The sequence below is a fragment of the Eptesicus fuscus genome, chromosome 22 (genome assembly GCF_027574615.1).
Source record: "Eptesicus fuscus isolate TK198812 chromosome 22, DD_ASM_mEF_20220401, whole genome shotgun sequence".
In the NCBI taxonomy this organism is placed as follows: domain Eukaryota; kingdom Metazoa; phylum Chordata; class Mammalia; order Chiroptera; family Vespertilionidae; genus Eptesicus; species Eptesicus fuscus.
In genome coordinates, this window is record NC_072494.1 from 31377095 (window position 1) to 31521273 (window position 144179).

Here is a 144179-nt window from a genome sequence, read left to right on the forward strand (position 1 = left end):
CCTGGTTAAGAACATTTGAAAAATTGAAAACCAATTTTTAAGGCTTTCTCATAAATTTTTTTGAAATGTGCAAGCTACTGGGGGAGGAGAGAAGACAAAAAGGAGACAATGTCGGACATAAGGACTTAAACTCTCATTTCCTAGGAGCTGGCTTCTACTACTGCACTAGGACTGAAGCCACATTTAGGTGCTAAAGCTGCCACCCTATACCAGGGCTCTAAGGTACTGGTTCTTTACACTTCAGGGATCTTTCTTCCTGTTGGTGCTTATGGATTTCTTTCATCAGCATTCATGGGGGTTTTGAATAGGAATCACTGGTGAGACCCTCCCCTGAGGGTATAAAAAGTTTGGTTGTTACTGAACACACCACCTGGAGATGAGCACACTCAGACACTGACAAAGGAAGTGTTGGGAAGAGGTTCATAGCCAGATGTGAAAGGCAAGAGAAACAGATCTCGGGGATAAGGGAAGATTCCTATTTTCTCATTATACAAAATAGTCATATTCAATATTAACTGCTTAGATTTAGGGAAATAGGCATTCTAGCAATATCTGCATATATAAACAAATTTCAGAAAGTTACTTTTTTTCAGTGTATAATGGAGTATTATATTTCATCTTGGGTATTCATTTTAAACAGTAAATGTCAGGTGAGCAATCACATGTTAAAGGAATAAACAGAAAGGATTTTTTCCCCCTTTTAGAGTAGTCCTGAATATTTAAAGGACAAACCCAAATATCAAACAGAAATCAGAATAATAAAGAAAAGGGTGAGCCCTTTTTCCCCCTTTGCGCTCCATGGCCGTAGCCTGTTTCTTCTATAAGGAATTTAGTTCAACTCAATATTTACCATGTGCCTATGTGAGTAAGGGCCACATAAAGATAGCAAGACAAGGCACTAACTACTATCAAGGGGGAAAGAGAAACATGTGCCATAAAATTAACTGTGATCCAGTTAAACCGTAATGAAGGGTACAGGAGAAACACAGGTAAATTGCAATGAGAGCACCAGAGTCTCTCCTCTCACCATTGACATTGAGAGACGAATACAGGCTATCCCTCTATCCACTTCATAGGGTAGAAAGGTGCTCAGACATAATTCAACTATCTTGGATTTCCAAAAGTATGCAATGAGTAGAATACATTGATTAATAAATTTTCAGAATATAAGTATAGGCTAAACTGGCCACGTAAATTAAACCCCCAAGTCTTTGAAAGTCAACTACAAATAGGACACACAAGTACCATTTGTGTCCTGAGAGGAGAAACAATCTAATTTTCTTTGTTTTGCATTTCCTTTCCCAAGCTCTGTTTCTTTTCTTCTTCTTTTTTTTTTTCTAGTTCTGCCATTCAACTGAGGTGGGTAGGGTTATTGATGAACATAATGTTGTCCTATTTTTTCTTGTAACTAGTAAAGGGGGATGCAGCTGAGAGATGCATAGTATGGGTTTAGAGCAATTTATGCCGGGGTTCTAACTCCAGTTCTGCTTATTGAATGACTTTGGGAAAGTCTGTTTAACCTCTATGCTGCAGTTTCTTCATCTATAAAAGGGTAATATTATTTACCTCATACTGCTGTGAGAATCAAACAAAATAACTTATTGTGCTAGATCTTAGTAAATTATAGCCGTTACCATTATGATTATTATGCGTTTTGGTGGACATAGATGATGATTTAAAGATAAATTTTTAAAAATGCTTCATAGCATGTTCAACTTTGTGCTCAATATTGAGTTTGTCGGTGATGGGTGATACTGATGGCTCCCTCCAGTGTTGGCCATGGATGAACTGGGGACAGCGAATGGGAAAAAATAGTCTGAATAATAATTATCAATGTGAAATAATGTAACTATCAATGAGAAAAATCTCTATGAATTGACTAGTCTATGTAGGAAAGTGGCAATTCTATGCGAGTGGATTTGTGTCATTTCTTCCTATCTGGATAAAGATCTTCAACAAAATTTGTTGGTGACTGGTATTCTTAATTCACCTAAAATTTACACCTTCAAATAGCCTGTCTCTCAGTTCACTGGAAAAACTATATCATTTGGTCTCCAACTTCATCTTGAAGAATACCCACAATTCTATGACCTCTTCCCCTACTGGTGCTATCTTACTTTGCAATCCCTGATTACGCTTTTTATTAGACTGAAAAGTGAAATGAAAATGATGATGGTATCAAGAAAATGATTTAACATATGGATGACACTGCCTTACCAGGCCCTACACTTCGACATATGTATATTAATCAGGGCAGTTTAGAAACTTTCTCATTGGTTTTTCTTTTTTAAAGTTACAGTCCAAATTATTATTTTTGTCACTAAATATCCTATTATTGAGAATTCACTGGATGCATAGTAAGAAAATATACAAATGGATTTCACACAAAATGTGGATAGCGCAGAAGACACAGACTCCAGAAGGAAGTTTCTGACAGGTACAGGGATAATATACTAAAATTCTTTACTGATTTGAAATACACTTTGTTTCCCGGGCAGTAATAAATAACTATGTTTTGCAGCTCATTTGGGAGACAAAAAGTCTGTAATTCCAGGCTCAGGAAATTATATGAGTGCCAGTCAATTGCCATATTTGGACTATCTCGTGTTATTATAAAACTTGGGGGATTTTAAGAGAACAGTAAGAAAGTGCGTTGCCTTTCTCCAGTTTCTGAGACAACACCTGCTGCCCACCAGTGGGCCCCTATTTGCTATAATTGCTGAGATATAAGATTTTGCCTTTAAGCCTTCATGCAAATTCAAGCACAGAAAAGAGCAGTCGGACTGCCTGGTGCAGCAGATTCAGTAGAGTGAAGGGGGTCTCCTGAGCCATATGTAATCCTTTTTTAAAAGAATAGACCAACTTTTGGAAGTAATTACTCTAATTTGTGTCAGTCCACAGGAAAGAAGATACATACACTGAATGACCAGATTGTGATCTCTGAACACATAATAATCTGGCCACTCAGTGTGTGTGATATATATATATATTAGAGGCCTGGTGCATGAATTCGTGCATGGGTGTGGTCCGGCCAGCCTGGCCAGGGGGAGGGTACGTGGGCGGTTGGCCAGCCTGCCTGCTGGTTGAACTCCTGGTCGAGGGGACAGTTTGCATATTAGCCTTTTATTATATAGGATATACACCGAGTGGCCAGATTATTATGCGTTCAGAGATCATAATAATCTGGCCACTCAGTGTATTTTGCTGTGTGTGGAGGAGAATGGCAGCAAATAGCACCCAGAAACAAATATAATTTCTCGTAAATATATAGAGGAGAAAAAGAACCCATCAACTTGATAAATGTTTTTCTATTTCATTTTCTGAAAAAGCCAGGGCACCTTCACCTTTACATACATACATGCATGTGTGTGTGTGTGTGTGTGTGTGTGTGTGTATAAATGTGTGTATGTATACACACATATACATAGTGTGTATGTGTGCAGGTGTGTTTATACAGATACACATACACATAATCCATAATCTTTGAGGACTTGGCAGCTGGGATGGAGACAGGGTCCTTGTTGAAAGTTTTTAAAATGGTTAATTACTTTTTAGGCCACATTGGATTTGATACTTATCCCAGGCAAATCCCTAAGGATACATCAGAGCACACACGCAATTCTAGGCATAGGCTGAAGAAGGACAGATTTAACAAGTAACAGCTAGTGAGGTCTTTCCTCACTGAAGGAAAAAGCACCGAGCTGGTTTTATAACATGTGTGATTAGGCTTTGTTACAGCTACACATAAGACTGAATCTCTTTTTATTAGGAAGATCCCAGGTGTTAGCAATGCAGGCAGCTGTCTCAAAGCCAGGACAGATACCTCTGGCATCAAATGCCTAAATCTAATTTCTCAGTAAAATCTACATCCCCTCTTCCCCTTAAAACCCTTTCCATACTGTTACATGATATATCATGCAATTTGATTCATGTTCTAACTTTATAACCTAACTCAATTACAAAAAAAAAACCCTGGGAAAAGCTGAATAATATAACAATAAAAGAACGGATTTTTCCCTTTAATGCAACTCTATAATAGTCTTAAAACTCATGTCATATAGCATTTGCATTTTATCTTATAATTCATGTGCATGAATGCATAGAGCTGCCATTTTTTAAACTAAAATATACCAGGAGTTTATTGTTATTGGTTGTTTTTGGATTTAAGGCCTTTCAGTATAGCCACGTTGAAACAATAATATGTACGCATGGTTTTGTTACTGTGATAATAACAAACCCTCGCTTAAAATATATATAGTGCTTAGTTGGGACTAGGAGCAATGATATACTTGCTTTTTAGTAATTGGCAAATATTTTGCTTTCGTCTAGTTTAACTAAAAATTAGAGAAAAATATTGTTCATATATACAAAACATTCTATTTAATAAAGTGTATGCATAAAATTATATATTGGTTAAGAAGCAAAATTAAAAAGAAATCAGCTTATAGTATTCCTGATTAATCAGTGTTCCTAAATATAAAAACAAACGAAAACGCCTTGCGAGTAAAAAAAAAAAAAAAGCACATTTTACAACTTTCACACACTTCAGGAGGAAACAGAGAGCTTGTGACACTGTTCTGAGGAATCTTTCATTTATAAAAATCGAAGGCCTAACTTTGCAAATACAACTTTCGAGCTGTATGAGCAAATTTAACTTACACGAAAGGCACAGGATGACATCACGTTGAAGAACGTATCTGTAAATTTCATAAAATCTAGTCACAAGTCACTAGGAACTTCATAAGGAATCCCAGAACCTTTTTGAACATGATGTTCTGGTTCAAACTGAGAAGTGGAGAGTCTTTATATCAGAAATACAAATCGAAGTGAGAGAGCAGAAGATTTAGAGAGAGAACAGTTTCTTAGGTGAATGCTACCTTGCTTTATGCAGTGCTTGCTACTAAACACTCAGAGCGGGTCATTAAAATGTTCTTTAGCTTAAGTTGTTTTCAATTTTCAACAGCTCATACCATATTTTTTAGTTTATAAAAAAATGTATTTGCACATTACTATAATTTTAAAGAGTCAATCATTGAAAGGAGTTTTAAAGTAAGATCCTGTTCTATTAGCTTCCTACATTGGAATACGAGAATAAAGGAAGTGCTTTCAACAGAAAGCTACAGAGTCCTACAGTACAACCTGTCTACAGGACTTGCAGTGACTGGGTCTCTTTGGATCGGGCAAAAGCAGAGGCAAGTGAAGAAATGAGTTTTGAAAATAACATTAAAAATGCCTTTATGACAATGAAATCTTGCTTGCACTCAGATTTAGTGCTACCGAGAACTGAGGTACAATGAAGCAAAGTGCATAAAGGGAAAATATCTGAAAGAAAACAATTTCCAATGTGATTGAAACCCTTCAACATCAGATATGACTTACAATAGAGTTGGAGAACTACTTCCTCTTATCAAAGTACATTTCAAACAGCGGGGACGAGCCAGTCAAAATATGCTTTATGGGTAATATGTAGGGTGATACTAAAATCCTGTTGCAACTAAAAATTCTAATCTAAAAAATCACTGACGATTTTGATTTTTCAGGAAATGACTGGCTCTTTTGCTAAAGTAAAATTCACTTCAACCCAAAAGCATGTTCTTAAAGCTCTGGAGGGTCGGTAGCTTAACAGTGATGACAGAGTTCTTCATCGTCCCAAACAAGCTCTGCCAGAGACACAACCTGTCTGCATTCATGTCAGTATTAGATGGTCTTTGCACAGAATTGAAAACGTTTTGGTAGAATGTTGGAGGTGATCCTTCAAAGAATAACTCTTGTAACGATGGCCAGGTAAAAAACAGCAGCGTTGTTGCTGGAAGCATCGCTGCCGGGGGTTGCCAATGCCTGTTCTCCTCATCATGACTCCAGTAGCGCGTGCCATCTGCACACTTGCTGTCCTTTCGACTCTTTCATTTCGGTCCAGTGATTGAGTTCCTCCTCTCCAGAGCTGTTCAGACCTAGAGAAATCCAGCCTATCATCTCTTTTCTTTTCATGCTGCGCTTGTTATACACAGACAGGATAAGGGTCACGTCAGAGAGCTGAAACAGGGCCACTTGAAAAACAAAAGTTTCCTTGTACACGGGATTTGGCTGCCCTCTGCGGATGGATGTCTTGCATTTAGACATTTCTTGACCCATGGAATTTAGTAGAGTTAATTTAACATATGTATCTGTAGGAAAAAACACACACAGAACAACATACCACAAACATCATTTGAAACAAACTCAAAAAACATCTTTCTTGTAACATTTGCTGAGAAAATTACTTGTGCTTTATAAGGATATGGTGTATACCATGTTTAATGGAAATTCAACTAATTCCATTTTGATGTAGATGCTTATAATATGTGACAGGTACAGAGAATGCTAAGGAGGCAGAAAATCTTTAGGGGATGCTAATATCTTAACCTCACTATTTCTACATTATAGTTAGAATTTAAAGGTATACCTCATAATCCTTCCTCCACCCTCCCAGCCATTTCTTGACCTCCCACGACCTCCCATGACCGCCCACCCCCCCATCCCATCCCCATTTAGCTTCACTAAGCAGGACATCATAGCATTAATAAACACTTAGCAAGCTCAATTAGCCACAACACTGTAAAGCATTCCACTGAGTTTTCAGAGAATAAGAATAAACAAACAAATAGACATGAAGGCAAATGATAAAGAGGAAAAGAGGAAGACAAGAATGCAAAGATGACATCAAAACAGCTTAGGATGAAATGTCAAAAAAATCTCTGCATGGATGTGGTTTTTAATTATATTTTAAAACTATTTAAGAGCCAAAACGAAGCCAAATGCATTAAGGGCTCATCAGCAAGTCAAGTAAAACTTTCTCCTGGTTTCATGCAAGAGTACATTTAATGTGCTTTCTGGACAGTCAAAATAGATACTACAGGGTTCCTTTTTTGACACAATTCAACGTCCAATTATAAGAATGCATCTGAACTATGTTCATGAATTAGAAAAAAAAACTGATGTGATGTTTAGTGTACAAAGTGAAACGTAACAGTCCATTGCCTGATTATTTGGGAGATAAACCCTCTCTTCAAACAACTGTGTTTTCAAGGTCATTTGATTCATGCAGATGACCTTCAGCATGTTGATCCATCATGTGTACTTCTTATCAAAATTTCAATTAATTTTAATGAAAATTGCAGTATTTCTAATGAAGTAACTATTTCTGTTGTATGAGTCAAAATACAATGAATGAAAAAAGCCTTTAATTTAAAAAGTTTTGCTTACTTTATACTCTGAATACCATCATCCATAATCAGAGATAAATTCCAAGTTAGTTTTACTTAAAGTACCACAGATAATAAATGTGCATTTTTTGAAACCAACATGGTGGACAGCTTCACTGCTGGCAAGTTTTAGGGAATTTTTTTTTTTTTTTGCATGAAAAGACAACATCCAATTAGCCTCTACAGGAACTCACCTCGGATTATATAAACCTGTCCACCTATCAAGTGTTTTAGACAACAGAACAGTCCATCTGACAACAGGGGGTGGAAAGCAGTAAAAGAAATAATGACCAGATGTCAATTGTTGGGTGAAAGAGGGTCAAAGGTTAGAATTAAAGAGGAAACACTGTTCACTGGAGTGGAAGAACACAAAAGTTTAGCATTTTAATTCAGGTAGAGGGTTGAACAAAAGGGTCGTTGGGCAAAACTCATGAAATGAGAATTGTTAAGGTCATTGTGTAATCTGAAACAAAAATTACAGTGTTTTAAAGGGGGACACCTTTATAATGATATCCTCTTGGACTAAAGCACATTGAACATAGAAGCATGCAAATTATCAGGCTATAAAAGACTGAATAAAAGTCATTATAGGATCACTGTTATTACTAGCCTAAATTTTTAAGTTTATCCATGCAATACTTAATATTTCAAATACTTTTATTACTCTCAATGTAATATAAAATTAAGTGATGAAAAATAAAATAGAATTACCAAAAATTTTCCCCTTGAATACTGCTATTGTTTTCTTTGGTTAAAAGTTGGATTATTCAGTTTATAACACAGTTCAAAGCTTAGTACCTAGGTATATGTGAAGGGTCACAATCTTATATAATATATACAGAATAAGATGAACCGACAAAACTGTCTTATATTTCACTTTATTATTTTATATTTTACCCTGTATAACTAATTTTAATGTTGACTTATATTCAATTCAGCTAAACATCCTGATACTGAAGATCTAACTCTAAAATAATGGAAATTGCTTTAACTTATTCTTTAAAACCGGAAAGATCGGCCTTATATTGTGGATTCTAATCTCTTAACCTCTTCTACTCTGCTCCCTTCATTCTGAGTCTGATTAGTGATTTTCTGTTTCTATCAAAGTGGGTAGAACAAGGACAGAAAGGCAAACATCACTTCATTCTGCTACCTTTTAGCATCTCAAGTTAAATATTTGTCAAAAAATGAAACTATTAGCTAAAGCAAGAATGAAGGTCAAACTGACAACTTGTGGCTAAACGGAACCCCAAAAGTATCTTATCTGTTGTGGTGCTAAAACTTCCAATCTGAATGTCTAAGTCAGTGATGGGCAACCTTTTGAGCTTGGTGTGTCAAACTTCGCCAAAAAACTGAGCATAACTCGGGTAGTGTGTCACTTTGAGGAAAAAACATTATTTCGCAAATGTTTCATCCTCAGAAGCAGCAAATGTTTCATCCTCGGCATGCGGCCGCCTCAGCGGCCGTGTGTCATCAGAAATGGCTACGCGTGTCAGTGCTGACACGCGTGTCATAGGTTCGCCATCACTGGTCTAAGTGCAGGGTGTGCTCTCCCCCATTTGTCACAGGCCTCACCATGCTCCTTATCTTTCATCCACAACCTTTGCTCATGTAAGTTACTTGCCAGGCCATTAGAGTTTGCATTCTAAGTGTGTATTAATGAAGATAACCAAGTAGCTGTTTATTCTAATAACTGTTTCTTTACACCCTCTGAAATTTTCGTTCTGAAAAGAGAAAGGGGGCAATAATAAACCCATCCTTCTTTTATGCACCTTTGTCTGTTTGAGTCTCACAGTTACCCTGTGAGAAACACAACCTTAATTTTATGTATCAGGAAACAGACTTAAGGGGAGTTTGGGCACTTGTCCAAGGGTAGAAATGTGAACATAACTTTGGCCTTCTGACTTTTAATTCAGGGATAGATACAGTTCATGATGTATGTAAGAAGCAAGGTTTCCAAGACTACTTAGAGCAAATCAGATATGTATTTATGACTTTTCAGTTTGATTGAAAAAAAAAATGTTAATTCAAGGGTAGAAAAAGTTTCTTCTCCTTCAAGAACTATTTGATAATTGGAGTAAAAGATTGCTTTAAGCAAGTCTGAAAGAAATCTTCAAACAAATTTAAAGTGACCATTATTATTCAAAATTTCCAAATTTTTAGTTTGGGGCATTAACAGCTTTAATTTAGAGAAGTAAAAAAAGCTGCTATTTCCCAGTTTGCATCCATAGATTTCAACAAATAGTTTTGGGCATACACTGAGTGACAGTTCCTCTGTTCTCCCATAAACTTACCTTAAGCTGGAAGAGAAATTAGGAGTTGGAAGAGTGAGAGGCATAGAGACAGGGCAGAGGTATACTATCTAGTTTCCCTTCCTAGCATTTGGGGTAAATACAAAAATATTCCGTACTCTGTTGGTCCTGGTAAAGCCAAAGCACATTCCATTTAAGAAAAGACTCTGGTGACAGTACTGACTTATAATGTTAAGAAAAATGTGAAGAAAAAAACCAACAACACAGTTTCTTCTTAAATTGTTAAGGGAGAAAAGTGTGTAGTTCTGCATGCAGACAGAGAACACAGCATCAATCTTCAGGTAACAGCAATAACTGCCCATATTCCTGATTCTCTTGGTGGACTATTGGTAACTTAAAACGACCCTGTAACTTTTTCTGGCATTAGAAGATAATGGCTATCATGGGGAAAATTTATTCCACTGACATTAGAAAAATTAAGTCTCGACACCTTACAATTCATATTTTGAATTTCAAATTTTTCTACTTCCCAAATGACTGGAAATAGAAATCATGAAACAGATTAGCTGATGGTTATTACACCATTTCATTTTGATCAGTTAAGACTAAATGGTAGGACGAAAGCTCCTAACACTGAGATTCCCATAAGTGCAGAAAACATTAGAATAAAAAAAAAACAAACATTTTCCACTCACTGGGTGGTCTGTTTGCTGCCAAGTTTTTGAAGTGGCTGCCTTTGATGACTTCTGCTGATAGTCTGCCAGTGGTGGCGTTATAAAGCAGGCCAATGAGAATTTCTGGAACTGAGCCATGCTCAAGAGACTGACAGGAGGATGTACTTCTACTACAGGACACTTCTGACATGCTCATTTGGGAGTCACAGCCCTGTAATCAAAAGTGAAATCTTTATAGTACTTTGTAAAAAAAAAAAAAAAAAGATATATTGTTAATGCCATGTTTAGTGGAATTAGGCAAGTAAATCACAATAAAGATGAAATTTTAAAGATAAAATTTCCTTATACATTCCTTTGAAATGCAAGATCTAATGCAAACACTAGATTAGAAATGTTGTTCTGAGCATATTTTAGTCTCTGCATCTCTTTTCATTATATAGCAGTCAAAGAAATGATAGATGAGGTTTTATAAATCCATGCTATACAAGTCAGAGAAGCTAAATTTCTTAAACTCATAGATGTTAATAAACTATTTTCTGAATGTAAAATATTGTGTTGTTTAGAGACTTATTGACCTTAAAAGACTGACACAGATTTAGACTCAATTACATTAAATGTAAACCGTTTTAACAATGTCTTTAAAGACAAAGATTAGCACACTTTCATTAAATAAATAAGATAAAACAATCTTCTATTTATAAATCAACATGTAAAACACAGAAATACAGAAAGTTGAAAAAAAAAGGATGGAAAAATTAACTATGCAAATAATAACCAAAGGAAAATTGATATAGCTACATTAGTCAAGGTTGGTTTTAAGGCAATAACCATTATTTAGAGATGAAGAGATACACTCAATAATGATACAGCTTTCAATTTACAAGGAAGATAAAGTAATTCTAAATTTACATGCACTAACAACACAGGGTCAAAACACATAAAGCAAAAACTGCCAGAACTAGAGAAACAAATTCACACCAGTAGAGACTGCAGTATGTACACTTGTTTCAGTAACTGACAGCATGCAGAGAAATAAACATAGTAAGAGAAAGTAGAAGATTTGAATATCACAATAAGAAAATTGACCTAATGGTAATACATAGAACACCATACCTTACAGAATATACATTTTCTCAAGCTCACAGTGGAATTTTTATAAATATTTACAAAAATAAAAGCAAATTAACAATGAATTTCAAATAATGGAAGTCTTCAGAATGTTTTTTAATCTAGAAATCTAAGCTATCTTCTTGTAAAGAAAAAATTCCTATATCACTGGAAATTAAGGAAACACTTAAATAACCCATAGGTAACGAAATGATAATGAAAATAAGTTACTTAAAAACATTAATAAAAATAGATAAATGTTGGAGAGTTTAATTAAGAAAAAAGCTTTTTTACGAAGATGGCGCCAAAAGCTAAGAAGGGAGCCCCTGCCCCTCCCAAAGCTGAAGCCAAAGCAAAGGCTTTGAAGGCAAAGAAAGCAGTGTTGAAAGGCGTCCACAGCCACACAAAAAAGAAGATCCGCACGTCACCCACCTTCCGACGGCCAAAGGCACTAAGGCTCCGGAGGCAGCCTAAATATCCTCGGGAGAGCGCACCCCGGAGAAACAAGCTTGACCACTATGCCATCATCAAGTTCCCCCTGACTACCGAGTCAGCCATGAAGAAGATAGAAGACAACAATACACTGGTGTTCATTGTGGATGTCAAGGCCAACAAGCACCAGATCAAACAGGCTGTGAAGAAGCTCTATGACATTGATGTGGCCAAGGTCAACACCCTGATCAGGCCTGATGGCGAGAAGAAGGCATATGTTCGACTGGCTCCTGACTATGATGCTTTGGATGTTGCCAACAAAATTGGAATCATCTAAACTGAGTCCAGCTGCCTAATTCTAAATATAAAAATTTTACACTGTATAAAAAAAGAAAAAAGGAAGGAAGGTACAAATGCCAAATATCAGTAATAAGAAAGGAGACATCACTACATAGCCTGTAGACCATAAAAAGGCAAAAGGATAGTATGAAGAGCTCTCTTCCAATAAATTGGAAAATTTTAAAAAATATATATATTTATTGATTTTTTACAGAGAGGAAGGGAGAGGGATAGAGTTAGAAACATCGATGAGAGAGAAACATTGATCAGCTGCCTCCTGCAAGGTACATGCCCTTGACTAGAACCGAACCTGGGACCCTTGAGTCCACAGGCTGACGCTCTATCCACTGAGCCAAACCGGTTAGGGCTAAATTGGAAATTTTGATAAAATAGACATATTCATAGAAAACGATAAACAAAACAGACACAAGAAGAAACAGAGTAAACAGTGTTACTGAAAAAGTTGAATTTGCAATTAAAAACTTAAAAAAACACAAAAAAACAAAACTAAAAACTAGCTATATGGCTTCACCAGCAAATTCTAATAATGTTAGTCTTACCCACATTCTTCCAGACAGAAGTAGGAAAGAAGAAACACTCCCTAGCTTCCTTTAAAAATCTAGCAAAAGCACCAAACAAAAATCAGACAAGGACATTATAAAAAAGTTACAGGATTTTCTCATTCATGAACGTAGATTCAAAACCCTAACTAAACAGTTAGCAAACCAAACCTAACAACCTCTAACATCATAGTTAATAGAAAAAAAATTTAACGTTTCCCCTTTGAAACTGGGGATGTGACAATGACGTCAACTATTACCACTTCTAGTAACACTGCAGTGGAGATCCCAGCCAGTGGAGGCCTAGCCTCACTAAAAACAATAAAATGAAATGAAAGGTATAATGATTTGGAAGAGGAGGTTAAACAGTCCTATGGGCAGATTATGTAATTATGTACACACGAAATCTAAACAAGTCCACAGATGAGTTACGGCGGCATACAAAGGTGAAAATTTAAATCTATACATTGCTGAATGCCAGCAACAACTTTGAAAATAAAATTTATCTTAAAATAGGATTTATTAGAGCATGAAATACAAAATACTTAGGAATAAATAAATGATATGCAAGGCCGCTCTATAGAAAACTACAAATATTACTGACAGAAATTTAAGTGTTTCGTAGCTGTTAATATATGAAAAGGCTCAATTTTATAGCATTCTCTCTAAATTGCTTAACGGTAATCACAATAAAAATCTCAACAGATTTCTTTGTGGAACTCATAAGCTAATTCTAAAATATCTGTGGAATATACATAAAATGGAATATTATTCAGCCACATATGACAACATGGATGAGCCTGGAGGACATTATATATAAGTGAAACAAGCCAGTCATAGGCATTTACTGCGTGATTCCACTTATATGAGGTCTCTAAAACAGTCACACTCAATAGAAGCAGAGAGTAGCATGATGGCTGCCAAGCGCTGGGTGGAGGGAGAAATGAAAGTTGTGTTCAACGGGTACAAAGTTCCAGAGTAAGTTCCAGAGATCTGCTGTACAACATAGTACCTCTAGTTAACAAGACTGTATAATACACTTAAGCATTTGTTAAATGACATATGTTAAAATATTCTTACCACAATAAAAATAATATACAAGACAGGAGGCCCTGCTCTAGTATCAAAAGTTATTATAAAGCTATATTATTTAAGACAATGACAAGAACACAATGTAAAATAGACCAACAGAATAGAAAGCCCACAAATTAATCTGTGCACATAGAGACACTTAATTTACAACAAATATGGAACCACCAAGTAGTGGGGAAGGATAATCTTTTTACTAAACAGTGGTAGGACAATTGGTTATCCACACAGAAATAAATGAAAATTAACCCCTCCTTCAAAACACACCAACAATTCAATTCTGGATTTAAATGAAAAAAGGAAAAATAATAAATCTATACATTAACATAGGGGACTATATTTATGATTTCAGGGTAGGGAAAGAATTCCTAAAGAGGACACAAAAGCATTAATCATAAGGAAAAAGTTTGGCCCTAGTTGGTTTGGCTCAGTGGATAGAGCCAAACTAAAAGGTCCCAGGTTTGATTCTAGCCAAGGGCACATGCTCGGGTTGTGGGCTCGCCCATACCCCCCAGTAAGGGACATGCAGGAGGCAGCCAATCAATGATTCTCTCTCATCATTGATTTTTCTATCTATCCTCTCCCTTCCCCTCTGAAATCAATAAAAAATATATTTAAAGAAAAGTCTGGTCAGGCTGTAACATTAAAATTAAGAATTTTTGAGCTTCAACAGAGACTTTTAGGATGGCGAAAAAGCAAACAACCAAGGGGAGAAGATCTGTAATACATATAGTTCCATAATTAGCTAAAATCTAGGATATGTAAAGAACACCTATAAGTCAGTAAAAAAGATAGCACAATATAAAAAACTGCCAGACACTTGAACCAGCAATTTTATGAAAGAATGGCCAATAGCCTGGCCGGTGTGGCTCAGTGGTTGAGTGCTGACCCAAGAACCAGGAGGTCATGATTTAAGCCTACCAGACCACTGTACCGATTTTTCGGTAATTTCCGAATCTGCCGCTATACCGCTGTATCTAATTTTCGGTACTTTGCCTAGTACGTGAAAAAAAATGCGTCACAAACTAAAAATAACCAACCAATCGTGGTCAAACCTCATGGTTAGCCATTGCAAATGTCTGCCCCCAAGTGTTTGAATTGACTTTGTGTGGTTTGACGTGAAAAAATTCTGAAAATTCACAATGAAACGAGCAGCTGATGAACCAAGCACTTCAACAGGAAAGCGAAGTAGGTCTAGGCTGATCACAGTCCAACAGGTGATCGATACTTTGGTTGATTCAGACTCTGAGGTGGAATATTGGCGCTAGATGAAAGGTAGACCTATTTTCTACAATGTCTCCAAGTTCCATCTTATTCTAACCACTTGTTTGCATGTAACTAACATTTTTCTATATCATGTTGATTTTTTCTCTTTAATGCTCAGGAGCCCAGGTATAGGGGACAGTTAGGTTCAGGGCCTCAGGTCTGGTAGGGTTAATTCCCAGTGAGGACACATGCCCAAGTTGCAAGCTCGATCCTCAGTAGGGGGCATGCAGGAGGCAGCTGATGGATGATTCTTACTATTGATGTTTCTATCTCTCCTCCCTCTCCCTTCCTCTCTGAAATCAATAAAAAACATACTAAAAAAATAATAACCAATAAATATATGCAAATGATGCTCAACTTCATCAGTAATCAGGGAAATGGAAATTAAAACCACTGCAGTAACACTACACAACAAATAGATGGGCTAAAACAATTGTGTGATGTGGACACAAAGCAATGGGAACTCTCACATTTCTCTGGTGGTGGTGTAAAGTTTAAAAAAACACATACCTTATAACCTGGCAATTATATATATATATATATATATATATATATATATATATATATATATATATATCACACACACACACACACACACACATCCATATCCATCAGAAATATGTGCAATGTTTATCAAGCAACATATGAAGGAATGTCCATATCAGCATTATTTATAACTAGAGGCCTGGTGCACAAAATTCGTGCACTTTGGGGGGGGGTCTCTCAGCCCCGCCTGCACCCTCTTGCAGTCTGGGAGCCCTCGGGGGATGTCTGACTGATGGCTTAGGCCTGCTTCCCACGGGGAGCGGGCCTAAGCCGGCAGTTGGACATCCTTAGCGCTGCTGCAGAGGCAGGAGAGGCTCTCGCCACTGCCACTGCACTTGCCAGCCATGAGCCCAGCTTCTGGCTGAGCAGCGCTCCCCCTGTGGGAGCGCACTGACCACCAGGGGGCAGCTCCTGTGTTGAGCATCTGTCCCCTATGATGGTCAGTGCACATCATAGTGACCAGTCATTCCACCTTTTGGTCAATTTGCATATTAGCCTTTTATTATATAGGATAGAGGCCTGGTGCACAGGTGGGGGCCAGCTGGCCTTCCCTGATTGGGGCCCCTGATTGGGGTGGGAGTCCCTGCTGGGGTGTGGGGCCTGCAGGGGCAAGGGGCCGTGGTCGTTCTGGTCATACTGGTCGTAAAGGTCGTTCCGCCGTTTTGGTCACTGGACTGTTATTATATAGGATGGCCCCACACAGTAGAATGGATAACTTGTGGTGAGTTCATACAATAAAGTAACTATACTTTATAATATACACTATACAGCAAAAATAACTAATTATAACTACATCTACAAACATACCTTTGAGTGAAAAATGCTGAATCTAAAAGGATACTTAGGTGTATAATTCAATTTATGTAAATTTCAACAACAGCAACAACGACAAAACCAAACCTTACTTCCCTTAGGCGTGCATCTCCTAACCTCTAAGGTCCCCAGGAGACTTGTAACCAGGGAGCAATGGGCAGCAGCAGGTCCTCTCGGTCTACGCCCCTGAACCTGTCTCCAGCGCCCCCTTTTCTCCGACTTACCAGTGAGTCAATAGCAGCCCCACCTAGGCCCATTTCTTCCCTCTACATTTCTAGAGAGCCAGGCAGCCCCGCCTAGGCTCTCCTGTTGCTTCTTCTATCTGAAGCCCGCCCTTATTCCACTGCCCTGAGCTTTAATAAACGTGCCCTCAAAATAAAAAACAAACACACCAAAACCAAAGGCCAGGCCAAACCAAATCATAGTATTTCAGAGCCATGAATAGGTGGTAAAACTATAAAGAAATCACGAAAGTGATCACTATAAGTCAAAACTGTGGTTAACTCTAGCGGGGGGGAAGAGAAGGACTAGTGATTGGGAAGGGCATGCGGAGGGCTTCTGGGTTACTGACACTTATTTCTTGACCTGGATGTAGTTCCATGGGTAGTAAATTTTTGTGTTCAACATTAATGTGTGTTGGGTTTCATAAGAAAAAAGGTTTCATGAAAGAATTACATGCTACAAGGGTACAATATATCTAAACTAACATACATGGATAAAAATACATATTTAGGATTTTCATGGAAGATCCCTAAAGGGATCCACTCCATGAGTTAAATAAAAAGACTATAACATGTGGGTTTTTTTGGTAACAGATTTTTAGATTTAACAAGCTTTAGATTTTTAAAAAATCTGAAAATGCCTTAAATGAATCTTCAAGTTTGAATCTACTGCTGGCTATGTAAGTGAAGAAGAATTAATACATACTGGGACTGAATGAACTCACTAGACTAATATTCAGAGGGATAAAATCTCGTATTTTCAAATTTAACTCTAAACCAGTGGAGAAAGCCAAAGGAATATGCAGCTTACACTTGTAAATCATGGGTCTACAAAGCACATAACTTGGTATGTTTTCATGACAGTTGGAGGAGAAAACAATTTTAGTAAGTTTCAATTAGCCTGTATCATCACTTAGGAAAACAGTGTCAAAAACACGCTCGTGCACATTTGGCGCACTTGCTACATTGGGCTATTATCCTAGCAGCATCTGTTAGATGCTGTGAAATACATTCTTCATAATATAGTATTTTTCACATTAGCCTACCGTCAGATAATGAGATGGGACTCTAATATTTTCTTATCAACACAGACGTCATAGTGCCAATTTTGAGCAACGACGTGAGGTCCCAGGAAATCCTGGGAACGGCCTTCCTGGTCTTCAAGCCCAAGAAAAGAGCAAGAGTGATGCGCTCCTTGGTGACCGCATTCTATTTTAGGGAGCCCCGCTGAAGTATAATAGTGTTTAGCAGAAGAAACTAGGGTCTGGATTTACACCTTGGGAAGAGTGCTAATCATGTGGCCTTCCCACTGCCGTCCCTGCACCCGCCTGTCCAAGGAGATGAGCGAGCACCACCACGCAGTGCAGAGCAGCTACATAAATAGAGTAGCTGCAGCGAAGACAAATTAAATGCAGACACGATATACTCCAGCGGCACCTCTCCAATGACTGTTCCTCAGGGCGGGCTGCTCCATCGGTGTGCACTCGGGAGGCCCCGTCTAGTCTCTCTGCAGACCCCAGCACTAATTTACCACTGGGGCTCGCCTCGGTGGCAGCAACTGCAGGTGATTAACCCAAAGTCAAACAAATCCCAGCCATAATTAGGTCTACTTCAAGGAACAGCCCCACAGGCTCCCCAAAGTGAAACTTCCATCTCACAAAGTATTTTTTTTTAAAAATATTTCCTCTCCTTCCCCCTGAGTCCTCTGTCCTAGGGTGAAGAGGTATTGTGTGAAAGTAGAAAAAAACACTAGTTTTTAATAAGCTCTATGTAATGTTTACCACAGGAGAATTATTATGGTGCTAATAGGTTAAAATTAGGTGGGAACTTCTAACTATAGAGAGAAAAAACAGAAGATTAAAAAGACAGCAGCACTTTTATTAAGTAAATGTCTGGACTTTTATTAATACTAAACTGATTCCATCTTAGACTCCGTATTTTTAAGGTAAAACGGTACAATGATAATTACTATCCATTTGAATAGTTTCTGTTGACTATTTTCACTGTGGCTGGGAGATATTCTTCGTTGTTTGTTTGTTTGTTTGTTTAATTTATGCATGAGATGCTTCCATCAGACTTTTCTGAAAATGGGGCGATGAGGACACAGAGGGTGCTGAAGAGCTGCAAGTGGGGGGGGGGGGGGCGGGACAGTACTCATGGGAGTTCAGTCTCCATCAGCAGAGCCCCTCCTCTGGGCCTTTCCCAGCCCCAAGGCCCTGAACCCTCACCAGCCCAGGTAAGGAGGAGATAACCCCAGGCAATTTCAGGACAGAGAAAGCAAGAACAGCCGAACTGCTCAAATCTTGTCCCCCTCCAGCCCACTCCCTCCCCAATCTAGTGTAGTCTGTAAGATAAAAACACCAAAAGACTCCACAGGATAACTTAATAGGGTGAGCAGGGGATGGCCGAAGCGTTTAAATTGCAGAGTGCTGCTGGATTCAGGATACATGTGGCTGCAAACGATAGGATAACCAACTTTACCTGGCTCAAGCAACACAGGGGAATTCAATGGCTTATGGAACACGACAGTGGGTACAGAGGTACTACGTCAGGTACTCACTGACCAAGGCCTCAACCTGTGTCCCTAGGAACCAGTTCTCCTGCTCCGTTTTCTGAGTTTGTTTCCCAAATGTGGCTTTATTCTCAAGTAGACTTTTCCCTCCGAGTTGCCACCCTGTTTTCAGCAGCTCTGAGTGTGGTGGGAAAGAGGAGGACAGCATCCTGATTGCTCTAACCCAAACCCCAGCACTGGCTAGCTAGGGCTCATGAGATCTCTCATTCCAGGGCTTTGGAATAAAGTCACTTCATCAGAGGTGCACAGGCAGATGGGCTCTCAAGCATAATCTGGATACTGTGGCCACAAGAAGATATGGCTGCTAGGCAGAAAAAAACAGGTGTTCACTACAAAAACTGAGTTGTTTGTTGCTGCATTTCCCCCCTTGGCCTTCAGTGGGACTGTTACCAAGGAGCTGACAATGTCACTGCCATTGCTCCCATTGTGACTACTTCCCTCCTACTCTTGGCGGGTTTGGTCTACAGTCATCAGCCTTGCAAGAGTCAAGGAAGAGGAAAAGGTGGTCCAGGGAACAGAGCTCTGACATTCAGGTCAGGTAACAGAGAGTGGAAAAAAAAGTAGAAAATTCTCACTTTCTCTTTTGTAAGAAAAGCTTTTTTCATATTCACACTGAGAACTTAACATATTAATAAGATTTAAGATATAAAAATTATAGAACAAATACAAACAAAATGTTTTATATTACCAGTGTTTGACTACAGCATCATGTGGAAATGGTCATGAGGAAGTCCTGCTCTGATCAAAATTTGCATGTATATACACATAGGTCTATACACTTACGTATATACATGCACAAATGATTTTTTTACTGTATTCAATATGAACATACTTAATGTGTTTCTGCATATATGCTTGTGACATCCAATCTAATAAAATAGTAATATGCAAATTGACCATCACTCCAACACATGATGGCTGCCCCCATGTGGACAAAAGATGGCCACCACAAGATGGCCTGCAGGGGCGGGCAGTTGTGGGCAATCAGGCCAGCAGGGGAGGGAGGTTGGGGGGGACCAGGCCTGCAGGAGAGGGCAGTTTGGGGGGGGCAGGCCAGCAGGGGAGGGCAGTTGGGAGGGACCAGGCCTGCAGGGGAGGGCAATTGGGGGGGACCAGGCCAGCAGGGGAGGGCATTTAGGGGGGACCAGGCCTGCAGGGGAGGACAATTGGAGGTTACCAGGCCTGCAGGGGAGGACAGTTAGGGGCAACTAGGCCTGCAGTGGAGGGCAGTTGGGGGCAACCAGGATGGCAAGAGAGGGCAGTTAGGGATGACCAGGCCAGCAGGGGAGGGCAGTTGGGGGCAACCAGGCCTGCAAGGGGACAGTTAGGGGTGACCAGGCTGGCAGGGGAGGGCAGTTAGGGGTGACCAGGCCAGCAGGGGAGGGCAGTTAGGGGCAATTGGGCTGGCAGGGGAGCAGTTAGGCGTCAATCAGGCTGGCAGGGGAGTGGTTAGGGGGTGATCAGGCTGGCAGGCAGAAGTGGTTAGGGGCAATCAGGCAGCCAGGCAGGCGAGAGGTTGGGAGCCAGCAGTTGGACATTCCTCGAGAGGGTGCAGGCTGGGCTGAGGGACACCCCCCCCCACCACACACACACACACACACACGAATTTCGTGCACCGAGCCTCTAGTTAGTTTATAAAGTTTATGATTTTTTTCCCCACACTCTCAACTCCTATGCTATATAAACTATTTCAGAGGATGAAAAGCAAAAGTAAATAACTTTTCTTTTAGAATTGTGTAATTTTGATACCAATTAGATAAGAACATACAAAATATTATAAACCAATCCTACTTATAAGCATATATGCAGAAATTCCAAATTAAGCACTGTTAAATTGAATTCAGCAAAAATACATACATATACAAATAAACATACATACTTTTTTTTTTTAAATCAAATATGCATTATTCTAGGAGAGTTATATGTTCATTGAAGTTGGGTTCAACTTCCCCTTGAAACTCAACCATCTTCCTTTTATGAAAATTGTTTGGACTACTGATTGACCTTCTTTAATGGTAATAAGTCTTTTTAAGTTTTCATTACTGCTAAATTACTTTTTAGAAATTTACATTTAAAAAAATGTTCATTTCATCTGTTTTACTAGAGTTATTCTCTTTATGATTTTGAAATTTCCTCTGAATTGGTGGTAACATGTTTCTTTTCCTTTCCTGATCAATATCTCCAGGGGTTTACCTATTTTATTAGTAATTTAAAAAACAACAACTAGCTCTTGCTTTTGTTAAACCTTTTTACTATTTTTTTCTTTCATTAACTTCTCTTTATTTTCCCTTTCTAACTTCTTGAGTTGAAGAATGTTTAACTCACCAATTTGCACTCTTTCTTACTGCCCTACAAATATATTTAAGGCTATACATTTCACTATAATACTGTGATACCTGCACCCAACAAATTTAATAGTGTTTTCACTTTGTTTCGTTCTAAATATTTTTAATTTCCATTATGTTTTCTTTTCTGACTGTGGGTTGAGAATGTTTTTTGTTTGTTTGAGTAGCCAAATATATAGATTCAGGTGATGGGAGTGGTAGGTAGACTGTCTCTTTTACCTCACCTCCTACTATTCCACTCCCCGGTCATGGAGTTCTAGCTATAAGGGCCTCCTGGGTATTCCTTGAAGACAACACGTACACACTCTGGGTTCTCAGGCTTGTCTGTTCCATCTGCTTGCAATGTTCTTTCTCCAGATATGCCCATGGCTAACTCCTTGTCTCTTCCAAGTCTTTGTTCGCATGCTGCATTCCCAATGAGCTCTGACCTCTTGTTTAAAATTACATCTCCTTTCCCCCTAGCATTCTTGATCCTGTTCACCCTGTTTCTCCTCCCACCCATAATACTCATAACCTTCTCATATACCATTTACTTATATTTATTATGTGTAAGGTACCTCTCTCCCTCCCCTCTAATGAATTATATTTTATGCAGGTCCAAATGTATTTGTTTTCTATTAATGTACACCAATTAACTAGAACAATGTCTGGTATGCAGTATGTGTGCAACAGGTGTTTGTTGAATGAATTTCTAATTTCATTCCAATGTGGTCAAAGAATGAAATTTACATGATATTGATTCTTTGATATTTGTGGAGACTTCCTTTGTGGCGTAGCGTATGGTTGACATTTGTGACAGTTCTACCTGTATTACATGTATTAAATAGAGGTCCCACATATATTCATCAAATAAAACTTAAGTGTTACTTAAATCTTCCATATCCTTACTAGCCCTTTTTTTTTTGCTTGATCTGTCTCTGCTTATTTAGATTTTCTACATGTTTAACAAGCTCTTGGTTCATCATCATGTCTTCTCTCTCTCCCTTCTTTTGAATGCAATGTTCTTCTTATAAAAGTATATGCTTTAGTAATTATTCCAGCAATGAGCTATGCGTGGTAAACTCTCTTGGTCTTGGCCTGAAAATATCTGGAGTTAGCTTTTTCCTTTAAAAGATAATATTCCAAGTCGGTAGTTCATCTGCCATGACACCTCAAAGATATTATACCACTGCCTTCTGTTCTCTGAGGCTAAGAAGCCTTCTGCTAGACAAATTGTTGTTCCCTTATATTTTCCCTACGGTTATGTCTATCATTTTCCTTTGGTGCTTCATCCTTATGCTGTAATTTTTATAGGTGTGGATTCATTTTCTATAATCCTGCTTAGGGCTTGTGCTTTCTCAATCTGATGACTTACTATGTATTTCAAATACTACCCCTCATTTTCTCTAGTCTCTCATTCTGGAGTTCTTACAAGAAAATATACTTCGCATTCTCATTCTACCCTCCATTCTCCTTACCCTCTTACTCATATTTTTCATTGATTCTATTTTTAAGAACTCAATTTTTCATTCTTGAAGTTCCATATGGTCATTATTTAAATCTGCCTCTTTCCCCATATTGTCATGTGTTGTTGTTTTTTCTGTGTGGTTTCTATTACTTCTTTCAGCTCTTTATTCATTTAAAGCATGCTTATTTTATAATCTCTTTCACAATGTGCTATTAATTCATGTCCTAGAGATGCCAACATACTTATCTTTTGGGTCTGCTGACTGTCATTCACAGTGGATCACTTCTTTCTGCTTATACTTTATTTAATGTGAATTCAGCTTCAAGGGGGAGTCTTTTTTTTTCTGTGGGGATTCCTTATACTCTAAGATTGGCTACCTGAACAAAGCAGGATGTCATTTAAGGTAAAAAGTAATGGGGTTGGTATCCTGGTAAAAAACGAACAGTGTCCATTACACCCTTGGAGCTAATATTTATATTCTCAGTTTCATGATTTTTAGAAACACTCCTATTCATCTCACAATAGGGTTTTAATTTCATTTCTGACCAGAGTTCAGGCTAGTTGCAAGAAGTCATTAATAGACAGTATACTACTTATCACACTGAAAGACACGGGACAGAAGAGAAACGGACAGCTATTTGGACACTCAGCAGGATAAGCGTTTATGGAAGGTCTGCTCTGCCCAAGGCACTGCCCAGGGAAGAGGCGCACTGGTCTCAGGCAGCCAGCCACCTGCCTGGAGAGGCTTTATGGGAGAATAAGAGTGGGCGTGGTAAACTTCGGGTTACCAGCCACTACATCCCTGAGAAGAGAGAGATCTGAAGCTGCCCTAAAAGGATTTCAACAGGCACAGGGTTGGGCATCTCAGGCAGAGACAGTGAGCCCAGGCCCCAAAAGTGGGTGGCACATTTTAAATGGAAACTGACCTGATGTGGCGGGTGCATGTGGGGAGGAGGGTGGAAGATGCAGCTACAAAGGAAGCTTAAGCCAAGCGTCACCCACCTGGCACCTGGGAACCTTTCTATCAGAGACTTACCATACTGCACTGCAACCTTTACTTGGTCTGTGTTTCCTACTTGAGGGCAGAACCGTGGGTGTACATATCTTTGTATGTCCCAAAATTAGTGCAGTGCCTATCATTTAGCAGGTACTTAGTATTACTGAATGAAAATCATAAATTGTAAAAGACGTGAAATGTGGTAAGAAAAACTGGATCTACTCTCTAAGCCAGGGGTGGGGAACACCAGGCCCACAGGCTGTATAAGGTCCAGGAAATCACTTGGTCTGGCCCTGCCAAGGCATTAGGGGTGCGTTACTGAAATGTTTGAACACATACAGCAGGCTGATTTTTAAGTTGATCATTTTGTATGGCCCACGAATGATACTATAGATACCCGAATGGCCCTCGACAGAAGAAAGGTTTCCCACCCCTGCTAAGCAGTGGGAAGCAATGGTGGCTCCTTGAACTGGGGGGCCCCATGCTTAGATCTACGCCTGAGAAAAATAACGTAAGGCCAAACTTGTGACGTCACCGAGCTTGGGCACAGGCCACAGTTGCTTTGCTGTGTTCATGATAGATGTGTCTTTCTGAGATATTACTTGGAGCCTGTCTTGGTGCATATTTTACGTTTTACTCAAAAAATTGAAACTTGTTACCCTGTAGCAAAACACAGACTTTAAAAATATCTGATTTATTCCAGTCAATCTTGGAGATCTGGAAACATGTTATAGCAGAAGTAATTGTGTACGGTTTCTGTAACCTAACTGCTTTAGCACATATTAAGAACCATGACTTTTATTTCAAAATTAATGTAGCTGACTTCCCTGTCTTCTCACTGATCTATCACAGTTCTGAAAATTGCAAAAACTTTCCTTCTCTGAAATATCTGAGTCACTGGCAACACATACTCGATTACTAAGGCAGTAAAGACACTGCACCCCAGAAATGCCCTTACATTTACATCTGGGGGAGGTGAGAGCTTTTAAAAATTGGTCATTAAGCTTGTAAAGTGCTGGAATCAGAGTTATCCCTAAACTTATAATATCTTAGTAAATTAGGGTAGTATTCCAAATGTCTTAAAGGTTCCCTTTAATTTGTTTTAAATGAGATGATTGGATTCTGTCTTTTAAAATATATGTATATATATTTTACTATTGGAAAACTAAGTAGAGTGACGATTAGAAAAATCATTGCCCAAATTTATTTTTAAGTGCCTTCTGAGTTTTGGATTATATTTCAGTATCCACAGGATACTGGTTTTCCACCTGCAGTTAGTAGAACCCATTAAATTCAGTTTTTAAATATACTTTTAACTACCGTATTTTCCGTCATATAAGACGACTGGGCATATAAGATTTTCCTGGGTTAAAAAGTCGTCTTACACGCCAGAAAATACGGTATTAAGCTTAACACTGAGGGGGCATTTAGCTTGATTCTTATAGCCCCAATTACCGTATTTTCCGGTGTATAAGACAACTTTTTAACCCAGGAAAACCTTATACGCCGAAAAATACGGTATTTAAAAGCTAAAATAATAGATGCAGAGAGATGAGTATTAAAACAGAGGCAGTACAATATGCTGGGAAGGAAAGCCAACTCTGGAGCCAGGCGACCGGGGTCTGTCAGTCATGGGAATGTGACTTTGGGCAAGGTCGTTAGCACCTCTATGCTGTATCTTAAATGTGGAATAACTGTCTGCTGCCTTAGCACTTACACTGCTTGCTAACATGTTAGAGAACACTAGTGAATTTACTATTTGTATGGTAGGTTTAATCCATTACTGTTTACATTTTTGACTAAAGATTCATCTGCCATTTCTATCTAATTGAGAACGATTTGGAGATTGCAGGGCAAGCTGTTTAAAGAAGAGTTACCATTTGTTAACTCCTTATCTGTGTGAACCAGCATTTCCTATGTATTGTATAATTAAAGACATAAATTGAGTTGCATTTCAAAGCTGAAGACTAAAACCTATGATCAGCAATTGTGTAATTGTAGGTACCTGTGCTTTGGAGTAAGACAGTTGGGTTTATATGTAAGCTCTGACAGTTTGCCATCTGTATAACCTTGGACATATTTCAAAATTCCCTTGAGACTCAATTTCCTTATCTGTAAAAGGAAGATAGAAATAGTACTATCTCCAAAATTTTATTCTAAATTTTTTGTTCGTCAAAACAGCTCCATATATTTTCAGTGTTTGACATGATAAGTCAATATTATAAAATTAGATTTCTTAGTAAAATATCACTTTTATTTACTTTACACATTTGGGTTACAAATAATAGTTCATTTGAAATAAAGGGTGTGAATGCTGAAAAACTTGAAAAACCATGTACCATATTCTTTATATACTGTTTCTGAAGAGTCCCTTCAAATGACCAAAATTTAAACATTGTAAGGCTGTGCTGCCCCCTGCTGACCTAGTTTCTCCAACATATTTTGAGTCTTCTAAGAAGTCAAAACTTACACTTCAGTATTACAATTAAGAAACGCTATAGTAGGCTGGAAGACAATAATAATGTAGATGGCAAATACTGCATATACCTCTAAATAATATATGAAATTTGTCAAAATACTGAAGTTCAAAAAAAATGATGGTGGAACAAATAAACATAATACACTCCCAAATGTGTAATACTTAACAAATTTAGATATCCCATTCCAAATAAGTGCTGCAATTGCTATTATTTAAAGTGCTACTGACACCTTGTGGAAAATTAGCAAAATATATACTTTTTTTTGCTTAAATTAAATCTTTGGTAATTATTTCCCTGATATTTTTATTTAACTAACAGCCGCTTGATCTTTATTTTCCCACATTAGAATAGCATTTGTATTTTGGCTGGTCACAATGTACTAAAATTATACTTTTAATGCTAGAAATCTTGGGCATCTTCCCCCTCTTAATCTCACATATACAACTGGTGACTTTCCTCCAGAAATCATCTCAAAATTGGCTCATCCTTACTACAAAAACTCCTCAAAAGCATCTCATCAGCTGGTAGTGCAAGGTGTACTTAACAAGAAATAGGAGAGCTGAGAGAAACAGTGCCTATTTCTAGCCCTAAGAGTTGGGTAACTTACATATTGAGAGGCTCATTGTTCATGTCATGTCCAGTTATAAGAGTACATGAACTAACATATAAGTGCTTTGAAAACATCATTATAAGACAACTTTATTTCTATAATGCAATAGCATGTTAACTTTTCTCTATTTTGATGCTTCCTATATACCACTATCTATGCACTCTGCCACCGATGTATGGAGAGGGAAATGAGGGATGGGACGGGTGGGGAGAGAGCTGCACACAAGTCTCCTGTGTTCAATTAGGGCATCCTCCTCATTGTTCACTTAATTTGTTACTTAGCAAAATATATACTTTTTTGAACCTTTAGCCTTGTAGCTTTCTTCTGATAATATTCTTAGGTCTTACTTCATTGGATGACCATTTGAATCAGCTTACCACACCTTGTGTGACCAATCTCTATGCTAAAGAAAAGACATGAAGCACTGGTAAACTAGGCTTCTATAAAATTGGCTTTGATGGTGACATGCCTCTATTTAAAAATATTTAAGAACAGAATGGTGAAAGAACAGAACTCCAGAAAAATAACTAAATAATATGGAGACAAGCAATCTAATATACCAGATGGCAGAGCTCAAAAAACTGGTTATAAAGATGCTCAATGAACTTAGGAACAGGTAGATGAACTTAGAACATCAATAAAGATATAAGAAACATAAAATCAGAATTAGAAAACATAAAAAAGAACCAGTCAGAAATGAAGAATACATGAACTGAAATGAAGAATACATTATAAGGAATCAATAGTGAGTAGATGAAGCAGAGGATCAAACCAGAGATTTGAAAGATATGGAAGCAGAAACACCCAATCAGAACAGCAAAAAGAAAAAAGAACCCTAATAAGGATAATATAAGGAGTCTCTGGGACAACTTTTAAGTGTACCACATTTATGTCATGGGGATGCCAGAAGGAGGAGAGAGAAAGGAATTGAAAACCTATATGAAAAAATGACAGGAAATTCCCTAACCTGGTGAAGGAAATAGACATGTAAGTCCCAGAAGCACAGAGAGTCCCAAACAAGATGAACCCCAAGAGGCCCATATCAAGACACATGATAAAAATGCCAAAGATTAAAGACAAAGAGGAAATCCTAAGCAAGAGAAAAGCAGTTGGTTACTTACATGGGAGCTCCCATAAGACTATCAGCTGATTTCTCAACAGAAACTTTGTAGAGCAGAAGGGATTGACAAATTTTCAAAGTGATAAAAAGCAAGGACCTATAACCAAGATTACTCTACCCAGCAAACAGTCATAGTTTTTAAAATATTTAGAATTCAAGGACATGTAAATAGCTTTCCAGAAAAGAAAAAGCTAAAGGAGTTCATCACCACCAAACCAGTATAACAATAAATGTTAAATGGTCTTCTTTAACATGGGAGGGAGTCTAGGGGATGGGTGAAAAGGTGAAGGAATTAAGAAGTACAAATTGGTAGTTACATAATAGTCACATGGATGTAAAGTACAGCATAGGTAATATAGTCAATATTGTAATAACTATGTATGGCATTGATGGGTACTAGATTTATTGGGTGCTAATTTAGTAAGTTAAATAATGTCTAATCACTGGGTTGTATACCTGAAACTAATACAGTATGTCAACTGTAATAAAAAAAATATATTTAAAGTAAAAAAAAACAAAGAGAGCCTCAAAGACCTGTGAGATACCATCAAGCACCATCAGGCACATAAAATGATGCTCAACATCATTAGACATCAGAGAGATGCAAATCAAAACCACCTTACACTCACTAGGATAGCTAAAAACAAAACAAAAACACCAGACAATAGCAAGCATTGAACAGGATGTGGAGAAATTGGAACTCTCATACATTGCTGCTCGTGGGATAGTAAAATAGTGCAGCCACTTTAAAACACTGTTTGGTGGTTTCTAAAATGGTAAGCGTAGAGTTACCATCAATTCCAGAACTAGGTGTACACTCAGGAGAAAAGAAAGCATACGTCCGCACAACAACTGTACACAAATATTCACAGCACCATTATTCATAATAGTCAAGAATGTAAACAACCCAAAATGTCTATCAACAGATGAGCGGATAAACAAAATGCTGTATGTCCATACAATGAAATATTATTAACCCTAAAAAAGCAATGAAGTGTGGATACATGCCAAAACATGGATGAACCTTGAAAACATCACTTTAAGTAAAAGAAGCCAGATACCAAAAAAACACAAATTGTATTGACTCCATTCATATAAAATGTCCAGATGAGGCAAAGCCAAAGAGACAGAAAGCAGATTAGTGGTTGCCAGGGGCTGAGATTTAATGGGTGTAGGATTTTCTTTTTGGGTGATAAAAATGTTCTGGATTTAGCAGAGATGATGGTTGCACAACTCTGTGAATATTTCAAAAACCATGACTGTACACTTTAAAAGGGTAAAATATTTCATGGTATGGGATGAAATTCTATTTCATTATATTTCAACTAGAGGCCTGATGCACGAAATTCATGCAAGGGGCTCGGCCCTCACAGCCCCGGCTGCCTCGGCCAGCCCTCGCAGCCCCTCACAGCCTTGGCCAGCCCTCGCAGCACCGTCTTCATCTGGAAGGTCGTCCGGATGGTTGTTCTGCTGTTCGGTCTACACTGAGTGGCCAGATTATTATGATCTCTGAACGCATAATAATCTGGCCACTCAGTGTATATCCTATATAATAAAAGGCTAATATGAAAATTGTCCCCTCGACCAGGAGTTCGATCAGCAGGCAGGCCGGCCAACTGCCCATGTCCCCTCCCCTGACCAGGCTGGCTGGACCCCACCCATGCATGAATTCATGCACCGGGCACACACACACACACACACACACACACACACACACACTGAGTGGCCAGATTATTATGCGTTCAGAAATCATAATAATCTGGCCACTCAGTGTAATGAGCATATTAACTCTTTATTATACAGGATAAGTTATCAAAAATTATTTAAGGGCTCCCTATTTCAGAATAATATGATTTTAGAAAGTACCTCAAAGAGAATTCAGCTAGTGGTTTTCAGAAAGCTTTAGTAACAGTACTCTTTGAAAAAATTAAATCTTATTCTAGCCCTGCCAGTGTGGCTCAGTGGTTGACTGTTGACCTATGAACTAAGGAGGTCATAGTTTGATTCCCGGTCAGGGCACAGGCCCAGATTACAGGCTCTGTCCCCAGTGGGGTATGTGCAGGAGGCAGCTGATCAATAATTCTCTCTCATCATGGATGTTTCTCTCTTTCCTCTTCCCTTCCTCTCTGAAATCAATAAAAAAATATTTTAGAAAATCTTATTCCAAGCTCAAACACATGAAACAGATAAGTGTAGCATTATATTGGTAAGTAGTTATTATTGAGTTCTAACTTACAACAGTCTATTTTGATAAAAAGAAAGTTTGATATTAAGGTTGTAGGTGACAGTAGTAGTCAATATTAGTTTGGCATCCAGTGTTAAGTGTTTTGCTTTATGTAAATATTATAAAGTCCTGATAAATTGTGGGTTATCTTGCCTTCCAGTGTCAGAATATTAATCCATTTAACTGACTGAGAAAAGTGAAAGATAAAGTTATGGAAAATAAAAAAAAACTTAACCCTTTGCACTCGCTTGCTTTTTTCTTGATTACTTTATTCTAATGCTAACCGTGTCGAGTCACACTCGACATCCAAGTGCAAAAGGTTAAGTTAAATCACTTTAATTTAATTAACAATTATTAGTATTTTTGTATCTAAGTATTACTTACATTTTAAAGACTGTATCACCCTGAATTTACACAAATCATTAAAACTACCTAACTAGCGCCAGCCCAGTGTGGTTCAGTGGTTGAGTATCAACCTATGAACCAGAAGGTCTGGGTTTGATTCCTGGTCAGGGCACATGCCCAGATTGTGGGCTTGATCCCCAGTAGGGGGCATGCAGGAGGCAGCCAATCTATGGTTCTCTCTCATCATTGATGTTTCTATCTCCCTTTCTCTTTGAAATCAATAAAATGTAAAAAAAAAACAAAACAAAACACACCACTAATTAGTATTGACTGTGATGCATCAACTCAGTAAAATGTTATGGGCAGACATAGATAAGACCTAATTAAGCAATGAATCAACACCAAGTTATACTATTCCTAAGCAAGGACATAATATAAGAATTTTAAGTATAGAGAGAGAGATGGCAGAAGCAGCCTTGTTAGTAACTCTACAGGAAAAAAAAAAATGTGATATGAATTAGCATATAGTTTCCAATGAATTAAAATTTTGTACCTCGTATGTGTTTATACTGATGTTTACAATCCTGAATTACACTCTAATTTTAAAAAGAAATTTGAAGGAAACATTTGCAGAATCCCAGAAGCATTTCTGTAGAACATGGTTCACGCCCACCTATTGGACCTAATGTGCTTAGAGATGAGAGAAGTCAGGCCTGGAGAGGCTATTTTTCTCCAAGTTCCATATCTAGTTATCACACAGGAAACAGACTGGGCCTCGGACTCTGCTCAGGATTCTCAGTCCCACAGTCGTTTCTTACTGACAAGTCTAAACCTCTTCTGGTTTTCAAGGATCTCTATTATACTGGCTTTATTCAAATACTCAGTCTTATACTTTTTTCCTCCATAATTTGGAAGAGTAGTGAGATCCCAAATTTTCTACTGAGAAAGAATGGGGGAAGCAATCGTTGGAAGAGCACTGGTGGAATAATGAGGAGGGGGACGCTGGTGGGGAAGTTTCAACAGCTCATCGAGAAATGAACACAGGAACTGGGGGCTGTGCCTTGTGCATTTCCCTCCCAAACGAGGGGGCCACACCCTCTTCCTCTTGAGAGTTCCCATTCTTACTTGGGAGGGCTTTCAGAGGGCGCTGACAAAAATTATGGGTAGGATCAAGTCCCCTCAAACCTGCCTATAATACTGACAAAATCTATTTGTATAAAAGTTTGAAGCATATGCTTCCATAATCACCAAACATTTCTGCCATCTGACTGTACCACCTCTTTCCCCCAGCAATGTTTCAACTGCTAGTCACCTATAAAGCTCGCTCATTTGCTGAAGATTTCCAGTGGCTCACTGCCTTCCTCTTTTCCCCACCCGTTTTGCCTCTACGAAAAAGTGGTGTAAGCCATAAAGGATATTTAGTATGGTCTATACTGTATTCATGTAAAATTAAGACTTCAAAAATTTACATTTTGTTTTATATTTTATTTTTTTGTAATATATTTTTATTGATTTCAGAGAGGGAGAGAGACAGAAATATCAATGATGAGAAAGTATCATTGATTGGGTTCCTCCTATATGCCCCACCCCGGGGATCGAGCCCGTAACCCAGGTATGTGCCCTGACTGGGAATCTTGACCTTCTGGTTCATAGGTCGACACAACCATTGAGCCACACACTGGCCAGGCTTGTTTTATATTTTAGAGTAAGTTCTGCCTCTATATTAATAAGACTACCCATATCAAAAGTGAGAAATATTTTTTTGAAAAAATTATCCATCTATAATGTTAATAAGGACAAATGGACTGTGAAGATAATGAATTATCAATTCCCACCAAAAAGAAACCAAATTAGACTATTCTTTCGGAAGAAGTAGGTAAAAGGTGAAAGTAATAATGGTGATGGCAGTAGGAATGTAGTGATGATATTAGTAAAACTGATATTTATTGAGTGCTTACTAAGTCCCAGGTGCTGTAACCACTTTACACTGTTGATAATCTTAAAACACTCTAAGACAGTGGTCGGCAAACTCATTAGTCAACAGAGCCAAATATCAACAGTACAACGATTGAAATTTCTTTTGAGAGCCAAAATTTTTAAACTTAAACTTCTTCTAACGCCACTTCTTCAAAACAGACTCGCCCAGGCCGTGGTATTTTGTGGAAGAGCCACACTCTAGGGGCCAAAGAGCTGCATGTGGCTCGAGAGCCGCAGTTTGCCGACCACTGCTCTAAGACATTAGGACAATGATGGTTTTAGTTTAAATTTATGAACACCTTGAGTTTCAAATTTCATTTCTGGAAACTTCAAAATGGCAATTCTCTTATGCCACAAAACACATATTTCAAGATTAGTTCTGAGTCACATTTTTAATGTTATGAATAATTTAATGACAAATGAAACAGCAAAATATGATTTATATGTTCATTAAAATATGAATATAGGAGGATAATTCTGAGAGTCTTAATGCAACTCGTAGTGAATTCCCTAGCTCTCTGAGTTATTCCACACGATGGTATCACTCCTGTTTTGTACATATCCTCACAGAGCACTCAAAGCATTCCCAGGAAATGAAATGTTAACAGCTAGAGAAACAGCGATGCTTCTTATTTCACTTTATCACGATGTGTACTATTTTGGAACAAATTTTTAGATGCTATTTTCATTCCCTACCTGTCATTTTACAGGAAAGTCCAGGTGGGCCTATATTCTAAAGACGGCCTTGAGGACTGTTAATGGGCCACTTGGCATGTTTCCCCAAATCTGTGTTCCTGATGAGGCCCAGGAAACGCTGAATTTGTCAATTTATGAAAAGTTAGTTCTAATGTCTTGGTGCTATAATAAACTTTGTTCAAATAAACTGAATCCAAAGGAAATCTATAATATTCTAGGTTACATATAATGAATATTTTTTGGTAAAACATTTTTCTTATAGCCATAAGGGCTTAAACCCCTTTAAACTGTTTTTTTTTCTTCTGTTATCAGAATATTTCAAGTTTCTCATGAATCAAAGAGATAATCTTAATATTTTATAATATATATGAAATATTAAGTTTTGAAAGAAGCCAAAGACAATGAAATGTAACACTAATACACATAACCATTTCAAAATAACTTATAAAAATTCAATTCTCATTACAATATTTAAATAAAACAATTTGTATTAGAGGTGATTTTTAGTTTACGTGGTTGTAATTTGAGCAGATAATTTTGGGGAAAGATTTTATTCTATTAACAAGTCTGATAGTCGAGTTTTCTGAATGTTATAGTATCATGTTGAATATTGTGGTCAGCTGCAACAGATGTTTAACGTGGCAATTACTCATTTTAGTCCTCTGACTTTCCAGGAAATAGTGGAGATATGATTCCATAGAGCAAACAATCAAGGATGTTCAGTCTTTAGTGGCTCCTGTAAGAGCTTTTTAAAGATACAGATACTCTGGTCCAATTCCTTCAAGTTTTTGACTCAGCAGTTCTAACTGGAGGCCTATTCATCTTTACTTTAAAAACTCCCCGAGTCATACTAGTGTGATCAGGACTGAGAACCACCATTTTCAGGATTTAGCTCATAGCCAATTAAGACACTAATTGCATTGCAGCACAGAATTCAAGATTCCTAAAGTGATGTGCAAAAAAGTATGTTTGATTCTGAGCTGTTTTCAAGTTGATTAAAATAGAATTTCACCCATGGTATGTCCAATCACTAAAGTTTCAACCGTTTTTCTTTTTAAGAAATTAAATAGCCGAAACTGGTTTGGCTCAGAGGATGGAGCGTCGGCCTGCGGACTCAAGGGTCCCAGGTTCGATTCTGGTCAAGGGCATGTACCTTGGTTGTGGGCACATCCCCAGTAGGGGGTGTGCAGGAGGCAGCTGATCGATGTTTCTCTCTCATCAATGTTTCTAACTCTCTATCCCTCTCCCTTTCTCCCTGTAAAAAATCAATAAAATATATTTTAAAAAAAAGAAATTTAAATAAACACTATATTACTATTAGTTGGTTGTCTCCTTAGCATCCAATCATCACTTCCTCCCAGTAGTGAAGGTACTCCTTTCTGTCTCTTATCTAATGTCCTTTGGGGGGCAACCCTATTCTAGGGCCGAAGCTCATCAGTACAGCCCATCCATGTAGCCAGTGATTGGTTCTGGGATAGGCAGGTAACCTAGTGCGACACAAAACTTTTCAAGAGGGCCGCTATGTGAAACCTGATTAGGAAGTTGATACACAGAAGTTAGGGTGAGGGAGGGGAGAAGAGAGAGAGAGAAACCAGAACCTTAGCGATATGATTTGAGTCAGTGGATCAAGCCATGCCTGAAGACAGGCCTACTCTCTGGACCTTCTGTATTGCTCAAGCCTTTTAGGTTTGGTTTGCATTCACTTGAAACTAATAGAATCTTAACTGATGTAAATATTTACTCAGTGTAATCTCTGGCTCTTCATGGATGTGTAATTTTCTTAAAGGAAACTTGTCTTCATATTTTTGCTATCATTTCACTAACACTTCTTTATAATTCTACTCCCCTTTAACTACTTTATGAATGCCCAAAGAACATACAATGCTAAATATTGGAAAAGGAAACCAAGACAATAAAGGATGGAAAGATCAATGAAATACAGAAAACAGACTAAGTTATATTCTCTGAACTTACCCCAAGGTATAACATGCAATGTTCTTTGGGAAAACACATTTTATACCGATGGTCTTATAAGTTTAGTGTATTTAATGATCACCTGGGGAATTTATTTAAAAGGAAGATTTCTAGGCTGCTTCCTAGTGATTCCAATTCACTAAATCTGGTTAAAAAAGTATTCTAGATTCCCATGCAAGTGGTGGGAGAGTTCTGAGAAACACTGAGAAATTCTGCTTTAAGTATCACCTCTTCTTTTTTCTTTATTGATTGCCCATTAGTGATGGGCAACCTTTTGAGCTTGGTGTGTCAAACTTCGCCAAAAAACTGAGCGTAACTTGGGTAGTGTGTCACTTTGAGGAAAAAACATTATTTCGCAAATGTTTCATCCGCCGCGTGTCATCAGAAATGGCTACGCGTGTCAGTGCTGACACATGTGTCATAGGTTCGCCATCACTGGATTAAGGTATTACATATGTGTCCTTATCCCCCCATTGCCCACCCCCCTGGTGTCTGCGTCCATTGGTTAGGCTTATATGCATGCATACAAGTCCTTTGGTTGATCTCTCCCCCTTAACCCCACCCTCTCCTACCTTCCCTTTGAGAAATTCTGCTTTTAAACTGCAGGAGAGAAGAGGGTTGGGTAGTAGGTCTGTTTAGCTTTTAACTTTACATTTTAGATATTCACTTTTTTTATGGGTATTTCTAATATGTATGTAAAAGTAGAATACAAATAAACCCATAGGTAACACAAAGTTCTTACTAGTTCTTATAAACGTAGATAAAGTCCAAAAATAGCTAACAGCACAGGCTGTGGAGGCAGATGGATTTAAATCCCTACTCTGCAACTAAGTGTGTGACCCTGGGCAATTCAGTTAACCTTTCTATGCCTGCTTTCTCAGCTATAAAGGCTAAAAGTAACTATTAGAAGCAACTGTGAGGATTAAATGAGTTTATACAAATGCTAAAAATTGCACCCAGCATAAGGAAGCACCATCACAACTGAAGAAAGTAACTTACTCTTGTTTTTCTTTTTTCCTTTTATTAATTAAATTATTCTCAGGAATTAGGTTAAAAATTATTTTAGTTAGAATCAAACCCTAGTTATAATTGACAGTGTCCTTGTATAGCATGAACTGCCTTGATATAAATTCAAAAATCTTATTCCAGGATTAACACTAAACCTTTATTGTGAACTTTGTCAGTCAGGGTTCAGGGACAGAACCAGAAATCACTTTAGGTAGAAGCAAGAGATCGGATTCACAAACTAGGTGCTTACAAAAGTGTTGGGAGAGCTGGAGGAAGAGGGTTTGGCTGGGCCTGCAGGAATGACTCCTAGAACATTGAAAAACTGACCCACGAAAGGAGCTACTACATTCACCAAGAAGGTGGTAGATATGGGTTAAAAACACAATTATTTTAGTTTGATCAAGGGATCAGGAAGTCATCACTGCCATTGCAATCATCTCTTCGAATCCATGAAGCTGCAAACTAGCTATTAGAACGTTGCTGGAGGGAGAAAAACATCTTTCCTTCAACTTGCCTGCCCTGAAGCAGAATGAAAGCGGCTTTCCTTTCACTTTGCATATCATGCAGGAACAAATTTAATTGGTGGAACCTAATTAGCATTCGGAACTCTAGGGAGTCTGGGAAATGCACTCTTCAGAGGTAGAGGAAAGAAACTGGAATGGCTTGGGAATACTGATAGATTGCCAATCCATCGAATATTACGTAGTGACTTGGAGATAGGCACTAGAAGATATTTTTCTCATCTATAAAATGGGGAAAAACAATGAGGATTTAAGGAGGCAATAAATATAAAACACTTACTATAGTGGAAATAACTTTACCCTTGCAATTTTGAGGCCTTCAGCTTCATGGTCTTCCAGCATCGAGCTCTGTAGTGGGGAATTCTGATGCCATTCTAAACTTCGTTCGTTTTTATGTTACTTGGGACCTTTTAGGACTTTCTCTTTACCATGGGATTCTGAAACTTCGCAATGATGTGTCGAAGCCTGGATTTTTTTGTTCAGGTCCTTTATTTGGAGACTCAAGCCCTTTAGCTTTGGCAAATCTTTTTTTTTTTTCAATTACAGTTTACATTCAATATTATTCTGTTAGTTTCTAATGTACGGCAAAGTGGTTAGAAAATCATGTACTTTACAGACTGGTCATCCTGCTGCTTCAAGTACCCACTTGGCCCCATGCTGTAACCTACATCTCTGTTCTCTAACTACCAATTTGTATGTTTAACCCTTCACCTTTTTCACTCAGCCCCATTTGTCCCTATTCCCTCTGACAACTGTCTGTTCTCTGAATCTATGAGTCTGTTTCTATTTTATTTTGTTCATCAGCTTGTTGCATTTTTATAAAAAACATTTTTATTGATTTCAGAGAGGAAGGAAGAGGGAGAGATAGAAACATCAATGATGAGAAAGGTTCATTGATTGGCTGCCTCCTGCACCCTCCCACAACTGGGGATCGAGCCGTCAATCTGGGCATGTGCCCTTGACTGGACTCAAACCCAGGACCCTTCATTCCGCAGGCTGACACTCTATCCCCTGAGCCAAACTAGCTAGGGCACGATTGTTGCATTTTAATACAACTTCCTTCCCTCTGTTTTCTTTATGAATCACCTCTGAGGCATATGTTATAAATCCTCCTAGGTTGTCTAAGTCTCTAACATTTATTTATTTATTTATTGTATTTTCATTTTTTTCTATCTTTTTATTTTCTATTTCTGGAAATTTTTTCATTTCTATCTTGTAACTAAGGGTCAGCAAACTTTTTCTGTAAATATTTTTGGATTCATGAGCCATATGATCTCATCATACCCCACTCTTTTTTGTAGTACAAAAGACAATATGTTAACAAAAGGACATGTCTGTGTTGCAATAAAACTTTATTTAGAAAAACAGGTGGTGAGCTGGATCAGGGCTTTTGTTTGCTGTAAGTTTTTCTTTTATTATTACTGCTTCAATTCATCAGTAGTTACTGGCCTATTCATTTTTTTTTATTCTGATTGAATTTTGGAAGATTATCTTTTTCTAGGAATGTCCATTTCATCTAGGTTGCCCAGTTTGTTGGAGTAGAGTTGTTTGTGGTATTTTTATATAATCTTTTGTATGTCTATGGGGTCGGTTGTTACTTCACCTCTTTCATTTCTGATTTTATTTGGGTCCTCTCTGTGTTTCTTGGTGAGCCTGGCTAGAGGTTCATCAATCTTGTTTATCCTTTCAAAGAACCAGCTCTTGGTTTTATTGATCTTTTGTATTTTTATTGTCTCTGTCATTTATTTCCACTCTGATCTTTATTATTTCCTTCCTTCTGCTTACTCTGGGCTTTTCTTGTTGCTCTCTAAGTTGTAGGGTTAGATAATTTATTACCATTGTTTCTTATTTTTTGAGGCAGGCCTGTAGAGCTATGAACTTCCCTCTCAGGACTGTTTCACTGTGTCCCATAGATTTTGGAATGTTGTGTTTTCATTGTCATTTGTTTAGTAATCCAATCATTGTTTAATAGCATGCTATTTAGCCTCCAAATGTTTGATTTTTTTAATTGTTTTTATTGTAGTTGATTTCTAATTTTATGCCATTGTGAAAAATCTAAGATTTTTAATAGACTAATTAGGATTGGAATTGACATTTGAATACCCACTCTCACCACTATTATTCAATATAGTATTTGAAGTCCTAGCCATAGTAGCAATCAGACAAGAAAAAAAAAAAATACAAGGCATCCAAATCGAAAAGGAAGAAGTAAAACTGTCGCTATTTGCAGATGACATACTATATAGGAAACCTTAAAAAATCTACAAATATTAATACATTTCAGTACAGTAGCAAAAGAAAAATTAATATAAATAAATCCATCACATTCCTATACACTAGTAATTAATCAGAAGAAATTAAGAATACAATTCCATTTACAATTGCATCAAAACAATAATCTAGTAATAAATTTAAGGAGGTGAAATACCTATACTCTGAAAAGTACAAGACACTGAAAAAAGAAATTGAAGAGGATACACATACATGGAACAATATATCATGCTCATGGATTGTTAGGGATTAATATAGTTAAAATGCCCATACTACCAAAAGCAATCTGTAGATTCAATGTAATCCCTATCAAACTACCACTGACATTTTGGTATAATGTAAATGAGGGCAAATCCCTGATACTGGCCATCTCTTTTACTTTAATATCCATTCTGTAATTCTCTGTACTTCTTCACTAACACAAACTTCCATTATGCTCCTCTTCTCAGGATGCCTTTTGGTATTTCTGACCTATGATAAAACTCCTCCAGAACTTTAGTATCTTCTCTAAACCCCCACCCAACACCTTGTTTCACTTGAAATCCCATTCTTCCCTGAGGACACATCATCCTCTTCAGACTTTTTATCCTGGTTATTTCCTCATACCCAAAAGGCGTTAGGGTCAGGAAGCAAAGTTCTCTGCTGCTGTGTCAAACATCACTCCTCGAAAATTGTGGAAAAGAATAACTATTTTCCTTTAAGGCTCATGTCATCCTGTCTACATAAACATTCTGTCCTGGACATTTTATCTTCATTCCTTGAGAACAATGACCCTTGATTCAACCTTCTTTTACATTTCAATTTCTACCACCATCTTTTGTGACTTCAATATCCACGTGGATAACCCACTCAAGAACCTGGCCTCTCTTGACCAACTTGTCCATTTCCAGTGATTTTACTTTCTATTTCATCTCTGATGCTCATTTCCACCACCACACTTTGGACCCTTGTTATCCCATCACATTAAATGAAAAAATTCTCCTTTCTAACCACAGTTGCCTAACTTTCTATATTTCTTCCTCAACTATTCCTCTCATATCTGTTCCTTGATATATTTGGGACTTTCAGTCCACTAACTTTCCTTACTCCCCCCTGCCTATCAGTCCCTTTGTAAGTTCACTTCTCTCTTTATTACACTTAGATTTCATGGTCCACAATTTAAATAAATCTCTTGAAAATACTTTTGCTTCTCTCTGTTCATCCCAGACACATCAATTAATATCTTTCTTCAGCCCTAGCTGGTTTGGCTTAATGGATAGAGTGTCAGCCTGCGGACTAAAGGGTCCCAGGTTCAATTCCAGTCAAGGGCACATGCCCAGTTGCAGGCTTGATCCCCAGTAGGGGGTCATGCAGGAGGCAGCCAATCAATTAATCTCTCTCATCATTGATGTTTCTAACTCCCTTCCTCTCTGAAATCAATAAAAGTATATTTTTAAAAACATGTTATATTTCTTCAATTAGCTCTCCTATATCTTATACTCCATCTTTTTATTATATACTTGCAGAGTATTTAAGCATGCCCAAATCTCTCCTAACTTCAAAAACATCTTTCTAATCTCCGCCCCCCCCTTTCCAAATACTGTCCTCTCCCTTTTTTTCACAGCCAAATTTGGTAGACAAGTTGTCTACATGATTGCCAATCTAGTTGGACTCTGGCCCCTGTACCTCACCAAAACTGGTCCTTCTAAGGCAGTGGTTCCCAACCTTTCTAATGCCGTGACCCTTTAATACAGTTCCTCATGTTGTGGTGACCCCCCAACCATAAAATTATTTTCGTTGCTACTTCATAACATTACGATTCATAACAGTAGCAAAATTACAGTTATGAAGTAGCAACAAAAATAATTTTATGGTTGGGGGGTCACCACAACATGAGGAACTGTATTAATGGGTCGCGGCATTAGAAAGGTTGAGAACCACTGTTCTAAGGCTACTCATTCCCTTCATATCCTAAATGCAATAGACAGCTTTCAATACTGGTTCCATCAGCAGCATTCGATAAAGTTGATTATATCTTCCTGCATAACTTCATTTTTTTGTTATATTTTACTACTTCTTACCTTACCCCTCCCTTTTTCCAATCTTTAAACTTAGGTGTTCTAAGGGTCTTCTCTCATGACTGCTGAGACAATCCCACCCACTCCCATGTTTACTTCCTATAACTTCTGTGTATTTACATAGAAATATAATATGGAATCAGATTTAATGACATAGAGACATCTAGGCACATTTTAAGAACCTTCTCATTAGAACTTAAGAAAACATATGTAATACTTTCAACAATAAAGATTTTTTTAAAAAAGAAAGAAAACTTAAGTTTTCCACTAGGCCTTATCTTTCCTGTTATTGCTTTGGTTACCCTAAAACATCTAGGTAGGAATTTATTTATTTACTCATCTTCACCAAACTGACCAGGGTCCAAATTCCTTGACCCTTTCTGACTCTCTATTTTTTCTTTAAACTGACAAATTATTATCATAAACCATGCAGAAATAACAAAGAAGTAAAAAAAACAAAACAAACACCTTAAATTTTACTACTACTACTCATAAATAGTTATTAGGTAAACACTTTGCAGACATCATTCTATGAGTATGTCCACACAGAAATTGGAATATAGTTTTATCCCATTTCTAGTGAAAATATCTTTTTATTTTAAAAATCTATTTTACTTTCTATAAATTTAATAGAAGAAAATGAAATAAAACTGAAATATTTTTTGCTCACAGAGATTATTTTCTAAATAAATAATGTTTCTCTAAGTGACTACATCTATGTTGAGGGAGCAACCATGAAGAAAGAAAACCTGCAAATTTTATTTATATATGTTTATAGTTACATAAAGGTCTTTGCTGGAGACTTCATAAGTTGGCAAAGAATATCCCACCAAGATGAAAGTAGACTTACAGAATGTTATCTGAGTATTCACCTTAACCAAAGAAGTGATTTGCACATCTAATATTCAATTTCAATTCCTAGTTGTCTAGAGCAGAGGTCAGCACAAGTTTTCTGTAAAGAGCTAGGCCTTGTGGGCTGTATTAATTTTCTACTGATGTCTAGTAAGTTACTTCAAACTTTGTATGTTTAAAATATCCACTTATTATCTCACTGTTTCTGTAGGTCAGAGTCTGGGTGGGTTCAACTGGGTTCTCTGTAAAGGATCTTACAAGGCTTTGATCAAGGTGTTGGCTCAGCTGGGGTCTTATCTGGAGGCTCCGGGGAAAAAATATTCTTCCAAGTTTAATCAGGTGTTGGCCAAATTTAGTTCCTTGCAGTGGTAGAACTGAGGTCCCTACATTCTTGCTGGTGGTTGGCTAGAGGCTGCTCCACGGTCCTTCTACCATGACCCACTCGTCTCAGCAACAGAGAACTTTGTGTTGAATCTCACTAATGCTTTAAATCTAGTTTTTCTGCTACCAATCATAGACAACTCTTTGCTTTTCAAGGGTTCAAGTAATTGAGTTAGGCACACCCAGATAATACATTATCTTAATGTCAATTAATTAGCAACTTTAATTACATTTTCAAAATAATACCAGGGAATGAAGGTCATGAGGACCATCTTAGAACTATGCCTACCACAGTCTGCCTTCTGGCCTCCATGATTCAAATACATCCCACCTGTAAAATGTATTCCCCCAGTACAAGGTTCCTAAAAGTCTCATCCTATTACATTATCAGTTCAAAGTAATAAGTCCCTATACTTGGATCTAAACCTCATCATCTCAAAGTCCAAAATCTTATCCAAATTACAGCTCTTGATGTAATCCATTATGCACAGCTTCTTCCTATTTATGAACCTATGTAACTAAAGAAGTTATCTGCCACAAACACTTCCAACATTTAAAAACCAAAAGGTGACAATATAGTTGTATCCATATGGGTTTGTAGGATAACACTTAAGTCTTTATAACAAATTATCAATTTCCCTACTAGTTTTAAATTTCAGAATTGATAATTTCAGAAAATGCCTTTTAAAAAATTAAATCAGGAATTTATTAGAGGAGAGAAAAAAGTGAAGGCCAATTAAATATTCTCCCACTCTTTTTTAAAAAAAATATTTTTTATTGATTTCAGAGAGGAAGGGAGAAGGAGAGAGAGAGAGAAACATCAATGATGAGAATCATTGACCGGGCTGCCTCCTATACGCCCTCCACTGGGGACCGAGCCCGCAACCCAGGCATGTGCCCTTGACCGGATTCGAACCCAGGACCCTTCAGTCCACAGGCCGATGCTCTATCCACTGAGCCAAACCTGCCAGGGCTATTCTCCCACTCTTAATGAAAAAATTTAAAAATCACATTATTTGGTCTGCATGGCTAGTAGGTAAAATGGTATGGGGTTCTACTGTGAATGACATTCTGATATGATCAAAAGCTGCATGGTACAAATTCAATGAGACTCTAATCTTGGACTTATGCTTATACTTTTCAAAGCTTAACAACAACTCTAAAGTATTATATTTTAAAATAATGTATCTCTTCTGAAATCTATATTATAAAAAGGTTTTTAATTAGTATAACAGATGAGCAAATATCATTCATAATTTAATTTATAGCATATCACAGATTTTCTCATAATAATCTAAGTAACTATGTGGCATAATGCACCTCCCTGTTTTAAATAAACAGTGCAACTCTCTGGTGATCTGCAATGGCTTGTAGGAATTTAGTTTAAAAATATGAAGAGAGAGAGGCTTGTGATTAGAACCTGGAGGAAAATAGAGAAAAGGGAGAACAGATGATGGTACTAAATTTAAGTATTTTTCCAGAAACACTACAAAAATCTTTGTATAAAAAGGTGGAAAATATAATGAGGCCATGCTTTTGAAGCTTTAAAAATTATTTCATAGCAATTCTGTAATTATAATCAGTCCTGACCTAGTCAGCAGTACATATTCTATACGAGCAAATAATATCAAACATATGGAGCTAGATCGTTCTTAACGTATCACATAGTTTTAACCTGGAAAGAAAACAATGTTTTCTATAAGGAGTTCAGATGATGTCGGAATCAACCATCTAATAAATGTTTTAAGACACTGGGCTAGACCCTGTGAAGGATAAAATACATAAGATAAATCATATATAATCTTCAAGGGCAACTTATAGATGAGAAAAAAATTATACCTACCTATTCAGGGCTTAGAAATTTTGTAAAGGTATGGCTACCTTTACATGTGGAAATTAGAATTAAAGGTTGTTGGGCTTATCATATTAAAATTGTGCATATCATAGACCTTGAACTCAAACTGTATTTGGGCTATTTGATCAGATACTCACAGAATGATTGTAAGAAGGTTCCAATATCACAGGTAATGACATTTTCCCTTGAAGATTCAATTTTGTTAAATAAAAAATCTTTTCCCCCACAATCTTTTCTTTTTTCATGCGATGTACACCATACAGTCTAAATCGAACTGCATAATTTCCAATCATCTCAGATTCAACATGGTTAAATTTGAATGTTTCTGTGAAGACAGGGCATGGTCCTCTCTGGATGCTGGTTTTTGCTCTCTGTTTCTTTATAGGTAGAAGAACAAGGTGTACTTGCCATGAGTTGCCACCTGTCCTGTTATATGTTGGGATATCTGTGACAGCTGTCACCGTTACCAGGAGCTTCTGTTCTTGTGAGTCATAGTCAAAAGTCACATCCAGTGTGCCATACTTAGCTTCTGGCTCAGGATCAAAGGGTTTGGGAAGCTGTGAAGATGATCCTTGAGCTGACATGTCCTAAGAAAAGCAAATTTAAATGTTTTCAGTTTTAACTCTGTTATTTAATGTGGCATGTAATTAAATACCTGGTCTGTCTCAAGAAGAGGGTGTGAGAACCGGTTGGTTGGCTACCACAAAGAATGTGATAACAATCAACAGTTTAGTACAACCAGAAGCTACTCTACAGGGCCACAGTGGTTTACGTGGTAAGCTAACCTCAAAAACTTATCAAAAAAGAGAATTTTGTATTCACCATTACAATTTTGAGAAAGTTGAGAGATATGTTTTTATAATGAGAACTGAAAATATATACTTCAATGGGTATCTCTGATCCTGTTGTAGGAACCTATTAAATTTTCTTCCAACATTATAAACAATGCAACTGACAGGTCAACATTAGGCTGGAGAGAAAGAGAACATAAAGAAAAGTATAATGCTATTGAAAAAATTGGTCCCATTTTCAGAGTTTGTTCTAAAATGCTCCCATTTATGATAGAATGTAAACACATTTAGGCTTGAAAATCACTGGAAATGTGAAATTATAAACACCAAGGCCTCAAAATATTTGTAACTAAATACTTTTCTGTAACATAATTTTTAATCAGAATTTAAGACTTATTTCTAATACTAATTACTGTTGAAAATGGCAGAATAATACATATGTCAAAAGTTCAAGAAGGACCAAATCTGTTCATTTTAATTATGTGATTAAAAGAAATTGTGCCCATTTTACCTGGAATTGTCTCAAATTCCTGCCAGTGTTAACTACCTGGAATGTGAACAGGGTTTCAGCTAGTTATTGACTGACATTTCAACTCTACCACTTGCTCCTTCAAGTATTTTAATAAATATTAAATGTTTTTCATTTTAAAATGTGGACTAAATTTTTCTGAACTTTTACTTAGTAGTCCCTACTATTGACTGTCAGTCTTCTCTTTTTTGCACTTCTCAAAGGAACTACGTGTGTTTTAGCCAGTGACACACAGTCTAGCAAAAGACTGTAATTCTAAATTTCCTCATGGCTGATATGTCCATGAGGCTCAGCTTTGGCCAATGGGCAGCAAATAGAGGTTATGTACGAAACATCCAGATCAGGTTTATAGAAGAAATGCCTTGCCCTTCACTTCCGTTCTCTCCGCAGACACCGAGATAGGATGTGTGGGTCAGTATGGGCCACGGGGACTAAGACAGCACCCTACGGATGACAGTGACAAAAAAAGAAGGAACTGGGCCCCTGAGCAAAGCCACCTACTCACCCTGGTAAGTGAAAGACAATCTTCTGTGAGTTTTACTCACAGCATTTACTCTTTGTTATAACAGATCCTAACTATTAGACCTACTATGTGCCAAGCTCTAGTTTAGGTGGGAGGGATGCAGTAGTGAACCAAATACATACATGTTTTTGACCTTATAAATATTATATGTCTATGTACTATGACCCCTTGGTAACATGTATGGAAAAGAAGATAAAAATTAAGAACAGTACTTGGTGGGGAGGGACAAAGTCTCCTACAACAGTGGTCGGCAAACTGCGGCTCGCGAGCCATATGCGGCTCTTTGGACCCTTGAGTTTTTAGCAAAGGCCAGCTTAGGAGTACCCTAATTAAGTTATTAACAATGTACCTACCTATATAGTTTAAGTTTAAAAAATTTGGCTCTCAAAGAAATTTCAATCGTTGTACTGTTGATATTTGGCTCTGTTGACTAATGAGTTTGCCGACCACTGTCCTAGAAGAACTGTTTTTTATACAATATAATTCAGTCAGAATAAACATATTCTTGCTCTGTAAAAAAAAAAAAATTAGTTTAGAGCAAAATGTTTTAATGCATGCTATTTCATAATGGTAAATAAAGATAATTAACTGCATGGCTTTGAAATTTCAATTATTTTTTAAAAACAGTGTCATGACAGCTATTTTCAGGGCAATAAAAAAAGTTCTTAAGGCTCTAGATAGCTATTTCTAAATTTTGTTTCTCTTGGTCCATTCTAACAATTCGCATGACAGAGTAAGCTCATAGGTGTATTCTGCAAATCAGAAAATAACCCTCCCTCTCAAGGTATCTTAAAGTTGTGAACAGTGCCCACCAGCAGGAAGTCATCAGCGGAGTCTGAGCTCCTTGCCAGGGCTCTTCTGAACCCTCACTCCTTTCCCAGCTCAGCAGTGTGTGTGGAGAGGCTCTAAGGTAGCCACATCCTGAATTAAGCCAAGAGAAAAAGTCAAGATTTTGTATTTCTTACTACGTTTTAAAAGGATGGGAAGTAAAATAAACTTAAATCCTAGAGGAGACTGGTCAGAAGTGTTAACACAGATAGCAAGTTAGTAGCTTCTGAAATATGGGCAGAACTCACCAGCTGTATTAACTACAGATAATAAATAATGAAGCAGCTTTAGAGAGACAGGCAGAATTCTGAAGATGTAGTAAATACAGTCACTAAGTAAGTAACTTGTAAGATAGACAGAAAAATAGAAAATAGGATATTCACTTGTTCTATTACTTATTAAAAGGGATGGGAAGCCCAGGCCATGATCATGCCACTTCTGGGCTGACAGCTCTGTCACCCATGTGTTCTAGTCAAGAAATGCAGGTCAAACCTACGCCTGTTGGGTAGGCTAACGGGCAAGTTTCACTGGTGACCAGGACTACTTGCCCCTGCACTGCTCCCATAAAACAAGGTATGTGTTTCTGGCCCGTGGCACCCCTGCTCCTAGTTCAACTCTTGTCCTTGCTGCCACACCGTAACTGGGGGATACGGATGGAGCAGAAAGAGTGGGACGGGACAAATGGGCATTACGTACGCCAGGATTCACCTGGTGTGGCCCTGCCGCTGTGTCTGCGGGCATCCTGTCCTAAGTGTGGAACCCACCTCACCTGGATCCTCTTCTTGTTTTATATCTGAACACTTGGCAGTGGAGGCAAATTCAGCTAGTAAGAACAGTGACACACTACAGTTCTACAAAATGTTGTCTAGGACAGAAGTTGTAAAAACTGGCAAATCTAAAAGAAATAAATTTAAAATTAAGTACTACCTTATGAAACCCTCTAGATGACCTTTATAATTTTTATCTTTACAGAAATATTTTTAAAAACTTTCTAGAACATGTAAAGACTTCAAATGTGTAACACCCCTATTTTTGGTGTTAATTTTCACATTTTTGCTCCAAAAGAAGAAATAAAACACAACCAACTGACACCATGAGTTCAAATTTTGTTAGTGAAACTGAGCATGACTTATCTCTTCCATATTCTATGATAGGAAAATGCAAAACCGTTGTTTTTTAAAATATGAATGGGCAGCCTCCCAATATAAAAATATCCCAAATAAATTTTTAAAAGACATAAACATAAGTAGAAACCTCACTCATTATGAAACAAATAGACAAATACTTGCAGAATGTTTTAAAAAAAAAATCTATCTTGAGGTTGAAACTTGGGGGAAGTTAATTTTTCAATATTTTATGTATTGCTCTCATTTTCAGCTATCCATCTTCCTGTGTGTGGGGGGGGGGCGGCAGAATGGTTGAGACACCCCCACCCCCGGTAAGTCCGCTGGTTAAAGATTAGATCGAGGACAGAAACTGGCACAATAAGCCACAAAGTGCTAAGACCTTCTTCTTACCAAGAGGAGGAGCACAGGATTGTTCGTCTTCCAGATAACATTCACTCTGAAAATTCTGTGTGCTCTTACTTACCTCAGGGCTCAGGACCGCCGTGCTGTCACTGGGAACGTCTTCTTCATAGCCTTTATTATGGAAACTTTCTATTTCGTGACCCGTGCTTCCTTCACTCGGGCACTTGTTATATGAGCGTCTTGGGCTGTTGCTGCAGTGGGAAAATTCACATTTACTGTCCCCGATTTCTGAGGGTGTGCATGAGAGGTGGGGAGACCCGCTGTCATCCTGATACGGCGGGGGCTGCAGTTCGTCCAGTGGGGGTGATCTTCTCATCCTCTGAATGCAGTTTCCTGATAATGAGGAAGAATCTGGTCACTGTTTTCAAGTAGCCTCAACACGCAGCACAGCCCACAATCATTGCAAATAACTTAAAAAAAAAAAAACTGATTGAAAATGTTATGCTTCACTAGTTCAGATGCAGAAGTAAGCTAATCGGATTTCCCACTCTCTCCTCCTGCACAGTGGTATTAGGGAAAAATAAAATATACTCTCAAATACTAGAGAGAGCCAGTTATATAGCATAAAAATGGGAGTGATAAATATCTGTTAAATAGCTTACCTAGTTCTTTCTTTCAGAACAAACCTGAAGCATCAGACTTCCTTATGATCTGTGTTCTATTCTCTCTAGCCGTAGTAGGTAAAAATATTATAGGTAAAACACACATAAAAACTTCATTTATCTTCCTCAATCACTGAGATGAACTTAGTAAACTAGCATTCAGTTCAACAGCATCAGAAACCATTCTTCCACGTCTACCCGAGATCCGAATCCTGACAGAGGTGCCCTGGAGTCAGGGCCCCATGGATCAGCAAAGGCGGGACGAAGGCAGCATTCCCTCCTCCCATTCCACCTCCATCGTCATCATCGGAGACCACCCCCTGCCCCACGCAGCCTGGGGCTGTACTCCATCTAACCGGCTCCACCTTGTCCTCAGCAGGCATCTCTGCCTCCAGCAGTTAATGTGCAACCGCTTTTCCTTCACTCTTAAACGATCCTTTGAGTTTTTACCTCCACAGTGTATCTCAATGACTGAGGACACGCCTGTGAACAGGACAGACGTGGGAGCAGGAGGTGGGTATAAGGAGACAGGGTTCAGTTTACAATTTCAGAACAGCTAAGTCTGTGTAGATACACCCTGAATGCAACATCAGGTGTTACATGTAAATACTGCTCAGTTTTTCTCCTAATGGACTATGGATCTCCTCCTCAACAGGGACACTGAAAAAAAAGATAGTTTGTACTAGTCTTTTTTCCTCGCTAGCTGCTGCACTGTAATAATCCTCTGAACTTCCTTTTGATGTGAGCGGCACAACATAATTTCTGTCTGGTAATACTGTTACACCTTACTTCCTTCGGTTTATTTGTGTTTATGTTTTATATCAGGTAGCTCTCTAGCTGCCTGCCAGCCAGGGTATGTCTACAGCTGAGCCCCGTCACCTGGCTCTTGTTTAGATTTAGTGCACCTGTGCTCCAGACAGGTTGCCCAAAGGAGGGCCAGTGGTATTTAAAGATGCTAAGTAGGCTCCACGGGTAGACCTCACCACTGTTTCTGGATTTGAGAGAGACGATTTTAAAGCTGTGAACTGGAATATGCAAATTGTTTTGGAATATACAAATGACATACTACATATATTGGAATGTATAACTATAAATTATTATAAAAATCCTCAACGTGTTGAAAATACCTCCCTTTACTCTTTACTTTTCAAGTAAAAAATGCCCAAATGTATGTGGAATAGGAATTTCATTAAAAAAAATAGTTATATGAGGATTTCTCCTTTTTTAAAACTTTTGCAGTAAGGCCTTTTTTCTCAAATAGACAACCATGTCATATTGTCCACACAGTGTAATATAATAACTAAGAGTTGGCTTAAACTTAATTGGTATTGGAAAACTTTAAAACAATTGTTTGACAAAATAACATAATGTACGTTATAGTTGTTCTATCACACTGTGAACATCCAACCTTAAGAAGAAATTCCTGGTGGGACGATGAGACACCAAAATGATGCTGCCCTATATTACTTTATCCCTCGTTTCATACCTAATTTCATGCACTGTTTTGTGGAAATAACATGTCCATATAAGGGTTCATGCATGGGTACATGTTAAGCATTTAAATTTGCTACCTACGGATGGTACAGCACCTACGAAACAAGGCAAGGTATCCTCCAACCCTCGAGAAAAACACTGCATGCATGTCCACAGTGACCCGCGGTCCCTAACTGCAGCTCTGGAAGAGGGGGGCCATCCAACACCTGGAGAATTCCCTTTGCAAGCGTCTCTGGAAACTTGCCAAAGTGGATTATAGATAGTGGGTCATAAATTAAGGCTCAACACATTTCACAGGACTGGAACATAAACAGGATGTTTTCTGACCACAGTAGAATTAAACTAGAAACAGAAATAGAACTTTAAAAATTGATAGAAATGTAGACAAAATAACTAGAAGTTAAAACATACTGTTAAATAACCCATGGATCACAGAAGTCACAAAAGAAAGAAAAAAAATGAAGTAATATGCAAAAGTCAAATAGAAAACATGCTTTTGATAGAAAGCATCAGCAAACCACAAAAGAATTCTTTGAGAACACTCATAAAACTGACAAACTACTGGAAGAGCCTGATCAGGAAGAAAAAGAGAGAGGGCATAAATTACTAGTATCCAGAATAAAAATAGGACATCATTTCAAATGCCGTGTCAAAGCTCAAATAGGATACGGAGGGCGTGCACACCAAGGTAGTCCCACCCAGTGCAGCACATGGAGCCCGGGCTGGGTGAGGAAGCCCAGCGCAGAAGCCAGACCTCAGCAGGGAAAGAAGGTTCCCCACGGAGGAGGGCGGCCAGCCTGGGGCAACAAGCTCAACCAGGGGGAGGAGTGTGTCTACCCTGAGCGAAGGAAGCAACCCTGCGAGTGGAGTCACTGCCCAAGTAGGATCAGAACCCTGGAGAAGAGACTGGTGTGGGTTGTCAAAGCCCAGGAAGAGGCATCTACACAGGCGTACGTCCCTGGTGAAGGAGGCAGGCATCCATGCAGACAGGTGGCCTGATGTGGGAAAACCAGAGCTAAGTGGGAGGAGGAGGGTGTCCGTGTGTGATGGTGGCCTGGATTGTGGAGTGAGGGCCCAGGTGGGGTGAGGAAGGCAGCTGTGTGAGGAGTAGGGTGAGTCCTGGAGCTTGGTGTCAGACCTCAAACAGGAAGTTAGAGCTTAGGTGGAGTGATGAGAACATCCCCTGTCGGGCAAACCCACCTGGGTGTCATGACACATCCCGAGGACATGCACCAAGGACATGCACAAGTGGGGAAGTCTGCATGGGATATCAGAACCTAAATGACGTGAGGGGACGTGCATAAAGAGAGGGGAATTAGCCAAAAATACGTATATATTTTGGTTTCCATTATTAGAGAAGGAAGTTACAAATATGGAAAGGGAAAAAAAACTAGAACAAACTCCATGGTGTTGAATTAGAATTGAAGACATCAGTGTGAACTCAGCTTCTAAATAATAGGCAGAAGCAAATATCGTGTAAATATTCATAATTTGTATGTACACACACACACATTTCAGAGTACCCTAGCTCTGTCCACTGTGGGGATTTAAGAACAGTATTTCAACAGCAGTGAGCATACCTAGTGCCAAGATCTTGGCTTCTAAATCTATTCTTTACTAAAAGGAACCAGAACTCCATGAAGAAATGGCTAATTCCGGGGCTGAGGAAGGGAAAGCATGAGACAGACTTAGAAAAGCTTGTTGTTTAGGGTAGGGGCACACTCAAAGAACGATGGGGACACGTTCACAGGACAAAGAAGCCAGCTTGCAGGAGTTAGCACTGACCAAATCCCACTAACAATCTGAGTTTCAAAATAAATAATTTTAGTGACTACTTACAACACATTGAGGGAAGGAGGAAAGCCATGAGTCCATCTAGATATAAATATTTGAAAGAACTTTAAGGAACAGGTAACGGACATAGTGTCAAAGTACCTTCTGACCAAGTACTTAATTAATGAGAGCAAATTCACAATGAGAGGCCCTAGTAGATACACCTCCCTAACGGAGAGATCAACGTGAACATTATGAGTAATGGGACAAATCAAAATTGTGCATCACCTCATATGATGCAGTGAGAGGAATACAGCGCCACTCTGTGGCATTCCAGCTCAGGATGCACAACCCGAATCTAACCATGAAAAATGTCAGAGAAACTTAGACATTCTAAAAAGGAAATGCCTGCCAGCTTCAAAAACCAGTGACTGAGGAACTGTTCTAGATGAAGGAGGCGTGACGACTAAAGGCAAAGCATGATTTTGAACAAGACCCTTTTGCTATAATGGACATTATTTGGAGAACTGTTGACCATGAATGGGTTCTGAGGATAAGATATAATAATACATCAATGTTAGTAACTTAATTTTGATGGTTGTATAGTGGGTATTTAGGAGAATACTCTTGTTTGTAGAAAATATACACTAAAATACCTGGGGGTGATAAAGCAGCCGGTCAGTGGGCCACTTATTGTCAAATGGTTCAAGGGCATAAAAGGGACTCTAATATTTTTCCAACTTTTGTTAATTTTGTGAATGTTTTTTTAAAATCTCCATAAAAAAGACACCTTCATACTTTCTGAAAATAAATGTGAAAATCAGATGATATAGACAAATTCCTAGGGAAACACAACCTATCAAAACAAACTCATGAAGCAGCAGGAAAATTATATATTATTATATCTCTTACAGAAATTGAATGCGTACTTTAAAACCTTTCTAACAAAGACAACTCCAGACCCAGATGGCTTCACTGGTGAATTTACCATTTAAGGAAGTAAAAAACACGAATCTTATACAAAACATTTCAGATAATATGAAAAAGAGAAAATATTTGTGAAATTAACCTTACCACCAGCATAACCTTGATACCAGGGCCTGATAAAGTATCTTATAAAAAATAAGCCAGTCTATCTTGTAAACACAGATACAAAAATTCTATATAAAATATTAACAAACTAAACCTAGAGTCATATAAACAGGGTACCACATACCAACCAACTTGGTTTATACTAAGAATATAGAGTTATTCTATAAATGTAAGGTGGATTTAACATTAGAATATTTAATTAATTGCATTAAAAGAATAAAGGTAAAAATTATTAAATGCTCTTTTAATCGTACTGAATAAAAGAGCACTTGATAAAAGTTATTATCCATTCATGACAAAAATATCTGCACAAACTGGGAATAGAAGCCAATTTCCTCTAACTCAGAAAAGGTATCTTTGAAAGTCCTATAGCAAACATCACTTTTAATGCTGAAATAAATGCTGAAAGCTGTACCTCTGAGGTAGGGACTAAGACAACCATGCCTGTTATCAACACTTCAACTTAACAATGTACTGGAGGTGCTAGCCAGTGCACTAAGGTGAGAAAAAGATGATGCAAAAGAATGGGAAAGAAATAAAACCCATTACTCTCAGATGATAATTGTGATATAGAAATACCAAAATAATTTTAGAGATAAATTAGAGTTAGAAGCCAATTGAGCAAGGTCACTAGATATGAGAGCAGTATGAAACATACACACACACCATGAGCAATTAGAAAGTGAAATTTAAAAACAATCCCACATATCATCGCATCAGATAACATCCAATACCTAAGAAGAAATCTAAATGTCACCGTGCATTATTTTCCCAGTTCTTGGGTTTACAATTAGAATGTACACTCTTAGCAATTGGCAGAAGCCACACGTTGGCTTTCTATGCAGTGGCTATTTGGTAGAGGAAGGGACAGCTGGAGACCACTGGGGCTTCCTTTCTCTAGCAACAGGACACCCCAGGGAAGAGCAGAGACTAGTCTACCATACCATCACAGACTTGAGAACTGCTGATCTCATAAATGTCGTCACTAGCTTGGCCACTGCAAAAATTAACAGGCCTGACAAATGATCATAAGCTTCATTAGAAGATGGCTGCAACTGAAGATGTTCAGCGAATTAAGGCGCCTTGGTATTTGATAGGCAGCTTTAATTTAGCAAATGATGTTTCCTTCAGAACAATCCACAGAGAACAAAGGTAACAGGTTTTCATGGGGCAAAGAGAGCAATACGTCTACTGTCCTGCTATGGGGATTCTTGGGATATATTGCCAGAAGTGGGATTGCTGGGTCAAAAAGCAATTCCACTTGCCGAAACCGGTTTGGCTCAGTGGATAGAGCGTTGGTCTGCGGACTGAAAGGTCCCAGGTTCGATTCCGGTCAAGGGCATGTACATTGGTTGCGGGCACATCCCCCGAGGGGGATGTGCAGGAGGCAGCTGGTCAATGTCTCTCTCTCATCGATGTTTCTAGCTCTCTATCCCTCCTCTCCCTTCCTCTCTGTGAAAAATCAATAAAATATATTTTAAAAAAAAGCAATTCCACTTTTAATTTTTTTGAGGAAATCATGAAGACAGTTGTTTCTTATCATTTTTCCCAGTGTTCTAATTATTTATCAGAAAAGCAAGTCCTACAGTAGTAATTTCCTCATGGGTTGAAGTGGAAATTCCAAGTCTTCTAATTTTAAACACAATTGGAATAAGCTAGATCACATATTCTTAATGAGGGTAATATTATACCCAAGGGGGTTAAAATAAGCGCTGGAGTGGGGGACAAAAATTATAGGTATTACAAATTTTGATCAATCAAAGCTTAAACCTACCAAACAAAATCTTACTTAGTAATTTTATTTAGAAGTTAAATTCAAATTAAGTTGATTTATATAAATTAAAATGATCTCTGTAGGGAAGCAACAATGGGAAAAGGTTGAGAAACACTGATCTACTTAGTTTGACAAGTCATTCTACTGAGTTCTAAAAAACATCAGTGACTAAAAAATATATAATAATAAAAGCATAATATGCTAATTAGACCCAACAGCTAAACAACCTTCTGGACGAAGCTGGGGCTGTGAGGGCTGAGGCAAGCTGCCGCGGTTGCAAGTCCCTTGCACGATTTTCATGCATCGGGCCTCTAGTATTGTTATAATCCTAGAGCAGTGGTCGGCAAACCGCAGCTTGTGAGCCACATGTGGCTCTTTGGCCCCTTGAGTGTGGCTCTTCCACAAAATACCATGTGTGGGCACGCACGTACAGTGCGATAGAAGGAGTACCCTAATTAAGTTAATAACAATGTACCTACCTATATAGTTCAAGTTTTAAAAATTTGGCTCTCAAAAGAAATTTCCATCATTGTACTGTTGATATTTGGCTCTGTTGACTAATGAGTATGCTGACCACTGGGCTAGAGCTTTAAGCATTCACATCTGTGTCTCACACTACACAAAGAGTCAATGAAAAGTCTCCTGACATTCTATTCAACTACTTGACAATTCTAGTGTACACACTCTAAAGAAACATTTTCACATCTTTTTGTTTTAAACCACAGGAACTAAGTAATGTTTATCCTTACTATGTGCAAAAATTATATTTTATGGTCAACATAATTTCATTTTTTAAAATGTTTTTCAAGATCCATAGAATTGATTTCATGATCTATCTGCAATTTGAAAATCACTGTACCAGCTTTGCCAGACTACTCATGTTTTTTAAAATTGATGGGTATTATCATGCCTCACTAATATTGGACATGGCTCAATACATTGTTCTTTGTTTTCGATGTCAACCTACGGATGTCCTTTGTTTCCAAGATCCAAGACTCCATATTTCTAGCATAAAACGTTTCCTGTTCTGTTTTAACAATTCCATCCTTTGTGCCAACATTCCATACCTAGTTCCCGTAGTACTTTGCCCTATATGTAATTCTTTAACAACTATTTCCCCAAATCACAGAAAAATACAACATCTAATAAAAGTGTTTACAACATGTGAAGAAACTGGAACCTTCATACACTTCTGATGGGCATGTACAATGGTACGACCACTTTGAAAAGTAATTGGGCAGTTTCTCAAAATGTTATAAATGGAGTTATATGATATACCCAGCATATTCCACTCCTACATTGCATGTACCTAAGAAAAATGAAAACATACATTTCATAATGATTTATATATGAATGCTCATGGCACCATTACTTATAATAGTCAAAAGGTAGAAAGAACCCAAATATTCATCAAGTGATGAATGAATAAATAAAATGTGTTTATCTATACAAAGAGATACCAAAATAATATAGTTCTGATACATGTTACAATATGGAAAATCCGTGCAATCATTATGCAAAGTGACAGAAATCAGTCACAAATAGCCACATATTATATTATTCCATTTACATGAAAAGTGTGTGGAACACTTTTTACATATAGACAGAAAATAGATTAGTAGTTGCCTTGGCTGGGGAGTGGTATTGAACAATGACTGCTAATGGGGACAGGATTTATTTTTAAAGTGATGAGAATGTTCTAAAATTAGATTATGGTGATGGCTGCACAGCTCTGTAAATACACTAAAAACCACTGAATTGTACACAAGTGGTTTTTATGGTATGTGACTTACATCTCAATAAAGCTCTTAAAAACATGTATTTCTCCTACTTGTTCTGAGATTCTGAGTAGAGAAACTGACTCTTAATATTCCCCAGGTCTGCAATGTAAGGTCTCAATAGATAAATGAATATTTATGATTATCAAAGATATGCTAGTTGTCGGCAACATAAAAGAAAAAAGATGAAGGCCTACTATCAAAATGCTTAATGTTGCTGAAGGAATGAACCTATGGGAAAGAAAGTTCCATAAAATATAACATTTTGCAATATTTAAAAATAAATATGTCATGTAGGTACTGCTATCCACAAATTAAGTCCCAGGTTAACATCAAAGACATACTGTTGGTGTCATAAAATCTATGCAATAGAAACATTAATGGAGAATTAGAAAAGATGTATTGCTTTCTGGAGGGCATTTTCTTTTGATAGAAAAGAATTTATAAAACCTGGACCCAAGTCATCTGTAAACAATCTAACAGAAAATTTTGAAAGAGTGTAGCATGCTTCCTCTAACATTATTAATAAACAATGGGAATGACAGAGCCGGGGTTGCAGGCTGACAAAGAGGTGCCTATGTCTGTGTCAGCGCCTTATGCTCATACACTAATTTATGGTCTATTTGATGCTTTACAATACTTCACTGTGTAAGAGTGTAGGGTTTGGCCTGGCCAGTGTTGCTCAGTGGTTGAGCACTGACCTATGAACTAGGAGGTCACAATTCAATTCCCATTCAGGACACATGCAGGCTTGATCCCCAGTAGGGGGCATGCAGGAGGCAGCCCATGGATGTTGCTCTCCCCCTCTCCCTTCTCAAAAATCAATTTTAAAAAGCATACTGGGAAAAAAAAAAAAAGAATGTGGGGTTTGGTATTAGACAGCCTGGTTCTAACTCTACTTCTGCCATTTACTAGATGTGTGACCTCCTGGTTCATAGGTCCATGCTCAATCACTGAGCCATACCAGCCAGGCCAAACCAAATCCTACACTCTTATACAGTGTAACTTAGAATAAGTGAATTAGAGCCAGATATTTTTCATTATTTAGTGTTCCTGAGAAAAAGCAACAGAATTTCTAAGTTAGTTTGTAGATTGATTTTGCAAGAATTCTGCCCTGTTAAAACTGTACAGAATGCTATGTCACCTTGTTCCAACTGTACAAGAGGCCACAACAAAAAGTAATCAAACAAGGATTTTTCAAAAAGCAAAGTACAGGATTACTTCCCATATCAGAGTCATTTAGCAATATGCTCCATGCCATCTACATTAGCATGAGCGTCTTAATTTACAACTTTTACTTTGGTTCTGTCTAGTAGTCAATATTAATCATGACCCTAAATTGTTATTAAGGATTTAATTAAGCTAAGCATAAGAAACAAATCAGAAAGATTTCCATTAAAATATTAAAGAATTCTCATGCATAAGGAATAAATTCCTAGTTATCTTTGAGGGATATAGATAACCACGGGTTTACAATGCTCAAATTCCATCAGAGATGTAAAGAATCTAATAAAATAGAGCTGATTTATTTACAAGTATAAATTTTAAATAATATGGTACCTTCTCAAGTCCGCAAGATTTTATATGCTCCTAGATTTTCATGCTCCTGTCAATCAGCATATGCTCATCAGTAAATGAAAGTAAAAAATTAACACAGAAATTAAATCATATCTGCTACCTTTCCCATTGTGTTTCATTTCATCTTTATAACAGACAACAAATAGCCTTTTTTACAAGTCTGAGTTATAACTTAAGTCAATCAATATGAAATTATAAATTTCAGCTTTTATTGCCTTATTTGATATACCAAATCAGAAAATAAAATTGGTAAGTGCTGTATATGCAATAATATATACTATAACATACCAAAGATTTCATTTTAGAATTAGTTTAGGCCTTCTGGAGTTCATATACTACATTTTTTGCTATTAATAATTTGGTGAGAAGTTTTTATATTTGTTTTATGAAATGGGAAAGAACCCATGCTCTTAGAAAGACAAAATACATAATTCAGTTCTGGCCTGTAATGTAAACACAGATTTACATTAGATGATGTTAACAGTATAGATTGGTAAGGTGGTGGTTACATATTAATAAAGACCAGAATGAGAACAACTAATTAGCTTTTTCTTATGACATAATCTGGAAATGTGATCTCAATTCCTGGAGGATAAAAGAGGAAGGCTGTTCTCATTCCCATTTTGTTTTAAAACACTTCAGGCATTCTGAGGACTTTTTATTTTTTCATTTTTATAATACCAGCAACCAGACACTTCAAAAATAGATGGTTGAAATTGTAGCAATTTAGAATTATGAAGCAGTTAAGTGCTTCATAATGTTGATGTAACACAGCAATTATAGACCTTTGTAATTCAGTAAAAAGGCTTTGTTTTGTTGTTCATATTGAAACTATACAATAAGAGCACCTCTCTATTTTCACTGGAAAGGGCTCAAATTTTTAAAAAATCTTTGCATTAATGTTTGACCACTGTTATCGGCTCACCATTGAAATTTATTATTTTGTAACTAAAAATAAAACGAAGCACTAAGGAGGAAAAGGTTGTATAATGTTAGAATTTTGATTAGCAATCACAGCTGCACCAGAATTAGTTTCTATAGCAACAGGAAGAAATAATGAGTTGAATTGCAATGCAATACAAGATTATTCTTTACAGATTGCAATTCAAAAAGAAATCTTTAAAGAATTTTGTCTCAAAAGAGTTATTAATCTTTTATCCATAATAATTCTCTCACAGAAAATACTTAATTATTATAGTCTGCTTTCCCTGAATCCTGTTTTAACCCACTCAAAGTTAATATGTTCCCCAAAAGGTGGAAAATTTAATATTAATGAACAATAAGAATTTCGGCTATTGTCTTACTTGCATTTTAAAACAAAAACCCATGGGCTCATTCCTGCACATTGTATAGACAGAGTATGTTTCCTAATAAGTACATTAGACTCAACCAGGAAAAGCCTAAAAGGTGCTATTAGGAATAACGATGTAGAGGGATAAGAATTAAAGAGGGTTAGCGAATTCTACATTTCTATCAATATGAAACTAAGTGTCCCTTTTATTCTGTGTGCACTCCCTTGTTTAAATTATGATTGAGAAACCACACTACTATGAGTATTCAAAGTGTACATCTCTCGTCCTTTAGTAAAAGATAATCATTAAATTTCAAATGCTGCCCATACCATTTCTAATAGTGAAAAATATTATTTCACTGCATCCTCTCCGATTCTAGCTATTTTTGGAAACTAATTAAAAACATATGCCTGAACCTTTTATGTATTTTGCCCTTATAATGAGACCTATTACTGTGGCTTACTCTCTACCCATTTGAGTTCCATATCTTTGGAGTCACCATGGATACCAGTGACAAGCATTCTCCCACAACTGCTTTATGTGTCTCATCAAACACGAGGAAACTGACATGGCAGGAATCAAGCCATCTAGACACCCTGAATTTCTAATTGTTTGTACTACTATTCATGCTTTTTACAAAAAGATGTGTGTGTGTGTGTGTGTGTGTGTGTGTGTAGGTGTGTGTGTGTGTGTGTGTGTGTGTAGGTGTGTGTGTGTGTGTGTGTGTAGGGGTGTGTGTGTGTGTGTGTGTGTGTGTAGGTGTGTGTGTGTGTAGGTGTGCAGGAATTTTTAAATTAAACAAGCCAGAGGACTGGAATGTTATTTTAAAAATCTGAGTAGACATCGAATCACGAGGTAAGAAATGAAGAGGGATTAAAAAAGAAAAGGTATAAGCATTAAAATAAACTAATATGTAACAGTCCATCAGTGAGTACAGGGTCCAAAGTGAAACCTGAAGCCCAAAATAAACCGGTTTTCAGATCTCCAGTAATGAAAACTAATTATATTAAAGACAATATCTCATAGCAACATTCATATCTATATAGTCCATAATAAAAAATTTCAGAACAACTCATTTATGAGAACATATAGACTGTCCAAGGTTAACTGCTGGCTTGTAACAAAAACATTGCAAAATGGAACAGCATTTTAAAAAATTATCAGGCAAAATTACCAATAAAAATTATTTGGACTATGTCAGAAATCCTCTCATTTTATCTTTACCTTTTTTTCCCTTACTATAGCATTTTTTCTTAATAAAACCTTCTACTAAAACACATTTTTAAAAAAATCAGAAATTGAATATCAGATGTGACTTCTAACAAGAAATATTTTCAGCATCTCCTTTTGTGACTTACAGTTTTAAAAACAGTATAAATATGTAAATGGTGCTGAGGTGACTTCCTATCAAAGATATAGTTTTACTTTTTAAGACAAATATGCATATAAATCTTAAGTTTCAGTCTCTTCACATGACATAACAATTCACAAGAACTCTATTAAATGTGGTATGTCCCTTTAATGAATGTTTAATTATTCTAATTTTTCTAATGAAGAAACATCAACCTAGTAATATTATTATTCCTACAAGGACTTGTGACCTAAAGATCATATTGGCTGGGTAAACACAAATATTTTTATTACCTAAAATGCAAAAGCTGATTTACTAAAAGAAAGCTCTTGAATTTATAAGCAGCACATACAATGTACAAAAATTCAGTTTGATAAAGTAAGTTCCATGAAGAGGTTCTAGGTCAGTGATGGGCAACCTTTTGAGCTTGGTGTGTCAAACTTCGCCAAAAAACTGAGCATAACTCGGGTAGTGTGTCACTTTGAGGAAAAAACATTATTTCGCAAATGTTTCATCCTCAGGAGCAGCAAATGTTTCATCCACGGCATGCGGCCATGTGTCATCAGAAATGACTACGCATGTCAGTGCTGACACGCGTGTCACAGGTTCGCCATCACTGTTCCAGGTTAAACCTCATAATGCCCCAATTTCTTCATTTGTAGAGAAGGAAAGCATCTTTTGTAGCTATTAAAAGACTGAAAATTTTCTAAGTAGAAAATATAAAAACCGTTCAAGGAAATGGGAATACTCTGTTTAAATAAGAATTAGCTGAGGGAAAAATAATACATCTCTGAAAGTCTAAACGTTTAATATCTGTTTTCTTTATCATTAAGAACTATAGCGAAAGTCGGTAGAAATTACATTCAAAACTATCCTTGCTGAATGGAGTTGAACAGCAGGGAAATTTATCCACCTAAACCAGCTTCTCTCATGAGTGCCACAGAGGCCCAATGCCATGTTCTATTAAGAGTGGTTTGGGAAAATAACGTGTGGGTGGACCTATACTAAAAGCACCCACCTGATTTCAACGTGCCTCTTCTGTACCCACCTATAACAAAGCGCAAACCACTTGACACAGAGCAATTCCAAGTTTAACTGTCTTTTTCTCCCAGGAATTGTTAAACCAGATGCATCTGCTTTAGTACCTATTTTGCTAGGCACAGAATTTGGGAAGGTTACATGTCAGGAACAAGGAGACTAAGAAACATCAAACAGGGAGGGAGCAAACTTGGGTTTGAATCTATGGTCTGCTACTAAGAAACTAAATTAGCCGGTCAACTGGTTCTGTGCACAGAAAGTGAAGAAAATGAGCTAGATCACGAAGATCCTTGCAATTAAAAAAAATCTTTGCAATTCTGACTACTATAAATCCATAACATTTAACAGTTCCATTTGGGGCTGGTTTAAAATAAGAGATTAATTTTCTTAAAGTGGAAATTGCTAATGATGCATTGGTTTATAAAAGGAAACTAGAGAATCTCCTTTCTTGAACAAAAAAAACCCCAAAACTTTATTCACTTAAGCCAAGTTTTATGTTTTGATATCTGAGGTGTAGACTTTTCTGCATAATGACATGTAACTTTCAAGAGCCCATGTAGCTTTGTGATTCTACAACTAAATGATTGTACAATGCAAAAGGAGATAGAAAGCTGGCCAAAAAGATTGCATATAAAGGTTAAAGGAGGAAAGGAAAAAAAACACATTTCCCTTCTGAGAACAAGAGGTTTATGTCACGTAATGGAAGTGACCACTACATTATGAAGACATTTTATAAATAGTTATCATTAATAATATTAATATGTAATTAATATTATGCTAAATCTTATAAATAATTTCAACTTGAATGCAAACAATGTTTTCTCTCAATGTTTCTAAATTTCTAAAGCTGTTTAGAATGTTTAGAATCATCCCCTTTTCTATGGCTATTTCTAGATACAAATACCATCAAATTAGGAGACCATCAAAAATTTCTGCACACTACATTATGGCCCTAAAAATTACATCAGTCCAATATGGTATTAAAAAAGACCCCGAATACTGCAGCAATCCTGAGAAAGAAGAACAAAGTTGGAGGGAATCACAATACCAGATATCAAGCTATATTACAAAGCCACTGTTCTCAAAACTGCCTGGTACTGCCATAAGAAAAGACATATAGACCAATGTAACAGAACAGAGAACCCAGAAATAGACCCAAGCCATTATGCTCAATTAATATTTGATAAAGGAGGCAAAGAGCATACAATGGAGTCAAGATAGTCTCTTCAATAAATGGTGCTGGAAAATTTGGTCAGATACATGCAAAAAAAAAAAAAAAAAAGAAACTAGGACACCAACTTACACTATACACAAAAATAAACTCAAAGTGGATAAATGATTTAAACGTAAGACGGGAAAGCATAAAAATCCTAGAAGAATCCATAGGCAGCAAAATATCAGACATACGTCGTAGTAATATCTTTACCGATACAGCTCCTAGGGCAATGGAAACTAAGGAGAAAATAAACAAATGGGACATCAAAATAAAAAGCTTCTGCACCGCAAAAGAAACCACCAGCAAAACAACAAGAAAGCCCACTGCATGGGAGAACATATTTGTCAACGCTATCTCCGATAAGGGTCTATTCTCCAAAATTTATAAGGAACTCATACATCGTAACAAAAGGAAAATAAACAATCCAATAAAAAAATGGACAAAAGACTTAAATAGACACTTTTCGAAAGTGGATACACAGAAGGCCAAAGAGACATAGGAAAACATGCTCAAAGTCACTAATCACCTGAGAGATGCAAATCAAAACAACAATGCGGTACCATCTCACACCTGTCAGAATGGCTATCATCAACAAATCGACAAAAGACAACTGCTGGAGAGGATGTGGAGAAAAGGGAACCCTTGTGCTCTGCTGGTGGGAATGCAGACTGGTGCAGCCACTGTGGAGAACAGTATGGAGTTTCTTCAAAAAACTAAAAATGGAACTCCCATTTGACCCATAATCCCACTTCTAGGAATATATCCCAAGAAACCAGAAACACCAATCAGAAAGGACATATGCATCCCTATGTTCATAGCAGCGCAATTTACAATAGCCAAGATTTGAAAACAACCTAAATCAGTGGTCGGCAAACTCATTAGTCAACAGAGCCAAATATCAACAGTACAATGGTTGAAATTTCTTTTGAGAGCCAAATTTTTTAAACTTAAACTTCTTCTAACGCCACTTCTTCAAAATAGACTTGCCCAGGCCGTGGTATTTGTGGAAGAGCCACACTCAAGGAGCCAAAGAGCCGAATGTGGCTCGCGAGCTGCAGTTTGCCGACCACAGACCTAAGTGACCATCAGCAGATGAGTGGATTAAAAACCTGTGGTACATCTGCACAATGGAATACTACGCTGCTGTAAAAAAGAAAGAACTCTCACCATTTGCAACAGCATGGATGGACCTGGATAGCATTATGCTGAGCGAAATAAGCCAGTCAGAGAAAGAAAAATATCACATGGTCTCACTCATTTGTGGAATATAATGAACAACATAGACTGATGAACAAAAATAGATCCAGAGACATAGAAGCATCAAACAGTCCGTCAATCCTCAGAGGGAAGGCAGGGGAAGGTGGGGGTGGGGGGTAAGAGATCAAGCAAAGGATTTGTATGCATGCATATAAGCGTAACCAATGGACACAGACAGTAGGGGGATAGGGGCATGTGCTGGGGGGTAGGGATGGCCAATGGGAAAAAAAAAAGACATATGTAATACTTTAAACAATAAAGAATTTTAAAAAATTTTACTCAGGCCAAAGACAAAAAAGGGAAGAAAAAGCAGCATGGAAAAAGTGGAGTGAATAAAATAAAATAATATGGCAGAATTAAATTCAAACACATGATTATAATATGTTGCAATAAACATAGGAGAACTAAAGTATTAAGAGCTATACTTAGAATTAAAAATATAGAAAGGTTGAATGTTACAGCATTAAAATATATATGTATACTTGATAAATATCAATAGGAAAAAGCTGTATTGGTATAATATGTCAAATAGTTTTTTAGTCCCTCCTACAAAAGGCATAAAAGTAAAAGAATAAAGAGGGTTATTACCATGTAATTATAAATGGGATGATTTAACAGAAATATATAAGCCTTAAACATGTTGAGTCCTTAAAACATAACTTTAAAATATTTAAAGAAAAGTCAACGAAATTCCAAAAGTCTTGCAAATCCACAATCATACTGAAAGACTTAAATCTTGCCTAATAAGGTAAAGCAGAAAAATATTTAGGAAGGATACAGCAGATTTGAACACAATAAGTTTGACTAAAGGACATTCTTAGAACCTTGCAATCAAGAATTTAAGAATACATATTCTTCTGATGGACACATTGAGTATTGACAACTTGCCCCTCCCCCCAAACAAATACATTAGCTATAAAAAGCAGGGTTTGTTTGTTTTTTAACAAATGGGAAGAGCTAATATCACATATATTGTTATCTGATCACAGCATAATTACTTAGAACTCAGAAACCAGAAGAGATTTTTTTAAAAACTCAATACATTTAAAATTTTTCTACAGATTTGGAAATTTTCTAAACTTTAAATTAACTTATGATCTAGAAAAAAATGATAGGAATCAGGGAAGACAAAAAAGTAGATGTAAGATAAAATATTATAAACTAAAATCTGTGACAGTTAAAAAAAAAGAGAAATACATATCCTTAAGTGTATATGTCAGAAAACAGAAAAACCCTGAAAGATAATAAAGTATTCAGCTCAAGAAATTAAAGGAAGGTTAACTCCAAAGAAAGAAAATATTAAAGAACACAAAATTAATAATATTTTAAAAAATATATTCAATAGAGAGGATTCATATAAACCCAAACCAGGTTCCTTGAAAAAAAGATACCCCCCCCAAAAAAAAAAACCACACAAACCATAACAAGATTAAACTAAGAGTACTATTAATACCTTTTAACCATAATTCTAAAACTTATAGAAAATTCCTGGGAAAATAAAATTCACCAGAAACCAATTATACATACATTTAGGTACTGAATAAATAAAAATCTACCCACAAAAAAGAAAAAAAGGTAATGTAAGGTGATTTTACAGATTGATTCTACTGAACATTTCGAGAACAAATACACTTGATTTTATATAATGTTCTAGAAAAATTAGAAAGAGGAAATAATCCAAAACTTATTTATCTCATTTTTATGATTTTGTGAAACTCGATTCTAAAACTCAAACAAGGAGTGTACGAGAAGGGGAAAGTTTACAGTAAGCTCCTTTAGAGCTTAGACCTACAGAAATAAGAGTCAACAAATTTGATTCAGGAAAATCTCAGGAATGTAAAGTTGATTGAACACAGAAATATCTTTTAATATAATTTAAAATGGATGAAAGTATAAAAATGTGTGATTTCATATGAAACAGCAATTGATAACATTAAACATTAATTAATAAACCAAAACAAAATAATCTTAGAAAGTGAGGAACAGAAGGGAATTTCATTACCTCAAAATATCTTCCAAATACCTAGAGCAAACTTCACAAACAAAAAACATGAGAAGCATTCCCTGTAAAACGGGAACAAGCAGCATTCACTAGTATTCAGCACTGTGCAGGAGTTCCTCGCCAGAGCTAGAGGCAAAGTATTAGACATATTAGAAATAATGAGCAAAGCTGCTGGATAAAATATTTCCTAATAATTTGCCTATACAGTCTGCTTCCCCTTCTAGGCAGACAATCATAACATTTCCATATAATGCCTAGTTTAGTTCTTCTTTTCAAATCTTCACAAATTTTATTTTTTGTCTTATCTGTTGTACCTAGAAACTCCATCACAATGTTTAATACCATTTAGTAGATTGCCAAAAATGCCTAAGTCTGGCAACTATAAGTGTTGATGAATATATAAAAGATTAGTAAAAACTGCTTGCACACTGTTAAAGCAGCAGCTTTAAAAATTTGGTTTTTATAAAATATATTTTTTATTGATTTCAGAGAGGAAGGGAGAGGGAGATAGAAACATCAATGATGAAAGAGAATCATTGATTGACTGCCTCCTGCACACCCCCTACTGTTGATCAAGCCTGCAACCCAGGCATGTGCCCTTGACCAGAATCGAACTCGAGACCCTTCAACGCGCAGACCGACCTTCTATCCACTGAGACAGACCGGCTAGGGCAAAAAAATTTTAACACAAAAAATGCATGGGAATGATATACACCTTATGAGAGATCTTCAAGTGTTTCATTTATTAAAATTCTTGGGATATAGTAAAAGTTACAATCTTAAAAAGCTAGAGAGTACATGCATCATTATGACATTATCCTGTACCCATCTGTACGCTGAAAGCATACAATTTAAAAAACAAATTAATAGAAGACCAACTTCCAGTATGACAGCATGAAGAGCTTTATTGAGCCACTCCCCAGTGAAATTGATGGAAACCATTTTTTTAAAATAAAGACCACTTAAAGTGTCTAGAAATGAACAACAAATGAAGAAAGGATCTATTCAGTATCATCCATGAAAATTCACTAAGATGACAGTCTATGGTATTTGACCCAAGACCATTCTCTCCCTCTCTCCTCCCAGCTTAGCAATGTGGACACTACTCCATTCTGCTGCAACCCATAACAAGGGTCTCCACATCTCATCACCCACACAGAGAACTTTTTCCTGGGGGGAAGTAAGATGTCACCATTTTTCATCCTGTCCTCAGCTACCTGTTGCCGAGGCTAAGAACCAGGCCAGTGTAATTAAGAGACGGGGCTCCCTTCTCCTGCCCAGCCCTCAGTGAGGAACAGAGAACTCTAACTTTGGGCTGAGAATAATGCAGCTTTGATTACCTTTACCCAGGTCAATGTGATTCCAATCAAAACAGCACAATAATTACTCTAAAGTTCATCTGGAAGAATTAAGGTACAAGAATAATCAGAAAAACATGAACAAAAATAATATAATGTTACAATATATCATTAGACACTGTACATGAGGAAGTAATTGGAACAGAATAAAGTTCAGAAATAGACAAAAGCCCAAAAAGAAATTTGGTATGTGAGAAAAGTAGTACCTCATGTCAGTGATTAAAATACAGTAAATGAAATAGTGATGAGTGGTTAATAACTTGGGGAAAAAAGAAAGCTAGAGATCCACTTCAGTCCTTGCATCAAAATAAATCCCTGCTGGATCAAAGACTTACATGTAAAATATGAAACCATAAAAATCCTAGAAGAAAACCTCAAAATATGAAAGGTCTTTCTAAATGTAACATAAAATCCAGAAGCCATTAATTGAAAAGGCTGAAAAATCTTAATATAATATTAAATTTCTGAGTTGGAAAATCACTATCAATAACATTAAAAAATCAACTACAAAAATATTTTTAACATACAATAACGAACTCCATGAGCCCTTATGAATCAATAAGAAAAATAACATAAATGCAACGGAAAAAATGGGTCAAATTTACCAATAGTTACAAATATACATATATGCATCAGATATAATACAAGCACATAAACTTTAGCAACTAAAAATCAAATTCTACAACTAGCGATTATTTTCACAATGAAATAACAATCATGGATTTAGAGGAAATTTATATTTAGAAAAGTAAAGTAAAATAGAGGTGTCAAAGATATGGACTGTGCTTCAAATTGACTTATTTCCCAATTTCTGTGGGAGTGAAAGGTACAGATTTTTATGAGACTAGAATGTCAAATTTCATTTGTGAACTACAATGTTTAGTTGTAGCCATTCGCAATTCTAGAATTCAAAATGGACATGCTGAGGGTAGGGTGCTATAACTAGCAATGAAAAGCTTCCTGCCTATTTATTTTAAAAAATGTATTAGAAATGGCAGGCCTGAACAATTACCTCATAATCTGTGACAGGTGATTCTTATCAGTATTCGCTTGCCCATTACCCTGTTTTTGTTTTCTACTGTCAAAAGTTCAACAAATTAGAAAAAAAATCACTGACTTAGTACACTTATTAAACAGCATCTTTTATATTTGTAAAATACAAGAGAAGTTATTATATTGGCAGTCAACCATTTGCACAGATCATCCCTGTATAGTTTTACACTGTAAAAATCAAATTTCCAACTATGCACTTAGTTATTAGTTCTATTTTTAACCTGCCACTCATCTACTGTCATGTACTTAAAATTCAGAACATGTTTACATTATCCATCCAGCAGGCTAATGCAACTGCACACCAGACAGTCATGCATAATTCAAATCAATATCCTCAGGCTTGCAACTCTAAGTCAAAGCTGCCTTTAAAAAGGCTAGGGTGTGACTTTAACATGAATAAAGTATATCTAATTTTTCTTTTTATGTGACAAATTGATACTTTCTGCAATGAAATGCCAAAAATGCAAAGCCACCGTATAATAGATCTTTGCACTATTGAAAAAAAAAAAGAGATAATTGAAAAATAAATAAGGCAACAACCTTCCGTCTATGAAAATTAATTATAAATAGTGAAACAGATACAGCTGAACAAGACTCAAAGAGCAAGGCTCACAATATAACAACATATCATATGAAGTTTTCCAATAACCAGAATGTACAAATATTATAAAATCAAGGGTCCCACTATGAACTGGGAGCTATTTTTACAATTAAATTCAAATTATGGTTTTAATATCAGTAAAGTCAGTTTCATTTAAATTCCTTAAATAAAAACTCCTTTACTGGCCCTAACTGGTTTGGCTCAGTGGATAGAGCACCGGCCTATGGACTGAAGGGTCCTGGGTTCGATTCTAGTCAAGGGCACATATCTGGGTTGTAGACTCGATCCCCAGTGGGGGGCATGCAGGAAGCAGCCGATCAAAGATTCTCTCTCAACACTGATGTTTCTCTCTCTCTCTCTCTCCCTCTCCCTTCCTCTCTGAAATCAATAAAAAATATTATTTTTAAAAAACCAAAACACCCCCCCCCCAAAAAAAATAACACCCCTCCTTTACTGAATTTCTTTAACCAGTAATATGTCTAGAAATGGCCCAGGTCTAGAAAAGCTTGAGTCTATCAAATTTAAATTGAGGTTTACCAGCTAAATATGTCAAGATACAGCCCTGAATAATTACCACACCACATTCTAATCCCTGTCATCTTTCCAGTGGTATTTGCTTTTCAAAAAAAGTAAGATTAAGAAAGATAACTGAGTCCTACTTTACAAAGGTCTATTTTTGAGGCTACTAAAAACATAAACATTTACCAAAAACATGAAATGTGACACATAATTGATTAGCCTGTGGATTAAAATTCTCATAAGCAAGAATAAATGTATATATTTTGATAATTTTTCATCCCAGAAGCTTTAAATTTGGTTCGTCATTTAAAGAAACCTTCCAGATACGGGCGACATCATTGCTCGGGCAACTCAACTCAATTATGAAAATTTCATGTTAGTCCTATTCAATATTACAGACATACCAAACATAATATCCTCTACAATGACAGTCCATTAATGTCAAGGTGCAGTGATATGAAGGATGAAATTAATGGGACAGCGAGAAAGGATTCAATGGTATCTGAGATAATGAAAAAAGATTAAATGGCAGGCCTTTGGGAAATACCGTCAAGGCATGGAAGTCCTTTCAAAGAGGACAGAGAATTTAGTTCAGGTGAATAAAATATTTCTTTTCAGTTTTCTTGTAGAGATGGAAAACTTAAACAAAAGTGCAAATGACAGAGTAGATAAATCAAAGACGTCTTCACTGATTAAGACCTGAATTTAATTAGGAGCTTATAGATAACTGTTAGCCACATCTGTCCAATAACTATTCTGTAAGGAAGTAGCATAAAAAAGTCTTTTAGCAATTCAACTACTGATTGTTTTGATGCACAAAAATTCAAAATTATCATAGCAACAGCAAATTTTAAAAATACCCTAAAAAAAGAAGCTCAATCTCACCTAGCAGTAATAGTGGCATGGACCATAATTTTTTTTTCTTTTCTTTAGAGAATATTTCCCTTTAAATTTCCATATTTCTTGCCCACAATTACAACCAAGTAGTATTTTTAATGATCTCCAAAGATAAGTAAACTATTAGCCCAGAGTTTTACCTTCATTTACAAACCTACTTTGGAGAATATTTGTAGTATAGCTTCAAAGTTCAAAGAGCAGAGTATATCATATTAATTTTGACAGAGACTAATAAAAAGTTTTAGATAAATAGCCAACACAAAAGAACTAACAGAATTATTACAGACTATACACTGCATACATACATGATTTATTTTTCATAACTAATTTAAATATGACACTGAAAATTATAAAGGCAATAAAATGAAATTTTAGTAGTTGTAGTTTGGAACACAGAAGCTCAGAATGAGAGAACTGGAATGAACTTTATTAGATCACTAGAGGCCTGGTGCACAAAATTTGTGCACTGGGGGTGGGGGGAGTCCCTCAGCCCAGCCTGCACCCTCTCGCAGTCTGGGACCCCTCGGGGGATGTCCCCACGGGGATCGGGCCTAAGCCAGCAGTCAGACAACCCTCTCGCAGTCCAGGGGTCAGACATCCTTCTCGCAGTCCAGGGGTCAGACATCCCTCTCGCAGTCCAGGGCTCTCACAGTCTGGGACCCCTCACTCCTTACTGCCTGCTTGCATGGAAGCAGGAGAGGCTCCCGCCACCGCCGCTGTGCTCGCCAGCCATGAGCATGGCTTCTGGCTGGGTTGTGTTCCCCTGTGGGAGCACACTGACCACCAGGGGGGCAGCTCCTGCATTGAACGTCTGCCCCCTGGTGGCCAGTGTGCATTACAGGGAACGGTCATTCCACCGTTCAGCTGATTTGCATATTAGGCTTTTATTATATAGGATATTGCCCAACCCCATCATTTCTGCAAGAGAGACTGTGACGTGCCCAAAGTAACAGATTAAGGGAAGGGCAAGATTAGAAGTCAGGTGTGTCACTTACGGGACTGCTGAGCACCAACCTGTCCAACCACATGATGGCTCGAACCTTTTATCTTAAGTTTAATCAAAAGAAATAATGAAATTCCATATAACTTTTTTAAAAAATATGTTTTTACTGATTTTTAGAGACAGAGGGAGGGAGGAAGGGAGGGAGGGAGAGAGGGAGGGAGAGAGGAGAGGGAGAGAGGGAGAGGGAGAGGGTGAGGGAGAGAGAGAGAGAGAGAGAGAGAAAGAGAGAGAGAGAGAGAGAGAGAAACATCTATGAAAGAGAATCACTGATCAGCTGCCTCCTGCCCACAATCCCAGCATGTGCCCTGACCGGGAATCGAACCAGTGACCTCAACCACGAGCCACACCAGCTGAGCTCCATATAAAGATTGAATGGTAATACAGATACAGCAGGGGCCAAAGCTAGACTAGAGCTGAGATTCAGGTACAGCTCATAGGTAGATTGGATGAACCCTTATCCCCCCAACTTCCAACCTCTCAATCTCTACCCCTTGTGGATCTACCTGCACCCACTGATTTTACAGGGTGAGAAGCCTCCCAGGAAAACATCTTAACTAAGACTATATGGAAACATGTCTGGCATACTGGAGGGTGGAATGAAGGAGACCATCCAAATTTCTGAAAGGAGCACTGACACTCGACAGTCATAACAAGGGAAGGCGACATCTGTCATAGAAAAAAGCCATTCTAAGCAATAGTGTCTGGAGCCAGAGTAGAGTCTCTCATGCAAGGTGGTGCCTGGTAAACGAACCCACCTTTGTCAAACCGCTGTGGCTACGGATTCACACTCCGTGCAGAAAACATGCTGTGGAGGAACTAGAAGAACAGTCTCTCTAAACTCCGTTAATACTTTGGAGCCCATGACTCTGACAGAGGACTAAGCACTGCACAGAAGGAGAATTCCGTTTCTCACTTGCAAAAGAAAGCTGAATTGTCATGTCCCTGGGACAACCGGGAGCCATGCTGGTAGAGGCCAGCTGGACAGCTGAGAGCAGTGCTGACAATGTCTGGGTGCAGACCTGGCCGGAGAAGAACCGTTCAGAGCAACAGGCCCGAAAGGAAGCAGCAGTCTGGGCTAATCTGCGAGCTACTAAATGACACCCCTTAGGGGCTCCCTACAACAGTTGAAGGAATGGGAAATGCAAGAGATGGAAATCCCCATGTGAATGAGTATGTGAAGCTGGCACTAATAAGATTTGAGCATTAATGTTATTGTGATCCTATTCATGTCCATATAACAGAGAAACTTGACAATATTTTTGTTTTATCTATGTATATACACACACACATACACAAACATGCTCTCATTCAGATTAGCAGGGAATTTATCAAATCTTAACCACCAAATTCATTCCCAAATTAATAAATATTACATGCTGTATATAACTCTGATGTTGGCCCTAGCCAGTTTGGCTCAGTGTATAACTCTAATGTTGTATTTCATTAACTACAGATTAATATAATGGTTTTTGTGATATACTATATACATTTATATTTATTACATGTATGTTAAATTTACTAAAGCTGAGCTCAATTGATATTAGATAAGTAAGCAGCTTATTAAACAGTCTCAATTAAGTGGAATATAACATGAAGCAGCTTAATTTTCACTCTAATTTCTATGTTTTAATTGTATGATATGGAATTTCCCCATACTGCCCTTAATTTGACCTTAGGGCAGAGTTCATACATTCCCAGTCACTTTCTGTGAGTAAAGAATCTCAAACTAGTAGATTTTAAAGATTCCATTCCCAAGTCTAACTCAAATCTCATTTCCACACCTAAATTTCTAATGTAAAACAGAATTAGTAACAGTCCACAGCACACAGAACTGTTAGAAGATTAAATGAAGTAATATACAAGCTTCAAACAGTGCTGGTCACATAGTAAGCACTTGAAGTATTAGCTTTCATTACTCCCTCCCACGGATGGGAACTAACCTTTTGCTCATGGAACTCTGAGTGGTTGACAAAGTGAGGTCGGCAATCCTCCTACTCCAGAACCTTGGCAATTTAGGTTGGAATACTTTTTCCCTTTCTCTCTTGCTAGTCTAATTACTCTGACGTATAGGGAAAAGAAATGGCAGGAATTGCTAGGATTGCCTTACTGGCTGCCCGCAGGCAGCAGGAAGGTACCCTCACCTCATTCTAGCTTTAGTCCGCTGGGATAGCTTTTGCTGATGGGATGGTTAAGTCACAAGTGATGCAGGGACTTCATTTGTTCGGCTTCATCTCAGCCTCCCCAGGAGAGGGCAGCCAAGTCTTCCTTCCCCTGCCTTCAGCAGTCCATGCTCCCATCCCCTTAAAAGGTGGGGCGTTTTGGCTCAGTGGATAGAGCGTCGGCCTGCGGACTGAAAGGTCCCAGGTTCATTCCGGTCAAGGGCATGTGCCTTGGTTGCGGGCCATCCCCAGTGGGGGGTGTACAGGAGGCAGCTGATGATGTTTCTCTCTCATCGATGTTTCTGTCTCCCTCTCTCTTCCTCTCTGTAAAAAATCAATAAAATATATTTAAAAAAAAAAAAAAAAAGGTGGGGCGTCCCCTGGCTGGCTGGCTGCCCACTATGCCTGACCCCCACAGCTCCCATTTCCTCCCCTGCTTCCCAGGCTCCTTCTCAGGAAGCCTCAAAACATCCCCATACCCTCCCAGAATTCCAAGTGCCCACTGCGAAGTGAGATGGGGGGAAAAGAGCTGTTAATTTTCCCCAACTTTCAAACTCCGACTCTCTTTTACTTCTCAGTGTATTTATTTGCTAAGGGATAGGATTGGAGATATGGGGGATGGAATGACATTTGGGACTAACAGAACCACTTGGGGCTGTAAATACTTAGGGAAGTGTTTGACTCAGACTGTCAGTGGGTGCTAGTTAGCTATAGATTTAGGATAGGGTGTGGGGAATTCAGTAATATCACCTCCTTATTCCATCTTTGGGCCCCTCGTCACCAATAACAAATGTCCCCAAGAAAAGTCCCACTAAATCATCCTGAAATAGGGATCAACTATCCTCTCCAAAAATCACTCTAACCTATTGTAGGTACAGGTCCTGATGCACAAACTAAAACGATCACATGCCTAGGTGAGGGCAGACAGGGACAGAAAGTGGGTGTATTCTATATATTTAAGGATGATCCTCTTTGCCCCTAAATACTTATAAGAAATGTATATAGTAAAAGAGGATGCTGTTGTAGCAGGAATACAGCTGCCAAACATGAACGATTTATTTATCCCATTCTGTGGGCAAATCAAGATGAATATAAAAGAAGGAAGAGCATAAAGCATGTTAAAGAATCAGACTCAAGAAGTCCAAAATAGCCCTGACTGGTTTGGCTCAGTGGATAGAGCGTCGGCCTGCGGACTGAGAGGTCCCAGGTTCAGTTCTGGTCAAGGGCATGTACCTTGGTTGCGGGCACATCCCCAGTAGGGGGTGTGCAGGAGGCAGCTGATCGATGTTTCTCTCTCATCAGTGTTTCTAACTCTCTATCCCTCTCCCTTCCTCTCTGTAAAAAATCAATAAAATATATTTTTTTAAAAAGAAGTCCAAAATATAAGTCATTAACAACACTAATGCTTCATGATAACGAGGGAAAGAGCTTGTAACTAAGGAAGTCAGATTCATGACTTCATTCCAATTAAATATAAAAACCGAGTTATTAAGTTTGTAAGGAAACACTATGTGAGAAAGTAAAAATTCACACAGAAATGAAGTGAAATAAATGATTGAATGCAACAAAAGAACAACCCAAAGCAATTTAATTGAGAGCTACAGAAATTCTGAAAACGGAAAAATCAATGTGTGTGCGTATAAATGAGAACTTTCATGGCACAAGCTGGCTCTAACTTTGGCCTTGAAATACAGAGCTAAATAGGCAGAGACTCTGATGTGCCACATTAGGGTACAATATCAAGGAAGGTACAAAGTCAGGAGTAACCATGACGACCATAGGGAACAATGAAGAGACTAGCTAACTGGAGAAGGTGTTAAAACAACAATAGAACAAGGAAAGCTTAACTTAGATATTTATATACTTCATGCTCAAGCTTGTCTTCAATATTTGGATTTCAACTATCAATACTATTAACTAACGGCTTTCAATAAAAAAACTTTCTAGTGATAGGACTTTTTGTTCAAATAAAATCTAAATTATTTAAACCAGTAAAAGAATAGATAAGAAGCTACATCTGTATTCTCCTTGTTTGTTTTATTTTTTTAAAATTCTTTTTAAAAAATATATTTTATTGATTTTTTTACAGAGAGGAAGAGAGAGGGATAGAGAGCCAGAAACATCGATGAGAAACATCGATCAGCTGCCTCTTGCACACCCCCTACTGGGGATGTGCCTGCAACCAAGGCACATGCCCTTGACCGGAATCAAACCAGGGACCCCTGAGTCCGCAGGCCGACGCTCTATCCACTGAGCCAAACCGGTTTCGGCTATTTAAATTCTTTACTGTTGAAAGTATTACATAAGTCTCTTCCCCTCATTGACCTCTGCCTGCCTGCTCCCACCCCCCAGCACATGCCCTCATCCCCTACTGTCTGTGTCCATTGGTTATGCTTATATGCATGCATACAAGTCCTTTGGTTGATCTCTTACCCTCTGTATTCTCATTTTTATTCCCCAGCCCTCATTTTATCTTATTCCCAGAGCAAACTGCTACCCACAATCCACAGGATTCATTCTTGGAGCACAGGTTTAAAAATACTGTGGGATGTTTTTGGGGTCTGAACTAGCTTTTAGTTGGTCCCATTCTCATCTAATTTCATACCCTATAGGTTCCTCTACTCATGGTTTCACTGCAAGTCTTGGGAGGCATACGCTCCATGAGGCTTAATGTTTGTAAGATAATGTCAAGTGTACTTTAAAGAACATAAACTGCCCTCGCTGGCTTGGCTCAGTGGATAGAGCATCGGCCTACAGACTGAAGGGTCCTGGGTTCGATTCCAGTCAAGGGCACATGCCTGGGTTGCGGGCTCCATCCCTAGTGGGGGGCATGCAGGAGGCAGCCGATCGATGATTCCCTCTCTTCATTGGTGTTTCTATAGCTCTCTCACTTCCTCTCTGATATCAATAAAAAATATTTTTAAAGAACATAAACTTATGAAAATAAGGCTTTGGTTTAATTTATGTCAATATTTTAAAATAAGCAAGTGTTGTATAATTATAGAACCTGTATAATTATAGAACTTTTATCAAAATCCAGCTTAGTCTTAGGCAAAAGAGCAAAATACATTAAAAAAAAAACGTATTTATATGGTGTTCATACATGTCCTACAAGAAGAGAGAAAACCTGTTTAGAAACAGCTTCTAAAAGGTTTGTCGAGGTGAAGTGACAAGGGTAACTGGGAACTCAATTTAAATTTTTAAGAGTAACATTCTGATAAGGGGGAGGAAAGAGTTACTTTGCCTTCTTGACTAATAAAATTATCAATAAAAAGACAGTTGTTTCCATTTTTTTTAAAAGATAATTCCAAGTTTATAAACTCTTTTCTCAACAAATTAGACTCAGAAAAGTTAATTATGTCACAGATAATAACGATCAAAGATAAATCTGAAATAAGTTCGTCCACAGTGTGTTCATTTCCTGCCTCACGTGACTAAGTCAGAATATGATGAGAAACAAGCCCATGCACTCCACGGCGCTCACCTGGGTGGGGTCTGTGCTAAAAACAAGAAAAGGCGAATGAGAGCCTGCACAATAAGCAATGAACACCACCCCTACCCCAAATGTGTCCTCCATACTAAGCACCCCACACCCCACTGAGGGACAGCGGGCAGGGGAGGGAGAGGTATCCTACTGACAACAGATCATTAAGTGCAAATCAGTGCGATGAGTGGACACCTTTTATGACCAGTTCCAAGGGTACTCGCAGTCAAGCATACACCACACGCCACAAAAAGGAAGGATAACGGAGGATCCTTCTAAAACACAGTATGGCCTCACAGGCTATACTTATAATAAGTTGTGCCCAAGGCACATCATTACAACATTTTATAATATAGGGGAGGAAAATATTCTGAAATTTCCAGGGAAAATAAAACATCTAAAAATGCCGAACTAAAATGAAACAGGCTTCTTCCAGCCACACTCCGGTGAGAAGACAATGGCCAAGTGACTAATCAATTAGGAAGTTAGAATAGAGAGACTTTCGTAAGCGCAGCACTTCACGGAGCTCCCCTCCATAACGATACCTCTCTGGAAACTACTGGAAGATATATTCCACACCAGAAGGAGGAAGTAAGGCTAACAAGGCTGTTGACTCTTTATGTACTTTCACTTCCACGAATCACTTTCATAAGAACTAAAAGGTGTTCGTAAGACCAGGGTTAGAAAGATGGTCAAGGGCTTTAGGTTTTAATGAGATTGGTAGAAGCTGAACATCTAGGAACTCACTCTACAGACACAATCCACAGAATTGCCGAACGAGTGCTAGGAACTGTTACATTTAGCTACTTGACGAGACTATTATTGCTAAACTAAACTATACCAATTTCTTGCCTGAACAGGTAACTTACCTCCAAATTTCTCACATCTCCAATCCATTACAGACTTACAGTGTTACCTTCCTCCAACAAACGTCAGGTCATGTAATGCTCCCATTTAAAAACCTTCTAGTGGCTCTTCATTGCCAAAGAGTGCAAACTGCTTAGCCCAGCAGCTTAGACCTAAATGATCGCCACCAAGTTAACTTTTCTGTCTCATGTTTTTACTCTTCCAGCCACACACGACCACCTGCTGCTTCTCAGACTCAGCAGAAAGAAGTTAATTTTCTCTAAAAAGCTAGTTTCCTGTCTCTGTGCAGAGCAGGGCAGACATTTCAGAAAATACTAGGGCATGAGTTAGAGATTCACTGTAAAGCGTTCCCTACAATATGCTCATATCTTGTACATATAACCATAAAAAGTTGAAGTAAAAATATTTTTATCTGTAAGTATAGATATCAAATTTCCATGTTTTGGTGTAATTTGGCCTTCATTAATCAAGGCTATGTATTTACATGTAAATAAATGAAAGTAGAAAATTTGTAGTCATGTAGCAGATATCATATCCTATATAATAAAGAGGTAATATGCAAATTGACCCTCACACCCTCACACAAGATGGCCACCCCCACGTAGTCAAAGATGGCTGCCACAAGATGGCTGGCAGGGGAGGGTAGTTGTGGGTGATCAGGCCAGCAGGGGAGGACAGTTAGGGGCAACTGGGCCTGCAGGGGAGGGAGGGCAGTTGGGGCAACCAGGCCAGCAGGGGAGGGCAGTTAGGGGTGACTGAGCCGGCAGGGGAGGGCAGTTGGGGGCAATCGGGCCGGCAGGGGAGCAGTTAGGCATCGATCAGGCTAGCAGGGGAGTGGTTAGGGGGTGATCAGGCTGGCAGGCAGGCGAGCAGTTGGAAGCCAGCAGTCCTGGATTGTGAGAGGGATGGGGTCTAAACCGGCAGTCAGACATCCCCTGAGGGGTCCCTGATTGGAGAGGGTGCAGGCTGGGCTGAGGCACCGCCCCCCCCCCCCCCCAGTGCACAAATTTCGTGCACCGGGCCTCTAGTAAAACTATAATACTGGAAATCATAAGAAAATGTAGAGAATGACCTTGGCATTTAATAACACACCTAAAACTTCGAGATAACATAATAGGTTAAATTTTATAAAAAGGGAAAAACTTTTGACAGACAAGTGAAATTATTTAATTAATTAACATACCTTGTTAATTTGCTATTAATCTGTTGAATGGATCCCTAACCATTTACAATGCTTCCTGCCTGCCAACTCTATTATTTATTATATCTCTAAAAATGCCACTGTTTCTGTGCATTGAGAGCTTTTAATACCTAAAATTGGTCCCTAACAGTTTACCATGGTGGGGGCCCAAATATACTAAAAATTCTGTAATTAAGAGTTAAAAAAAATTGCTCTTTACGAGTAACTTAACAGACAAGAGCTTGAAAAAAATTCAGTAAGTCATCGTTAGTAATTTGTTTGAAAGCAAGATGCTCCAGATGGATTTCGCTTCAGAACACAATCCAAGAAATTTGACTATATATACACAAAAGAGTCCAAAAGTTAACATACAGAGCAGACAAGAAAGTTCAATAACCTGCTGAAAACAATGAAGATACAGTTAACAATCTCAATTCTATCTTCTATAATAATAAAAGCACAATATGCTAATTAGACCAGACGTCCTTCCAGACGACCTTACGGACGAAGCCACGGTGGGCAGGGGCCGATGCAGAGACCCACGGTGGCGGGGGGGTGGGGGGGGGTGGAGGAGGGGAGCAAGCCCCTTGCACAATTTCGTGCATTGGGCCTCTAGTTAAGTATAAAGTAAACAAAATAACAGATATAAGGCTAGTCTTTCAAAGAAATTTGATATTAATATTCTACAGAAAGTAATCTGAGAGGTATTTCCTCTATATGTAGGAGCTTGGTTGAATAAGCTACGTACTTATTCAAGAGTGTAAACTGCAGATGAAAAAAAGGAAGATTGCTATGACCTCATATGGAGTGATTTCCAAGATATCTAAGTGCAAAAGAAAGGTGAAAAAGCATACATATATATATATATGTGTGTATGTGTGTGTGTGTATGTATATATGTATATATGTACATTTATACATAAACACATACTTATACATAGTATACTACCTTTTTATATAACAAAAAAGGGGAAATAATAAAATGCATTCTTATTTTTTTTTCTATTTTTTTTATTAAGGTATTATATGTGTACATATCTTACCATTGCCACCCCCTGCATTCTTATTTTTGCAAAACAAAACACAGGAAGGATAAACCAGAAACGAATGAAAGTGGTTACCTACACAGATAAGTGGGAATGAAGTGGAGAAAATAAAAAAGGAAATGGAATTTATCCGACTATACCTTTTACTTAGCTTTTACTTTTAAACGACATTAATGCTTTATAAATTGAAAAGATGGAAAACAAACCCAACACTGGATGAAACAAAAATATGAACTGAACTATATTTATCCCAAATAAATAACTACAATGAAGAAAATGAAAAGAATTAATCAGGTAACTTTTGGACACATTACTTACACACCCTTACTGGGATGTATTCTAAGGCTAATAGAATGCAAACGATTCTTGAAATTCATTTAAGAGGTTTGTGTGGCACTTCCCGAACTGTTTTGTGTGTAACGTGGACTGAGCAAATGAATAAGTACAGGAATGTTGTTGGGAGCCACAGCTCTTCCCGCGGGTGAAAGGAGGTCTAGACTCCGAACAGCGGAAGGAGAGGAAGAGCCGGTGATCCTGGATTCGGAGCAGTGGTATCGGAATGGACAGTGGTATCAGAATGGACTGCGTCCACTGAGAGAGCCCAGCAGCAATGAGAGCCAGTGGAATCAAGCACTCCCAGAGCTTCGTGTCTGAACACCACTCCTCACCTACAGAGCGCAGGGCTACTTTAAAGAATGACCGATTCTGGAATAAGCCAGTCACAGAAAGACGCATACCCCAGGATTCCACTTATACGTGGAACTTAATGAATAAAATGGACAAAATAGAAACAGACTCATGGATACAGAGAACAGACTGACACTGTCAGAGGGGTGGAGGTTAGGGGCTGGGGAAAAAGGTTGTGGGATTAAGCAAACACACACACACAACAACAACAACAACTCATAGACACAGACAAGAGTACATTGATTATCAGAGGGAATTGGGGTTGGGAGAGGTAGGAAAGGGGAAAGGGGGTTTAAATGGTGATGGAAGGAAACTTGACTTTGTGTGGTGAACACACAATAAAATATACAGATGATGTATTATAGAATTGTACAGCTGAAACCTATACAATTTTATTAACCAAGGAAGGCCATCCCAATTAATTCAATGAAAAATCCAACTAGGATAACGAGTTAAATTTTAAGACAATTACCAATGTCATTTTATTCAACTGAATATGCACCAATTTTAAATTAGGGTATTTTTTTTTTTAAGGAACACAATAATCTATTCACTCAGGTATTCGACATTTACTCCTACAGAAAAGCAGATTTCTTATTCAAAATGCTATTTCTCACTATTAGCAGTTTTGCATGTATAAATTATGTTTGACATTTGATACTGAAGTTAGCAGAAAACAAAACATAATAGCATAATAACTTTAATGAGTCTGTAAGGGGGGAAGTGTATTAAAGTTACTTAGATGGGCATCATCCACACATTTTAAAATATCAAGGAACTCCTTTTCATGTTAGTACAAAGCTTTAGTATTGATCAACCACTTCAATCACGTCAAAAGGAACAAAATGTACCAAAAAAGAGCAACATTTTGATGTAGAGAATAACTACAAACTGTATATGTTTTTGATAAGGTATAAAATGTAGCCATTGTAATTTTACTGAACATTTTCTGTTTGCCTTTATTTACTGTAACCACTTAGTAATTAAATTGTAAGGTCAAAAACATTACTAATGTCAACCATCTGTATATGTTCCAGCAGTTTCCAAGGCATTATCAGCAACACAAATGAATGATGTGCTTACTCACACTTTCTTTCTACATCTCAACAGTCATCACAGCAAACTGCCAAAGAAATGATTCGTGAAATAATCATCACTTTAAATACCTAATTGTTACTTTAATCTTTTTAGAGAAGTCTGTTAGTTACTAGTCAGATGAAATTATCATGCTAGTGATTAAGATTCTTCCTAAGCAATATCTCCAGTGTATCCTATTCTCAAAATGCTAATTTGTAATATTTCATACTGCCAACTGTTATTCATCGTGCTCATTTATAAACACAGCGCAAAAAAAAAAAAAAAAAAAGGCACCTATCTCTCTTGTTATCTTATCCCTGGGGCTTAGAGATGTACAGAATTTTCCTAAACAATCATTTCTAATCTCCCAGAACCCGTCACATTAAGGGAGAAAGTGCTATTTAACATACATGGTGCATGCTGGTATTTTTTCCCTAATTTTTAAATTTTGTCATACATCTCATACAAACATAATTTATATGAAACATAAACATAATGAGATTATGTAGAGATTTTATTTATTTTGTTTAGCTTCTCTGCACTCTTTCATTCCTCTTATTTAAATCTCTCCTCTCTTCCTCATTACTCCCCACATCAATATCTGCATGGTGTATTCCATAATAACAACCCAGTATATTTCTAGGTCTTCTGCCAAGCTCACAGAATCATACACAAACATGAGCAAGAATGCATGCACCAGTGTGGGGTTTGGTGGCACACTACCAGTGTCCCCAGATATCTACTTCCCTCTTCCTTCTTTGGGGCCCAACAGCCACCACCAAATATGGGCAGGGCACATGGCTGTGGCATAGGAGGCTGCATGACCATGTGACTAGGTCTGGTCAAGGGGGATGATGAAATAGGAATGATTCAGGCAACGTAGACTGGACATTTTCAAAACGAAAGTGGCTTCCCCCGCTGGGCTCCCTTTCCTTCTGAAGGATGGCACTGAACGATAAGGTACTGGCGAGCCACCGACACCTCAGACCCAGAGACTGACGCCACATGCCAAGGACGGTGGAACTTCCCCACTGGCCCGGGTCCCCGATGACATCACTGAGCACAGGACTCCCTGTACATCCTGGATTGCTAAGGAGAGCTCACAAATTCTCTTCTTCAAAGCACTACACCCTTAGCAACACATAATTTTATTAGGAATGTTTCACATGCAAACAATAATTTTTGCATCTCGCTTTTCTCTCCTCAAACAATACCTGCTATAGTTTTATTCATTCTTTTTTAATGCTATCCATTATTTCTTAGTGAGGAAAAAAACAAAATGTGTTCAACCATTCCCCTTAATAATTATTCACTTTATAGTCAGCGCTTTTCCACTACAAATAAAGCCACAAAAAATATTGTCAGAATGCATCCTGCACACTGGGCTTTGATTTCTCCAGGATGGATTCTCAGAAGACCTGCAGGTGAGTCAATGGTGGATATACTACCTTCAGAGAGTTTGCCCTCTATTAAAGGTAGGTTCACGTTTCTACCAGAAGAGGATGGAGGCCCCGTTTTATTTTCTCCAGGTAAATGACAGGTTATACTGAAAGGGCAGAGCAGGACAGCACAAAATGTACTGTACCCTCCATCCTGTGTAACTATGTATATGACTCCTTTTTCTTAGAAAACCGCGAGAATGTAACAATTGCATGAACCTGCCAATAGGAATGTAGAGAAGTAGATTCAGTCCAAATTAGGCAATCTCTGTAACCCATGTCACTTCCCTAAGCCCACCCAAATGTCCAACCCTTTATAATTCATCACTCCCCCGGAGTTCTCTCTCTGGCCCCACTGCTGCGTCAGGAGGAGGCTGGGAGCCAAACCTGGGTTTGAATAAAGACTCTTTGCTTTTGCATCGGAGAAAAGGCTCCCTGGTGGTTGATTATTGGGGACCCTGAACTCTGGGCACAACAATACCAGCATCACTTATAGTCTTTTCTCAGTGTATTGATAATAACCTTTGTTACTAAAAAAATTTTGGGGGCTGGGCAGGGAAACACAACCTGCTCTGCCCAAAGCATTTAAAGTAAGGAAGTGTTCAAGATCCGATAGGGACATGTCAAAAAGATACCGGAGCCAGCTTGAATGAGCAACAAAGAGCCAAATCTGGAGCAATTTGAACATCCAAATGAAAAAATGACAGGAATGGATTATAACATTGAATGCAAAAGATGAGTACTAATGCTAAAAGATAGTAATAAGTGATTTAGGCAAGACTCATCAATAAATGCTAAAAACCACTGAGTATGGGGGAACGGGATAGTCACAGTCTCAATGTACCAGCTCATTAAAAAGTGTGGGGGTGGGGAACCTTTCAAATGGAGCAATCTAGTGGAGAGCACACCACTTAAATCAAGCAAAGTCAGTAGCACCCATAATGTGACCAAATGAGATCATGTGGTCCCTACTGTGACACTGAGGATACTTCCTGCATGCAAAAAATATCACCTGCAAAAAAGGCAAGCATTTTTATTATTCATATTTTGCATAACATAAAACTTGCATTCCCAAGTCTTGAGCTATATAGTCTACCTATGTTTACCAACCTAGGTTTGTATTTTAAAACATCTGTAATATTCCCAGGATATTTAATCAGACATCTATTGAAACCATGATCTACATTAAATTCTTCAAATTAGGATATATAGAAAAAAGGTAAATAAGTAATGAAGGCGGAAAAACACTATATGACATTAATTCAATAAACATATACAGGTTACTTTTCTATGTGCTATACTATTTGACAGGTGCTAGGCAAACAAGCATGAATCTGGCAAAGTAAATGCCACCTTTATTCTTTTCATAAAACTTTCTAATCATAATAAATCCAATGGAAAAAAAAACCAGTATTAACCTAAATTCTGGTTTTAAAGGACTATGTAATGGTGGATCTAAATTAGTTAGAATCCTCATTTAACTATATTAATCAATATAATGGAAATACTGTAATATAAAATAAGTGTTATATTAATTGATTCATTACAGAAGTAGAAAATATAGTGATTAAAAACAGGGGATTTAGAATCAGACTGGCTGTTTGCATCCTGGGCCCACTGTAATTTTACAGTTCCTCTATCTGTAAAATGGAGCTGATAATACGATGTTATGGAGATTAAATATATCAGTGCACACAAAGATCTTAGCATACTTAGTGGCAATCACACAAACACCACATATGAATGTTCATAGCAGCATTATTTGTAATAGTCAAAAACTGAAAATGCGCTAAATGTTCATCAATGAATGAATGGACAGAGACTATGTGGTACATCTACCACAATGAAATACAGCTCAGTAATAAAAAGGAACAAACTACTGCTCTAGCCAGTTTGGCTCAGTAGATAGAGCATCGGCCTGCGGACCGTAGGGTCCCGAGTTCGATTCCGGTCAAGGGCATGTACCTTGGTTGCAGCTCCTCCCTCGCCTGGTCCCTGGTCAGGGCTCGTGCAGAAGGCAACCAATCGATGTGTTTCTCTCACATCTATGTTTCCCCCTGTCTTTTCCTCTCTCTTCCACTCTCTCTAAAAATCAATGGAAAATTATCCTTGGGTGAGGATTAAAAACAAAACAAAAGAAACAAAGTACTGACACATCTACATCAAGAAATGAACCTGCTAAGAGAAAGAAACCAGACAAGAGACTACAGATTACATGGTTCCATTTATATGAAATATCTACAACAGGCAGATTTATAGAAAGTAGGTTAGTGACTGCCTGAGACTGAGGGTGAGAATGAAGATTAACGGTAAGTGAGCATTCTTATTAGGAAATTGAAATGTTCTAGAGATAAATTATGGTGATACTTGTACCACTCAGTAAAATTACTAAAAATCAATGAATCATACATTTGAAATGAGTAAATTTTACGTGTAAAATAATCTCAATAAAGTTGTTTTAAAAAAATAGTTACTACATGATCTCACTCATATGTGGAATCTAATGAACAAAATAAATAAAATAGATGCAGAGACATAGCACACTGTCCAGCTTAAAAACCTCCCAGGACTCTCTATTTCCTATGAGACAATGTCCAATCTCCTGAGCATTCAATCCTATTACCTGCCCATTCTCTAAACACAGACCCTAAATTAGACCCCGAAGTACACTCTCTTCTGCTTTCACTCCATCACTATTCCATGGTGTTGAAACAGCTTTTTCTCAAGTCCAGTTCACCTATTCCGTGAAGACTGCATGCCCACCTCCCAAATGAAGTCTGAGTCACCTCCTGCTCTGTGTTTCTACCGGTACTTTGTTCATGAAACCAACAGACCTCTCATCACATTACAGTACACATATACTCACGGTGTTCCTCCCCGAGTCCCTGGCTCTTTGAAAGAAGCTCGTTTTATTCCTATTTCACCCATAGTCCCTAGTGTGGCACATAAAAAGACTTCAACAAGTGTTTATGAAATAAATAAATCTCATTTCAGAATGCCTAAAATCCATCTACCCTGGATGTTTTATCAAATAATTGAGGGCGGTGGTGGTAGACAAGTACAGATGGGTCCTACATATTGAGGTAGAATATTCGCCAGCTCCAGTGGTTTCGGCAAGAACAGAAGAGCCACTGAGGTTTATGCTCCTCTCCTCACTGCGCTGCCCCAGACACAGAGCCACGCTAGGATAACAGGACCACAGGGAAGAAGCAACCAGGACAGCAGAGACGTGCAGGGGATGCGGGAGAAGGAGAAATAAATAGGGAAAAAGAAAAATCCCAAACTGAAGCTACAAAAAGGGACGTGTCGAGGGTCACAGGTTACAAACTCGGGGCTTGCTCGTGACTACTATCATCTCCATCACTGCTCTCACCACTCCCCCTGACAACAACCATTTACGGATCGCTTCCCTGTTAGCTGTGGACACTCTGCTGACAACGACCACACATGTCATTCAGCGTTCATAACAGCCCTATCACAGAGGTATTAGCCACATTTCAGAGACAATAAAACAAGCCTATCAACAATTAACTGCACTGCCCAAGGTTTCATAGTTAATATGTTAAGTCATAGAGCCGGATGTGAAAAAGGGTCAGGCTTCAAACCTCTCTTTCGGCTCTGCTATCCACGCGCCAGGGGTGTGAACAAGTTGGGGGCTGGCTTGACTGCTTTGCGTTATTTGGTTACCTTTGCGAACACACGTCTCATTTTCGTCAACACTAGGAAGGTATCTATGAGGGCACAGTCCATGTCTAATACGCTTTATTTCTTCTCTTTCTATATAGGAATCCCTCACTACTCGATTAGTTTCTTACTATACCTGGTTACTAGTAGAAATAAAAAGAGGTTTATCGATCTTTAGTTAGCATTAAGCCAAATATTAAAAAAAGATGATGTAGCTCCTTTGACTACAGTATGTGCTGGGGTAACACTTTAAGTCATCAATTGGAATAGGCCCTGAAACACCAACCACAGCTATAAAATTAAGGATGGTTTGGTATAATAACACGCTAAGATATACTGCTCTTTTCTTTAGATCTGGGTATAAAGATCGTAATTATATATGAGTAGTCATATGTTATAACAAGCACATGAACAACTTACTTAAATGTGGAAATAAATATGCTTCAATTGTTAAAACCTCTTATTTCTCTTGTAGAAAGATGTAAAAACAGGTGAGAGTGGACTTATGATTTCTACATAGTTCTAAAGTCACTGTCAGTACATGAGGCAAAAATCAATTAGAGACAAAATAATCTTTGAAAAGTCCTTAAATCATCCTTAAAGCACAGTATAATACAGTACCAGCTCTCAATGAACCCATCTCGGCAGTTTTTCCTCCTGCGCGGAACAAACATCACCATTCCCTCTGCTGTGTGCCACGTGGAGTATCTGGCTCATGCTCGGAGGCCACATTGAAGGAAAGCGCACACATGTACACTCGGGCACCATAGTCAACACTCTGAGGTACTTAGACCGTATCAGTTCCTGGAACAGGTCTTCAGGAGCTGATTCCATCTGAGAGAACAGCGTATCCCCGTCTTTCGCGTCATGCTTGCTAGGCATATGCTCATGGTGGAAAAACAGCTAGAATTACTACTGTATTTAAATTATTTAGTGTTTTGTTTTGGGTGTTTTGGTTTTCAGCTTGAGCCCAGAGATATAAATTTGAATAAGTTATATTCCCAGAAATGTGACTCTCCTGTACCTGCTGTCGTTGATTGTGCAGCCACAACACAGATGCCTAGAATTTTAGGCACAAATTATCTAACACTATAGTGTGTCATCTAAAAAAATAAAACTGATCTTACCTTCATCTATTGATGCTTCACTACTATATCCATCATACTCTGCAGACAGAGGACTGTATTTTTGTCTTGTTTCCCAAGTATAGTTCTTTTGCCTAGAATCAGCCAATGGTAGTCTGGAATTGTGTGTTCGGGATAAGGCCTCATGGTATTTACCCAGTGCTTCATCTTCACTTTCAGAGGATGAACCGTGCTCATCTCTGTCCAGGTAGGAATTATCTATTTGCAACAACAAGGAGAGCAAATCAAAATTTTAATGCAATAAAGAATGATGAATTTGTTATAGTTTTATACACACACACACACACACACACACGTGTATATGTATATATATGATATACACATGTATATATGTCATATATATCCATATACACACAAATATATAAATATATATAAACAAATACACAAGCTAGAGTTTTCAGCTTTAGAGAAGTATAAACTTTTCACTTAAAAAGCCCAAGACTTTTTTTTAAAGCTCAAGATTTAGATTTTATGGGGTTTTTAAAATTATTTTTATTGATTTCAGAGGGGAAGAGAGAGGGGGAGAGAGATAGAAACATCAATAATGGAGAGACTCATTGATGGGCTGCCTCTTGCATGCCCCCCACTGGGAATCACACCCGCAACCCAGGCATGTGCCCTTGACTGGAATCAAACCCAAGACCTTTCAGTCCGCAGGCCGACGCTCTATCCACTGAGCCAAACTGGCTAGGGCTAGATTTTATGTTTTAATAGAAAAAGATTCATTTGTATACTCCAATTACATGAATAATGTTAGTCACAGGGATTTTCCTACAATGTTACACATAAAGAAAATAATAAGGCCCGTCATTTTACACAATTTTTCTAAAGGCTCAGTAGTATACAAAGGATGTTATAGGTATTGCCAAAACATACGGACATGATTCAAATAATTCATGTTACAAAAGATATTATGATCTTAGCTGAAATTTTCAAAATTGATAATTCTTATACTAGGATTGAAACAGACAAATGGGCAGACATATACAGGAGTGGGCAAAAGTAGGTTTATAGTTGTGTATACGTGAAACAGACATCTAAAGAAACAGAGTTTATTTATTTTTAGTTCTCACCTGAGAATATGTTTTTTTATTGATTTTAGAGAGTGGGAGGGAAAGAGAGGGAGAGGTAAGGGAGATAGGGGGAGAGGGGAGAAGGGAGAGGGGCAGAGTGGCAGAGGGGGAGAGAGGGAGAGAGATATGCATCGATCAGTTGCCTCCTGTACACTCCCTGATGGGGTTCAAACCCGCAACCTTTTGGTGTATGGGACAACACCCCAACCAAGTGAGCCACAAGGGCAGAGTATTACTTATTACTATTGTATTATTTGTATTACAACTGTAAGCCTACTTTTGCCCACACTGTATTATGAGTGAAATTATAGTTGGTAAAACTTTTCTAGAGAGCAATTTGGTAATGCATATTAAGCTTTTAAATCTGTACAGTATTTGATCCATTTCTAAGACTTTATCAATTCCATTTCTAAGAATTCAGCCTAACAAAGTAATAGGTGAGCAAACATATATATTTGAGATAATTCAGTGCATTGTGTTCAATAGCGAAAGAAAACAAAACATAAAGTAAAACCTAAACATCCGTCACTGGGCCTTGGTTAAGCAAATTATGATATATCGATGCAATGATATACTACGCAGTGAATGAAAATGAAGTCAACTTACAAGAACTCACAGGGAAAAAAGTAACTAAGGTCATAAAACAGAAGGTATATTCATAAGTCTCATTTTAAATACACACACACACACACACACACACACACACAAACACTCGCCTACATGCAGTAGTTACACACATACATGCAGTATATATTTATATATACATACAAAAATGTGTGGAAAGATATACAAAAACTTAACACTTATTATCTGCAAATGGTGAAATTACTAGGAAAAGTTTTTCTTACATATACCTATATTTAATATAAAAATTTTTAGGTGACATAAATTCTTTATTATTTTTAAAAGCACTAGTGATTACCTTTTAAAAAGGTGAAACTTTTAAAACTGAAGCATGCTAAGATGCATTTAAACTAAGATGCAACCTCCTTAGAATTATAAATCAACTCTAGAAAGATGAAGTGACCACAGAAGGTAGAATTTGTAAGGTCTAGATATTTTTTTCTTTTTATTCAGTTGAGATGATCTGTACTAAAGAAATCAAGGTTTGAAATCCAGTGGGGAGTCGCAGGATAAGTAATTTTACAATATGGGACAGGAATTGAATGTTTAGAGTTAGAGCTTAGGTGTCACCTGGTTTAAGTCCCACCTTTTAATCCAATAAAACCAAATCACAATAGGGTTAAAACTATGACCAACATTTCTGCGTTGCCCAACTTGTCACTAGCCACGTGCAGCTATTTAAACAATTAAAAATAAAATTTAAAATCCAGTTCGACAGTGCTAACTACATTTCAATTGTTCAGTAGGCATGTGAGACAGTGGTTCTTATACCAAGTAATATGGATAAGCAAAACTTGTCCCATCCTTGCAGGAAGTTCTACTGGGCAGTGACAAGATAATGGCAGATCTGGTCCAGAACCTAGGCATTGTGACTTCCAGTTCAGAGCTTTAGACTTTTGGGGATACTATGGGGGTGATCTTAAGGCACTGAGGACAATAACTAGAAATTCCACAGTCACACTTCATATATTTTAAAATATTGCCTAAAGTAGCCCTGCATTCAAAAATAGAGGAGGAAACTCTCCCTCTCTTTTTGTACCTGATAAGCTTTATGTCAGAACCAAGTACACGGGAACTAGTAATATCACAGTTTGGCTACAGAAAGAGATAATCTATGAGTCAAATAAGTTTTAAAAGGATTTTTAGAATATAACCTGTTTTAGTGCTGATTATATTCTGGAATATTTGAAAGGTATTTGGTTTCTTTAGGTACCAGAATGCTTCTTAATGAAAACAAATCAAGACAAAATTTAAAACTCTTTACTGTTACTTGTCAAGTATTTATTTCCAGAGTGCACCCTACTCATATTTTATGAACAAAATAATATGTAAACTATTCTACTTAATATTTATGTCTTTCTTTATTTCTGCTACTTCATGTAATAGGTTACCAAAAACCTCCGAGCCTAACATTCAAAAGGCTACTAGAAGAGTAGATTCCAAAATGGACATAGAGTTGACCTTTGGCATTCACAGAGGATTGGTTCTAGTACTTTCTGCAGATACCAAAATCCAAGGATGCTCAAGTCCCTTATGTACATCCTGCCACATACTTTAAATCATACCTTAATCAATAAAGAAAAAAATTAAAAATAAAGGGATAATATGCTCAAAAATAAATAAACCATCTCTAGATTACTTATAATACCCAATACAATATAAATGCTATATAAATACTTGATATACTGTATTGTTTAGGGATTAATAATAAGAAAAAAAATGTGTGTACATGTTCAGTACAGATACAACCATCACAGGCCTAACTATACAGTACATCTCAGCGACAAAGTAACATTTAATATATGTGTGTGTGTGTGTGTGTGTGTGTGTGTGTCATATATATATATATATATATATATATATATTATATTGAATATATATATTCAATCTTTGGTTGGCTAAATCCACAATTATGGAATCCATAGATGTGGAAGGCTAACAGTATTTCCAAAAACTGGTGTTCCTTTTTTAGTTAGCTCATTCATCCTGGGTCAGTCTCTATTATATCATTTAAAAAAACATTCATATAATTGATAAATAGCAGATCCTTATTCCATATAAAGCCATGCAGAACTGAAAAAGTCTTCCTCATTTCTGCTATTACTCATATTTTGTTATTTTATGAGAATCTAAATTTATTGAAAAGTTCTAGGTACATATTTTATCAATAAAAGCCAGTGTACTTTTGGCCTTGGGATCAGACCAGCAATAAATGGAAATGATTATGGTATTAACAGAAATAATTACTAGGATTCTGAAGCAATTCTGCAACCAAAACCAAATAACTATTGGTTGTTTTGAAAATTGTTATACATATTGTGGTGGAAAACTATAAATGTTTAATTGGAATCTTAATTCTGTAGAGAATTCATGAATAATAATAGATTGTTGAGTATACTCACTGTATGAACATGTATGGCTAATGAACAGACACATATCCTGAAGCATGTTACTCAAAAAATAAAATCTATTGTTCCCAAAGGAAAATATAAAACAACTGATATAGGTACCAACTAGGATGGACTTGAAGAGCAACACTGTACAAAGGACTTCGGCGTTAGTTACAAAAATAAAAATTTAAATGCAACTAAAAATAAACTCCAACTAAAGGATTCACACTACTTAAGAAAGCCATGGAGTTTCTGGTTGTAAAAAAACAACAAACCAGACATTTAAAAAATTAAGGTTGTTGAAAATTGGCCAAATAATGCAGGGACCAGAGGCAAAACTTAAGTGTGTGTATTGCTCTTTGAAATGATTGTGAGAAAAAAAATGACTTTAAATATGTCTCCCAGTAAGAAGAATAAAGAAAGTCTCAAAACAGATATATAGGCATGTATAGGAAAGTTCAGAAATTTGGATGATATTTTCCTAATTTCAAAAATCAAGAGAAATTTTATCACTCAAATCCACAGTAGGAGACCTCACCTTTTCCTGGTATTATCTTAGAATATTTTTCATCTTTACTCTTTGCTTTTCCTTTCTTGGCAGAAATGGCTTCACTTTTCTTTGTTTTTATGTCTCCTTTCACTTTGTAGCCTTTTGTTGCATTTATATGTTCTTTGATTTTTCCATGTAATTTATCTTTAGAGCTAGTTGATGGTGCTAGATGTTTGTCTTCTTTCATAATGGATTTCCTTATCACACGTCTATTGCTCGCCAAGATATCTTTTGGAGAGTTCTCATTTCCTGAACACTCATTTCCTTTCGACCCTTTCCTTTTAATATGGTTTTCGGCTTTCTTTAAATGTTTTTCTCTCGTTTCTTGACACCTTACCTCCTTTAAATCATTCTTACCATTACTAGAAATTCCTAATCCAATGTTTTTATACCTGTCTGTAGGTCCGAGTTCTTGGCAAATAGATCCAGCCCTTGCATTCTGCTCAACAACTGATATCCCACCATCACTCACATGGCCTTCCACAGAATTACCAGCAGTATTGGTTTCTTGACATTTTGATAGCATCTGTTGCCTATCATTAATCTGTTTAAACGGTCTTTCTTCATTTGTTCCTTGATCTTGCCTTTGTGAACCTGAAGTAGTATAACGATTCCTTTGATTTGCTGTGTGCTCCAAGTCGGATGGTGCTTCCTGACCATCGGTGTTTTTGGAGACTCCTGGTGACACGGCGTCTTCTTGTTTAGAAGTATCCACAGCTTCCGCTGCTGAAGACCTTTCCTCTTCTGTTTGAAAGCCATTCATCATACTTGTCACCTGTTCAGAAACCGCGTCACTTAAAGCATAGCTGACCTCCCCGACAGCGGTGGTCAGGTCTTCCACGGCGTTACTGATCGTGTCCACCAGGGAGGACACGGAGGGCAGACTCCGCTGCAATTTTCTGAAAAATGCCATTTTCTATTTCCTTGTCCCTACAAGGTACAATAATGAAATTTTCTCTTCTCAAAATATCAACCACTTGGAATTTGAATTTAACATTTGCTTAAATGTTGCTATTTCTGAGCTCGATATTAGTATTTCGCAGGGTGGCTTTTTAAATCTTTCTGTAAATGCATTATGCATTTGAAGAAGCATGTCGAAGCAAAGACTCTTCCAGAAAAAGAAAAATCAAACCACTTGCTTTAAGTATAATATTTTTTCCCACTCCAAAGCTATCATAACAGCAGCAAGACAATTATTTTCCCCTCAAATACTATTGGTTTTTTAATTCTATACCTGTAAGAAGAAGTATAAAAAGGATTTTTACTATTTACTTTTTGTTAATTTATTCATAGTCTATGCAGGGGAACTACCCTATCTTATAAACAAACTACCAATATCACTTCAAATCAAGAAAAACAGTAAGGGGAAAATATGTAAGCAATTGTGCACAGAGGTTTGAAAGGTGGGGGGGAGCAGAGGGTAAACATTTTCTCAGTAGCTATGACATGCAAAGCATTGTGATTTATAAATTTTACCTTATTTAATCTTATAATAACTCTAGGAGATAAACACTGTTATTCCTATTTAATAAGTGAAAGAAAAACCAGGCTCAGAAAAATTAAGATCCCTGAGAACTTTCCAATGGATTCTCAAGGTCAAAACTATTTTTATAATAATAGTAAGGAGATATTTATCCTCTCATTTTTATTTGCTCACAAAAGAACACTGGAGTCTTCAGCGACTACATGACAGACTGAATGCAGAAGCAGATGTGAGAACCCAGCTGTCCCTTTCTTCTATGCCAGTCATCAGAGATGTTCCAAAAATGCAAAACAATGTCACTCTTCTCACCAAATTGGTTTTAATAAATATACTTTTTAATTAAAATGTTATTTATATTAACATGTCATAGGCTTATTGTTGTTTTAATAAGCAAATTGAGAAATATATTTTAAACTCTCCTCAGCTTTAACTTCTAATATGATGCATATCAGTAGATACAACTCATATAAACAAAAGTTCTTTGGGGACCTCAATAATTTTTAAGAATGTAAGAGGTCATTGGACCAAGAAACATCGCAAATGCTGATCCAGAGAATTACTGGAGGCCGCCTAGAGATAGCTTTAGCCAGTTCATTTTACACAAATGATCAAAATGCAGGGTTGAATAACCAGAAACAAATCAAAACCGCATAAAGTACTATAGCTTCCTAATGCAGGTGACAGATGTAATTCAATAGCAAATAGATTTTTACAATGAGGCGATCACTTTTTAAGTTACCAGAAGAGAAAAACATCTCTCCAATACATGCACGTTGACCAGGAAAGCAAAGTTTCTCTGTGTGGTGCCTCACAATTCTTCCACACTAGCGCCCTGCCATGATAATGGTCAACTTGCTCCTGCTGTCATTTATACAACCCAGTCTTCGGAAACAGCAAATAAGGAACTCAATAACTTTAAAAAATAACTCCAAGGAAAATCTTTCCTTAAGAGAAAGAACAGTATTACATCCCTCCCTCGTCTTTCCTAATATTGAGTAACAGTAAGTGATACAATGCCTATACATGCCAAGGAAGGGAAAGGAACACTAATTTTTCTAACCAGACTTTATACACCAAGTTACTAAAGAAAACCTTCTCCAAACAATCCAATTATCTATCAGCTGAGAACCCAACAGCAGGTAAAGAAAAGAGTGAATACTTCCAAAAGCTTTCTAGGGACATGGGGGGAAAGCTAATTCAAGAGTTATTTGGATAAGAGATTTAAGCTAGACAAAGCAACAAAAAATTCTCCCTTCTTCTTAAACCACATCTATTAATTTTATAGTCTCAAAAGTCAACACTTTATCTTAAAAATAAGTTATTGTATAGTAGTAGCAATTCATCTTTATGCAATAGATTAGCAATTTGTGGACAACAGAAAGATTACTGAACCTAATTTACTTAGTAGATCTTTTATTCTCACAGAATAGTGGTTCAAATGTTCATTTATAGTATGTCAAAACCAATCTTTTTAGTATGTATTTTAAAAAATAATAGGATAGCACAGATGCAAAGAACAAACGAGAAGCAGTGATGATACTTACAAATTTTATCTTGTGAATTCTTCCTTGTACTGTATCCTGAACCAAGATCTGGAAATGCGCCAACATTTTCAAAACAGAACTTCTTATTAATATAGAGAAAGAGGAGCAGCATCAAGATAATAAACACCCCAACCGCTGACAAAAATCCAACTGCCTCTGGAGATACTAGAGAGAGAAAAGTCACAGCTGTAAGCATTCACTCCGCTTTTAACTACAAATAAGGAAACCCCCACAGAAATGTTAGATTACTGTCTTTTTTAAATTATATTTTAAGATTGTCATAGTTCACAAGAGTTTAGTTTATAAGACAAACTGCACAGTTTAACAAGTTATTCAATTCACTCAAGGAAATTTGTTCAACTCTTCTAAAAGTTTCCCTATAAATTATGTTAGGACAATCTTAAAAGACAAAGTCTTCAAACTTGGCAGTTTTACATTTAGTTCATTGAAGAGTATTACAAAAATTTTAACGCAAGAATTACAAAAAGTATTTCCCATGCAAGAGCGTATTATTTAATCAAATTTGTGAGAATGTATATCATTACTCATATCTCTAAAAGCTTCAATGGCCCTTTTTTATTAAATAAACTCTGGACTTAACCTGACATTCAAAGCTCCAGCCTCTCTCTTCAATATTTCACTCCAATCAAATGGTCCCACTCATTGTCTCAGAATCAGGTGCATAAATTACTATACACTTTGTTTTTGCTCTATCTCTTCCCATTGCTGTAATGAGCGAGTCTCCTCTCTACCATATCCCCCCTCCACCATATCCCACTCATCCATTCAACCAACCAATATTTTTGGAGCAGCAGCCATACAACAAGCATGATCATATACACAGTTTCTGTCTTCCATGAACAGTCTGATGAAAGCAGTTACAACATGGCATAATAAAGGCTATGATGTGGGGGAGGGGAGAGAGAGGTAAGGATATGAGACCCACAGAAACACTTGATCCAGTGCTGAAAAATCAAGTAAGCTTTTCTGAAAGTTACGACCTCTATGATTATATTTTAAGAATTAGTAAGAATTAGCTGAGTTAACACTATTCCAGGCAAAAGAAACAGCATGTACAAAGGTGCAGAGACAGGAGATCATCATATATTCTAGAAACGCAGTAAAACTTTGTTGTGATGAACCCCCAGATTCTCAAGAAGATCTGATCTCAAAGGAACACATGAAATCATCCATGGAGATCTTGTAGAATGATAACAGACAAAATCTTCTCCAACTTCGCCAATCCTCAGGAACCCCTCTTTCCTTTCAACATCTGCATTATTTGTCACTATGCCAATCATTTGGAGGTAACAGGAACTCAATTTTTGTATCCCCAGGGCCTTAAAGAGAATACTCAAGTATCAACTGAGAATAAATCCTAAGCCTCAAATACCCTCTACAACCTACAACCTGCTTTCTTCCTCCGCTGCTCAAGGAGCAACTAAAATGTCATCTCCTCCAAGATTCTTTTCTTAGTCAGAAGAGCCAATTGACAATTAGCATCCAACTCACTTGTTTAAAATGAAGTCACCAACCAGCCAATGAGGAGTGCTCTAATCTCCTGTGAAAGCCAGACATCCCAGGTGTAGAACGGATAGGACACTGCACCTGTTCACAGCGGGGCCAACTGTCTTGTGACAGAGGGTGGGAGCAGAGAGTGGTACTGTCAGGGAGGGCACTGAGAGTGAGTGCAGGAGGGGATAGGAACGGGAGGTGCTATGTGAGTATCAGGCTGATGCTGAGGAACAGCTCTTGCTACTAGAACTAAGAAGACAGCTATGTCCTGCCCCCCTCGCTTTCGGGCTGAAGAATAGTCAGGAAAGAAAATAATATTTTAATACAAAGACCTCAGGTAAATGACAAAAGCAGTGGTATGCACCAAGCCAAAAGGGTGCGATAACAATGAAAACAGAAGAATCATCATCAGGATTTCTAAAAGCTAGGAAGTTCAGAAGCAAGACAGAATCTGGTATGAAAGGGCAAAATGCTTACTAGAGTTTACGAAGAAGCAAATGCGCAATATCCTTATAGTCACTATTACACTGTAAATAGCAAATATGTATAGGAGCTCCGCTCTACCCCAGGCCCAAAACTCACTCAGAAATTTGATGCCTTAAGTGATAATATGTGGCCTGAAAATCTCCCATTTCTTAGAAAATGAAATGAGAGAGAAAACATAGCTCATGTCACTTAAGCTATTGCTAACAAAAACAGCAATAAACACACACAGCATGCACTGTTTTAAACACTTTACTAGTACATATATGAACTCTTTTAATCTTCACAATTATGCTATTATGATTCCCACTATAAATTGTGATACAAAGATATACACAATGTGCCCAGCCAGTAAAGTCGAAGAGCCAGGATTCAAACCCTGTCTGGCTTCAGAGTCTGTTTTCAACTATTTCTCATCCTGCTTGTCCTGTTTTCCTTCTCTCCTTCCCTTCTTGCCTCAATCCTTATTTCTGTGTTCCTCTTTCATCTCCCTCCTTCCCATATTTAAATTTAACCTAGGGGGAAAGATCAACTATAAACAAGTATAACAGGGTAAGTACTAGAGGTATGAATATCAAGTATTACTGGAGCACAAAGAAGAAATACTACTTGAGGTAGTTACGAACACTTCAGAAAGGAAATGACACTTGAGCAGGGCATGAAAAATTAATAGAATGCTATTAAACACTAAAAGAGCAGATGAAAGAGCATGGTCAGAGACAATGTGCGAGCATTCTCTACGCACTAATGGGGCACCCTCACGGCTCTCTTGGTTACCTCTGTCTTCTCAAAGCACCTAGCACAATGCCATGTAGCTGACATTAAATAAACAACTGCAAGTGAATGAATGTTTGTTCAGGAGAGAGAAAAATATACCAGCCGAGCTGTGACTGCGGATGAAAGCAAGGTCTGAAACGTCCAAGAACCTTCAATGTCATCCTAAATCTTTGATACTTGTTGAACTGTTCTGCTTAAAACAATTAGAAAACTGAAATGCAGTAGAAAGTGAATGGTAGCAAAATATGAGGTTTTGGGTTCGTTTTTTTGTTTTGTTTTGTTTTTTTTGCTTCCCCCCTCCCCCCCAAAAAAAATTAGAAGAGAGAGAGAGATAAAATGTGAGTCCTTACATCAAGTGGTAGCAGTGACACAGAGAAGTGAATTTCAGTCTTTGTTCCAGGAAACGGGTAATAACCCAACGTAGAGAGTGTGGGTGAAGGGGAGGTTAGGATAATTCTAACGTTTCCAGCTTAAGTGAATGGTAACACTATTAACCAAATAAAAAAATGTAAGGAAGGCATGTGGTTTAGGGAATGGGGCTAAAGGGAGACGTAGACAAAGAAGTCAGTGCTTGACACGTTACATGGGAAAGGCCAGCAGGATGCTTCCGTGTGGATGCCTGGGAAAGAGGGAAAGAGCCTAGTGCTCTGGCGAGGCGCAGGCCAGGTACAAACCATCTGGGAGTGTTCCCTTTGCTCCCCCTGGTCCATGCAAAAGACTCCACTGACTCAACACAGCCCAAGTGACACACGACAGGCAACAGGCTTTATTAATGGTAAGTCTCTTACTTTACACATTTTTAGGTAAATATATACTGTGACATGGGACAAATTAACAAAAAAATCGTTCCCCACGAGGAAAAGAAGAAAGATCCTATCTAATAAAGAGGGAATATGCTAATTGACTGCCCTGCACTCAAAGATGGCGGTGCCCACAGCCAATAAGGAGGGAATATGCTAATTGACTGTCCTGCACTCAAAGATGGCGGTGCCCACAGCCAATAAGGAGGGAATATGCTAATTGACTGTCCCGCCCTCAAAAATGGCAATGCCCACAGCCAATAAGGAGGGAATATGCTAATTGACTGTCCCGCCCTCAAAGATGGCAGCACCTATAGCCACAAGATGGTGGCTCTCAGTCCCCTTAGCCCCACCTTCAGGCGGGCCCAGCCACTCTGTGCGTCTACCTCTGGAGTCCCCCAGTCTCCTTAGCCCCCAGCCACCAAGGGCTGGCCCCAGGTGCAGGCAAGCCTCGGATGGTGGCTATCCAGCCACCCAGGGCCGCCTGAGGCTCAGGTAACCAGGGCTGACAGAGGCTTGCACTGCCAGCACTGGCAGCAGCAGAGGTGTGATGGGGTGTCACCTTCCCCTGATCGCCGGGTTGCCTCCTGCCCCTGAGGGCTCCTAGACTGTGATAGGGGGCAGGCTGGGCTGAGAGACAACCCCCTCCTGTGCATGAATTTTCATGCACCGGGCCTCTAGTGTCTAATATAAAGATACTACTCACAGAGCTCCCATTTTATCCATTGTCTGACCAAATGTCCATTTTCTACCTTCACTGAAAAAATCTTACACACTTAAAATTTTTAAATGATAACATGGCTGTAGATAATAAATAACATAGTTTCTAACAGAAAGTATTAAAAAGCTTCAAGCTTCTATTTTCACCCTTATCTCAGGATTAGAATAATATTTATTTCAAATGACATGATGCCACAAGTTGGCCAGTTACAGTTCTAAGTGTGAAAACATTGGATAAATGCCACTTGTGCATAAAACTGCAATAGAAATACACTAACGTTAAACTAAAGACATAAATGCTATAACCCCATCAAAAAACTGAAATTATACTAACTCAGGTCTCACTAATATAAAATATATTTTCATCCAGAATAAGAGGGAAATTTACCGCCAAAATTTTATTTCTATTATGAATCTGCTTATGAAGCATAAATATTTCTAAGATTCTGGTTAATCTACCTACACATAAACCTACTTTTTTTCAAAACATTCTAGATCATCCACTGCAAACAAGTAAATTATATTTTAAAATGCATACATAATACCTCTTAAGGAGGATCTTCAAAAATCTCTAACAGCACACAGCCACAACCTCAATACAACCCAAGTGTATAGATATGGGCATTGAAGCTCAAAAAAATATATAATTTTTGAGTTCTTAAAATTATTATTTAGCGACGGAATCTTGATTTGAATGCAGGCACACTGACTTCTGAACCCCGAACGTTAGATATTAATCCCTATTGCTTCCTATTTGCCAGGCACTGTTATACTCTCTTCCAGTTTAAACTTTAATGCTGAAAGCTATTTTATGATAGTTAATTGCCATACATTATCTTAGACTTTAGATTAGCAAACTGAGGCCCAGAGAGTAGTTAGCTCGTCTAAGGTCACGAATCTAGGAAATGGTAGAACCTGGATTTGACCCCAGTCATTCTGCCTTCAGAGCCCATGGTCCCAAACACCAAGCAACACGGCTTCCTTATCTGCCAACCTGCAATATAAAAAGGGAAAGCTATGTGATCCAAGCAATGTGGCTTACTACATATATTATGGAAACATATTTTGTGGTTTACCTTTTATATATGTTAAAAGATAGCAAATGATTTCGACTTTCTCAAAATAGCTATGTAAGTTATAAAACTGGAATCATAATTTTTATATTCAAGATACTTTTCAAAATTTCTAAAATTAATTTTAGCACTATGCTTAGAAACTAAATCAATGTCACATTAATATGTAATATAGCATGTTTGAAAAGTTGATAAAAGTTTAAAAACTAAAAGTATTCTATAGAATAGCAAGCAGATGTTTATTAGTAATGCTCAACAAAAATATAGATAAGGTTTCTGTGAGCTATATGACCCTGTATATGAAGACAATACTGCAAAGTGAAAAAAGTATAAGATAGAATAATGTCACCAGAAAATAACAAAAAGTTTAGCTTACCAAAGATTAATGATTATTTATGTTCTGTATACTTACTGGCTTTAGTTGTTATCTTTACTACATATTTACAAATATATATATACACACACAAGTATACACATATGTATACAAAAGATAAATTTATAAAAATATAATTTTTGTCAAAAATTCAAGCTTCAATAAAAACAATAAAATTCACTTGGCCATGACAAAGAAAGAAAGAAAATGACAAAATAAAAGTCTTAAAAAATAAAAGCAAGAGCAAATCCACTTTGACTTGAAAGTCTGGCAGAATTCACCTAAATTCTAGTTGGCATTTTATCACGAAAGAACATTTTCTAGGAAAGTTTCTTAAAAAAAAAAAATACTAGGATATACATAAAAATAAGTATAAGGGAAATACTTATTAAGCCAACATATTTTCAATATTAATGTATTTGTACAATACTCTTCTCCCAATAAAACATTTTTATCCAAACAAATCATACATTGTAAAACAAATTTTACCAAACTATTCTGTCCATTATATTTTAAATGCAAATTTAAATAAAAAGTACCTATGCTTCTTATAGTTCTTTTAAAAAGAAGGATAAAAAGAAAGAACTTACAATTTGCATTATAAGGTCTGTATTGCTGCTTTGTCCTGCTGGGCATGAAACACTAGTCCTCCAACTACATGTCATGGAGGCTTTAATAATTAATTTAATAGATGCAACTCTATCTCTTGAACAAAACGTGAACTATGTATGAAGTCAACTTTCATTTAAAAGAAAACAAAACACTTTCCATTTAATAAGCCCTAAATATTTTTTTCTAATCAGAAAAATTCCACAATATGCTTTGCTCAGGTTTGAACAGAAAACAGAGAATTTATCAGTATTTTTACAAAACAATGTAGAAAGACAAAAGATCAATTTAATGTGTTTAAACTTCCTTTTGTAACATCTCAGCTACTTGCATACATAAAATCTCTCTTGAAATTTTTATATATTATGATAGAAATTATGCAAAGCTGGAAAATGGCATATAATCAAAGAAAGGTATATAATAATATATAACTATTAACTTGATTTTATGTTTAAAAAGTCAGTGGGGGAAAAAAGCAATTATTCAGAAGTGATATAATTCCTTGCTGAGTAACTTACAGGGACAACAGAGGGGAAGGCACAGATGGCAGTGAGACCTAGGATGTGAGAAATAAAACTGGCCTCTGGGGAAAGTGACCTGACAACGTTGACAAAATAAATTCTACCCAACTTGTTTGAAATGTCAAACCACATAGAATATTTCTTTTAAGCGCCATGTAATAAATTAAAACTTCATTCAATATCGTAATAATAAAAAAATCCTAAATCAATGTTAAAAGTTTTGTTACTCAGTTGTAATATTTTAGATATTAACCGCTTAGCAGATATATGGTCTGCAAATACTTCCTCCCCTGACATAGGTTGCCTCTGCACTCTGTTGATTGTTTCCTTTGCTGTGCAGAAGCTTTTTAGTTTAATGCAATCCCACTTGTTTATTTTTGCTTTATCTTGCTTTTGATGTCATATAAAAAAAAAAAAATCCTCCCCAGACCAATGTCAAGCTTCTTCCTTCCCTATGTTTTCTTCTAGTAGTTTTACAGTTTCTTGTCTTACATTTAAGTCTTTAATCCATTTTGAGTTGACTTGTTATATGGTTGTAAAATAAAGGCCCAGTTCATTTTTCTGCATGTAGATATCCAGTTTTCCCAACACCATTACTGAAAAGACTATCCTCTTCCTCATATGTTCTTGGCACCCTTGTTGAACAGTTGACTGTAGATACATGGACTTAGTTTGGGCTATTTTTTCCACTGGTATATATCTCTTTTTTAAATGCCAGTATCATGATGTTTTCTATCAGTACTGTAGCTTTGTAATATAGTTTGAAATCAGTTAGTATGATGCTTCCAGCTTTGTTCTTCTAGCTCAAAATTTCTTTGGCTATTTGAGGTCTTTTGTGGTTTCATGCAAATTTTAGGATTGTTTTTTCTACTTCTGTAAAAAATGCCATAGGGCTTTTGATAGGGATTCTACTGAATTTATTGGTCACTTTGGGTAGTATGGGCATTTTACCAATATTAATTCTTCTAATCCATAAACAGGGGATGTCTTTGTCATTTATAAAAAGAGATACTTCTTCCTTTCTAATTTGAATGCCTTTTATATCTTTTTCTTGTCTAATGGCTCTGGCTAGAGCTTCTATGCTGCAAAGGGGAATCCTTTGCTGTACCTTATACCGAATCTTAAAAGAAAAGCTTTCAGTTTTCCCCGTTGATTATGATGTTAACTGTGGACATATACAGACGGCCTTTATTGCAGTGAGGTTAAGTTCCTTCAATATCTTTTGAGAATTGTAATCATGAATGAGGATAATTTTTCCATTGCTTTTTCAGAAAAAGTAAAAGGGAGGGAGGGAGGGGAGGTAGGAGAGAGGAAAAGGAGGAGGTAGGAGGGAGAAATATTGATGTGAGAGAGACACATCAATCGGTTGCCTCCCACCTGCACCCGGACTGGGGCCAGTGATGGAACATGCAACCCAGGCACATGCCCTTGACTGGGAATCAAACTCACGACCCTTGGGGCAGATGCTCTAACCACAGAGACACACAAGCCAGAGCTATTCTGTTCCCTTCTAAGGGGAGGTCATGGCCAAGGGAATCCCTCTGGGTGTCAAGCTCTGGAGGACTAGAGGTCAAGGTGATGCCAGTAAAATGCGTCCTATGCTTCTCTATGGAGCTGTACTCAGTTGTTTTGTCCCACTGGATTGCAGCAGCTTCCTCACTGTAGTGCACAGCTGTCCTGGAACTATTTTCATCTGTAGCTGTTTAGTCGTTTGTGTGGATGGAAAGTGTGGTGACCTCCTAGTCCATCATCTTGCTAATGTCACTATTTCTCTTCCTGAAGTGATTAAAATATTCTTTGCTCACCTTAAAAAGTCTTTCTCTTTTTTTTTTCTTTTTGCCCTAAACTTGGTCCATTTTGAGAAGACACCGTCGTTACTAAAAACACTGTACAGTTCAAGGCATATGGATGTACTGTGTCTGACTACATTTGTATGCAATCAAAAGTCCATCTACCTAAAAACCTTTTGTGTTCTTATTTCCACTAAACAGGCCCAGCACGTGAGAGTGGTGGTAAGAGCTCCACATCGTTTATGCTCCTACTTTCATACAGGAATTTGAATGTAAAGAACTATTTGCTTGAATTCTCAACGCAGTCTGAATAAAGAATGTGCAGCTCTATTTGCAAAGTGATGCCTTTCTATCTTTTTTGATGATTGATACACACACACACACACACACACACACAAACACACACACACACACATCCACGGATATCATGAAAGCAAAAATATTTTTAAAACAGCTGTAACCCACTCCAATTTCAGCTGCAGACAGAGTTTCTGAGCAATCAGTGAGCAAGCGCGGCAGTGCTGGAGCAGAATCAACTAGGAAGCGGCTGGAGGTTGGGTCTTTCAGAGGTTGTAAATACAAATTTTAAACCATTAAAGTAAGGGACTAATTTCAATTTAAATTGCTTTATAAGATAAGGTTAACCAAAGCAAATGTAACAAAACCAGCACTACTCCCAGGGCTGAACAGAAGCAGTGGCTGGGTAAGATCCGGTGGTGTCCCATGACACCCCTCTCAGTGGTGTCTACTTCAGTTGGAGATTTAGGAAAGTATTACACAGTTTAACTAAGAAGGAAATGTCTTTTTATTTTAAGTTGACTTTAAAAATTCTCTTTTCTTTCAGTGGAAAAGTCTGCAAAGTACCAACTTTACAGTAATTTACTCCCTAAATTGCAAGCAATAGGAGTGAAGTCGGAACAAAACAAGTTGGTCCCTGAACTCACAGACGTAAATACGACAGGGGCACCTAGCCTTGACTTGGGAGACAGGAGAAGACTTCCTGGAAGAAGTGACTCCTACACGGAAAGAGGAAGATTCTAGAATGAGAAAGAGCAAGGGGCAAAGCAAAAGGGTAGGAGAGTATTTATAGCAAAAAGGCCCGGAGGCAAGAGGGAATGGCACGGTGAGGGGATAGAATAAAAGACATAAAGTGTTGAGAGAAAAAGCTGGGTAGCAAGCAAGGACAAAACCATGAAAGTCCTTGGAAAAATGGACTTTGAACTTTATCCTGAGGGCAAAGAGGACTCAATAAAGTATTTTAAACATGGAAGTGATAAGTCACTCTGGTAGAAATAAGGTTGGGAATGGAGAACTAGACCTCAGGCTGTCTCCTATATACAGACTAGTAAAGGTATAAACACATATCCTGGATTAATCTTAAAAACGCTTTTTCTGTACTTGCTTCATTGATGCTTCTATTTCCAACAATAGAGACCTTCCAATCCATGGCATCCTATCACAATCACCTAACAACACATAAACGACTGAGTGATTTTGTGAGCATATTTTAAAAGTTGCAGATTTAAAAAAAAAATACCATGGCAGTTATAGGAGAAAATATTAGTCCAAGTTATCAAAATACCAACGTTCAATTATCTAGAAAAACACGTGAAACCAAGGAGCAACCTTTATGTCTCAGAAAACTGTCAAGATAACTTATTAATTTCCTTCCATGAAAGAATGACTAATTATGTAGACAAGGAAAACATATGATGTCTAACTTTCCCAAATAAATCTCACCATTTTCTCTAAAATGAAACCAGTTTAGTCAACAAATTTATAGATAGGATCTAGATTCTAAATTAAGATCTGAAAGCCCAAGTAAGTCAGGAGGCTTTATGGCAGCCCTACCACGTGGGATCTGATCTCTCTGAGACACATACTGGTACAGAACCGATCTTGTTGGGGTTTGTTTTGTTTGTTTTTTGTTTTTTTTCTTGTACCAACCTCGCTGCCCAGACCTTGCCCTTACTGGTGACTAGGTCTAATGCTAAAGAGGCCATTCAAGTCACTCCCTCCCCAGCTGAATATTCTTTTTCTGGCCCAGCAACTTGAGTCAGGAAACAGCAAAGAGTTGTGTAGGTGACAGGGTGCTGAAATATATACATATAGGGGACAGCATAGGAACCTGGGCCTGGGATCCCCAGGACACTGGATAAAAACCCCACAGAGCGGGAGTCAGCCACCACCCAGCAGCCCCTATCCTGATCCCAAGAAAGTCAGGTGGCTAGAAGAAACACTGATAAGTCAGCCACAAGAAGGTCATCGCCCCTCTACTTCCTGTTCAAAAAAAAAAAAAAAAAAAAAGGCAAAATTTTCTCTCTCTTTTAACTGCCTGCTTCTCCCACGGCCATGTGGAAAATTCCACGTGTGAACCTGCTGTGTCCCCGGCTTATAAAAACTGCCCAGCAGAGCCAGCCCCCACGCCAGTTCAGAGGCCCTTCCTTTCCTCCGTGCTGCCTCCCTTATGCTCGAGCATAAGCTTAATAAAATCTGTCTGGGAATTCCTCTGGGATTTCCTCTCGATTTCTGTCTTGGGGAACCCCAAATCCCCAAACGCCAGTAACTGAGAGATGATAGGTAGGTAGGTAGGTAGATAGAATGAATATACACAAAAGAATGTAGGATTACATCTAAAACGCAATGCCTCATAACCAGCTTAAAGAAAGTCACTCTACGTACTGTTACCTAATCCCTTTACCAATGACCTGGATGAAGGAATTGAGAATATGTTATTAATTTTGTAAAAGGTCCTAGGAACACTAGGTTGAGCATGGTTGCTAATTCATTAAAAGAAAGATGTATCCATGAGGGACCTCGATATATTAAAGGAATAATACATCAAAATAAAATTAAGTCCAATATGGATTAATTTCACGTTACTATCCCACCAGGGCCCAAAATACTAATAAAGGTTAATGAAAATGTTGGCTTAGTAGAATGCGTCAGGAAAAAATAAAAAATAAATAATGGTATGACAAAAGTCAAGTAGAAATCAGCAGTGTAAAGTTTCTGACAGGTGAAAACTAAGCCTTCTATTATGCTCTCAGATTCTTATTAAAGCAGTCTGGTCTCCAATTTCCAAATAAAACTGAGAACATTAAAAGACTCAGAGAGAAACAAAAACAAATTCACTAAACATATGTTAAAAGGCCTAATGCAAAGGGTGAAATTAATTTATACTATAGGAGAAATGACAAAAAGGTATTTATCTAAGGTTTAGTGTACACAGTTAGACTACATAATATAGAACTCTCAGATTAGAAATATAGAAAATGACCTGTAACAATATCCAAAACATCAGTTACAGAAATACTGTGAGGATTAAGAATGGAAACAGGCTATCAAGAAAGGTTGTAAGATGCCCTAGCCGGTTTGGCTCAGTGGATAGAGCATCAGCCTGCGGACTAAAAGGTCCCAGGTTCAATTCTGGTCAAGGGCATGTACCTTGGTTGCAGGCACATCCCCAGTCCGGGGGGAGGGGGGAGGTGCAGGAGGCAGCTGATCGATGTTTCTCTCTCATCGATGTTTCTAACTCTCTATCCCTCTCCTTTCCCCTCTGTAAAAAATCAATAAAATATATATTTTTTAAAAAGAAAGAAAGGCTGTAAGAGCATAAAATTTAGAGGACTGAATTAACAATTTGCTTGAGAGAAAGGCTAAGGGGTTCTATTTAAACAAGTCCCAAATGGCTAAAGTTACTGTCATGAAAATATTTAGAAAGTTCATATTCATAAAGGAATTTTGAGAATTTTCAAATCAGCAAATAAATTAATGGTAATCATTATAATTGCATAAAAACACTAAAATACATCCAGTAATTCAGAAGGGTTTTTTTATTAATTAAATGATGGATTTGAAGATTTCACAATAAGAAATAAATCAAAAGAAATAAAAAGCAAACAAAAAAATTATCAATGAAACTGCCTATAAAGAAAAAAAGTATTAACAACATAAACGGATATTTGTAAAAATTTGGCAATCTATATACACTGAGTAGCCAGATTATTATGATCTCTGAACGCATAATAATCTGGCCACTCAGTGTATATCCTATATAATAAAAGGCTAATATGCAAATTGTCCCCTTGACCAGGAGTTCGACCAGCATGCAGGCCGGCCAACCACCCATGTCCCCTCCACCTGGCCAGGCTGGCCGGACCCACCCATGCACGAATTCATGCACCGGGCCTCTAATACACACACACACACACACACACACACACACACACACACACACACACTGAGTGGCCAGATTATTATGCGTTTAGAGATCATAATAATCTGGCCACTCAGTGTATATAAAAGGCTAAGTGACCGACCGTCCGATACATATGACACGCAACATTGAGAGAAAGGCTAAGGGGTTCGCACATGCTCTTGCTGGCGCCCATTGCACGTGACTGACCGGCTGGTACATATGAAGGGCACTGGCAATTTAAAAATAAATGTTTACTGCACAAATCTTTCTTCTAATTAATTACCTTTCAATGTGCACGAATCCATGCACCGGGCCACTAGCATTTAATAGCTCTAGAGGGAAACTGGTTTAGATGCCATGGTAAAACAGAAATAGGGTATAGATACAATATCATCCCCTTTATAAAAACTTTTAGAATACTATTAAGCTTAATTTTTGTTTTGCAACTTGGAATAAGTGCAACTGGAAGCTTGATATTTTCTAAGTAAAGTTTGTCTTTGCTAGCACAAGCAAGACCTAAAGGCCAGGTCAGTCTATTACAACTCCGACCACTAATTTATTTAAAGAGAAAATATCAACTCCTCCTGTCTCAGACTTTCTTCTTTAAGTCTCTCCTCCTCAGTTTTCTCTAAATTCAGGTGGTGGCAGCCAAACCTCTGTAAATCTTTTGAAAATTATTTCCATCTTTTTTGCTCCCTCTGGACACCCAGACACATATATATTCTCCCACTTAGCCTCAACTTCAAAGCACTGCCACATTCCTAAAGGAAGAAAACATTTCTGAGAACTAGAGTTCAATTAATTTTGATGCTTATTAAAGCGACAAGTCGCTCTCTTCTGGTTAAAATAGTGACTGAGGTGAAATACTAATGAAGTTTGGAACATTATCCTTCTAGGTCAGTGGTTGGCAAACTCATTAGTCAACAGAGCCAAATATCAACAGTACAACGATTGAAATTTCTTTGGAGAGCCAAATTTTTTTAAACTTAAACTTCTTCTAACACCACTTCTTCAAAATAGACTCGCCCAGGCCGTGGTATTTTGTGGAAGGGCCACACTCAAGGGGCCAAAGAGCCTCACGTGGCTCGCGAGCCGCGGTTTGCCGACCACTGTTCTAGGTCATTTAGAGTGAAAAGATCAAAAGATGAAGGGATGGGGTGTACCTCTTAATGGGTGTGTGTCACTTAACAATAGGAATATGTTCCTAGAAACGTCGCTAGGCGATTTCGTTGTTGTACGAACATCATACAGTGCACTTATCCGAGCCGGGCTATAAGCCTGTACCGCGTGTTACATACAAAACAAGAGACTAAATCAAGCACAAGAGAAAATGGTGCGGTCAAGAGACATAGTAAACACAGGATGTCTAAGACTGCTACCAGTGCAACATGGCATAGGGTGCTATAGCAAACCTTTTTAAAGTATGAACTACTTTTACACAACAATAAAAAGTATAGCATAGTAAATACCTGTGTTACAGGATAATAAAGAAGCTAGGAGAGTTCCAGGGCAAGTGGAATAGGGAAACTGAGACAGGAAAGCTAAAACAAGGCCAAACAGTGTGGGCAATTTGCAGCAGGCATGTAAGTAACAAGCCCTTATCTTCCCCAGCCAAGGGCACAGAGCAAATGGCTAAAAGCCTCCCTAAGGAGAGGGTGCAGGAAACCAGGGTGGGGAGGGGAAAGGAAAAAAGGGCAGTTTTATTCCCTACACAGAGAAGCCAGCAGCCTCAAGGCTTGGCAAGATAAAACTGCCAGGTGCTTCCCATGAATTCTGGGAAGGCCACAACAAAGCGAAAGGGGGCCTGGAGAATGCATCGGTACCGAAAGTTTCAGCAGAGGAATTCTGAGATCTACAGGCAGGAGGACATGTAACGCCTCACCCCCCCACCCAACCTGCTCTTCAGATTAGCCGAGAGCCCGTCTGCCCTGCATAAGCCAGCTGTATAGATTTACTTGCCTCGCTTCTTCAATAAACTCGCTTGCTTTCGTTGCTTTAATAAAATTGGCTTCATCACAATGCAACCCTCTGGAATTTTCTCATTTAAATTCATTTACACGAAAGACAAGAATTTGATCAGGTCAAATAGGGAAGGCAACCAATCAATGTTTCCCTCTCTCTCAAATCAACAGAAGCATGACCTTAGGTGAGAATTTAAAAAAAAAAAAAGCTTTTTCAACTGTCCAAGATAAATTGCTGAGTACTTCCTACGAATTGGGAATGAAAATTTCTAAGACAGAGTTGCTGATTTATAAAAAGTACTAGAGGCCCGGTGCACGAAATCCATGCATGGAGCGGGGGTGTCCCTCAGCCCAACCTGTACCCTCTCCAATCTGGGACCCCTCGAGGGATGTCCAACTGCCCATTTAGGCCCGATCCCACTGGGATCGGGCCTAAACGGGCAGTTGGTTATCCCTCTCACAATCCAGGACTGCTGGCTCCCAACTGCTTGCGTGCCTGCCTTCCTGATTGCCCCTAACTGCTTCTGCCTGCCAGCCTGATCACCCCCTAACCACTCTGCTGCCAGCCTGATTGATGCCTAACTGCTCCCCTGCGAGCCTGTTTGCCCCCAACTTCCCTCCTCTGCCGGCCCGGTCACCCCTACCTGCCCTCCCCTGCAGGGTTGATCGCCTCCAACTGCCCTCCCTTGCAGGCCGGGTGTCTTCCAACTGCCCTCCCCTGCTGGCCATTTTGTGGTGGCCATCTTGTGTCCACATGGGGGCAGGATCTTTGACCACATGGGGGTAGCCATATTGTGTGTTGGAGTGATGGTCAATCTGCATAGTACTCTTTCATCAGATAGGATAGAGGCCTGGTGCAGGAGTGGGGGCCAGCTGGTTTGCCCTGAAGGGTGTCCCGAATCAGGGTGGGGGTTCCCTTGGGGCATGGGGCGGCCTGAGCAAGGGGCCTGTGGTGGTTTGCAGGCGGGCCATGCCCCCTGGTGACCCAAGCAGAGGCCCTGGTTATCTGGAATTTATTTACCTTCTACAATTGAAACTTTGTAGCCTGGAGCGGAGCCAAGCCTCCTGCATGCTCCACGGCTGGCAGCCATTTCTGTTTGGGTTAATTCACCTTCTATAATTGAAACTTTGTAGCCTTAAGCGGAGGCCTGGGCCCGGCCAGGGTATGCGGAAAGCTTTGCTTTCTCCATTGCCACGGGCAACCCTGGCCTGGTCTCTCCAGCTCCGTGGATGCCGCCATTCTGTTTGAATTTGTTTACCTTCTATAATTGAAACTTTGTAGCTTGAGTGGAGGCTTAGGCCTGGCAAGGGCAGGCGGATAGCTTGGCTTCCTCTGTTGCCTGGGAAACTTTGCTCTCTGTGGCTGTAGCCATCTTGGTTGGGTTAATTTGCATACTCGCTCCTGATTGGCTGGTGGGCGTGGCTTGGGCTGGTGGGCATGGTTTGGGTGTAGCGAAGGTGCGGTCAATTTGCATATTACTGTTTTATTAGGTAGGATTATGTTTCCAGTATGTCCCAGGCTCTTTGCAAAGAAGAAACTCCAGGTTTCTTCACATAGTAACTGAACTGCCCTTCTCTGCCTTCTTTCTCTCTTCACTTGATCTTGCCAATTCGAATCTCTTACCTTTCGGGATCCTGATCGAGTGTAGATTCCTCCAGAAAGCCTTCTTGGACTTGATTGGATGAGTAAGAGACCTTAACTGTATTCCCGCATGGTGCCCTGAGCATGCCTCTTTCACAGCACTCATCACAGTGGATCAAAACTGCCAGTGTACTTATCCGTCTCCTTCAAAAGACAGCTCCATGAAAGCAAGGCCTCTGGTTCCCTTCCTAATACCTAGCACAGGGCCTAGAATATGCTGATACTCAGTATTTGTTTTAGGGACGGGAATCACTTGTTTCATAAAAAAATCATAATCTATGCTCAAAAATTTCATATTTAGGCACTTACAAATCCTAACTGCTGAGAAGGATCATGTAATGGTCTAAAGGGAGCTAGCTGTTTGTTTAATTTGTATTGATTGATTGGTTTTAGAGAGGAAGGGAGGGAGAGAGGGAGGATGGGAAGAGGGAGGAAGAGAGGGAGGGTGAAAAAGAAAGAGACATCGATTTGTTGCTCCACTCATTTATGCATTCATTGGTTGGTTCAAAAGTCAAAAACGTATCAAAGTCTACAGGACCTACATGAGAAAATAAATGAATTTAGGCACAGAGGTAATAGTCAGATTCAAATGGGGAGATATTAGGAACAACTTTTTTAAAACTTACACTGGAGAAACCTCTTAAAATTGCAGAAATGTTAACAGCATGTGAAATCGGGACATTCATCTTCCTGGTATTAGGGCACCTAAAAAGCTAAAACAGTAATTAAAACGTTGCTTGGTGAGCACAAAAATAACAACCTGTCTGGTGATGCTGTATGAGACATCAAGAATTATTTTAAAACTGGAATTAAAAAGAGGGGGTGTTGGCGCAGGATACACAATAGACCAATTGCACAGATTAGAGGTCAGAAATAGACACATGCACATGTGGATTCTGATATGATAACGAGGGCTGCGGAGCACTGGAGAGAAACCATCTTTTCAATAGACTGTGTTGGGAAAATCAGGAAGATGAGGGGGAGAATGAATCTACATACAAATCAACTCCAGGTGTCCAAAAAGTCGTAATGAGGTTTCACTAAACCAAGTATTAAAGAATATATTAACAAATTGTAATTAAGTAGTACAATATTTAAAGGATAGAACAAAGAAACAATATAAAAATAATCCACTATACAGAGTAAATTGGTATAGGATAAATAAATTTCAAATCTATGGAAAAAATAAAATTTGCTGGCTATTCAATAAATAGTGCTGTCATCCTGGGTAGAAGGATAACACATGCTATTTTTCTTTTTTTTTTAATATATTTTTATTGATTTCAGAGAGGAAGGAAGAGGGAGATAGAGATAGAAACATCAATGATGAGAGGATCATTGATTGGCTGCCTCCTCACTGGGGATCGAGCCCACAATCCAAGCATGTGCCCTGACAGGAACCTGAACCATGACCTCCTGGCTCATAGGTTGATGCTCAACCACTGAGCCATGCTGCCTGGGCACACATGCTGTTTTTAATGTTTCCCAAATGTTTACTAGTGAATTTATAGTCCTTTAATAATCAGGAAAATATGTATTAACTATTTGAAAAAATTAAGTTCAATAAATTTTGATTTTAGGTAAAATTTATAAGCATGAAATAAAATAAAGAATCCATAAATAAAATTATCATTATATTATCCCTACATACAAACATGAAAATCTTATGTATCAAAATATGCCAAACCAAAATTCAAAGCTAAACAAAGAGGAGGGCAAAAATTAACATATGGCCAAAAAAGAGGAAAATGTTATCACTCTAAATACATCCTTAATATTTTAAATAAAAAATTAATAATCTACAAGAGTAATTGCCAAGGTAGTCACCAAAGAATTTTAAGTCATCATCAAACATGAAAAATTACCTTACATTAATCAGAGAAATGTAACGTAAAAGATTAATATACCAATTTGACAAAGTTTTAACCAAGAAATTTAAAAGTTCTTTATGATATTATTATCAATGTAAACTGCTAAAAATTTCATAAAAGACTTTAAAATGAGAATATTCTTGGACTTAGTCAAAGGAATTTTTTTGTCAATATAAAAGATTTTTCCCTAAGGAAATAATCAGAGCCATTACAAAATTATAAAATATTGTACTCACTAAAGCAGTATTAGTAACAGAAGAAGACTATATACATTCAAAATCCAGAAATAGTAAATTGGTTATTAAATAATAGTATGCATATATAATAAAATAACGTGATCATTAAAAGTCAGATAAACAATCCTATCTAATAAAAGAGCAATATGCAAATTGACTGTACCTCCACAAGCCATGCCCACCAGCCAATCAGCAGCGAATATGCAAATAAACCCAACCAAGATGGCTGCGGCCACGGAGAGCAGGAGGGAGGCTTGGGTTTTCCCCGGCAATGGAGGAAGCCAAGCTTTCTGTCTGCCCTTGCTGGCCTTGGCCAAGGGCGGAGCCGGGCGATCAGAGCCAGCTGGGGGTCCCCTGCCCAGGGCCGGAGGCTTTAGGCCTTGGCAGGGGGCGGAGCCAGCGATTGGAGGGAACTGGGGGGGCTCCTGCCCAGTCCCCGAGGCTTTAGGCCTTGGCAGGGGTGGAGCCGGAGATTGGAGGAGATAGGTGTGAACTACAGAGGAAACACCTTTTCTGACCGCTCATTGGCTAAGCTCCCTGTATGCCACTGGTAATATTCTTAGTAACTTGGGTATAAGAATCCAAAAAGGTGATCTAGGGCTTTTCCACCACACTCCTGGAGAAAAAAATGAAGGTCCGCTGCTGGAGGGCTAAGAAATGTCATACCCTGCCCTAGGCGGTTTGGCTCAGTGGATAATGCCTAGGTTTGCCAACCGCAGGGTCCGGGTTAGATTCTGATCAAGGGCATGTACCTAAGTTGCAGGCTCCTCCCTGGCTGGGGCCCAGGTCAGGGCTCATGCAGGAGGCAACCAATGAAAGTGTTCCTCTCACTTTGATGCTTCTCTCTGTCTTTCCCTTTCTCTTCCACAATCTCTAAAAATCAATGGAAACATATCCTCAGGTGAGGATAAGAAAAAGAAGAAAGAAAAGAAAGAAAGAAAAGAAAGAAAAGAAAGAAAGAAGAAAAGAAGGAAAGAAGGAAAGAAAGGAAAGAAAGGAAAGAAAGAAAGTAAGGTCATATCCTATGAAAGACACATCTTGAAAATGCCTAAAGAAAGTTGTCATTTTTTCATGGTGAAGGGACTGGAGTCCGTGTTGATGAAAACACCTTGGTGGCTGCAGTGACTGGCAGTGGCTGCAGCAGTGGGGTGATGGGGCTGGTGCCTTTCCCTGATCAGCCTGGTCGTCTCCCACAAAGGGAGGCCAGTAGGACATCCCCTGAGGGCTCCCAGTATGTGAGAGGGGACAGGCTGGGCTGAGGGGGGGACCCCCCCCCCAGTGCACGAATTTCGTGCACCGGGCCCCTAGTAAGACAATAAAATGAAAAATGGCCAATAAGATAGGTAAATACCCATAATATTAGGTAAGTGAAAACTCTGGACACAACAATTTACAGAATATTATATCCATTTTGTTTAAATTGTGTATATAAAAAGGCTATATAGTAACATTTACAATAGTAGTAATCATCGGTGCCATTATCATATGCCCAGATAAAAAAACAACATATTTTATTCCATTAAAACAAATAATATATATATTCCTTTATTCTTTTTTTTTTTTTTAATCCTCACCCTAGGATATGTTTTTCATTGATTTCAGAGACAGGAAGCAGGGAGAGAGAGGGAGAGCAAGAGAACGAGAGAGCGAGAGAGCGAGAGAGAGAGAGAGAGAGAGAGAGAATGCACAATTTTGATGTGAGAGAGAGAAACATCAATCCATTGAGTCCTGTACATTGCCCTGACCTGGGACCAAACCCGCAACCTGAGTATGTGCCTTGACTGGGAATCGAACCTGCCACCTTCCAGTATACAGGACGACACTAACTAACCCAGCCACACCAGCCAAGGCTATTCATTTATTCTTAAAAGGGAAATACAGAACACTTGCCAAAATAAGGCCTAAAGAGCACCAGATCAACAGAATTTTAACGTGTTATTTTTTTTAAAACAAAGGAAAACAAGGGTTCCATGATGAGATGCATTTAGGAAACACCAGGCTGAACGGGGTTGAACAGTCTTCTTTTTCACTGCAGGGCTTATAGAGTCTATTTTTTAAAAATAGGTTTTTATTTATTTCAGAGAGGAAGGGAGAGGTAGAGAGAGACAAAACATCAATGATGAAGGAGAATCATCACTAGGCTTGCCTCCTGCATGCACCCTACTGGGGATCGAGCCCAAAACTGGGCATGTGCCCTGACCATGACCTCCTGGTTCATGGGTCCATGCTCAACCACTGTGCCACACCAGCCAGGCCTTACAGAGTCTTTAAACTGCCAATTTTTTTCTAACCTGAGTCACCTCTATGATAGCTTCTGGAGTTGCTCCACAGAAATCCAAGAATCTGGAGAACCACTTAAAAACTGCCAGTCTAATCATTATCATGTTCTGGACACATTTTATAAAAAATACAAAGAGGGAGAGGGAGGGGGAGAGGAAAAATAAATTCTCTGTTTACAACAGAAGTGATGGTCCCCATACCGTTAATTTATAAGTTCATACTGGAACCAGGAAGAGGAAACAAGAACTAAAAAGGATAGCCGTTTGCAAGGTTTGCAAACTTGACATGCTTCTTATAACTGGTTTTCCATGCAAAATGTGTTTTGAATATAACTTAAAATATGCTAATTGCATACATATGACTTTATATGTAATGAAAATCAGACACTGATATAGCATCATATATATGTGTGTATATGTATGTGTGTGTGTGTGTGTGTGTGTATGACACCTTAGTGTTGGAATAAAATTGTATCTTGGGCATTTAAAGCAAAGATTTCAACATTAAATTTAATCAGCATATAAACAAACTGCTAAGCATTTTGGCACTTACTAAAGAGATTTTTATATTAGCCATTAGATGGCACCATATACCTACTAGTTAAGAAAACTGTGCACTCATATCCCCAATGTGCTTAGAAAGTATAACATTTAACTTTTAAGTAAATATGATATGCATTATCTGTTATCATTGTTAAAACTTAAGTTTTAAAGTGAAGAAAAAGATATAAGCAACTATATTTGTGTCACACTTCTGGAACATGACAATTTAAAATAAATAATCCCTTTCAGAAATCAAACTGGAATGTTCTAAGCCAACTACTCAGAAGTTGAATGTCAGCTGGCTAAAAAATGTCTTCCCTTAAACTAACCCTGAGCCAAAAACTAATTGTCTACCTTCACAAATTTTTTTAAACTTCTTTTCATTCATAAACCTACACTGACCTATCGATTCCTATCAACTTAAAGTGTAGTTTCCCCATCTCTATCTTAAAATCCTCTGCTCCAGATTTTTGTATGGGCTCTTTACACACCAAAAATGGACCCCATTCTGATAATCACTTTATCCGGTTAAGATAGAGTAACAAGGATAAGATTTACCCTACCACCTGAAAACACTGAGGCAATATATAAAACAATGGCATCAAAAAACTAAGCATCAGGAAAGAAAAAAAATGAGATTATTCTTTTCCAAGCTTACTTCCTGGAGGAAGTTTCTAAGCAACGGCACAGAGAGAAGGACCCACGCAGGGCCCAGGGATCTAGCTCCCTGTGCTGAGGATATGAAGACCTGAGCACAGCTAAGTCACATGGCTGAGCACCGGAGGACAAGGAGCTGGAGCTGTACACAGTGAGAACTCTGAACACCGGCATCGAGTAGTCTGAGAGCTGAGGACTGCGTGGGCCATTTATGAGGGAACTCTCAGAGGCTGGGAAAAGAACCCCTCAAAAGAATTAGAGGGAAGAGTGATCTAAACTCACACAGGACAAGAAACGGGGCCTATTCTCAAGATCCAAAATGAAAAACCTCAAGGCTTACAGGGCACCTAGTACTGAGGAAGATCTTGTTCACAACAGAGAAAAATTTACTCCAGAGTAAATGTAGGTATGGTCCCACCTAACGTTTCAAAAGACCAAAAACAACAACAACAAAATCTGATCCCAAGTAACAGGCTATTACACAGGTCCCAGTGGGCAATCTTCCCAAGACTGTTGTGGCCTCTGACCTCAGGGGCCTTGCTAGTGCCACACCTCTCCCATGGGTTCTATTCTGAGACCTCAGTCCCAGAAGTGGGACTTGGCAACCCTCCGGCATGGCCCCTTCCCACCTGAGCCCCAGGACTGTTTCTGAGGACCTGGAGATGCAACCAGAGAAGCTCTGGACGGGCTCCTCGGCCCTGCTGGAGTTCTGGGCCTTCACTCTGGGCTCTGGAGATGACCCGTCAGTCTAGATCAGTGATGGGCAACCTTTTGAGCTTGGTGTGTCAAACTCCACCAAAAAACTGAGCATAACTCGGGTAGTGTGTCACTTTGAGGAAAAAACTAACTCCAAGACTCTAGTCGCAAATGTTTCATCCTCAGGAGCAGCAAACGTTTCATCCTCGGCATGCGGCCGCGTGTCATCAGAAATGGCTATGCGTGTCAGTGCTGACACGCGTGTCATAGGTTCGCCATCACTGGTCTAGATCTTTCCAGTCCTGCTCCGGAGCTGTCAGCCACAAGAGTGGCTGGGCTTCCCCTGGGGGTCCTGAGGGGAAGCCCATCACGCACACAAGCCCCCCATCCTGACCGCAAACTGCTGTGCCGTGATCGGACCCCCTGTGCTGTTCCCCCCAAGACTGTAGCCCACACCAGGTTTCTAAATGAGATTCCTGCTGGTTAAGACTTTTGGTTCCACTTGTTTCCTTGGAGATGTTTGTACATTAAAGACCGTAATGTACATTCAAGTATTTGAGTTGGGACTAAAAATAAAATAAAAACAATTATAACAGTAAATTTTACATTATGTATATTTTACCACAAAAATGGGGGGGGCGATAATAAATGCTTTAAATCCAAAATAATAATAATGTAATGAAAAATTATATGTAGAAATAAAACATGATAACAGCACAAAGGTTGGGATGGGAGGAATAGAAATATATATACAGTGTTAAGGTTTTTGTACTACATATGAGGTAGCAAAATTTCACATTAATTTTAAACTGATAAGAATATGTATACCATAAATCATAAAGCCACTAAAATAATACAAAAAATTATAAAAAGCTAAAAGTTAGATACAGTGGAAGAATAAAAAATACTTAATTCACAAGAAGCAAATAAAAACAAAAAGGGGGGGGGGGAAATGAGGCAAACAGAAAACAAATAGCAAGGCGCTAGATCTTTAAAGTCAACCATTAAAAAAAGCACATTAAGTATAACTATCTCAACATTTCAATTAAAAAGGAGAAACTGTGAGGCAATGAAAATGCCAGACCTAGTGCTGGCCAGGTAGGTCAGTAGGTTAGAGCACAGTCTCAATACACCAAGGATGTAGGTTTGATCCCTGATCAGGGCACATACAAGACTCAACCAATAAATGAATGCATAAGTAAGTGGAACAACAAATTGATATTTCCCTCCTTCCTTCTAAAATCAATTTTTTTAAAAAATTTAAACACCATATCTAACTACAAGAAATCTAATTTAAATATAAAGTTAACAAAGAGGTTAAAAAGTAAAATGACAGAAAAAATATACCATGATAATAAAAGAAAACTGAAATAGCTATACTTTATTGATATCAAATAAAGTACATTTCAAAGCAAAAACATCACCAGAGATAAAAAGGTCATTTCGTTATGATAAAGGGATAAATTAATCAGAAGGACATAACAATTCTAAATGTTTATAACACGGTTCCACTATAGGTGAAACAACATAGTTTCAATATAGGAGAAACAATAAACTTCTAAGAAGCAGACAAATCCACAATTATCATTGGGACATTCAGCACCCCTCTCAATAATTGATAGAACAAAGAGACAATCATTAAGGATACAAAAGAATGGAACACTATTAATCAACTTGACATAATTGACATTTATAAAACACTCCACCCAACAGCAGAATAAACTTTCTATTCCAGTGCACACAAATATTTATCAAGATACACCAGATTCTGAGTCATAAAAAATTCTCAATAAATTTTAAAGGATTCAGGTCATTTACGTATATTTTCTAACCATGATGAAATTTAAGTAGACATCAAACTCACAAATATAACTGGAAAATAACCAAATATTTAGAAAGTAAAAATACATTTCTAAATAACCCACAAGTCAAAGAAGGAAGAAAATGATAACAGAAGAGATTTTGTGTGATGCAGCCAAAACAGTGCTTTAAGGAAATTTTATAGCACTGAATATTTAAGAAAACAAGGTTTCAAATGATCCATCTTAAGAAACCAAAAAAAGCATAAGCAAACAAAACTCAAAGTAAATAGGAGAGGAAATAAAGATTACAGAAGAAATCATAACTAACAAAGCAGACATATATTAGAGAAAAATCAATGAACCCTGCCTAGCTCTTTGAGAACATCAAGAAAATGGATAAATCTGTAGCTGGAATCATCAGGGGAAAAAGAGAGAAGACAGAAATTACCAATAACAGGAATGAAAAGATTACATTACTACCAATATTAGTAGGATAAGAGAAATATTGTGAACAACTTCATGTCAATAAATCCAGCAACTTAGATGAAATTCCTTTAAAGACAAACAATCAGAGCTCACTCAAGAAGAAATAGATAACCTGAATAGTCCTATTAAAAAACCAAATGTGTGCCCTGGCTGGTGTGGCTCAGTTGTTTGGGTGTGATCCCATTCACTGAGAGATCACTGGTTCAGTTCCCAGTCAGGGCACACGCCCAGGTTGTGGGTTCGATTGCCAGTAGGGAATGTGCAGGCGGCAGCTGATTAATGTTTCTCTCTCTCCCTTGCCCTTCTTCTCTCTCTAAAATCAATAAAAACATATATTTTTTTAAAAAACTAAATGTGGCCAAAACCGGTTTGGCTCAGTGGATAGAGCGTCAGCCTGCGGACTGAAAGGATCCCAGGTTCGATTCCGGTCAAGGGCATGTACCTTGGTTGAGGGCACATCCCTGGTAGGGGGTGTGCAGGAGGCAGCTGGTCGATCTCTCATCGATGTTTCTAGCTTTCTATCCCTCTCCCTTCCTCTCTGTAAAAAAAATAAAAATAAAAAAAATAAAAAAATAAATGTGGCCCTAACTGGTTTGGCTCAGGGAATAGAGCGTCAGCCTGCGGACTCAAGGGTTCCAGGTTTGATTCCGGTCAAGGGCATATACCTTGGTTGCAGGCACATCCCCAGTAGGGGGTGTGCAGGAGGCAACTGATTGATGTTTCTCTCTCATCAATGTTTCTAACTCCCTCTCCCTTCCTCTCTGTAAAAAATAAATAAAATATATTTAAATAAATAAATAAAAATAAAAAACTAAATGTGTGAATGTGTAGTTCAAAACCTTCCCACCAAGAAACCTCCAGATTTCTGTAACCTGGTGCAGCATACTATGAAAAACAGTATGGAGGTTCCTCAAAAAATTAAAAATAGAACTACCATATGATCCAGCAATTTCACTTCTGGCTATTTATCTGAAGTAAACAAAAACACTAATTTGAAAAGATACATGCACCCCATATTCACTGCATCATTATTTACAATAACCAAAACATGGAAACAACCTAAGTGTCAATCTTAAGATGAATGAATGGATAAAATGGGGTGTAAATAAACACACACACACACACACACACACACACAGGAATATTAATCAGCCATAAAAAGAATGAACTCTTGCCATTTGCAACAACATGGATGAACCTTGAGGGCATTATGCTAACTGAAAATTCAGACAGAAAGACAAATATCATATGTTGTCATTCATACACTCATATGTGGAATCGAACAGAGCCAAATTCATAGAAACAGGAAATAGGATGGTGGTTGCCAGGATATGAGGAGTGGTAAAATGGGAAAATGTTAGTCGAAAAGGGTACAAACTTCCAACCTATAAGATGAATAAGTTCTGGGGATCCAATAAACAACTTGATGACCCTATGTACAAACTAAAAAACCAAACATGAAACCAATCTCATAGATACAGAGAACATATTGGTGGTTTCAGGGGCAGTAATAGGGGCGTGCAAAATGGATAGTCAACAGATACAAACTTCCAGTTATGAAATAAGTACCTCCTAGGGATGTAAAATGCAGCACGATGACTATAATTAATACTATGTGAAAGTTACTAAGAGAGTAAATCTTTTTTTTTAAATATATTTTATTGATTTTTTACAGAGAGGAAGAGAGAGGGATAGAGGGTTAGAAACATCGATGAGAGAGAAACATCGATCAGCTGCCTCTTGCACACACCCCACTGGGGATGTGCCCACAACCAAGGTACATGCCCTTGACCAGAATCGAACCTGGGACCCTTGAGTCCGCAGGCCGACGCTCTATCCACTGAGCCAAACCAGTTTCGGCAAAGAGAGTAAATCTTAAACGTTCTTATAAAAAAAATGTGTACTATGTGTAGTAATGGATGTTACCTATACATACACAGGAATATTGTTGTGGTGACCACTTCACAACATATTCACATATTCAATCATAAAGTTGTAACTAATATGATGTCATAATCTCTTATGTCTCAATTTACAATGAGATTGCTGATAAAGCTACAATAATCAAAACTGTTTAGTACTGGCAACAAGGCGGGCAAACAGATCAATGGTGCAGGACGGTGTACAAAAACAGACCCATAAATACATGATCTACTCATTTCCTACAAAGGGGCGAAGACATTCCAATGGAGAAAGAATAACCTTTTCAAAAAACAATGCTGAAAACAACTGGATATCCATATGCAAAAACGGTGATCTTTGATCCACATGTCACATCATATATAAAAATTATTTCAAAAAAGGCTGCCTTCAAAACACGGCCTGTGTCATTAACCTTTGGTGTAGAAAAGAGTTAGCATAGCAGGCCTAAGATTTACCCTTAGAAAAGCCGGCTTACAAGGTTGGCCCTTGGCTGGCTGGCATCTGGGAACACGGCTCTCAAAGTGTTCCCCAGTCAATAATTCACTAGTAAGAGTGGGTCCCTGTGCCAAGACCTATGGTTTATGCAGAACCTCTGCTGCCCTTCAGAGAGTCTGGAATTTTGTTACAAGCTAGATAGAAGGTGTCTATGTGATCAGTCCCACAAAATAACCTTAGGCTGAGGTTTTCATGGGGTTCCTAACAGACAAGAAGAACCATCGCCTATGTGTCACTACCTTTTTGTTGTTGTTGCTTTGGGAAGTATGTCCTCTGTGTGACCTCATGTGAGGGAGAGAGCATAAGGAAGCTTACACGTGAACTCCCTCAGATTCTACCCATGTCTTTTTCCCTTATGATCCAACTCTATATCTTTATTACATCACTGTAATAAATCTTGGCCATGAGTAAAACCATAGTTGAACAATGCAGGGGTAAGTGATGCCAACACCCCATGCAGTCAAAAATCTACATATGACTTTTGAATTGCCCAAAACTTAACTACTGTCATCTCTCAGTATTGGCAGGGGATTGGTTCCAAACCCTGCCCCCGGATATCAAAATCCACAGATGCTCAGTCCCTTACATAAAACTAGAGGCCCGGTGCACAAATTCGTGCATGGGTGGGGTCTGGCCAGCCTGCCCCTGATTGGGGTGGAGGGTCCAGCTGGAGGGAGGGGCCATGGGAGGTTGGCTGACCACCCCCACCCCCTGGTTGAACTTCCGGTAGAGGGAACAATTTGCATATTAGCCATTTATTATATAGGATGGCATAGAGCAGTGCACACAGTCAGCCCTCCACATCAATGGGTTCTCAACCACAGACTGAAAACAGTGGTTTCAATCCTCAGCTGGTTAAATCTGTGAATGCAAAATCCAGGGGTATGAAGGGTCAACTGTATATTTATTGAAAAAATTTTGCATGTAAGTGAACCCACACAGTTCAAATCCATGTGGTTCAAGAGTCAACTGTATATACGAAGTCCCATGAGTCCTAGCAAATCACCAAACACAGGAGTTGCTCCTGGGGACCCTCAACACCTTTGAACACAAAATACATTAAATCAATACTATAGCATGCTGTTTCCCCTAACTAAACCATGCCTTCATTCATAGTCCTGGTTGGTTATGAAATATATATATAAATCAGTAACTTCTTAATATGCAAAAAATAACTAGACATAAATAAAAGTCCCATTCACAACAAAACAAATAAAATGCAATAAAAACAACAATAAGAAATATGCATGCCTATAAAATTCTACTGGGAGACATAAGAGGAAATGGAGGAAGCTGCATGTTTCTGAATGGAAAAATAAATGTATTTAAGAATTTAAGTTGATCCCATTAGGATTATTTTAGGGAAAGGAAGCGTAACATAAATTGCAGGAAGGGATACTTGACAAGGTGATTCCATAGTTCATCTGGAAAAATAAGCATAAGAGAATAACCAGGAAATTTTTTAAATAAACATTCATCAAGAAGCCCTTTTCTACCAGATAATAAAAGCCACAAATATAAAAGCAATGGGCTGGTGGTGCCAAAAGAGACGATCAGTAAAGAAAAAATACAGAAACTGACCCACATGCGCATAACAAGTTAGTACATGATACAGTGGCATTTTAAATTATCAAGGAAAGAATGAATTATTCAATAACTGATATTTGTATAACTGTCTAGTCAGTTAAGATAAACATAAGGCTGGATCCTTCCTTCACAACGTAGACTGAAATACATTCCAAGTGGATGAAAGACTTAAACGTTTAACGATGCCCACATTTTACAGTAATTAGAGATTCACTGAGCTGAGCTACCAGTTCTTTTGGGAAATCATCTGCAAACCTAAGCCACATCAACCAGACACATCGCTTTAACTTTGTGGATATATTTCTTTTTTTTTTTCTCTTTGTGGATAAATTTCTTAAAGGTTTGTTTTGTTATCTAACTTTGGGGGTTGGAAGGTAGGAAAAATGAAGCATATTACAGCTGATACACAGAAACTGTCCCCTGCAAATATTTTCCCTCCTCTTGAAAATGGTCATAGGCCAGCAGAAATAGCCAGAAAATTAAATTTTTTTTAAAAAAACCCTAGCATATATTTTTATATATGATATTCATTTAAGTAAAAGGCAGTATTAATCAGCATATATTCCACTCTTCTGTCTGGGTCTTAGGATGAAACAGGTCCATAGGAAAGAAATTCTCCCTTCTCCCCTACCCTGCTTCTAATGGAAAAAAAAGTTAGGAGAGAAAAACCAACTAAATTGGTAACAGGAGTGAGTATTCTGTAAAATGCTTAGACTCTTATCATTGAAAGGGGCTGTAGGGATTGGTATGTAAATCATCCATTCTCTCAGGATAGTATCAGGAATCCATCCCTAATACTCTTCTCTCAAGTATTAAAAGAAAAAAAAAAAAAAGAATAGGTAGATACATCCTGGACATCTCAGCTTCAGATCTATCCTGAGCAAAAGTATGCATGGACACTTCTCTTGGACCAAGGGCTGGGCAGTTAAGAACATTCTGGTCCTCTGTCCTAGGACCAATGAATGAACCTCCTTTTTCAGTGTTAGTTATCAGAGCACATAATACAGCTGAACAACGCACATGGGCTAGAAAATACTGAAACAGGCTTTAGCTTTCTGAAGTTGTTCCCCAGACATCATGTTGCAAAACACCATAGGTTTATTCTCACAAAATTCCAACTAACAACAGGCTTTTAGAAAAAGAAATAAATGGAGAAGAGAGAAAATGGTACTTTTAGACGTAAGTATTTCAGAGGAAGGCAAACTTGGTAAGGTCAGGACTGGCTCTCACCGTGTCTTCATCATGACTTTGCTCTCCGTTTTTATGACTTTTCCAGATGTCACCTTCTGTCACCTTCACAATGTATTCTTTCCCCTCATCTCCTGAACTTCACCCACTCGCTCCCCTTCAGATGCCAAGGGTCTGCCGTTCTTAATGCTGATATGAACTTACAGCAGCCTCGGTTTGGAATATAAAACTAAAAATAACAAGCATGAGTCAATGTGGAAGGCTCTTTTCCCTCCGGGTGCACATAAACCTCTCATTAAGAGGTTCAAGGAAGCTGAGAATGAATCAAAGAAAACGGAGCTCCATGATAGCCACCTTCTATTAAATTGTAAATGAAAGTGTCATTTTAATTATAGTAGTAGAAGTCGTATTCTCTGTTACCATCAAGCAAGGCTCTCTAAATTCACAATCAAAATGAAAATTCTTGGGCCAGAAAAAGAAGCTTAAAATGCACTCCACCAGAGCAGCTGCAAAAATATATCGGTCCCCTCAATTCAAGGAAATCTCTTATTAGCACTGTCTAGAAGTCACTGAACTATACCAAAGGGAAAGATATCCATCCTAAGAACCAGAAAAAGTGAAGATAGTATAGATGGGGAGAACTATATTACCACTTTATTTTTTTTAAATAAATTATATGCTGAGAAAAAGAGCTCATACTATATAATAAAAGGCTAATATGCAAATAGACCGAATGGCAGAACCACCGAACTGGTCGCTATGATGTGCACTGACCGCCAGGGGGCGTGTGCAGAACAGGGCGGGCGTTGGCCACGGCAGGATGGTGGAGCAGGTGAGGGGGGGGGGGGGTGCCAGACCAAGGCAGGGAGACAGTCGCTGTCATCGGGGTGAGCCTCTGGTGTTTACTGAAAATTCTTTGCTCCCCCACACCGTAGTCCCGCCTGGCGCTTGCACCCACTGCGGTGCCAGCCCCGCTCACACCCACTGCCGGTGCTGGCCCCGCTCACACCGGCAGCCAGCACCGGAGCCATTGCTCACACCCGCTGCCCGGTACTGGTCCCGATCACTCAGCGCCATCAGCGGGTGTGAGCGGCGGCTGCCAGCCCTGATCGCCCCTGAGGACTTCTCCATCTCCCCCTGCTCTTGAGGGGCGATCGGGGCAGCAGCCTCCACTCGCACCTGCTGCTGGCACCGGCCCCAATAGCTCCATGCTGTCAGCGGGTGCAAGCGGGACCGGCGCCATCAGTGCGTGGGAGTGGCAGCGGTGGGAGTGGGGCTGCTGGCAGACAGGGGACAGGGGCAGGAGCTGAGGTTAGGGTTGATGGGCCGAGACCTGCCCCTGTGCCTACCTCAGCCTTGCGGCCCACAGTTCCCTTCAAGGTGCACGAATTCGTGCACTGGGCCCCTAGTTATATATAATATACTATTTAGTCAGAATAAAGAAATAAAGCAGAGGAATAAGATAGAATTACAAATTTTACATAATTTGTAGAATTTCACATTTGAGTGCTGTTCAAACCATAGAAGAAAGATTTTACTGGATTTGCATTGAAACTGAATATGAAGGTCTGCTTCTATGCCAAGATCCAAAAAAATAGTGGTCAGAATTTTTCATACTAGGAGCTACTTCCTTGTTCAGAGATCAGCAATGTGGTTCCTATATACATATTCCGTCATTTAAATAAATTACTGAAACATTTTTGAAAGATTCAAGTTACCAAATCACTATTAATTTTCATACATTCAAAATCCTGAATGCCAAACCACTAAAAGAATGAGCAATAGAAAGAATCAGAGCATACCTTCCAGCTTTATATATAAAAAATGCATCTAATCGATCCCTAAGATTCTACGAATATCAAGAGTGTCCCTGCCCTGGCCGGACGGCTTAGTGGTTGGAGGGTTGTTCGTACCCCAAAAGGTTGTGGGTTTGATTCCCGGTCAGGGCAGTTATATGGGTTGTGGGTTTGATCCCCAGTTGCAGCGTGAAGGGGAGGCAACCAATCGATGTTTCTCTCTCACACTGATGTCTCTCTCTCTCTCTCTCTCTCTCACACACACACACACCCCACTGGGTTCTTTTCTTCATAGCACTTATGGTTATCTAGAATTATTCTATTTGTTTACTGTCTGTTTCTCAACATCTCCAAGCTTATAAGCTATGTAAAAAGTTGTGCCAGGCCAGTGTGGCTCAGCGGTTGAGTGTAGACCCAGGAACCAAGAGGTCACCAGTTTGATTCCCTGTCAGAGCACATGCCCAGGTTTCAGGCTTGATCTCCAATAGGGGGTGTGCAGGAGGCAGCAGATCGATGATGTTTCTATCTCATCGATGTTTCTATCTCTCTATCCCTCTCCCTTCCTCTCTCTCTAAAAAAAATCAATAAAGGAAATAAAAAGAAGGTAAGTTGTCGTATCACTACAATGTCTCCAGTACCTAGAACAGTGACTAGCACTTAACCATTTGCTGAATAGATTAAATATACAAGAATACAGACAATAGAAAGGTAAAACAAGAAATTCATTCTCTTATCTGCATAACCAGAAGGCATTCTACAGGCTTTGGTTTCCACTAACTATACAAGGAGATAGCTGAAAAACTCTAAAACTGGCTCCCTGCCACTCCTTCCTGGCACTGCCACCCCTAAACCCCTCCACCCCTTCCACCCAAGAGTAAAATGTTACAGGATGGTAGAAGACCCAATAAAATGCCATAGAAGCCAACTTTGGAAAGGAAAGCAAGAAAGAAAGCAAACAAGCAAGCAAGAAAGCCAACGCCTGCCTGCACTTCTAGGGCCTGAGATTGAGAGGTTGTTGAGAAGGGGGTGGGGAAGTTACAGTATCACAGACCCAGTAGGACCACATTACTAATATGGCTTTTCCCTTCAGACTTCAGACTGCCTTGTTCACCCCTCGTTAAGAGAAGGTCGAGAATACCCAGGGAGCTTTGGTCTCCTTGATACTTTGAAAAAAGAGGCAATGCCAGGGAACTCCAGGAGAGATGCAATTGTCTTCAGTGTCCTCTATTTAGAATGCCCGTGGCATCTGACAACTTCCCATTCTGGACATTATCCTAGACTGTCCCACTTCTGCTTTTCACCCACCAACCCAACCCCTTCTCCATACTGTCCCGGTTACCACGCCTTCACATCTATAATTTCCCGCTTCCCACAATGAAAGTAAAATAATCTGATATACTGTGCTAATATATTTAGATGAAAAACTCCCCACCTTCTCAATCCACAGAATACATTTTGAGTTGAATTTCTGAAGATTAGATAGATCCTAACTCTAGTGAATGTCAGGGGATGAGAAACCATGGAACACTGATGGGAAAGACATTTCAGAAGAAATATTTGCCCTTCAAATCATTCCATGCATACATTTGTATGCTCTATAAACAGAAGTTAATGAGATAGTCAACCTTACTTATAAGAGAAATAAAAACTTGAATCATGCTGAACTACATTTTTTTTTTATTTACCAGATTAACAATAACAATAAGCCCTAGCTGGTTTGGCTCAGTGGATAGGGCGTCAGCCTGAGGACTGAAGGTCCTGGGTTCGATTCAGGTCAAGGGTACATGCTTGGGTTTCGGGCTCAATCCCCAGTAGGGGGCATGCAAGAGGCAGCCGATCAATGATTCTCTCTCATCACTGATGTTTCTATCTCTCTCTCTCTTCCTCTCTGAAATAAAAATATATTTAAAACAAACAAACAAACAAACAAACAAAACAATAAAAAATCCAAAAGCCGCCCTACCCAGTTTGGCTCAGTGGATACAGCATTGGACTGCGGACTGAAGGGTCCCAGGTTTGATTCCGGTCAAGGGCATGTACCTTGGTTGCAGGATCCTCCCCAGCCTGGCCCCTGGTTCAGGTTCATGCAGGAAGCAACCAATTGATGTATTTCTTTCACATCGATGTTTCTCTGTCTTTCCCTCTCTCTTCCACTCTCTCTAAAAATCAATGGAAAAATATCCTCAGGTGAGGATTAAAAAAAAAAAAATCCAAAAGTTTATGACACGTTCTGCAGGCAGAGCTGTGAATTCATATATTTCTAGTGGGAATGCCAAATGGTACAATGCATAAGAACGAGAATTTTGCCATTTCGAATATAATGGATTATTCTTTAACTCAGCAACCCCACTTTCAGAATCTACCTAAATAACCACAAGAACACATGCACAAAGGTCTTCATTGTGGCATTATTTTAGTAGCAAAACGTTTGAAACAAAGCAATTTCCATTGGTAAGAAATTAGTTGAATAGCAGAAGCGAGATGACAAAGAGAACATCCTCATTGGAAAGTGTCGCAATTAAGATGCACACGTTGAGCCGCCACTGTGGCTCTAAGGCCCACCACCTTCAGAAGTCTACCTGGGCCAATGGGGCTACCCTGCCAAGTGAAGGAAAAGGTATAACTGGAGTGCCAAGGCTAAAAGACGAAAGGCCACGGGGACTGATGGAATGAGGCACCTGAAAAATTGAAACACTTGGAATGCATCCCAAGAAGGAGAACACCGGAACCCCAGAGGACAGCTGTGGCAGCACCCAGTTCATCTGCAGGATTTCAATGACTAGTCATGCAACAAATGTTCTGGTTTTAAAACACAAAAAAAGAAAAAGGAAACAAAGTAGTTGAATAAATTATGGTATGTATTTTCACATCACGGAGTGAAAATACATACCATAATTTTCTGTCACACAATGCAGTCGGAAAAAAGATGGAGATCTTTATCTACTGATTTGAATGTAACTCTATGGTTAGGTGGTGTTTTAAATAAAGAGCAAAATACAGCCGAAACCGGTTTGGCTCAGTGGCTAGAGCGTCAGCCTGTGGACTCAAGGGTCCCAGGTTCGATTCTGGTCAAGGGGCATGTACCTTGGTTGCGGGCACATCCCAGTAGGGGGTGTGCAGGAGGCAGCTGATGGATGTTTCTCTCTCATCGATGTTTCTAACTCTATCCCTCTTCCTTCCTCTCTGTGGAAAATCAATAAAATATATTTTTTTTTAAAAAGCAAAATACAAAGTAATATATATATATATAGTATCTCATCTTTTGTAGGAAGGAGGAGAAATAATATATATCATTCTTATTTGTATATGTTATATATATTTCTTACATATATATATCTTATTTATATTTTTCTATAAACAAATATATTATGTATAAACAAAATCCAGAACATGGGGCATTCTAAACTCTGCTAAGTTGGTAGCTAGACAACCTTTGCCAAGTGCCTCCAAATGAACAAAAGGTCACAATACCCAGTGACACAGAGGGCTCTCAGAAGAGATGAGATAAGTGACTCACGGATTCCCCTCAGCCATCTGATCAGAAGCCAAAAGCCGAAATGGACTTATTTAGGAGAGACCTGTGAAGGAACATCTTGTCTAACGGACTGAATCACCGGGACATACTGAGAAGACTCACCAGACTCTTTTTTGAGAATATTGTAGCAGCAGAAATGCCACCAGCTTGAAATGAAGAGTTAGAGAAGACAAAATGAAAGAAGAGGACAGACTACCAAACTTTTACAGGCCAAAACAGGCTGGAAAACGACTTAGTGCAAACATACACTTCCTTTTGTGACAAAGGAAGGATGGCTCCAAAGGCAGAGCCTTAAGCCCAGAGAGCAGAGCCTCAGACTTCAGGAATAAGCACCAGGAAGTGTTAGTTCCAAGCCTTGAAACCTGAAAGGTTCTTCCCAGTTGAATTTCAAAAGTGCTTGGGACCAGTGACTCCTTTCTTCCTTCCTTCCGTCCTTCATTTTCTCACTTTGGAGGTGGAAATGTCTATAACTATTAACCTATGCCTGTTCCATCATTGTATTTTGAGAACAGGTAAATTGTTTCCTAGTCTCTCCAGTCTTCAGACGGAGAAATTTTGAACCAGGATGGATCGTATGAATTTCGCCCATACCTGATGGAAATGATTTAGACGATGAGACTTCTATGTGACATGACAGATGACATTTTGGACTTTGAGTTGATGTTATAATGTAAGGCTTTGTAGATCAGGGTAAAGCACTTTAATCTTATTCCATGTGTAGTGGGAATCCACAAGACAATTCCAACTGGCAAAGTGACACCACCTAATTTACATTTAAAAAGACCTTTGGTTTGTAATGGAAGGAAGTTAAGAACGGAAGCAGGGAAACCAGTGAGAAAACGATTCCAGCAGTGTAGGCGAGAGAAGGTAAGGACCCAGCCTGCAATAACAGCAGGATGGAAAAGAGGATAGATTAAAAATATACTTTGAAGGTAGAACTGACAAAATTTTCCAATAAATTAAATGTGGAAGAGAATCAGAGAAATATAGAATCATTCTTAAGTTAGACCTTGAGGAACTCAGTAGACTGTTCTGTTTATTAGCTGAGATGGAGGAGACTGAAGAAGGGAGATGCTCGTGTGAAGAAATCAAGACTTGCCTTTTAGACAGGTCAGGTTGTTCTAACAGACATCAGACAGTAATATTAAGGAAGTAGGTGAATTAAGAGCAGGGAGCTCAAGGACAGCTCAGACCTGGATTTATAAACTTGTGTGGCATTTAAAACAGAACCAGATAAAATCAAACGAGAAAAAAAAGACAGAAAAATGACGCGAACCCAGGACCAAACTCTGGTACATTCCAGTATGTGGAGGTCTGACCGAGAGAAGCCAGCAAAGAGAAGGAAGGAACAGCCAGACAGATAGAAAGAAATGGAGTATCATGTCAAAGATGCCATTTTACCAGAATCACTGAGACCAACTACAATTATTCTATTTTATGTAACCTTCATATACTCTACTGCAGGGGTCCTCAAACTTTTTAAACAGGGGGCCAGTTCACTGTCCCTCAGACCGTTGGAGGGCTGGACTATAGTTTTAAAAAAACTATGAACAAATTCCTATGCACACTGCACATACCTTATTTTGAAGTAAAAAAACAAAACGGCAAAAACACCCACATGTGGCCCGCAGGCCGTAGTTTGAGGACGCCTGCTCTACTCTATAAAAGTCCATCTTAAGATGCAACAGCTTTAGCATTCACTTTGAAAAGACTCAAAGACTTATGCAACCTCCACTAGGATAAGACACTGTACTGAATGCTGAGGGGCTATCGAGCAGTTTGGAAACTTTTCCACGGCATGACTCCAGCGGGATAAATTTTTTAAAATTTTAATCACCGATTTAACATTCTATAGAAAAATGGGAGAGAGACGTCGGGGCAAGGCGTGGCCTGAGAACTACCTGGAGAGGAATGGAGATAGCAATAAAGAATAGCAAGAGGAGCCATAATGAAAAGGTGTGCTCATCATCTAGCCCTATCTAGGCTGTTTTCTCCACCGCAGCTTTCTGTTCCCACTGTAGCTACAAAAGGCCTTCACCCATTTCATTTTCCTCCCTCCTCGCTCTCTATTTTTGTCTTGATTCTCTCTTCACCTCACCACCGTTTTGACAGCGTTTGATTCCAAGTGACCTGTGCAGTGCCTTTTGCTTCCCAAATAAATGCTGTGTTTTAGAAGTTTTAGTAAGACAGGTAATAAACTATAAAATTACTTAAAACTTTCTTATTAATTCTGGATTAACATGTTCTAAAAGACTAAAAATGTTTGCGTGGAGGAAGAAAACAATGTATGAATGTGTTCCCTCTGTCCCGCATTTTAGATAAGAAGCACTATTAACAGTGTGAAAATCATAATCCTAAATTTGACAGTGCAGGGAACCGATTTCAATTTTCTCCTTTGTGGTAGCAGAGCAGCATGTAGATAAACTACACTGTATTATACAGAAAAGAGAATGTTTTTAAATGAACAGCAATTGCAAGCAGTGACACACAGATAAGCTAGTATGACCATGTCAAATTCACCTAGAAAGGATTTTTTCCCAACACTGAAGCAGCTGAGGCTTTTCAGACCTGTTGAAGACTTACTGAAAATACGCGGACATCTCCCTGACATGCCAACCATACTCATGTATCACATGTACCAACCGCCATCGCCACCAACCTCCTTAGGGGAAATATTAGGGAGGGGCGTGCAGCTAGTTGGCCACCAGACTCAGGAGGGCCAACTCAGTGTTCAAGAAAGATGCAAGAAAAAGAAAGTCTCCCAAGTTTAAAAAGAGGCAAGAATAGTAAATTTATGATGATTCACCCTGTGACCTCCCCAGGGATATCTTTTCCTTTTTTTCATACCATTTCACAGATCTGTTATCACTTGTAAGTGTGGAGACTCCCAACTTTCTCCTGATCCATCCAAACACAGAGAATACCTGGTTCCTTGCCTCCCGCCTAGTAACTGAATGACCTTGCCTGGGGCCACCTTGTTGGAACCCCCCCATGCCCCCCCACGCCCGGTTGCCAGGTGGTCCCTTCTAAGGAAGCACGGACAGGTGTTGGTTTCAAAAGACGTTGTGGTCTTTGGACATGTTCCCGATTTGAATGTCAACAACTCCTCACACCTCTCTGATGGGGTACAGTAACAGAACAGAAGTCAATGGGAGATCAGCCTGCACTCAGATTCCAGACTCTGAAAGGGAACAAAAGTCACACCCTCCATTCTCTGCCTCTTCACCACGTCCAACAACTAACATGCTAGAAACCAGGCTTTCACAGCCCCTCAAAACTAAATATAAAGCAACAACTCTCAATATCCACATAATAAGCAACTGCACTTTATGGGTGCTCACATCTGTAATACAAATAACAAACATTACCTATTTATTAAATTTTATAATTTGTAAGTCTAACTTACCCGCCATATGTCATACACTGTGAAATGTTCATTTTGCACTTAAATATCCATGCAGAGCATTACTCACCTTTTCTAATACAGATAAGTTCATGTACTCCACAGGTTCTTTCTCCACCTTAAAAAAAAAAGAAATTGTTACGAGTTAAAAACAGAAAATAACCTGACTTTGACTATCACAAAGAACCATTTCAAACTAGCTTCTAGACATTAACTCAGGAAAAGAGTTTGCTAATTCTTCTCTTTAAACTTCACTATATGAATATGATAACCTAATACCGAGAATTTTCCTGAAGCCATAAATTAAGATTTTATAAAGTCTTAGAATTCATGGGGAAAATAAGACATTTTTTTTTTTTGGGGGGGGGGGGGGCTTAGCAGTCTGAATCTGTGCCAGTAACCTGCCTTCTAACGCACATTCTTGCTTGCCGATAATAAACTCCATTTGTGAAAGAATGTAGGAGGCTAGCAGCCTGACTCTGTACCTAGTTCATCAATACCCCTAATGCACATTCTTGTTAGCCTATAATCAAGTCATTACCCATTCCTTAATTATCTGGTCTTGCAAGACCTATTTACCTAAATACTCCCATTTTACAGAGGCCATAAACCATGAACCATACACACACCCCGGAGGGGTTTATCAGCGCTGGCGCCAGGCCAGGCCTTTAGGTGTGGTCTCACAGCCTCCATCCCAACACACGGGGCTTTTTGCAGATCCTGTGAAAGATCTGGAAGTCTGATCATCATATCTGGGGGACAAAGAAACCAAAGGGTATAAAGGGAAAGCTTCCTCCATATTGGGGGACTCAGGATTTGGAGAACTAACTCCTTGAGTCACTGTACTAGTACATGTGAAACATCTGAAAAGAAATGGGTTTATCCTGAATCTCCGAGTACTCCTGTGTATTTTTCGGTCGCCTGGTAAATCCTGTAACAGAATGAAGAGTTTCGCTCAAGTATTTCTTTTAAATGGCAAGCTTCCCAAGAGCAGAAACATATCACCATTTCCTAAGCACCTATTCACGTCATTTAGATTACAGTGGTTCTCAACCTTTCTAATGCCGCGACCCTTTAATACAGTTCCTCATGTTGTGGTGACCCCCGACCATAACATTATTTTCGTTGCTACTTCATAACTGTAATTTTGCTACTGTCATGAATCGTAATGTAAATATCTGTGTTTTCCAATGGTCTTAGGTGACCCTGCTAGCGGTTCTCAACCTGTGGGTCGCGACAGGGTCACCTAAGACCATCGGAAAACACAGATATTTACATTACGATTCATTAATAGTAGCAAAATTACAGTTATGGTTGAGGGTCACCACAACATGAGGAACTGTATTAAAGGGTCGCGGCATTAGAAAGGTTGAGAACCACTGATCTAGAAGGAAGCGCTGCAAGGCAAGACTCACTTTTGTGTCTGGGCCTTGATATATACAGGTAAGCAACTGCAGAAGGGTCAGCCCTGTAAAACACTATTTATACTTTATCACACAGACTCATTGTAAAATGAAATGTGATCCTTTCCCCATCCTCCAGCTACCCACTCTTATAAATCTATAATGATAAGACAAAGTTTATAAAGAAATACGATGATGATAAAAACTAACAAATTTAACCCAAAACTTATTTTATCATAAGTATTATCTAAAATTACTTTATCCTAAGAGTAATATTATTAGTTACTATAGAAATAGTATTTACTTCATTCTGAAACATAGTGCCACTACTTTATTTGTTAAATATATTTTTACTGATTTCACAGAGAGGAAATGAGAGATAGAAACATCAGTGATGAATCATCAATCGACTGCCTCCTGTACGCCCCTACTGGGGATCAAGCTTGAAACCCAAGGAGGTGACCTGACCAGGAATCAAACCATGACCTCTGGTTCATGTTATGACCCTTAATCACTGAGCCATACCGGCCAGGCTAGTGCCACCACTTTAAATGAATGTAAGCTAGCCCTAGCTGGTTTGGCTCAGTGGATAGAGTGTCGACCTGCAGACTGAAGGGTCCCAAGTTCAATTCCAGTCAAGGGCACATGCCTGGGTTGCAGGCTCGATTCCCAGTACGGGGCGTGCAGGAGACAGCCGATTCATGATTCTCTATCATCATTGATGTTTCTATCTCTCTTCCCCCCTCTCCCTCCCTCTCTGAAATCAATAAAAATATATAAAAATAAATGAATGTAAGCTAAACAAAATTTTGTAGTGTCCTATATAATCATGACCTTATAATTATGCTGTAAATTATGTTTAAACTTTGCATAGTATAAATAATTTAATCATATTAGTTCATTATAAAGCTCATTATGAACAGTTAAGTTATAAGAAAAAGAAATCTCTTACAGCAATAAGATGGGAAATAAAAACGATAATTGTCCACTAAAAAAAAAGTAGGTCATCCAGAAACCAAGCTAAAAAACTAGAAAACAGTATTTCTATCACCAAAGTAGGTTAGATCTACATTCTAACTTGGTTGTAACAATGCCATTGCTTCTTTATGATCAATACCACAGACTAATCACTGGTTATCAGGAAGAAAAAGCACCTCATGTAGCTATGATTCTAAAAGAATGTTTATTCAGTAAACCTCAGTGTAAATACAGTGAGACCTTATGAACTGATTATTACCACTGAGCAACCAATGATCACTTGCTGAAGGGCTACAGTAACTATACTTATACAGCCCATATCTTTAAAATGGAGAAAGACACTAGTCAAATTACTGGAAGGAGAATATTTACCAAATTATAAGAAACAAGCCTCAAGAAATTAAAAAGAATCATGTAATAACAACATCGAATCATGTAATAACAACATAACTAAAATGTACACTGACGCCATCACTAATGTTTGCGTGCACTTAGAAATATTTCTTATGTAATCATTAAGGCCCGTTCTCTAGAAGGTAACACTTATAGCTTAGTTTGAATTACGTACTTAATTCATGTAACAAGGCTACACTTTTTAAAACTTGTAATTACAACTAGACTTTCCCCAATATTTAATATAAATTGGGTAGGTTTTACTATACACATCTAATCTTAAATGTAACTACATAGGTTTTTTTTAAGACTTAGTATTAGCAGTAACAATAAAAACTATTATATTCTACGACTTTTTTCCACGTGCAGAATGACAATAAACACTAACTCACACTTTTAAAAGTATTCCATTTACCTACACATGAAAGAATTGCATAAATAAAAAGCCAGGTCAATAATTAGTATATTTTAAATTTAGAATTGGTAATTGTCAAATCTGGCAATGTGTGCACAAAAATCACATAACTAGAGAAAGAAAAAGCTCTACTCCTCTTGCTATTTGTTCTGAAAATTCTAAGCAAGTGAGAATCCACTGATGTACACGTGGGACTCAAGAGCAATCTCTATTATTACTGAAATGGAAAGGAATATTAACAACAAGCAAATGCCAAACAATTAAAGTAAAATTTTGGGGAAAACTTACTTTGAAAAGTACAAAAAAAAACACAAAAAACCCTCAAAAAGTTAAATAAGCTTTATTATAGTATCAGACACTTTTCAACAGTCCTTTTTTCCTCAATCCTTCCTAAGACCAGGAAGGCTGTAAGGGAAAAAATATGCATTCTATACGGTAAATGCATGTTTTAATATATACACATTTGGAAGTGAAAAGGCAACAAATTTTATGCCTTTTTAAAAAATCTCTAAAAGTAGATCTGAAAAATGTCCAATTTGTAGGAAAAAGGCAAGTCGTACCTTAACTGTGATATGGTGGTAATCCAAAAAGGAGTTCTCTGATTTTAAGAATATAATTCATAACAGGAACAATTAATTTTTTAAATTTCAGCTTTATTGAGGCATAATCACCCTATAATATTGTAAGATATTTAAAGTGTACATTGTGGTGATTGGATACACTTGTAATCAAATGTATATATATATCTCCAATATATAGGGGAATGATTATTTTTATTGAAATATATTTGACACATAACATTGTGTAAGTTTAAGATGCACAACCTGTTGATTTATACATTTATTACTGCACTATGATTACCACATTAGCGTTAGATAACACCTCTATCATGTCATATAATTACCTTTTTGTATGTGGTAGAGACAATTGAGATCTAGTCTCTTAGTATCTCTGAAGTTTACAATACAATCTTATTGTCTATAATCATTATACTGTGCATTAATCTCCAGGACTTATTTATCTACTGGTTGCAAGTTTATATCCTTAAAAAACAGCTCAATTCCTGCATCTCTGAGTCCATGGTAACCACCATTCTACTGTTTTTATGAGTTAGGCTTTTTAGATTTCACATATAAGTGATATCATACAGTATTTGTCTTTCTCTGTCTGATTTATCTCACTTAGCATAACGTCCTCAAGGTCAATTCATGTTATTGCAAATGGTAGAATTTCCTTCTTTCCCATGTCCGAATAATATTCCATTGTATACATATATATACCACATCTTTATCTACTGACAGGAGACACTTAGGTTGTTTCCATATCTTGGCTATTATGAATAAGATTGCAATAAACATGAGTGTATATATCTTCTTCAATATATTTTCATTACCTTTGGATACATTATACCCAGGATCGAGATTGCTAGGTCATATGGTAGTTCTTTTAATTTTTTTGAGGAACCTCCAAAATTCAAGATGTGGTTAAAACACTTTGAGAGAATGATTACTTAAAATAACCAATCGCTTTTGAAAGAAATGAATCTTCCGCTAAAATAAATAATCATCCCCCAAATGAACTCTTATACAATTTTTCACTGGAGACCATAATAGAATGACAGAATGTAAGACTCTTGAAATCAGAAAAAAAAGCTGTCCAGCTCATTATAGATAAACAAACCAAGGCACTAAAAGTTAAGTAAAGTTGCCCAGGGTCACTAGTTAATTGTCAGAAAAAATAATTACAATACTAGGTTTAACAGAGTCAGAAAATAAAAATTGATTTTTCTTCAGTTTTATAAAAAAACAAAAATTATGCAATTGTTTTCTAACCCTTTAAGGTAAATAAAGTAAATTTCTCAAAACTATTCTTGGAGATAATAGTAACAATGCTCTTGAAATAATCATCTCAGCAACATGGAAATGAGAAATAGGCAGAAAATGACAAGTTTAGTCACAGTTACCATCTTTTTCCCTCAGGCAAACCCATGTAGGACCCTAATGTAAACTGGCATAATCCTTTACAATTGGCATAAGTAATAGGTGTAAGAGGAAACAGATGTGTGTGCATGCACACACATGTGCTGTGAATGCGTGCATGTGTGTGTTTGTGTCTGAACATGCACATACTTGAGACTATGCCTGGGAACTGGGGATTGATAAGGGGTTGGGGGGCTTATAAAGTATGTGCTTTTCCACATGTCTACACAAAGAAAATAGGTGGTGATGTTGCATTCCTATCAAAATACACCTGGAGATACAAAAATGGAATTAAACCCAAAGACTGAGCTCCTTCAAACTGGATCTAGGAGTCCTTTTTAAAACTGACTTTATTTTTTTACTACCATGTTTATTTTGACCATTAGCCTAAATCACTACAATTTACAAATTTTATTAATTTCTTCTCAAACACTGCAAGGCTACTTTATAAATTTCATCTCATCTAAAGTTTTACCTCCAAAACACATGCATTAATGTAGTCACAGCCTTTAAATTAATGGCTAGCTTTTACTTGTAAGCTGTTATAGCTAACTAGAGGCCCAGTGCACGACATTTGCGCAATCCAGGAGCCCTCGGGGGGTGTCCGATGGGGGATGCCCATGGGGAGTGGGCCTAAGCTGGCAGTAGGACATCCTTAGCGCTGCAGTGGAGGCAGGAGAGGCTCCCGCCACCACCCCTGCACTCACCAGCTGTCAGCCCAGCTTCTGGCTGAGTGGCGCTCCCCCCTGTGGGAGCGCACTGACCACCAGGGGGCAGCTCCTTCGTTGAGCACCTGCCCCCTGGTGGTCAGTGCACGTCATAGTGACCGGTCGGTCCATCGTTCAGTCAATTTGCATATTATCCTTTTATTATATAGGATTCTTAAGCAGAATTACTGTACGTAACAAGCATGAAACTTTAAATATGTCCTGTTAATACTGCCAAGTCCCCTAACCAACTTAACCCATTTAGACCAGATAATAATCACTAGACACTTTCTAGTTTTGTTGCTAATTAAGTCCTTCAAAGAATAACACCAATTTTAGTCCCTAACTGAAAACAAGGTGTTCGATTTTGAAGTCAGCATCACCTAGTATTACATATGTCTTTGTAAACCACATACTTGTTAACCTTGGGAGTAAGAAAAAGAGTAAAAATAACTAAAGTCATTTGTAAAGTAGTAATAATAACCACCCCAGGAAAGAAAATAGTTTTTATCCTATATACCAATTCTATAAAAGTAGCTGCTAGAGTGGGGAGAGAGGGCAATGTTGAGAATGATTCTGAAGCCAAGTCCACAACTTGGTGGGGGCAGGGAGGGGGCAGGAGGAAATACTTTAACAAAACAGATGTCTGCTACAGTCGAGAGAGGGAAAAGTAGTGTCATGCATCCAGCCTCAACGGAGATGATGGATGGATGGATGGATGGATGGATGATGCCTGGCCCATGGTGAGCACCAAAATATGTTAATGCCCTTGGCACGCCTCACAGGTAGAATACAAAATTCAGGGAAAACTTTTATTTACCCTGGAAACAGAGGAGACTATGTTTTCTTCTTTCCACAGTATCAATTATTTCATTTCTAACAACCACCTGTGTAAATATTCCAAAACAAATGCTACTCTTCTCATGCTTAACTTGTCCTGTTTTTAGATTTTTTTCTCTAAAAAAAAAAAAAAAACTTTCAGGTTTCCAACTCTCTGAGAATTATCCTCCCTAATTGCAATTCCTATACTTTTTTATTACTAAGCAATTACTGTAGAGTTAAAATAGTCTGAATTAGTCTTTGCTATATTTACTTTTACGAGCTCCTTTAATCTATATTCCTATCCAAAAACAGTCTAAATTTTGAGACTACATACCACTAAGTCAGTATCACATAGAATCACCAACTATCCCTTTTCAAAACAATATCTTAGAGCACTTTATGATTTGCAAAGCATACTAAATATTTTGATCCATAAGTATCTTTTAATTCATATGTGCTTCTATGAATTTATTTGATAATTTTTTCTAAGAGGTATAAGTTTTATCGTATATAAGTAAATTTACTGTTCACAAATGTAATCAACCTTTCCCACTTTTGAGTCACTTTTTAATTCAATATTTTAATTATGTTTGTGAGTGTTAGAAGCTCATTAAGATACCATAAAGCCCTGAATAACATAGGCTCACAGAAAGGCATTCTACTTAATCTTCTAGTTCACTGAGAATGCCTTTTGGTTTTGACTACTGCACCAGATCATTTTGTAAAGCTACTAGTATGCATTTTGCATAGTAATAAGTTCAGAATCCAGAAGATAATTTAATATTTCATTAAAATCCTCTACCTCTTGATGACTCACATTACTGTAAATGAGAATTCTAATACAGCCCTCAAAGTGTGAAAATAAGAAACTCTTTTGAATGTACACATAGATTCTAGTTTATTTTTAAATAAATTCCATATAACAGCTTGCTGTGCTGTCACTATGTTCTCTTTCTAAAAAATGGCAAATCAATGGTTCCAATTTGTTAGGTTTCAATTAAGATTTAACTACATATACAAAATATGCATATCAAGATTTTACTGCATATATAACATATGCATGTAATCATTTTACTCAAAAGCTTATAGTGTTTTATTTATAGTAGTTTGTCCAATCCTCTATAGACATTTTCATGTTAGGTAGTAACTGGCGAGGATTTGTGGCAGAAAGAATAAAGTCAGCAAAATGGAAATCAAATCCATGAAGACAATCTACTACACTACTAACATAGGCTATGTGCAAACACTGTATTCGATTTAAAGAAAGCAATAATGCAGATAATATTACTCAACAGATTACATAAATCAATCCCTCTGCTTTCCACACTGGCATACGCTGTTGCATTCTAATACCACCTAAAACAACAAAAAATGAAATACAACTGTTTCTATAGTGTTCCCTATTTTTTTCTAATTTTGTTTAGTGAATCAGAAAAGAAATCTTAAATTGTCAATTACTAAAAAGTACTTACAGAGGTCTCTGAATAAATCTACCTAATATCCAACATGTCTTAAATCTCTGTAAAACATTAGAAATTTTATTGCTACCTAAAGTCCAAGTACCTGTTGTAGGAACATCATTGATTAAACTATAAATCCCCCCAAAATAAAACTGTTCAAAAAATTGCCTCACTCTGCCTGACTGTGGATAGGTGTTAAATTAGAATTATACTGTCCCCTATTACATTGTAATGATATCTCTCTAATAATAACATGAAAAGCAAAAAAGAAGTGTGATATTTTATCTCAAGACTAATAATATAATATGTTTGCTTTTTTTTTTAATTCAGTATTTCAAATGGCTTTTGGAAGTCCAAATTCTTCCTTGGAAATTAACTTGGGTGTAACAACAAATCTTCAAGAGCATCTCAGAACTGTACTGATGATTTTAAAAATATGTGTGAAAGAGTGTGGTTAACTATAAGGTGCATTATGAATA

The 144179-nt window shown here is 38.1% G+C and overlaps 2 protein-coding genes across 4 annotated transcripts; one reads left to right on the forward strand and one right to left on the reverse strand.

Moving 5' to 3' along the window:
- Positions 1–5850: 5850 nt before the first annotated feature.
- On the reverse strand, positions 5851–96733 carry SYT14 (synaptotagmin 14). 3 transcript variants are annotated; one of them, XM_054711558.1, is made up of 7 exons: positions 96582–96733; positions 88900–89115; positions 48534–48805; positions 44410–44859; positions 10189–10378; positions 7436–7492; positions 5851–6164 (listed from the first exon to the last, which is right to left on the reverse strand). In XM_054711558.1, exons 1-7 carry the CDS (start codon positions 96691–96693, stop codon positions 5851–5853), a joined length of 1611 nt encoding a protein of 536 aa, XP_054567533.1. In that variant the 5' UTR covers positions 96694–96733. The 3 variants fall into 3 exon arrangements, with proteins under 3 accessions (XP_054567533.1, XP_008144225.2, XP_028008064.2); XM_008146003.3 differs by lacking the exon at positions 7436–7492; XM_028152263.2 differs by lacking the exons at positions 7436–7492; positions 96582–96733 and adding an exon at positions 93543–94467.
- LOC103290065 (60S ribosomal protein L23a-like) lies at positions 11573–12091 on the forward strand. Its single transcript, XM_054711559.1, has one exon. It carries the CDS (start codon positions 11573–11575, stop codon positions 12041–12043), a length of 471 nt encoding a protein of 156 aa, XP_054567534.1. The 3' UTR covers positions 12044–12091.
- Positions 96734–144179: the final 47446 nt, after the last annotated feature.

Excerpts from the sequence above, each read along its gene's own strand:
- LOC103290065 (XM_054711559.1), top strand. The coding sequence starts at position 11,573 with ATGGCGCCAAAAGCTAAGAAGGGAGCCCCTGCCCCTCCCAAAGCTGAA.
- SYT14 (XM_028152263.2), bottom strand. The coding sequence starts at position 94,467 with ATGGCATTTTTCAGAAAATTGCAGCGGAGTCTGCCCTCCGTGTCCTCC. Across the intron at positions 48,806-88,899 it reads TGAAGCATCAATAGATGAAG|GAAACTGCATTCAGAGGATG; the intron begins GTAAGATCAGTT and ends CCTCATTATCAG. Across the intron at positions 44,860-48,533 it reads CGGCGGTCCTGAGCCCTGAG|GACATGTCAGCTCAAGGATC; the intron begins GTAAGTAAGAGC and ends TGCTTTTCTTAG.